Below are 114,965 nucleotides of genomic sequence, written 5' to 3' on the forward strand. Positions count from 1 at the left end.
TTTACAGAATCAAAATACTGAAAAAATAGTCAAAAGTTACAGCTCATGTCCCTATAATTCCGAATCGACAATAACGGACTGCATCATTGATTCCAGATGATCCATGTACATGTAGAACGTAGTCATTATCTTTACTTAGACTAGCTCTTTAGTTTGTTCGGACATTCACGTCTGTTGATGATTATTTTCGCAATCGTCTACAGATCCAATGTTGGTGTACATATATCATCGAAATGATCAAGGTAAATCTGCTTGTGATCCGTTCGATGCGAAACAAAGATTACAAGACATTAGCTGTGGAGGGCAATTCATGCGCCTGTTGTGCACCTGTTTGAAGTTACTGTGACAAAACTCCGGGCAATCAGAAACAACCCTGCTAGATGCCGCGCGTTTCCCGAATAAACTTGAGACTTTGAAAAAGAACACGATACCTTCAACGGAGGAATTCTTTTTAATTTCTGGCGAATGTTGCTGCCCCTGTTATATTATTGTTGATACTTCTGTCTTTTAACCACGTTGGTTTATGCCTATTATGGTTGAAGTATGCACATTCCTAGCCCAACGACATATCAGATTGTATCGTGTCTTGCGTTGACTTCTGACGCAAATATACAAGCGAAGGCCTTTGAAATAAATCATGACATATTTTCCGTGTATTTTGTACTATTGAAGTAAGCAACTACGCCGACATTGTGTGTGTGTGTGTGTGTGTGCGCGCACACAAACAGAAATTGGTATTATAGAGGTCATGCAGTAATACGATTTTCTTTTTTTCGTTATGTTGACTATGCTTTTGGTAGAGGAGCTGCGGTAACCACAGAGACAAACAAAGACGGGGGTGGGATTATATGACCATTTAGAAATCGTAAAGAGGTGCGTATTTGACCTAAGAGTGTCATGGTGATACGTTGTGTTTGAATCCATCATAATTGGCGGCTTCACAAAGGTTACTGCCAGTCATTGTTCGAAAGTGATGAATGAAATAACACCTGGAGTCTGGGACTGCTTTGCTAAGCGCGCAGATACATTTGTACATTACAGTAATACGCACATGGCAGAGCGAGACAAGTAACACTCGAAAGTGAGGCAGGGACAAGAACATAAGGCGGCCAATGAATGAATTGGATTCGGAACAGTAAATATTAATGAGACTTGAGGACATATAGGCAGCCAATGAATGAACGCAGATGGGACATAGGGACATAAGACCTACCAATCAACGTGAGCGACGCTGGGGTTTAGGACACAAACTTATGTCCTAAATGATATACGTCTAATATGACAGATGTAATATCCAAACCTATATTCTCATTTATTTTTGACCAACGTACAAAACTTGGTCCGTTCGCCAAAGCACATATCTGACGAGATGTTTTGCGAAACAGTGAATAAATATATTGGACGAACAGCCGTACTCTATGCATTAGGGGATATTCATGTTGCAGTCTCTCCGAAAAAAAACCGTGGATGTTTAGGCGATAACAAAGGCGATGACTCAGTATATAGTTGAATAAAAAAAAAAATTTCGGACATCATATTTTTATGTAAGCGAACACTTGTCGGTTTGATGTGCGACCGTACGGAGATCGCCCATATTCTCCTTAAAACAAGTCAAAACAATTCTGCGTCAATGATCGTGTCTCTCCGTGAACGTCCTTGAACCCGTACCCGCGACCATCGGTTTTTTTTGTGTTCCGTCGTTGATGATTGGTAGAATTCATGTATCAAAATTTGAAGACACACGTGTTGAATCCTGTCAATGTTAGGCAACTGACGGTGTGTAGGGACGCAACAGTCCACGGACCATGGGAGTGTCAGCAGTACGCAGTACATTGCATGCTTCCTAAGAATGGACAGCGTGTTTCCATAGCTACCGTGCGAAATCCGACTTTGACCAATGTTCCTGTCCTGTCGTAGGATAACTTTCGAGCTGCGTAGCTACTGTTGAGGTTCAGATATCCGAATCTTTCGTGTTCGAAAGGCTTATCGATTTACAGAAAATGCTAAACTTTTGTTATTAGTTTACATGTACATAACCCAGCACACGGGGCAAAGCTAAATACCAGGTTGGAAAATTTCTGCGAGTCGCTCTCACCAGCGGTCGCGAGGAAAAAATACGTCGATATCATTGATCCGCCATGTTTATTGTTGTTTGTACGTCTAGTTTGAAAGTCATAGACTTTCTCAACGGTGAAATTCATATTGCAATTCAATATTTTACGCACGAAGTCACCTGTGCATTTAAATACGTCCATTCGGGAGCAGAAACGTTTACAGACTTTCGATGGTGATAACTAGCTCCATGTCGTGACATGTCTCCAGTTACGAAGTTTACCCGGTAAACTTCGTAAATCGAAATCGACATTAACATTGAGCGGTGATCGTGAAGCGTTAAATAAATGTCGGCAAAATAAAATATCAAATGGCTAGACTTTGAGAGAGAGAGAGAGAGAGAGAGAGAGAGAGAGAGAGAGAGAGAGAGAGAGAGAGAGAGAGAGAGAGAGAGAGAGAGAAAGTGGTTTATGCACTCGCGAACTGATCATGGTCTATAGGATGGCTGGATGCTGTGTCGGTTTACACATTTGCGCTGCACAGATATCGAAAATGTACAGATACTTTCCCGAAATTTGACTTATTTTATAACAAGAGTAGAACAAAATCAAAAGTGTGAAGATTCTCTTCAGATGCTTGATTCGCAAGTTTGCTAAAGTTACATTATACTTACAGAAAATAGTCGCTATAGTCTTCTGTTCAAAGAAATATGTTCTTCAACACCACGTTTCTTATGATCGGTGATGTTTCATTTTATTATTTCTGTTAATAATATTTTATAGATTAATGCACCACGGTGTTAATTTCGGTTTAATTCAACTATTTCAAACCGTAATTACTTTTTTAGTGAGAGGGCTTTTAGTAGTTCTGTAGACGAAACGATCGGTAATAGCAGAGTATCTTGGCAATGGCACGACGTCTACGCTATCGTTTAGCTGCAGCGATTGTACAGGTGCAGCCCCGGGTAGGCCTAATTCGGAACGTAATAAAGCCGTCAGTTGCAGCGTTGTCGTGCTGTACCTTTGTCATTACTGTTGAAGTACCCCTGTTATTGCTACAAGCTTGGCGGGCCGCTTCATGAAATGTTTCTCTGTCTGCTCAGTGTAAAAACTGTACTGGCATGGTCTCGCCGTTATATTCAGTTACGTATAATCTGTTGTTTGCATGTCAACACATTGGTCTGTTTACAACCTCCTGTGCACACTAATGGTGACCGTAATTTACAAAGACATAAACATTCGATCCCGCCCGTGAATGTCAAAGGTGAACGGGATTAACTTGATCCCGGGTATCAAGTCCTGCCTTTAACCAAGTTTGGTGTCTGTTCACTTTCTGGCGATAACTCTATACTCCTTTTATACTTTACTGTACGTCAACCACCGCATTTATAAATGGGCGGGTTTTTTTCTTTCATATATATCATGACTTCCTATATACCGCTGGTTTTATTACCACCACCCTCGAACTCTAGCAGGCATTCAAAATTTGGATATCAAGTCATTTCGTAAGAATCGAATTAACAACAAATAAAAACTGAACCATGAACAACATCATAAAATAAGATTGCACAGTGGGATCCATACATGCAGTCATGGGCGCATTTTGACATCGATTAAAAGGGTAAATAAAACAGATGGAAATCACTGTCACTTTAGGAAGGAAAAATCAGAATTTTATAAGTAAAGAGAAAATTGAAGACATTTCGTAAATATTCATGCCTTCAAATATCTTCTTACGCCAGTTCCATCAATCAGACACTCAGCGCCCGCAGGTATCGCTGTAGGCGAGTACCCGAGACGAAGAATGCAAATTATCATATTCCAACCTTTCATTTCACATGAGAAATTGGGAGAAATTGAGAATTCCGATTTCTTATTATTTTATTTATTTCATTATTTCGATGTGAAATTTAAGTTAAAGCTTGCCCCTATTATTTCTGTGGTATTAGTGTGTGTGTTTGTGTATCATGCATATTTTCCTTTTATACTTTTCAAAAAAACTTTGGCCATACTTAGAAAACTTGAAATGTGCTTGCGATTTGCATCGCATATTCTTCTTGTCGTCGGTGTTACCTGTTCGGTGTCAATCTCAACGTATGGCACTAAATGAATGAAAAACACGTACAATACTGTCCAACTATAATCTGATTGCCGAGGTACACTAATATTATGGAATTATCACACGTACAGAAAACAGCGAATGAGCTGTGGAATCTCTGATCTCGAAATTAGCAAACGGAGGGGAATCAAGTTGGGTGGGAAATATACATCGCGAAGTTCTAACTATTGCAAAATGTAGCACTTGAAGACGGGTGCTCCGACAATCAAAGCGAATATGCAAGAACTGAAATTGCAACATTCGAATGCTTACAATGCACCGATTTTGAGTCAACCGTTAGATCTTTTGAGATGGTGATCAAATATTGCAAACGAAAACATCTACACTACGGAGCGAAAAATTCTGAACAATTGGCAGCCATGTTACTGTTTTACTGTTTTATTTACATTGACTGCACACTAGGTTGGCGAAGACAATAAACGTGCTTCTTTTCATCCGTGGAAATGAACATATTCATAAGGCGTTTTCAAAGTGACATGGTATAGTGTCATGTCTCTATATCAGTGACTGTTTCAAAATGAATTCTAATGTTTGTACGTCTTCGGTAGTCTGTGGCTGATAGCTCTTTGTAACCACACACATTTTACTCGAGCACACAAGCAACCTAGTAATAAAACTCCTTGATGTTAACTTGCCAATATCGAATCTGTCGCTACAAAAGACCAACTGTCCTTTCTGTTAAAATATTTATCCGTCCACGTTAAGCAAAGGATATAAACGAGATGACACGTTGGGAAGTTTTTCTCATCAGAAACTTTGAAGTCATACAGGCCACGAATTCTAAAGTTTGGCTCTAACCCATCTCCTTTCAAAGTAAAGAATATATACACCAGGGATCATCAGGTAAATAACCTTGGATTATGAAAGGAGTCATCGAAAATTTACCGACTCTGGAAATTCAAAATGACCGACAGCTCCTGTGTTGCGTCCGTTCAGAGATATCAAACATTCGATTTGCACAAAATCATTTTCTTTACATTTTTTTCGAAATGAGTCCAGATAAGCAGCAGACTATAAAATACTATGACAATTTGATTGTCCGAAAAACTGTCCCCGGGGTGTACTCAACCTTAATTGTACATGTATTAAGGTGTTTTAAGGAAGGCCATGTTTATGCTCCCGCTTTTAAAAGTAATTGTCTTTCTAAAATATTTTAAAGCAATCAATTAGACACAGCTGAAAGAAAGAAAGAAAGAAATAGTGAATGCATATTCGATGATTTAAACTGATACTATAAAGCTGATAAGTTTAACAGCAGTTCCATCAGTCGGCGAAATCGGTATCATGGTAATTCTTGTGTTAAAGATGTACGGGTAGTAAGCAGTGCTCGAGATGAATGTAATCAAAGTGTTACTATAACATTAGTAAAACGACTGACACGGTCTAAATACTTCCTTCGTGCCATCTTCGTCTAAATCATCCTTCTCAAAAGAAATCAACCACACAGTTGCCGTGTACGCGCCTCGAAAGTGAAAGACTTTAAACTTTTGCTCAAATTTTCCATGTGGAATATCTCTTTTGATACTAGAGAAACAAATTACTCAAGATTTTCTGTGTTAACCCTATTGAGAAAAATACAATTTTTGAATTTCGAAAACTAAGCCGGTGAAAAGTTTTCTTACACCAAGAGCTTTAAAATAAGCTCCCAAAGTGGTATATCAGAAAAGAAATGTAAAAGTTTGAGAGTCCGAATATCTGTCCCCGAGGCGCATTTTACCTTAAAGGAAAGTTTCCCGACCAAAATTCCTGGATCTTAGTTTTGCTACTTTTAAGAAAGCATATCTTAACAGGTCAGTGTTTTAGTTGCACAGATTTATCGTTTTCAGTTTTCGCCTGCGTGTTACATGACCAAGGCTTTTTATACATTCATTCGTTTCAAGTGAATAACATAAACGTTCTCGACACACAGCGCATGCACAACTTATTGCAATTTGCAGGTACGCTCGTTATGGATCTACATGCGGGACTATCGGACTCTCTCTCTTCACACAGCGCGGCTATATTACTTCACAGGCACATTCAAATTTTATCTATTTCTTAATTTACGTCTTGATAGAAATGACTTTCTTACAGAAGTTGTAAAGTTGTCATTGATTTCTGTAAAGTTCCCCGATCTGTGATATTAAGAGCAAATATCTGAAACATCATCCAGGTGGAGTCATCGTTGTTATGAATGACATTTAAATGTAACAGTATACGCATATTGACTGGCCATGCGAGGTGACTCACAGTCCCTGTATCCCAGTCCCTGTATCCCGAGGGACAGTGAGTCACCCCCCAAAACAGACTGTTTCCCTCGGCCTACGGCCTCGGGAAACAGTCTGTTTTTGGGGTTGACTCAGGCCCGAGGGATTAAAGACGTATGCTGTTGCCAGCATGGCCAGTCCAATAATGTTTTTATACACACCTCATCCGTAGCCATGCATAAGAACGTACTTTATTACATGTCTCGAGGTGACTGCATATCTGTGCATTGATTTGAATAGGAACATCCGGGATGTTAGCGGGCCGGTGAACGATGTACTGACCGGTTTCCATGGTTATCCGGGCCAGTGAAGCCTTTCGATGTTTTCGACATCAAAGTAGACGCTTAACGCCAAATGTAAAATATCCATGCGCGCACTGCTATTTGGACTTGCGTTAAAAATCTGTTTGATGCTGGTCGATAATGGTAAAATCGTTTGAAAATACCCTGCATGTAACTAAATGTTATTTATAGCATTGTGAAGAGGCATGCAATAAAATATTATTGCGTGAATACATGGGTTTATGTGCCCTCGCAGCAGGAGACAATTTGCCCTTCTGGCGTCGCGCAAATTGTCAACTGCTCTCGGGCACCTAAACCCATGTATTCAGGCAATAATATATAATACACAAAAGTTGTCGCATGAATGATGTAATATGTTGAAGTGGTTCGGCAAAAAATAGGTTTTTCCCGACAGGGTCTCAATACTTCTGCAAAACGTTCACTGCACCTTTGATTATCGTTTTCATTCTTTTCGAGTCCTTGTTGGAAACCAGAGCATTCAGTTCTTCTTGACAAAATAGGATAAACCGAGAAATTTCTCGACTATCGTTTCGCTCGGCTGCAGACGACATCTTTGTTTTCATTCCAGTTCGCGTATGCGCAAATGTTTTTTGGACGTCAGCGGACATCATTTGTCGGAACTGTTGCCTAGCAGGCAACAGTTTTAGCAGGCAACTCTTTTGGTCATTCGTAATGTATACTGTGTAGCCAGATGCAGAGATGGTGACGTTTCCATCTTTAACTTGCTTGCAATCTTTGTTATTCTTAGTAAAGAACAGAAAGGGGGACAGGTTGGTCGCCATCTGATTGATTTCTTAATCACCGTATGTCACCCACGTCAATAACGAAAAGGGAATACTCATCTTACAGGATACAAGGTACTCACCTGTAAGACGAACGATGTGCCGTAAGACAAGCGACTGTTGAATGGCATCAAAATCAAAGCTATACCTTGTATTGATCGACTTATTATAAACCGCTAGGCTGTTGGTCGGCTTATCTGTTCAAATGCACCCGGGTCAAAAGCCACGAACCCAACCTCTTTCTCTCAAGATTTGATCAACGGATGGCACGTCATTGTTTTCTGACCGAGAATATGCTAAGCATATATATATATATATATATATATATATATATATATATATATATATATATATATATATATATATATATATATATATATATATATATATATATATATCTCGTCTTATTTGCAAGATTCCTTAGAATCCACAATTAAAGATGAAGAATGTCCTTTCATACGGTGTAAATATTGACATAATGGCATAAAGCTCACCAATTTAAATTGATTTCATTGATCAGTGACTCTACCACTCCATGCAGGCACTTCATGTAATGTATTGATTTGCCTATACTTAAACATTCAATAGGGTTTTTTTTGTAAACCAAGTATTGTGTATCCTACCGGGATGCCATCTTGTATATTTCACACCTAACAGAGGTCAAATAAAGTATGATAAAGTCGAAATATCAAGTTTTCGCATCCATTCGTTTGGTTTGAAATTGTGTCTGATATTTGACTTTCGACGTGAAAAAAGATGAAATGGCCTCAGTGCCCACTTACGAACTTAAAATTATGAGGGACATGCAAAACCAATGCGCACTACAGTTTGTGTGACACATCAGGTTCCCGTCATGTACCAAGGAAACTGTCTGCAATTCTTCCCCGTTGTAGACGTCTTTGTGAAAAATACTGTCACCTCCTGCAAGTTCGTTGTCATGCAAGTTGAAGACAAGAAAGTCTAATGAGATATAGCTATTCCTAAAATGCATCTGAGTACCAGGTTTCATTCCTGTCAATACTGCCCCTCGGGATATCGAATCTCTAGACAGACAGACAGTCATGTAAACACAAAGATAGACAGATAACGATAAGACATAAGCTTAAGTCTGCATATGCAAAAAATGAACTGTCCAGTATTTTAATGCAAATAGAAGCTTCTTCAAGTCATGAAATTTTATCTATACATTTTCACGAAAATTCTTTATTAACGTCTTTGTGACAGTTTTCGCACAGCTGCAAGTGTGACAGTTGTTTGTCACGTTCACAATCTCTTTGTCAATTTTTTTGAGGACATTGATGACGAGAACACAATACACAGATTCAATCAGGCGATATATAATTTTGATTTATTTTCACATAAGCGCTCTTCTTACGGCAACATTTTCCTGTGTTACTTTGAAACCCATTTTATTGTCTTCAATATAGACTCCCTCTATGTCCAGTTTGGCGTACGTTGGTTTCATTCGTTTAACTTGTGTGCCACCTTCATGTCTGCATCTGCATCTTCCGATTGCGACTTTCTTTCACATTGACCTCGCTTGCTAATTCGATCCACTAGTGGAAGTGTCGCGGCTAGGACAGATGCAAATATTTCCAGACCTCCAGCTAACCAATAATATCCATCGTAAATGTTGGAACTATCGCGTATCCAACCTACAGAAAAAAGTTGGGAAACGGGATCTCATCGAACGAGTATGAACTTATTGACGGTAAAGTCGAGTCGTAAATTTTGAGGAAAGGATCTACGTGTACAAACCAATCATGGCTATGGTCTTTAACTACGTTTCATACAGCGGTGGCGGGCGCACTAACTGAGAAGCTTTCAGGTAGAGCTTAGGACACACATTCTATTCTTGGATCTCCCAATTTGAAACTGATTGCTTCGAAGTGTTAAAGCAATACGCACCTCGGGGACAGATACTCGGACTCTAAAATTTTAACAATACTTCCCTGGTCTAAAGCTGATGTGGGCTCAATGTAAAGGTCGTTAAGTAAGTGAAATTTTCGCATTTTTACTTTGTGAAAATTTGATTATCCCTGTAGATGGGATGGCGGCGGCCATTTTGAATTTAAAGTGTCGTACTTTTCACGTCATTTGCTTTTCTACACCAAAAATTTACGAGATGACCTCTGATTTCTATACATTAATGTTGACACGCAATGATGTTAAGTTTATTTGATAAAAATTGAAGCAAAAGTTTAAGCATTTCTCTCTTATTTCTAGTCGGCCATGGTTAAGCTCGGGTAGGGGGCACATTGCGACATTCATTTCCTCTGAAAAAATATTATTGAATGATATGTCACTCGCTCAATGTAGTATTGTTGTCACTCTACTCGTCAAAAGGGGCACATACAATGCTTCAGCAATGATGGCGCTGTCTATCCAACACACTTGTATCGATCTCTCAATATCGAAACGAGATTTTTACCTCCTAGCGGACTGAAAAATAGCGACACCATTCCTTGCATGACGTTTAGTAGAGACATGGCATGCCCCAGTCTGTCACTTCCGAACAATAACTTCGCCATGATGGAATTGAGTACAATATATCCGCCATTACATATACCAAATACGACGATAAAGACGATCTGGGCTGTGTGTTAGGAGGCACGAAACAACGATTATTGAGAAACGATAAACGAAAGTTACCAGGATAGACGGTTGATACCGAAGCAATGATTTGGTTTTTTTGTTGTTGAAAGCATACTTAGGAAAAAATAACAATACAAGTGGACAAACATGACTTTCGATCTAATAATTACAGATATTTGTGGCAAAATATATAAGATGTTGACAAATCATGGCTTGTACATCGTTGACATTGTTGTAGCTGAAGTCTATGCAGATGATTTTCCTTCATGATATATATATATATATATATATATATATATATATATATATATATACATACATACATACATATATATATATATATATATATATATATATATATATATATATATATATATATATATATATGATACATGTATATTTACATGTATACAGGAATACAGGTATACACACAAACATTTTACAAGTACACATGTATACATACATGTTAGGGAGAGTAAGCCAGTAGATTTCGAGATATCGTAAACAGAGGTGTCTTTTAAATAACTTTTTTTCCGAGTCACTAATTATAATAAAACTTGCTACTGTCATCTCTTCGTCACTGGCTTTGCCTTCCCCATCGGCACAGCCGGAAGTGACGGAATCGTACTCACTACTCAATGGACTTTTTCATCATGTAGCTCGCTGGGTAAGGGTTTATATATACAGTGATAAAACGTTGTATCGTTGTTGCCTAGTGATCGCCTGTATAAGGAACATTGCTAAAACAGAACGTGTTCTGCTTATTACGAAACAATAACGACCATTCCGCAAATTATGCTCACAAGTTGGTTTTCTAGGATTGGTCGTTTTTTTAATGTTTCACTGTGCGACCAATTTGTAAATTGGTGCAATACGTTTGTAAATGATCACTAATGGCGTTATATCTCCCAAAGTACAACGCACCATTCAACATGAAATAATAAATCAAATTTTTACCTGTAAAGTTTCTTATGTAAATGCCCAATATTAAGGATATACCGGCCAGAAACATGCACAGAGTATAAGGTATAAACTTAGAGATTTTTTTCACGTGACTAACAGCACCGATACACGTTTGTCCAACCATCTGCGCCAATCCCATGGCAGCCGGTATGTATGCACTTTGGGTATCAGAGATGCCGTAATCACGTGCTCGTCTTACCTAGAGAAAAGAGTTCAATCAATGTAAATGAGTTGAACTTGACCATAGAGGGCATCCTATATTTTTATGCAGGATATAAATTACAATCCGTAAAATATAAAGGAGTGACACTCTGATGGCAAATACAACTTCCAAACTTGCTAACTTTACAACCCTTACTAGGTCATTGAAGATTTGCATAAATTCACATCAGGTGACAGTGGCGTGTCAGCCATGTTGACTCATAGAACGTCCGTAACATTATTATAATGCATTATTGATGGCGCACTCGTTTGTTTCGTGGCCACCCGAGTGAAAATCAGTGGTTGGCCTCTATAGCTGCTGATGACCGAATTCCTTTAATGTGTACAAAAAGTAAGAGTCGTAGAGTTACTGGCAAGAGACAAAATTCCACTGACCAAATAGTGATTATAAAGGCGTAAAAGCGAAGGAGCCAAGGGAGAGAGAATTTTGTGGCTACATCTTCGTCTCGAGTGGGGAACTTGTGGCCTGCAATATTGGTTCTCTTGTGATTCTATATTGCCTTGGTCAGGATGAAGAAAAATAGTTTCTGTCGCTGAAATAATCGAAGTGATAACAGTACTTACAATGTGTACGTTACTTGCAGTTGTTCCACAACCCTGTGCGACCACGATAATACCAATCACTACAAACATTGGTGACTTGAATAATGAGAAATCGTATACTGCAATCAGACACGACTTCAAGCAGCCTGGAAAAAGTCTGTTAGGTCCTGAATCGTTCGCGTCATCATTTTCGGCTAACATGTCACATGAACTTGGAAGCTCATTAGTCTCCGATTGTGAGCTCTTCTTGTCTGTGTTAACATCCCTATCACCATGTTCGTATGATTCAATTTCTTCACTCTCATCCCCCCTTAGTTCAGAGCCACGCGGTTTATTTGAATATCCAACTTTCAACGGTCGCAGGAGGGCGCCAACTACACACGCATTCGACACCATTCCGGATAGAATCAGCAGTGTTCCCCTCCAGCCGTATTGGTCGACCAACATTTGAGTCACGATGCTAAAAAACAACTGTCCAGCGCCCGTCCCTTGCAAAGCTAGTCCGATAGCAACGGAAAAACGCTTGTTAAAATATATACTCACTATTTCAATGTACAACACATATGTGAGACCAAGTCCAATTCCTGTATGATAAAGCAGACGATTCATTGGTGATGTTTGTGTGTTGTTTGGTTTGTTTGTTTGTTTGTTTTTTGGGTGTTGAGATTTTTGCAACAAAATGCAAACCCCCAAATAGCTTAAGAAACAAACAACAAACCAAATACACACAAGTCAAAAAGAACAAAACAAAAAACCCAACCTAACAGGGAATTTCTCTTACTTCACAGTAACTTTTGATTTTCCTTTCATTTTCTTTTTGTTGAAAACAAGCTCAAGTTATTGTTCTTCGCATAAAAGTATGCTTAAATACAAAGTATTAGGCTTCAAAAGATGACACGTTGTGTACTGTATGCTGTGTTGTTGTTGACAAATGAATTCTAGTCTGGACTAAAATTCGGATTCGGCTTTCAACAATTACAATAAGCTTTAGACACATACACGCTGTCTTGACAAGTTAAACAAGAATAGGCACTGTAACGTGTTTTTGGATATATTAAGAAATTTTGTTTTGTTAACTGCGCAAAAACGATTGAAAATATATCAAAAGTTATAGGTAATGGGGCTCGAAAGTAACGCAAATATTCAAAGGCGTACCATGGAGTCTATGTACGTCTTTGCTTGAAATCTCTTTGAGCTGCACCAGAATGAGAATAATTGCCAATTTGTCGATAGAGCTGTGGCTCTTGGATCACTCATTTGTAAGACTAATTCACATACATCAGTTGTATGTCTTTGGGTAGGACCCCCGTCCTGTCCGCGGCTTTGCCTGCAATACACTTTATTGCAATATCATGGCTGCGGTGACCTATCGTTTATTCAATATGCAACAGTGTTGATAGAACATGGCACGTCTTTTGTATATAAAGTAAATAGTTCCTTTGCGAAGAAAAAGGTGTTCTAACTGCTAACGGTATGTAGATCTGAAGACCGCACTCTCTGACATTGGAAACTGTAAGCTTAAATGTATTCTCACCCGAAATCAATCCATAGGTGATATATAATTGATACAGCTTTGTCGTGAAAGCGCTGGCAAAAATTCCTAATGACGCCAATACACCTGCTGCCATGGCAGTTTTCCTGTGTCCGAATCTTTTAGCCAAGGCAACTCCATAGCTTGTAGATAACACCCAAGCCACGTGAAATATTCCCAATATCCATGCTGCAAACGATGTAAAGAAAGACATTGAAATGTTGTATTAGCAAAAGGATTCAGGTTGTCCCTATAAAGCCATACCTACACACAAACAGGTAATGCAGAGCCAAGTTGGGTGAGTTCTTTTAAGGTATCTCGCGCCTCGAAACAACACCTGAAAGTTTTCTTACACTAGGGAAACAGTCAACCATTACCTTACCAGACCGAGAATAAAAATAAAGGTTCTGTATGAAAATTTTGGTACTAGAAAAACAAATTGCCCAACATTTACCGAGCAGATTTGAAATTCTAAATGGCTGCCATCCCTTGTTAACTCTATGTAGAAAAATCAAATTTTCGATATTCGGAAAAAAACTAAACATGAAACTCCTAGCTTCTGTATAATAGGGCCTCCACAAGTAGTAGATCAGTAAAGTGTTGTAAAATTTTAGCGTCCGAATCAATGTCCAGCCAGGCACATCCTGCCTTAAAGTAACAGCGACGTAAACATAGAATCATGTGCATTTTCTTTTAAAATCACATATGCTCATTCGGCATGACCAACTTGGCAAAAAACAAAATAAAACAAAACAAAACTATCCTGTTGACCCAAGTTCAAAGAACCTCGTCATATCTAGCGGAACCATATGTGGGTACATACCGGGTGCTTTAGCAAGGAGCTAAAGTTTCCCTTTGCGATCTGCATGTGTTGCTTGTAAGTGAACGTTCATGCTTGAGATACTTATTGTGGGGAATTTGTGTCGCGTTTAAGCCAAAAAGTACAAAGATGTTTGTTACGAAATTGAGTAGCCACGTCGGTTTGGTGTTTCACAGATTCTGCCCTAATATTGCGCTGGTCATTTGCGCCTAAACGTCTTAAACACTATGCGACGTTAGGCTTATTAGTTACGTGTTTCAAGCATTTTGTGGACTTTGAAATAGCTCTGATTTTTTTCTCTGCGTGTGTCATAAATCAAACATGGGCACCAAACATCCTAAAGCGCGACTGAACTTTGTAAACTTACGAGCAGTATTCATTATTGTTTATGGACACATTGGGCCACGTATTGATTGTACTAGTTGGAAGCGACATTGATCTATAGCTTACTTGAACGAAATAAGTTCTCATTGGCAAAGATACTTTAAAAGTTGAACATATTTACTTTGTTATTTTATCTATTGGTTATCTCCCTATGATTTAACCCCTCGAACTATAAACAAGAACAACCACTTGCTACTTTGCCCCTAATCTAGAGAAATAACTTGAATGTGGTTCAGATGTGTAAATTTCTGCAAAACAAAAGACAGAGGTCGTTTACTTTGCTTATCAGGATAATATAAACAAAATTCGCATTGTTCCGCTTACCCGACCTTGCCTATCTTTAGCCCTAAACGTTGGGTTTCTCTTTGGATAAATACAGTAAAAGAGGCGTGTAAGCCATTGTTAGTCATAGAACGGAAGTAGCATCATTCTGATGATCGGTGTACTTGCTATGCGTAGCTACCAAAGAGAATTCACTGATTGGCTGTTATCGATATGTGACGGACTTACTCTAGCAAGTTTTGTACAACGCTTTTGAATACTGCACTAATACCGCCAAAATGATAACGCAATCGTGTTTTGACCCCTGTTCCAAAACTTACCTGTCGCAGCCTTTGATTCGCCAAATGCGTCCAAAAATGCAACATAGAGCACACCGAACGATAGCCAGCTTCCGGCACTGATCGTAAAACCTATGAATGTAGCCATGACAATAACCCATCCCCATCCGCCCTCTGGGGGCCGGGGATCACTTGTCGCCGCGTCTTTCATAATTGCGAACTGAAATCAAGTAAAATTTATGACATTGGCATTGTTACGTTGTATTTACATCTGTGGACCTGCAGAGAGTGTAGAACTAAGAATCCTTTCACTTCCGTCTGTCTTAAGATTGCAGGATGCATGAAACTTAAGTAACAGATATTATTAATTTGTACTTTGTAATTAAGGTAATTTGTATATATATATATATATATATATATGAGGCAACTACCACGAACAGCATGATAAAATTTGACTTTCACAAAGAATGCTGTGTTTGCGTTTATAACAACATGGAGGAAAGAAAATTCACAGAGAAAGTGACGCCTTATGTATTGTAAAGATTCAGAGAAAATAGATTGAATGAAACAAGCTGAAATTGCAGCAGGTTTTACGAATTATTATACTCCCTAGTAAAGCATTTGCACGGACTCAAGACGTTACAATATACATTACAAACGTGCAAAGGGTTCATATATTGGCACATCTGACAAGCACTGGACCACATCAACGGGGTATGTATATTATGAATTGTACTTGACATTGATGTCTTGGGCGCGTTCGAAATAGTGTAAGCCTTTTCATGTAATTGAACCTTAGACCACAATGTCGACTCTAATTCATACACGTTCAGTGAATTATCGAGTACATCTGAGGAGAAAGGAAGGTCAAACCTGATGCAATACAAAACTGGTTTCATTGATGATAATTTTTTTCGTGATATGATCTTTATATCATATTTCGCAGACTATTTATTCATAGTTTGTCTGTTGTCTCTACAGAGTAAAATGTCACACCATACGTGGGCAATGCAATGCAATGCAATGCAATGCATGCGAACTCTTTTGGTCATTGGTAATGTAAAGTGTGTAGCCAGATGCAGAGATGGTGACGTTCCACCTTAAACTTGGTTGTTCCTTGCTACTCTCCTTTAGCTGACAGTCTTCTCACTACTGTCAGCTAACGAGAACAGCAAAGAACAAACAAGGTGGGGGGGGGGGCGACGTCGCCATCTATATATCTGATTTTAATCAGATTTATTTCCTAAGGTAGTATGCGCCTCGAATATCAAAGATTGAAACGTTTCGTCAAACTTTCTTCAGTGAAACCGTTAACCTTTCTCTTACCAAATCAACGATTAAAATCAAGAGTCACCAAGGTCCAGTCACGGTCTACCTTTATGACCATATGCTTATGCATGTATTATGGTAACGATTCTCATAGTAAGTCCAAGACAGATTATGACTCGATAACGAAAAGGGGAATGCTCATCTCAGAGGGTACAAGGAAGGACACTCGTACTCACCTGTAAAACGAACGATATACCGTAAGACAAGCGACAGTATAATGGCATCAAAATCAAAGTTATACCAGGTATTTCTCGACTTAACCGCAGGGCTGTTGGTCGGTTTATCTGTTCAACTGACAAGGGTCAAAAGCCACGGCCCCGACCTATTTGTCTCAAGTTTTACTCGACGGATTACACGATTGTTTTCTGACCGAGGAATGGCTAAGCATATGTTTGTCACCGGGACACCTGACGTCAAGCACTTGCAGACGTCTCAGTACTGGTCCTTTATGCAAGATTCCGTGGTCCAGCCTTAATATTTCTCAAATACTTTAAATACAGCCTCATTGCGAAAGTTAATGGTATTTGCGAATGAGTTGCTAATTTCAGTGTAACTTCCGAATAATTTTTGTTGGTGACCTCATTTTCCTAAGTGCATGATACTTACAAAATTTAACTTTAAAGTTTCTTAGAAATGCAATCAGCAATTATAGGCAAAATATCAAATATTCTGCGATAACATTAAAAGCGATACAAAATCGCCACTTTAATATGAGTAAACCCGGGATGGTCATCATCGATATATTCATACATTTATGATACGTAATTATTAGAGAGTATTATAGCAAGCCCATTATGGACGAAAGCAAAGTTTGCATCACATAATGTGCGAGGCGAAGCTACGTGCATTATGGAGTACAAAGTTTGCTTGAGTCAATTATGGGCCAGAGCGGGATACATAATAGCTATAAGTTCATAGTTTTGGCAAAGCCGATGAATTTGTAGATATAGAAGAATTCTGGGCCACAATGTTCGATAATCGGATACATTATCTGTAATATTGTGAGGAAACGACGTTTTAAAATTCAATGGTATTGATGAAGCTATAACGTAATGCAAATTAGCACTCTTGAAGCTAATTTTACCAAAACGTAATATCTCTAAGAAGATGAATATTGAACTTTCAAAGTCGTAAGACTAGTCATAAAGAGAAAATAATGATTTGACAGAAAATGATAAATCCACAAACTTGTATATGGAAATTCATCACCATATGAACAAAACCGAGAGACATCATTCCTAGAAACTTACAAAACCAAATTTGAATGCTATTGGACAACGATTTTAGAAGATGAATATTTTTGAAAAAAAAGACCAACTAACAAAGCAAAACTAATCATGAAAATACAAATTTGCAGATCAAGTTAATCTTAATTTCAACAAATCTAAATTGGGTGAGATCTGGGAATATGTACAGCAAATATCAATTCTGTGACATTACGTGTAAAATTTAGTAAGAAACAAGAAATTTACGGTAAAACCTGTCTTAGTATTGTAGAAATAACGAAGCGCTGACCATTAACGTTTATTTATGGGCAAGGGCGAGAGGAAAGCCAAAAAATAACGGGCGAGGCTTGCCGAGCCCGTTAATTTGGATTTCCTCTAGCCCGCGCCCATAAATAAACGTTAATGGTCAGCGCGGAGTCTGTTATTTCAATTACATTATCAACGATCCCCGATAAACCGTAAAAATTTACGAAAATTTCCCGTGCGAACGACAACGGGGCCCCAGAGCCTGTCAGTGAGTAGTTCGCGCGCTGCAAAAATTTTGCAAATCCGGCGATTTGTTTGAAAAAAGCATCTAAACTTGGCCAAAAAATGCTCCATTTTATTTTGTGGTTGATTATGATCTTTGTACAAATCACAATTTTCGTTTTAGCCGTAAAGTTACTATGTTTACTATATTATTCATATTCACGGGCATGAAAACAAACCATAACTGTGTATTTGTGGGCGTCACGTGGTTCAGCTCGACCAATTAAAACTCAATGGACAGGGCATGGTAATATAATCATCCTTATCGAGTTATATTGGTTATTTCGTGGCAGTCCAGTAGCATTTTACATGTGACAGGCCATTCATCTCTCGTATGTGGTCAGTGGTGGCAAAATGTAAAGTTTTCTTTCTTAAGAGTTTCAAAATAATCCAAAACAAGTGGTAGATCAGAAAAAAAATGTAGCAATTTGTGAGTCCGAATAGTTGTCCCCGAGGCACAGTCACGGTCTACCCTAACCACACATTGCTTAAGCATGTATTATGGTAACGATTCTCCTAGTAAGTCCAAGACTGATTATGACTCGATAACGAAAAGGGGAATGCTCATCTTACAGGGTACCAGGTAGGACACTAGTACTCACCTTTAAAACGAACGATATACCGTAAGACAAGCGGCAGTCTAATGGCACAAAATCAAAGTTATACCAGGTATTTCTCCACTTAACCACAGAGCTGTTTGTCGGTTTATCTGTTCCACTGACCAGGGTCAAAAGCCACGAACCCGACCTGGTCTCAAGTTTCAAGTTTTGCTCGACGGATTACACGGGTGAAAATTGTCTTCTGACCGAGGATCGGCCAAGCATATCATTTCTGTCAAGGGGACATCTGACGTCAAGCACTTGCAGACTCTACGGCATTGTTCGTATCTGCAAGATTCCACGAATCCACGCTTAATATTTCTCTAATTCTTTAGATATTGCCTAATTGCTAAAGTCAATGGAATTAGCGAATTAGTCGCTAATTTCAGTGTAACTTCCGACTAATTCCTGGTGCTGACCTCATTTCCCAAAGTGCATGATATTTGCCGACTCGGACTTGAAGATTTGTTACATATGCAAACAGCAATCATAGGCAAAATATCAAATATTCTGCGATAACATTAAAAGCGTTACAAAATCGCCACTTTGATTTGAATAAATCCTGCATGCTCATCATCGATATATTCACACATTTATGATTTGTAGATATTAGAGATTATTAAAGCAAGCACATAATGGACGAAAGCAAAGTTTGCATGACATAATGTACGAGTCGCAGCTGAGTGATTATGGAGTGCAAATTGAGTCAATTATTGGCCCGGTGGGGTACATAACAGCTGTAGTTTTGGCAATGCCGTTGAATTTGTAGATGTAGGAGAATTCTTGGCCACAATGTTCGATAATCAGATACATTATCAGCAATAATGTGGGAAAATGACGTTCCAAATCCACTGGTATTGATAAAGCTATAATATAATGCAAATTAGCACTCTCCAAGCTGTTTTAGCAAAATGTTTTATCACTGAGAAGATGAATAAAAGTTATAAGACTAGTGATATAGAGAAACAGACTCTCCAAAAAAAGCAAAAATTATCCTCAAAAATATAAATTTGCAGATTTCATCATAATTTGAACAAATCTCGATTGGGTGACATCTGGGAATGTGTACACCAAATATCAATTCTATGGCATTATGTGAAAAATTAAGTAACAAACAGGATATTTACCATAAAGAATATCATAGAGTTAAAGTAATACCTGTCACAGTTGTCATTCTTATTGAGTTATATTGGTTATTTTTTTGACAGTCCAAGAGCATTATACACGTGACAGGTCATTCATCTCTCGTATGTGGTCAATGGCAACATGTAGACTTTTCTTACTTTAGGAGTTTTAAAATAAGCCCCAACAAGTGGTAGATCAGAAAAGAATTGTAGAAATTTGAGAGTCCGAATATCTGTCCCCGAGGCACAGTCACGGTCTACCTTAATCACCATATTACTTATGCATGTATTATGGTAACGATTGTCCTAGTAAGTCGAGGACACATAATGACTCGATAACGAAAAGAGGAATGCCCGTCTTGGGGGGTACCAGGTAGGACACTAGTACTCACCTGTAAAACGAGCGATATACAGTAAGACAAGCGGCAGTCTAATGGCATCAAAATAAAAGTTATACCAGGTATTTCTCGACTTAACCGCAGGGCTGTTGGTCGGTTTATCTGTTCAACTGACCAGGGTCAAAAGCCACGAACCCGACCGATCTCATGTTTTGCTCGACGGATTGCATAAGCTTATGTTTGTCAACGAGAAACAGTGACTTGACGTCAGAACTTGCAGCCTTCTGAGGTACTGGTCTTCTGTGCAAGATTCCATGACCGATACTGAGTATTTCTCAAATACTGTAGATATTGTCCAATTGCTAAAGTTGATGAAATTTGCGAATTAGTTGCTAATTTCAGTGCAACTTCTGTCTTATTCCTGTTGGTGACCTCATTTCACAAAAATGCGTGATACTTAAAAGTTTGAAGTTTGTTACAAATGCAATCAGCAAACATAAGCAAAATATCCTGGGAGAAATATATATATATATATATATATATATATATATATATATATATATATATATATATATATATATATATATATATATATTAAAAGCGTTACAAAATCGGCACTTTAATTGAATAAATCCTAGATGCTCATCATCGATATATTTACACATTTATGATATGAAATTATTAGAGATTATTAAAGCAAGCCGATAATGGACGAAAGCAAAGTTTGCATCACATAATGTACGAGGCGAAGCTGAGTGCATCGTGGAGTACAAATTGAGTCAATTATGAGCCAGGGTGGGTTACATAACAGCTGTAGTTTTGACAATGCCGTTGAATTGGTAGATGTAGAAGAATTCTGGGCCACAATGTTCGATAACCTGATACATTATCAGTAATAATGTAAGGAAACGACGTTTCAAAATCCACTGGTATTGACAAAGCTATAACTTTATGCAAATTAGCCCTCTTTAAGCTGATTTTACCAAAACGTAATATCTCTACGAAGATGAATATCGAATTTCAATGTTGTACGACTAGTAATATAGAGAAAATGATGTTTAGAAAGACCAGATAAGAACTGAATATGCTCACGTCTTTTGCAACAGGTTCATTTATAGTAGTACGCTTCACAGAACAATAAGATATCTGTTATGTCACTATATGTAGCAGGTTTTATCGACTTTGCACAGTACTCTCAGAGTTTAATCACTAATTACAAAACTTTATTTAATATTTAAATGAGCTGTTAATTAACTTGACACTGCTCAATTCTTCATGGGACAATTAGATATCCATCAGATCAACATTTGTAGCACGTTTCATTTAACTTAATGCTGTAATTTTAGAGTAATGTCAATAATTACAAAGTTCATTAAATATGCAAATGAGCCCTAAATTAACTTGACACTGTTCAATGTTTCATAGCACAATTAAATATTTATCAAATCAATATCTGTAGCACATTTCACCAAATTTGATGCCGTAATTTCAGAGTTATATACTAATTACAAAGTTTATTATATATGCAAATCAATCCTTAATTAACTTCACACTACTAAATGCTTTACAACACAGTTAGATATCTGTCGGATCAGTATATGCAGCAGTTTTCATCACATTTGATGCAGTTATTTGGCGTTATATGAATAATTATAAAACTGAATGAAATATGCAAATGAGCTGATTATTAGCTTGATACTGCTCAATGCTTCTCAGTACAATTGGCTTTTTATCAGATCAACATCTGTAGCAAGTTTCATCAAATTTAATGCTGTACTTTTGGAGTAATATCACTAATTACAAAGTTCATTAAATATGCAAATGAACCCTTAATTAACCCCAAACAACTAAATGCTTTACACCACAATTAGATATCTGTCGGATCAGTATCTGTATCAGATTTCATCACATTTGGTGCAATTATTTTGGAGTTATATGACTAATTACAAAACTTCATAAAATATGCAAATGACCTATTTGTTAATTTGATATTCCAAAATGCTTCTCAGTACAATTAGATAATTATCAGAACAATATATGTACCAAATTTCACTGACTTAGGTGCCATAATTTCAGAGTTATATACCTAATTACAAAGTTCATTAAATATGCAAATTAACCCTTAATTAACTTCACACTACTAAATGCTGTACACCACAGTTGGATATCAGTCGGATCAGTATCTGCAGCAGATTTCATCACATTTGGTGCAGTTATATTGGAGTTATACGACTAATTACAAAACTTCATAAAATATGCAAATTAGCTATTTATTAACTTGACACTGCCCAATGCTTCTAAGTATAATAAGATATATCAGATCAATATTTGTTGCAAGTATCATCAAGTTTGGTGAGGGAATTTCAGAGTTATCTCACTAATAACAAAAGTTCATTTAATATGCAAATGAGAAGATAATTGACATGACACTGACAGTATCATGATAATGTTCTGAGATTGCCATCTGTGAAAAGTTTCATGAAATTTTGTGCAGTATTTCTTGATATATGTCTACACTGTCATTACTGTCTCCATAGGGAAACCATTGTAAGGAAAAAAACGATATTGCATAACTTCATTAATATGCAAGCCGCGCTAACCAAAATCTAATTACCTCTTGCAAGTAGCATATGGTACCTGTCTACCAAATCTGACCTGAATCCGTTCAGACGTTTTTAAGTTATCGTGTAAACAGACAGACAGACAGACAGACACACACACACTCACACACACACGGACAGACAGACAGACAGACATCGCTATGACATTAGCCCACGTGTTTACACACGAGAGCTAAAAATGAGAAACCCACAAACTTGCATAAATAAATTTCATCACCATCTGAACAAAACCGAATGACATCGTTCCTAGAAACTTACACCAAATTTGAATGCTATTCGACAAACGTTTTCAAAGAAGCAGATTTTTGAAAAAAAGACCCCCAAAGCAAAACTAATCCTCAAAAATATAAATTTGCAGATTTCATCATAATTTGAACAAATCTAAATTGGACGAAATCTTGGAATGTGTACACCAAATATCAATTCTATGGCATTATGTGTAAAATTTAGTAAGAAACAAGATATTTACCATGAAGAATATCCTAGTGTTTTATAGGTTACTTTGTGGCAGTCCAGTAGCATTTTACATGTGACAGGCCATTCATCTCTCGTATGTGGTCAGTGATGGCAAAATGTAAAGTTTTCTTTCTTAAGAGTTTTAAAATAATCCAAAACAAGTGGTAGATCAGATAAAAAAATATAGAAATTTGTGAGTCCGAATATCTGTCCCCGAGGCGCAGCCACGGTCTACCTTAATCACCACATTACTTAGGGAGCGTTCAGTTTTTACGGCCTGGGGGGGGAGGCCGGCAAAATCTTGTCGCCGGTGTTCAAAAAAATATAGACCCCCCCCTGCATTTTTTGTGAAATAAAGATGACCCCCCCCCTTTGTCAGACGAAAAAAATTGATGACCCCCCCCTGAAAAATAACCAAACCCATGTGTCAAATTTACCCGCATGGTTTGGATTTGAACTCCGGTACGCGGCGCACTTTATTCGTGTAGCAGAGATGCCAGTGCACAAACTTCTCAGCCACATCCATTGAAACCTCTGTTAATTAGGACGACTGTAAGGCATTTTTAACTTCATTTCCATAGACAACTCATGTCCATGGACATTGTATAAAGTAAACTTTATTGGAGTGGTTCGCCAAAGGCAGCCCTCCGGTTAAGAGGGTCATGGGCTATTACGTAAAGTCAACTTTATTCTAGTGGGCCACCAAAGGTGGCACGCCGGTAAAGAGGGTCGATCATGGCTATTGCATAAAGTAGACTTTACTGGACAGGGCCGCTGAAGGCGCCGGCCATTACCATTATTCAGTGCGTGATCCCAGGGGTCCCTCAAAAATGTTTCTAATACAAGCCGCGGCTTCAATTGGGAATTTTACGGTAAGATTGCCCTGGGGTATTACATAAAGTCAATTTATTGTAGTGGGCCGCCGCAGGCAGCCCGCCGGTAAAGAGGGTCGATCATGACCATTGCATGAAGTAAACCTAATTGGAGTGGGCTGCCAAAGGCGTCTGCCTGTTAAGAGGGTCATGGGTAATACATAATGTATATTTATTGTAGTGGGCCGCCGAAGGCGGCCCGCCGGTAAAGAGGGTCGATCATGGCCATGGTATAAAGTGAACTTTATTGTTGGTATTATGTTTTGAAAATGTGGTGACCCCTCTTTCCTACCAGTGAAAAAGCAATGACCCCCCCTTTGCGGATTCCAAAATTACGATGACCACCCCTGGATTTTGCCGGGCCCCCCCGGCCGTAAAAACTGAACGGTCCCTTATGCATGTATTATGGTAACGATACCCCTAGTAAGTCCAAGACAGATTATGACTCGATAACGAAAAGAGGAATGCCCATCTCAGAGGGTACCAGGTAGGATGCTCGTACTCACCTATAAAACAAACGATATACTGCATGACAAACCGCAGTCTAATAGTAACAAAATCAAAGTAATAACTGGTATTTCTCGACAATAACAGCAGGGCTGTTGGTCGGTTTATCCGTTCAACTGACCAGGGTCAAAAGCCACGAACCAGATATCTATGTCTCAAGTTTTGCTCGACCTACTTCACGAGTGAAAATTGTTTTCTGACTGAGGATTGGCTAAGCATATCATGTACTTTGTCAACGGGACACCTGACGACATGCACTTGCTGTCTTAGGCACTGTTCTTATCGGCAAAATTCCACGAATCCACACTGAATATTTCTCAAATACTTCAATTACTGCCTAATTCCTAAAGACAATAGAATTAGCGAATTAGTTGCTAATTTCGGTGAAGCTTCCGACTAATTCCTGGTGCTGACCTTATTTCCCAAAGTGCATGATATTTGCCAAATCGGACTTGAAAATTTGTTACAGATGCAATCAGCAATTAATCAAAGGCAAACGACAAAATATCCTGCGATAACATGAACAGCTTTACGAAATCTCCACTTTAATTTGAGTAGATCCGGGATAATCATCATCCATACATTCTCACATTAATGATCTATAAATAATGTACCCCTGCCAGCCCATAATGAACGAAAGCAGAGTTTTAATGACATAATGTACGAGGCGAAGCAGAGTGCATTATGGAGTGCAAAGTTTGCTTGCGTTAATTATGGGCCAGAGTGTGGTACATAATAGCTATTAGTTTATAGTTTTGGCAATGCTGTTGAATTTGTAGATGTAGAAAACATCTGGGCCAAAATAATGGAGAATCGGATACATTATCAGCAATAATTTGAGGGAAATGACCGTTCAAAATCTACTGATATTGATAAAGCTATAATATAATGCATATTAGCACTCCCGAAACTGATTTTAGCAAAATGTTTTATCACTGAGAAAATGAATAAAAGTTGTAAAACTAGTGATATAGAGAAAATGACGTTTTTGACAGAAAAAATGAGCAAATTAGCCAACAAAATTATATTTGGAAATTACGTCACCATCTGAACAAACTGAATGACATCATCCCTGGAAACTTATAAAACCAAATTTTAATGCTATTGGACAAATATAGCAGATTTTTGAAAATTGCCCCCCCCCCAAAAAAAAAACCCAAAAAAACCAAAAAACTAATCCTCAAACATTCAAATTTGCAGATTTCATCATAATTTGAACAGATCTAAATTGGGTGGAATTTAGAAAGTGTACGCCAAATATCAATGCTGTGACATTATGTGTAAATTTAGTAAGAAACAAGATATCTACCACAGAGAATATCATAGTTACTGTAAAACCTGTCTTAGTAGTCAGGTGGCTTAACAAAAATATCGTTACACGGATGACAAAAGTGCCAAATTTGCTACAGAGGTTCGCCTACATGTGTAGATCAAAATAAGCTATTGCTCCAAAAATTTGGGCCACCGGAAAGGCTCGATGACGTCATAAATTCAAAATGGCCGCCGTTATATTGCTTAAAATGGTAAAATACTACTTATCAGGCAGTTTTCAATATTATTTTGAATAAACTGACACAAACATCCCAAATTACAAATACAACATAAAATTGATGCAAATCAATTATTGTGATGACGTCATAAAGCCAAAATGGCCGACCAAATTCAAAATATCCCCCATAATATCGTGTGATAATGTTCAATTACTGTTGATGAAGCCTGTGTCCAGCATTTTAGTGCCTCAACTGAAATTAACACCCCAAATTACAGACAAAACATACAATTGATGCAAATTAATTATCGTGATGACGTCATAAAAACAAAATGGCAACCGAAAATTACAAAATGGCCTATTATGAAGTTCACTATGCTTAGTACAATAGCCCATTTACGTGACAAAATAAGACTTTCAAGGTAATGTACAATTTGTCTTGATGATCCGTAAACTCAAAATAAATGATAAATGTACCAAAACTTAGCCAATAAGCTCAAAACAAGCGGCAAACTATTATGAAATTATTGATTATTTAACAATGGTCTCTGTCTGAAAAAGTGAATCATTGTAAAGGAAATGAGGGCAACTTTACATATCGTTTCTACCTTTGAAAGTGTTACGATATAGTGAGTAGATCAATAGTAGTGTGATTTCATGATAACGAAAAACATGACGAAAAACCAGTGAAAAGATCATGCCTTGACCCTGGTCATGTGACCTTGGGCCCCGAAGAAAGGTTTTATGTTTTGTGATTTTGGTCTTTTGCTTCCTTTGTTGAATTTTCTGGTTTTTTATATGTCGATATGTGGTGACAAACACATAGTTTGGGCTACAATAGTTCTCGTTTTGGAGGATGTGCTGGCCTAAAAGACCGTTTCGTCAGTGTTTATGAACAAAGAGAAGATTTTTTTGACTTTTGAAGCTATCTTACCTTGCTTTTTTTACAGCTTTCGTGAATTTTATGAAAAGCGTCTTTGCCTTTCGTTTTTGGTATCGTTTTGCTGTTTTGAAACCAAAAGAATAAAAAACGCCAGGAAGAACTTAAACAGAAATTCGAAGGTTAAACAAAAGCAAGAACTCAGAAAGATTCTCAGATTCATCAAAAATCTTGCAAATCAAACCTTACCAAATGTTGAAATCAAAGCATCAAGCAAAAGCTTGAAATTTATTCCCATTCCGAAGTGCCTATACAGAAAAATTGTCCTATCAGATATCAGCAAATCTATTCGCATCATAAGATTGTGCAATATCATGAGAAACAAACGATCAATTCATCAATCAATCAATCAGACATCTGTTCTAAGATAAATCCAATGTCGACACTACTAACAGCGGAAAACCCAAAATTGTAAAACTGTCTCGAAGCAACTTAGATCGATAGAGGAAATTCCATTCGCAACCCACATCAGAAAGAACATAAGTCTAGCAGAAAAGACTGCTCTGAACAATCTGTCTAAAAACAAATAAATCACAATAAAACCCATCAATAAAGTAAGAGGCACAGCAATTGTGAATACGACAAATGACATTAAAGAAAGTTATAGACAGCTGCGAAATGTACACTATTATTGTACATTAAGGCAAGACTTGGCGACATTAACTATACGGTGGAAATTGTACATGATATCGTTTATCTGCGACAAGAAGATCATTGACGAGGTGATTTACAGTTTCCCCATTCCTATAAGTAGAATAATTTGTACAACACGATGGTATCTCCTGCCAAAAATTTTCAAAACCCAAGCAGAAGGAACAATCATCATCCAACGTCTCAATAGAAATGGCTGCTCGAGCCCAATAAACCAAATCTCGGAATTTCTAGACTTTGTCATAAAACCAATCATGCGAAGACGACTTACATATATCAGGGACACAAAAACTTCATTAACTAGTTAGAATCAATAAAAATACAAGCAAACTCTATTCTGGTAACATTAGAAGTGTTATCAATGTAGAAAAATATGCCAAAAATGAAGCCATAAATACAGCGATCGCAGCGTTGGACTCTGAAACATTACCAGCCAACTGATACGATACAAAAACCCAACAACAACGTACATGAAAGCCTTACTGTCGATTATTCTGAAACGCAACATATTTTAATTCAACTGAGAAAAATACAAACAAATCTATGGATGAAGCATGGGCTCACCAGAAATAGCTGATATCACATACCATGAAACGGAGAAAACTATATTAAATCCCAAATCCGGTCAAATATTCGTATGGAAACGTTTAAAAGGTAACATTTTCATGATTTACTCAGGAACAGAACATAATCTTATAACATTCAGAACATTTGTCGAGGAGTGCAACACCCTGTACCCTACGTTCAACTTGTGAATTCATAATTGAACATTTTATCGACAAAATCTCATACCCTGACCTTGTGGTCTTCAAATGCCAGAGACGCAATCGAGAGAGATGGCTCGACTGTAAAACCAACACAGAACCATCTGATGATATTTATCTGCCACCAACCTTCAAATGCTTCATTAAAGGTGAATTACTCAGATATGTTCGCACATGCAACAACAATATGGACTTCATAAAAAAGGTCAATTTCTCAACGCAAAAACTTCAACAACGAGATAACAAAAGAAAGACATAGCTTGTATCAAAAGGAAGTTAATGTAACAAAACGTCAGCCATCCTTCATCAACAAAATAAGAGTAATGATGTAACAAAAACCTTGTCAGCACAACCTCATCAAAACCAGCCTAATCAAACAATGTGATAAGAAACTGGAAAATAATGAAGGATGATTATACGCTGGCCATGGTTTTCCAGAAAACCTATAATAACGTATAAAAGAAAGAAAAAACATACAAGATATCCTCCTTCAAGCAAAATTCAAACACAAGGAGAGTACAAATGAACGGTCTGAGCAACAATTCACGCAACAATCATACTACAACATAATGATCTTAGCATCTCTCTTTGATGGCTACTATCAAACTAAGCATGTTGGAATACAAGACCATTCAAGTGACCGAAGAAGGAACCTCACTTTGGCCGGAAATGCCGCTAGGAGGAATCACCAACATAAAACCTTTATTTCTGGGATCAAGGTCACACTTCGAGGGTCAAAACACTATCGATTCATTGATTTCTCGCCATGTTTCCCTATCACGAAACCACATTGATCTACTCACTATACCGTATCACAAACAAGGTTGAACCAGTGTGTGAAGTTGCCTTCATTTCCTTTTATATATATTCGATTTTTGAAATACAGATTATTGTTTAATAATAAATAATCTCATAAGAGTCTGTCACTTGTGTTGAACTTATTGGCTAAGTTTTGGTACATTTATCTTTTATTTTGAGTTTATGGAATACTAATACAAATTGTACATTACCGTTAAACTATCATTTTGTCACGTAAATGGGCTATTGTACCAAGCATAGTGAACTTCATAATAGGCCATTTTGTAATTTTCGGTTGCCATTTTGGTTTTATGACGTCATCACAATAATTAATTTGCATCAATTATATGTTTTGTCTGTAATTTGGGGTGTTAATTTCAGTTCAGGCGATAAAATGCTGAAACAGGCTTAATTAACAGTGCTTTAACATTTTAAACAATGTTACAGCAGACATTTTGAATTTGGTCGGCCATTTTGGCTTTATGACGTCATCATAATAATTGATTTGCGTCAATTTAATGTTTTATTTATAATTGAGAATGTTTGCGTCATTTTATTCAAAAAAATATTGAAAACTAGCCGAATAAACCATATTTTACCATTTTAAGCAATATAATGGCGGCCATTTTGAAGTTATGACGTCATCGAGTTTTTCCGGTGGCCCAAATTTTTGGAGCAAAATGACACATATATGTGAACCTCTGTAGAAAATTTGGCACTTTTGTCATCCGTGTAACTATCTTGCTGTTTTTCGTTGCTATTAAAGCCACCTGACTATAGTGTTCATCTTTATTGAGTTATATTGGATACTTTGTGGCAGTCTAGTAGCATTTTACATGTGAAAGGCCATTCACCTCTCATATATTTGGTCAGTGGCCACATTGTAATTGTTCAAGTACACCTAACACTTAGCATACCTGACTTTGGATGACCTTTCTGTAAAAACGTGAAGGTTGGCAAGCCACAGACAAAGCTGTTTTGACTCATTTCATATCTGCATTACATCCCTTTCAGATATTTTATGAATCTATCAGGATTTTCATGAGATTTATGGTATTGGATTTCATTATTGCGGTTTTCCTTAATTCACGTCTCGGCTGGTACGTCACCTTACTCTTGAAAGTAATGCCACACACACCCTCTTTAGAAAGGCCACCTCAATATAGTGATCACTTTCACTGGGTCCTTTGTGTGACAACTATACACAGGTTTGACTGTATTCGTTTTCTGCTTAAGCATTTCTTGTATTATTTATCTCTGAAAAAATACAAAACTTGTGTTTTGTTGTGGCAATATAAACATTGTGAGTTTGAATGCTGAGAGTGGTTGTGATTTCTGATCACATCTTGTCAGTTTCTTTCCTGCTCTCATGAAATAATGATGTTGAATTATAGGGCCATGTCGAGCCCTGGAGTCTGCATATTTTACTGCCAGAGTGACTATAAGATATGATGTGGTATGGGGTGGAAGCAAGCCCGCAGTATTGCAAAAAAAACATGAAATTGTTTAATTTTATTTAATAATCTGCCCAGAAGTTGAAATTACAAATGAAAAAAAACTTGTTTCAGAGTGACATGTAAAGCTGTCAGTACTGAGTTAAATTGACCAGAGTCCTGAATTCAGTCAGCAAGTTGAGGTATCTTGCTGGCATTAACAAAAGTGTTCAAGTGAAATTTACTGGGTAAATTGAAAACACACCATAAAAAAAATGAATTTTCCTGTTTGAACTACAACAACATTCAGAGGTTTTCCCTCGTGCTGGAATTTCTTTCTGTGTTCCACTCTCAAACATTCTGTCCTCCTTTACTAGGTCAAAGGTCAAAACAATTTATTCCCTGAATTAACTTGATGACCCACGCACCTTGCAAAAGGACCGTGCAGATTTTTATTTGAACTGGAGATTGGAACTTGGAAGAGATCCCTGGATCATAAAATAGTTAACAGTCTCAAACTATATAAGGATGAACATTAGTAGTTAGACAGAGTATATCACATTACGCACTTGTTACCTAGGGAGTCCCTTTGGATGGAGAAAACACAGGTAGAGGCCCCCTGCAGACTACTATTTGCATAATTCTGACACTGTAGTAGTGGCACAGCAAGAAAATAAATTTTACCAATGGTCAAAATATGATGGAAAATGTATCAGAAAATTACCGGTGATGGAACTTTGATGTAAAAATATCAACTGTGACCTTGGAACGGTGGTAAGTGTGCCACTCTGGCTTTACGGACAGTCTCATCACATTTTCAACATCATCAGATATGATCGGCAAATGGTAGGTAGTAAACAGTGGACTGAAATTGTACAACAGCAGAACAGAAACGTGGATTTCAGCTCAAAAACAGGAAACACGGGTTATACGAGACATGACTGATAAAACATGACAGTAACAGCTGGATATGATACAAATTAGAACACAGCTAAATGTAGTAAAACTAAAGAATAAAGTCAAATCAAAACTCAGAAACTGTGAGAAGTAAACATTCCTAGCACTACTGGAAAAAAGACTGATTTTCTCACTGTATAATTTACATTTCAGTGAAACATGAGTTTACTTTGGAAATACAGGAAACCCAAAACAGAACAAGATGCAGGATTCCAGGTAAGCTGAAAACTGCCTGATCAGAAAAGTAAATGCTTGTGCATTTTCCTATTGTCACAAGGACTCTACAGTAAATTCAGAACTACAGCAAAAATGACTTCTGAGAAATATGACATGCTAAAGGGTTCAGCAACTGGTAATGACACATTAACTAGTGAGCGATTTATTTTGTGCTCTGTGTTGGACATTAATACTCATGATTTTCACATTTTGTCTCAAGACAGCATGGTTGTGTCTAAAACACCAAAGTTACTATAGGTGAGAGACATGTTCATTTTTCTACACATACAACTATTAAGCATGATAACCCAATGGACATACAAAGTAAACAACATTTTTGAGACTTTATCGACTCCTAAAAGACTTCCTATTTAAATCAAATATCCCCTGATTTCATTTGCACAGCAAATATATTATGACTCCAGCAATGCTATGAAAAAACAGACTTCCTGGGACATGTCGTATTTTAAATGTCACATGAAAGTATTAACTACTGCAAGGCGTATGTGACAAAAATAGCTCATACAAATGGTGCATATTTACTATGGTAATGCACCTCGTCCAAACTCTTGTATGCATGATCTTGGTACTGATACATTGAAAGCACTAGCTATTGGTCAATGGTTTCAAAAATTGCTTACCTGTTGACTCTTCGGAACAACTGATGACTTGGTAATTTTACGAGCACTGCCTAAACATTCACACATTAGAGAAAACATAAATAAAATGGTTGTCGTCTGCGACTGAAATTACAGTGGATGAGGTGTAGTGGAAAGCACATACTGACTGGCGCCATTCGGGTAACAGCTTATGTTTGTTTTCCTTCTGGCCAAAGAGTTGCCCAAAACTGTGCTGTGGGGTGACTCTCTTACCCTCAGGCAATGAATGTATGCTGCTAGCTAAACAGTGCCAGTCAGTATGTTTATAAAGCATGTCCCGATACCTGTGATGGTGGGTGCACTATATACATGCTTGGACTTCTGGTGTGAACATTATACAGGGATTCACCAAAATGTGTTTGAGAGCCATCTCCCCCACGGCAATTCAAAGAAATGATTGCAGAATGTGAACAGTCTTAATCATGACAGCACGCGATGCCAGCGAAATACACAGAGTTCTGATTTCCCAAAGGTATTTCTTCATCAGGGCCAAGAAACACTGTTCAAAACCAAATAACATCTATGAAAAATCTCTCCCTTATAACAGTTGACTTCTTGGATACAAACGTTTCAGAGAGTTGTTCATTAGCATATCCTTAACAAATTGGCTTGGCCTGCATTTATAATGAATGACATCAAAAGAAAAGGTTGGTATGTACTTCAGAATCGAAACTTAATGAATGCTACGTGTTTTCAACCTAACTTATTTCTCTGTAAAATCTTGATATTCATCTTCTCATTAAGGTCGCCTTGATAAGAGCCCATCTACCAAATATTACTCTTTCGATTCAGGACCAAATTTTTATACAGCTCTGTGTGTTCGTTGGCAGCTGAGAGTTGCATAAAATATTGAGTAGTAATGTGCTTTCTTCAGAAATCCAACACAATTGCTGCAAAGCATGATAGTAACAAGGCAATGAAAAGCAAAATTCCACACACTGCTTCAGGGCTTTCACCAGAGACCTATGTTACAACCCCTTCATGTGTTACAGTGGTGACAGAGAAATACGGGTACGTCTCATTTTAAAATAGGAGTGGCAGCTATCTCCGTCATTGTAGGGGTTTAAATGCAGTGAAAACATACATGTACGTAACATGGGATGTGGAAATCTTCATCATTGCATGAGGTCTACCGTACAAGGATCCAGGCCTTGTGGTTCGTAAAAAAAATCACCGCATAAACTTTTCTCCCATCCCTCACCCCCACATCCCTCCCAAACCCTATCCAAGCACCAGTACACAAAGAGTAAAATCATTCTCTTGTTTTTGCAGATTGATCAGAACGGTTTTCACAATCATATATAAATTCAACCATACAAACTATGTGAGGGACATTTTCCTAAAGGAGCTTTCTTCAAAACAAAACTTTCAATGTTTAGTCCTCTTCCTTCTCTTGTTTTATCTTTATAAGGGATAAGTCTGTGGATGAATGCTGGCTCCCGGTGTCTTCCTCTTGCACACTCTCTGTCATTTCAACGTCTTGTCTGACTTCATTGTTTTCTGTTTCTAGCTCCTCAATCTCCTTATCTGCTTCTTCCTTGATGACGATGCCTGTCTCGGAATCAATGTCTCCCTCTGCAACGACATGATACTCCCCGATCTCTTCTCCCTCTCCTTCACTCTCGCTCTTTATCAGCCCTGGTTCAGTTTTTATCACGGTGGATGGGGTGCTGGTTTCACTTCTGTCCTCAGGTGCAGTGACAGAGGCGCTGGTGCCCGGCGAGCTACTGACGCTGTAGTCTGGTTCCAGCATCTCAGCCGCCTCCGCGGGGGCGTTATTCGGATTATGAATCTGCTCGGCGATGTGCAATGGAGTTTCCTCCGTGCCTGCTTGGAGGACTGGCGTGTCATCAAAGGCCTGGCCGGTTGGAATGGTCAGAGTTGTGGGCGGGGCATTAGGTGTTGAGCTATGTATATCAACCGCTATCCTCTTTGGGATCTCATCAGATGTGCCGGCATTGGCTAAACGCTTCATTCGAATCACACCTGTCTGGCACAACAGATTAACCATGAAAGTCTCATCTGGAAAAAAACCGAAATATTATAGTAAGCACTTTAATTACCACTGTTATGGCATCACACATACCAAATATGCATTTCAAAAGACCTATTGAATCCTACAAACCAATGAGATGACGTCGAGTATCTCACTTGAATAGGGGCATTTATTTTTTATACAAACTGGAGATGAGTGTGATATAGATGTTTGGGATTATTTTTGTTGTTTCCATAATTCTTAAAGTCACTGGATGTTCTAAAAGTTAATGTAGCTTTTTGGAAACACCATTGGCATCACTCGGCTTCTTTGATTATCTCATTTCACTTTTGAACAAATCATTGTACTCATTCCTTCATATTAAATGCAGTGGAAAGTACTGATGAAAGTTTCGTTCTCACGGTTGTACCTTTTGCAGTGTTATGAACTGGCAATGGTGTTATGTAGGTCATTTCCCCCCACACTCATCATGACCTGAGTTCAATTAGTCTAGAACATTCTCAAGGTCACTGCCCTTGATGACCTCACAACCTTGAATTCAATTAGTCATGTTTGGAATGTTCTGTGGAAAGTTGATTAGTTGTGTAAGGGAGATAATTTTAGAACAGTAATTAGCATGTCAATAAAAGTTCTAGATTGTTCTTATATGCCTTTATAAAAGGGACGTGCTCAGCTTCCAGTCAGACTTTTGGGATCGTGTCTCTTGTGTGTTACTAAACTCCAGCAGTAGTCATTCTCAAGACTTTTCAAGACCTTCACTGTCAACGCTGGATTTATACTGTGGACTTTGTGCAGCTTCAAGCCTGCAAGCCAAAGGACTGTTCATTCATCCGACTGACTGTTACAACTCTGAGACTGGAGCTTTGCCGTCCCAGCTGAGATAAGTAGTCTGTACACTTTTAAAGCTTGTACTCTGTCCCTGACTTAGCAATTAGTTTTGTTTGCGTAATAAATTTTGTTTAAACGTAAACTGCTGAGTTCACCCTTTTGTTCGTTTTCTCTGCACGTAACAAATTGGGGGCTCGTCCGGGATACGAATATTTTGAGCCGTTTGACAACATTTTGCCTACCTTTTCAAAACTACTGTATACTGTGAACTCAGCGAAATTCAATCATGGCGGAATTCAAGCCAGACGAATTTATGGATGACCTTGATCAGGACACATTTAATTCCCTCAGAAAAGACAACCTCATAGCACTGGCCAATTTCCTTAAAGTAGATGTCAAAAGATCTATGCGCAAGCGAGAAATACAGTTCAAGATTGCAAAACATTTAGTTAATTCTGGCCATTTTGAGGAGTCTGCCTTAAAAGATTATGAGCCTGAGTCTTCCTTCGAACTCAAAAAATTAGAATTGGAAATACAGGCAGATTTCAAGCTAAAAAAATTGGCATTAGAAAAAGAAAAAGAATTACAAATGAAAGAAAAAGAATTACAAATGGAAAAGGAGAGACAGGCATTAGAAAAAGAAAAAATACAAATGCAGTTAGAAATGGAAGAAAGACAGAAAGAGAGGGAATTGGAAATGAAAGAAAAAGAATTGCAAATGGAAGAAAGACAAAGGGAGAAAGAAAGAGAGGAAAAAGAAAAGGAAAGAGAATTAGCAGAACACCGACTGCAGTTAGAAATAAAACGTTTAGAGCTTGGACAGTCAGGGAAATTCTTCCCTTCAGACAATGTTGACATCACTAGGCATTTCAGGTTAGTTTCCCCTTTCCAAGAAAAGGATGTCGATAAATATTTCCTTCATTTTGAGAAAATTGCTCAGAGTCTGAATTGGCCTAAGGAGTCCTGGTCTATGCTTTTGCAGAGTGCTTTGGTGGGTAAAGCCAGAGAAATTTACATTCAGTTGTCAGTAGAGCAGGCTTCAAATTATGATTCTGTGAAGGAATTAATTCTCAAGGGCTATGAGTTGGTGCCTGAAGCTTATCGTCAGAAATTTAGGGATTGTGAGAAGGTGAAGGATCAAACTTATGTTGAATTTGCTCGAACAAAAGAACAACTGTTTGATCGTTGGTGTTCTTCGGAAAAGGTCAGTCAGAATTATGACAAATTACGACAACTTGTTTTGATTGAGGAATTTAAAAGGTGCATTCGGAGTGACATCAAGACATTTATCAATGAACAAAGGCAGATACATTAGAGGTTGCTGCACGTTTGGCCGATGATTATTCATTGACCCACAAATCTTCATTTCTCAGCAAACCATCCCAGTCCTTTTCATACAGAAACAATGCAGGTAAATTTAACCCGTCCTTTTCATCCAAGAATTTTTCAAAGGAGAGTAGAAAATCAAATGACAACAGTTCACAGAGTTCAAGTAACACTCCCACATCATCAGATCCCAAGTCTCAATCTCCTTCTGACAAACAGTTTGGTACACTTTCTTGTAATTATTGTAAGAAAGACGGCCATTTAATGTCAGATTGTTTCAAATTGAAAAGAAAACGTGAAGGTCAAAGTGGTCAAAGTGGATCTAAGCCCACCGGCTTTATTTCTTCATCAACTCAATTAGAGTCTAATAATGTGTGCAACACATTTTCTGAGGTTAAACCCCTCTCATCCCCAATTAATGAGGTCAAGGTCAATTCTTCTCAAGATAGCATTATGGGTATTTTCGAACCATTTATTCACGATGGTTTTATATCACTTTCTAGTGATTTTTCTTCTTCCGCTACCCCTGTCAAAATTTTAAGAGATACCGGGGCTTCCCAGTCTCTTTTGTTGGCAGATACCCTGCCGTTTTCTGAAAAGTCATTTTCAGGTTCTAAAGTTCTTATTAAGGGGGTAGATTGTAATGACTACATTCCTGTTCCTCTCCATAATGTCTATTTGTCTTCGGACTTTGTTTCTGGACCTGTGACTTTAGGTATTAGGCCTTTTTTGCCTTTTGAAGGGATTCACCTTCTTCTTGGAAACGACCTTGCTGGGGACAAGGTCATTACTAATCCACTTGTGACTGATAATCCTAGTTTAGATCAGAATCCAGAGCCAATAGAGGAAGACATTCCCGGCCTTTTCCCTTCATGTGCCATTACTCGAGCCATGTCAAAGAAAACTTCTGAGAATCAAAATACTCTCAAAAATAATGTCACAGATGTTGACTTAAATGACACCTTTCTCAGTCAGGTGTTTGACACGGATCATTCCGTTATCCCTCGTGGATTTGAAACTTCAAGTAAAACTTCTGCTGACCAAAGTCAGACATTTTCTAGATCAAATCTCATTGCAGAACAACACAAAGACCCAGATATTTTGTCTTTGTTTGACAGGGTAGATGATGAAGGTAAAACTTCAGATAGCTCTGTTTCCTATTATACAAAATCTGGTATTCTCATGCGTAAATGGAGACCTCCAGACATTTTGGTTGATGACGATTGGGCTATAAAACATCAAATTGTGGTTCCAAAGCCCTACCATGCTGAAATATTGCGCCTGGCCCATGAAACGCCCTGGGCTGGTCACTTAGGAGTCAGGAAAACTTATCATAAAATTCTCAGTCACTTTTATTGGCCTAATCTCAGGCAGGATGTAGCACATTTCTGTAAAACTTGTCACACATGTCAAATGGTAGGAAAGCCAAATCAGACTATTCCAAAGGCCCCTTTACAGCCAATTCCTGCATTTCAAGAACCATTTAGTAGGATACTAATAGACTGTGTTGGGCCCCTACCAAAAACAAGATCAGGAAATGAGTACATGTTGACAATTATGTGTACATCAACTCGGTTCCCCGAAGCCATACCACTGAGAAATATAAAGACAAAGACTATAGTGAGAGCTTTAGTCAAATTTTTCACTTTATTTGGCCTCCCTAAATGTGTCCAGTCCGATCAAGGCTCCAACTTTATGTCTGGAATTTTTCAACAAGTAATCGATCAGCTAGGCATTAAACAGTATAGGTCATCCGCCTATCATCCAGAAAGTCAGGGTGCTCTTGAGCGATTTCATCAAACTTTGAAAAACATGATTAGGACCTACTGTTTTGACACAGAGAAGCAGTGGATGAAGGAATTCATTTTCTGCTCTTTGCTGTTAGAGAGTCAATTCAGGAGTCTCTTGGTTTTAGCCCATTTGAGCTTGTATTTGGACATACAGTCCGTGGCCCACTTAAGCTCGTTAAAGAGAAATTCCTATCAGATGATGATGATTGTCTGAATATTTTGCAATATGTGTCAGATTTTCGTACAAAACTCTCTAAAGCATGTGAATTAGCCAGAGAAAATCTTGAGTCATCTCAGCAGTCAATGAAAACCAAATATGATAAAAGCACCTCAAAACGGAAGTTTGAACCAGGTCAAAAAGTTCTTGTTCTACTTCCAATTCCTGGCAAACCACTCCATGCTCGTTACTTTGGGCCATACCTAATTGATAAGAAATTGAGTATTTAAATTACATCATAATAACACCTGACAGGCGAAAACAAAACAGCTATGTCACATAAATATGCTTAAGCCATATTTGGATAGGGATAATCCTACTATAACTCAGCCTGTCAGTGCAGTCAGTTCAAACCATTATGAAGATAGTGATACTGAAACTGACTTGAGTGAAAATACTCTAAACTCAAAGCTGGGCTCGGTCAAGCTTCAGAACTCACAAATCCTGGAGAAGCTGGAGTCTACAAAGTTGGCACACCTCCAGCCAGAACAACAACAACAGCTGAAAGAACCAATCCATGAACATTTGTTCCAAGATATTTCAACGAGGACAAACATCATCTATCACACCGAAGATGTCTGCGACAGTAATCCAGTGGAACAACATCCAGACGGACTGAATCCTGCGAAAGCGGAATATCTCCAGGAGGAAGCCAAGTATTTGCCGAACAATGACTTTATCGAACTCAATAAAAATAACCGGACTTTGCCATGCATACTTTATGCCAAGTTCAGTGCCATTTCGAGTTTTCCAATACCAAATTGCAAGAGGATAGTCATGGGACAGATCATCTTGTTTGCTATTTTTAACAAATTTTGCAAATTTAGCAAATCTCAGAGAAACTACTCTACAATTGAAAAAGAGTGTTTATCTTTGATATTAGCTTTACAGCATTTTGAAGTTTATGTTACTTCTTCAAATCAGCCAATAGTGGTTTATATTGATCACAACCCTCTTGTTTTTCTGCAGAAATTTAAAGGCAAAAATCAGAGATTGCTAAGATGGAGTTTAATGTTACAGGAGTTTAATCTTGACATTAGACATATCAAAGGCAGAGACAATTTAATTGCAGACTGTCTCTCTCGTATTTAGAGTTTATTGTTGTTCACTTTCAAGAAATTTTACTTTAGAGAAAAAAAAAAATTTGAGTACTGAAATCTTTTTCAAGATTACATTTGCAAAAGAAAGATTTTTCTTTGAAAAATTTTCTTTTTTTTTGAAGAGGGGGTGTGTTATGTAGGTCATTTCCCCCCACACTCATCATGACCTGAGTTCAATTAGTCTAGAACATTCTCAAGGTCACTGCCCTTGATGACCTCACAACCTTGAATTCAATTAGTCATGTTTGGAATGTTCTGGAAAGTTGATTAGTTGTGTAAGGGAGATAATTTTAGAACAGTAATTAGCATGTCAATAAAAGTTCTAGATTGTTCTTATATGCCTTTATAAAAGGGACGTGCTCAGCTTCCAGTCAGACTTTTGGGATCGTGTCTCTTGTGTGTTACTAAACTCCAGCAGTAGTCATTCTCAAGACTTTTCAAGACCTTCACTGTCAACGCTGGATTTATACTGTGGACTTTGTGCAGCTTCAAGCCTGCAAGCCAAAGGACTGTTCATTCATCCGACTGACTGTTACAACTCTGAGACTGGAGCTTTGCCGTCCCAGCTGAGATAAGTAGTCTGTACACTTTTAAAGCTTGTACTCTGTCCCTGACTTAGCAATTAGTTTTGTTTGCGTAATAAATTTTGTTTAAACGTAAACTGCTGAGTTCACCCTTTTGTTCGTTTTCTCTGCACGTAACTAATGGTGATAATTATTTTGAGATGTAATGTCAAAATAAGCACATTAACATTGTGATTTGGTCTCTCCTATTCATATATATATACTGTCACTGAGAGGGAAAATCCACAACACTCCTATTCACTTCCTATTGCGTCATATGCTTGCAATATAGTTTTGGCTTCAATCTACATGATATCCCATTCATCAATGCTTCTACTCGGGAATAAAAAGGGAGTTAGGACACGCTTTGTTCCAAAGATCCAGTACACCAAAGTGATTGAATGCTTCTATTCGTGTTACAGTTTGTGCTTGTGGTTTGTTTGTACCATGGCTCATTCAAATTCCAAGTTTGAGCCGTCGCTAGTGACATATGTCAAAGCCATAGGTATGGAAAATAACCAATAAGCAAAAGTCACAGACAAGCGTAAAACAAGTCATGCACTAATTCAGAGTCTGAATGCAGCCTGGGGGGACAAACTGAACTCCCGCTTGTGTTCTCGGTCGCCAAGAATACACAGAATACAAAATCACCAATGCTTCTACTCTGAGCAAGGAAAGCATAATTGCTTTTGCAGAACACTAGAACAGAGCTGATGTCAAAAACTGATGCCATTGTTTAACAATGTTACAATCAAATAATCTACCCGAAAAATCAATACCTTACAACAACAGTGCAATATTTTAAATCAGTGATATGCAAGGACTACTAAAATACGAACCTACCAGATGTTCTGAACCTAAAAAACAAATTCAAGAGTTACGGTGACTATTAACATACAAATATCAAGTTATTACCTCTTGCAGTCATTGTGTTGTCTTTCAAACGTTGTAACAATGCTTTGTTGGATTTCTCAAACAGCGCCATCAGTTGATGGAGTTTGTTTGCTCTTCTTGCCTCTTCCCAGATTTGTAAGCAATCTGAAATAGAGGAAAAATACATGTAATTCAGTTTCTCTGACTACAAATATGGTGTATCATTAATGTGTAGCCCGACAGCCTCCACACAATACATAAGAACTGCCAATAATACGTAATTACATTGAAACTTTTTCTAGATGTTTGAAATGATATTACTGAGCAGAAAACTATGGATGGGAAGACATATTGCAATGACCTTGCTTCATTTTGGCCGACAGAGGCACTGCCCATATTAGTTGATTATCCAATCAGCAGTTGGATAAATTACGCCATTATAGTAGAATATTTCTGCACACCATGTTTCACTATGTTCGGCCTCAGAACCTGGCTGATTTCTTCAAAACGATGTGAGTAACAGGTTCATCGGCATGATCATTGAGAAGAAGGTTAAATTTGTGATCCAACAAGGTACATGGAAGTGTAGTCCTGAATGCTATGTGTGAGTGCGTGGCCAGTTGAAAACTCATGTGTTTTTTAAGTGATTCTTTTTCACACCTTTAGAATATTTAGGTTGCAGTGGCGGGCAGATCAAGTACGGGATCGATAGATCGAGCAGAAAATTGATTGATCTAGAAGACTACCCAGCCCACTGGTGCCTGTGGGTATATGTCTTAGTTCACAGTCATTTACTGAGAAGGGACTTTGAAAGTTCTACATAACCTTTAAGCTATATTTTCCGTGACTTTGTTTTGAAATATAATGATTACATCACAGATCAGTTCCTCCCAGTGTGCATCGCTGTTGTCTGTATTGCGCCATCTTGGTCGGAGATTTTTGAATGGGATTTTCCAATGCTGTGTTGGGGCGGCCTGAAGAGAGCCCCGCAGCAGTCTGGTTAACCGTGACTACAACCTACTCTACATAGTGAAAGTACAATGTTAAATGTTTTTTTCTTTATGTTTGCCGACAGGCAGTTGCCTGTCTTTCTCGCTTCTACCACAGTTACTACCGTGTTTCTACTTCCACTTTCGTCTTCTGCGCATGTCGGTGCTTTAAACAGGCAACGATTTCAAATCTGCAGTGCATTTAAATATCACAGCCATCAATTGTCTCAAGTTCAATTTGAGATTCTGACTCCATTCAAATCGTGCGTCAAGTCCGCAGGCAGATGATTCGTGTGTTCATCGATGTAATTTCGCTTTCACATAAATCGCTCATTTTGCGGGCCGTGTCAAGAAACAATGGCATTGGCACGAAGATTTTGGAAACAGCCTTCCTTGGCCTCTGGCTGCTTGTACTATTCCCAGTAAATGTAACCCGAACTAATTATTTAATCACTTCCTAATCTAGGTCACAACAAGTGATTCATGAGAAACGTTATTTTCTGTGTCTAGTAATCTTTAATATTTCCTACTTCCCGAATTTACCTTTGCTTTCGTGATCTACTGACCTGCCTGACTCAGAGCAGTGACAATGTGTGGTCCCTCGTATGGCGTCGAACCTTCTGCCCCGGCAGCACCAGCTGGTCTTGGCGCCGAGGGAACAGCGGGCTTCTCCGATATTGTCAGCTTGATCTTCGACCCAAGAGTGAATTTTATCTCACCAAACGACTCCATAGCTTCTACCGGGACTATCTGAACTTCTCAGAGTTGTGTTGACGCGATGTGGACGTTGAAGTCGTCGATGGACTGTGCAGGAAACGATGCGCAGGGCAGTAAATAAACACGCGGGTGAACATTCGATGTTCATTTCCGGGTCACTCGGTCACCCACTTTTCTAAACTATAGAGGGCGATATAAAACACGCTTCAAAACTCCTGATGAATTCCCCGGCGATCATTTCATGGCACTGTCGGGGGAAAATGGGTATCCATGCGTGTTCCCGAAATCACGGAGAAGGGGCTGTTTTTTATCCTCTATCACCTGTCCGTGACATTGAGAAAAATGAGTACTTTTCAAAAAACTTGGCCTAAGAAAGGTTTGAAATATCCCGGGACATCAGACACTCAAACTTCACCAAAAGTTTCATTGTGCGTTTCCTATGCTTTGGTCTGGTTTAAAACTTTGATTCAAAATCCGTTTCGCGACTCACCCTGCGATACGATCCCTGCATGCTCCCCCTAAATATAGGTTGTTTTGTTCTGGCTATTCAATCTGTTGTGTATGTTTAAAATTTTATGAGTTATACACTCCTGTTCCAAAGTTAACAGTTTCTTTCAGACTCTGATGTGTTAATATATGCGAAAACAATATCATAATTCAGCATTGACCTGACTCTAATATTACGTCTCCCTCTCCTGGATTTTGTAAGTAAGGGGTAATTTTTGGTCGTATTTTCTCCCATATTTCTTATAATGAGGGGATCTTTTTTGTTGAAAAATCCCAGATAAGGGGTATCTTGAAATTTTGTGGAACGAGCATGGATGCCTATGCTCTCTGAGACTGTCACGACATTGTCTGTGGTTTTGGTGTTATGGCTCAGGTACATAACACATGTGCAGGTTCACCAGGCGAGAATAGTCTAAGTAAGATTATACCATTAATATAATAATCATGAAAGATGAATATCGTTAATAAAATCGTCGTAGTATTTCTTCAGGGATGAGTTTCGTTTCTGCTCTCTTGAAAAATCAATGAACACGTGTGAAAACTTACTTATACTCTGACCCAGGTGGAATACATAATACAAGAACGATTTTATTAATAATATTAATATTTATGATCATGATATTAATGACAAATATTAATAACAAATTTCATACTTTTTAAACCTAGTGAACTTGTATACTTAGCGACAGTTAAGGCATGGCATAGCTTTGTACTTAATAATAAATGTAAAAAGTATCAAACAGTCTTTAAGTATGCTGTCAACGAAGAGGAGTCATGGGTGGACAGGTGACAATATAAAGAATTGACAATGCAGAGGCTCGACGTTGATAATTTAAGAAACCGTTTCCGATTTTGACGAATTGACTTTTCTGACATAGAGCTGCACGGTTCAGGGATGTTGTTTCAAACTGGAAAATAAAACCTACAAAAACGACTCGGAACCATATATAATAAATTTTACAAATTACCTCTAGCTTTTTGAACCCTGGAATTCGAAATCCACCCTTCAAAGGTAGGGCAAGATTTCAAGTTGCTGATATTATACACGCAATCTAGCTGCATCAAAACCATGGTACCTGGCTTCATTTGATTATGCTCCGGGCAGAAATAGGTGATGAAGCAGATAGGAATTTGGAGAATATCTGAATTTCTGAAAACGCAGACGACAGGCAAGCAGAAGAGATCAGCAGGTAAATAAGTAGAACAAAACTTCGTATAAACGGCCGTGGAATGCGCCTTGGGGCTCCGACAGATATCCAGACTCTAAAACTGTTTCAATAATTTCCTGATCTACCGTTTGTTGGGGGCCGTCTCATTTTAAAGCTCTTGGTGCACGAAAAATGTTCACAGTCTTAGTTCTCCGAAAATCGAAACAATATTTTGTCTGGCGGCCATTTTGAATTTCAAATATCGGGAAGTGTCAGGTAATTTGTTTCTCTAGGACCAACCAAACTTACCACAGTGACCCAAGAGTTTTATTCTGGATTTGCCAAGAGAATGGTTGAAAATTCATTGAGGAAAGTTTGAGTCGCTAACTCTTGAGGTGAATCACAGTCACCTGTAATCTATTCCGATCTGGGTCTATGCGCCCCATAGACTACAGGTTACCTGAAAGATACATGGGAGGATATCGGCAACGACAGTACGTTAAATTTATATTTGTTTATAGCGACATCAACTATTAGCGAGCTCTCTGAAGTAGTTAGGCCTAAAAAAAAAATTGTGTGTTTCCGGTAACCCGACCTACCCTAGTTCAAACCCCCCGACCCTAAACTTTTTTTGGACCTTGAAAACAAATCCCGCGAGATTGGCTGGGAAAAGTTTTAAATCACGCGTGATTTCATGACGTCATTAAACAACAATAGCGACTGCTTGTGCAAGCATGTTTTCCGTAACATGTGAGAAATGCGATCACGTTCAAGAAAAAATGTAAAAAGTGTGAGAGGCTCCCCACCTAACTATCCAAAATGTTTTTGTGTCGAGTTTGTGTTTAATTCGTTTCAAAAATGTGTTCCTATATTCTTATCCGATTTTTTGTGTTAATGAAAATGTTTGTTTCACCTCGGATATTTGTAGGGAAGTTTGGATTAGTGTGTACGGTAATGTTTTGTTTGTGTGGGGAAAGCTTATGGCGAGACGCAGCCGGACCTATGGTGTTACAAAGTTGATGAGTGGCCCTTTGACGCTTGCGTTTCGAAACCCGAGTGTGGTTTCTCATCAGTCGCAATGTAGATTCTTTCGTTAGTTTGTGTTTGTGAAATTTATTTTAATGTATTTTAGTGGTCTTGCTCTTCGAATAGCGAGGCAAGAATATCAATGTTTGGGTCTCGTTGTGAGTCCGTTTGGTGGTCTGGTTTGTTTGTTTTTTGTTTCTTTACTTCTGTAAATTTTGTTTTTACTAGTGTGTCTTTTAGGTTTTTGTTTCTCTTGTAAGCAATGATTGGTGATTCTGGGAATAGATTCCTTAGTGTTGAGTCCTTCTCCAGTTCAGCCAAATGTTTCAAAAGACTTCCCTTAAGATCTTTTGTTTTTATGTAAGGGCTGTATGTTGTACTGAAGATGAGTTTGTTTGTTGCTTCTTTACGTGTACTTGTACAGTTTGTTAGTGTATTACGAATACTGTGGTTTATATTTTCTGTTATATTCGTGATTTCATTGTTTTTGTATTCTCTGTTGAGTAGTTTGTTTCTAAAGAAAGCGACTTTTTTAGTAAAGTCGTCATTGTTGTTTCAAGAGCGAGCGTATCTAAGGATTTCACCTTTGATAAAGCCATTAAATGTTGCTGTCGGGTGACACGATTCTCTATGTAGAAATTGGAATGTGTCTGTTGGTTTAGTATGTGTTTTGATGTCGAGGATATTTTCTTTGTGGTATCTTGCACCTTTGAAAACTACTACATCTAGGAATGTAATTTCTTGCGTTGAGTTTTCGTATGAAAACTTAAACGTTGGGTGCATTGTGTGGATTTTTTGAATGAAGTTAGTGAGTTCGGTTTGTGTTCCCAGAAAGATTGCAAAGACATCATCTCTGAATCTTTTCCAGAAGTGAATGTTGTTGAGGTTGTTTACGATTATTTTCTTTTCAAGTTCATGAAAAGCAATGTCTGCTATCTCTGGCGAGGCATTCGATCCCATGCTGCGGCCGCGGGTTTGGCGGAAATATTGCTTGTTAAATTCAGAACTGTTGTGTTTGAGAGTTAGTGAAAGCATTTCTATTAAGTCTTCTGTGGGTGGTTTTTTGATGCCGTAATTTGTTTGAAGCGAGGTTTGTGAGTTTAATGTTTCACTGACTAGCCGAATCGCTTCATCGTGAATTGTGTTTGTGTCCATCGACACCACGTCGAGTGTTCAAGAAATGCATGTTGGGGGAAATTTGTTTTTTCTTTTTCTTGTATGAAGTTTGTTGTGTCTTTTATATTTGACGGTTGTTGCTGGACCAGTGGTTTTATGAAGTAATCCAGGAATTCTGAAATTCTGTTAGTGGTACTGGAGCAGCCACTAATTATTGGTCTCCCTGCAAACGTTGAGTTTTCAGGCGGCGGTTTGTGAATTTTAGGCAATAAGTACCAATGCGGGGTACGGATTTTTATGTTTTTTGGATCGAGATACTTATAAGTATCATGGTCGATGTGTTTGTTCTCGTACATTTTGTTTAATAGTTCGTGTACTTTGTTTACTGTTTGTTCTGTGTCGTCACTGTCTAGTTGTGTATAATACTGGATGTTGCGTAATTGTCTTTTGCATTCGTGTATGTAATCTTTTGTGTTGACAATGACGATGCCTTCTTTTTTGCAGAGAAAAAAAAAATTACCAAAAAAAAATTTTTTTCCTACCTACCTACCCTATTTCTGAAGAGCATGTTACAGGAAACACACAATTTTTTTTTTTTTGGCCTTAGTTACAGAAGTCCCTGATCGATAACGTCTGTCATAAAAAGTACGACCGTCCATCGACCTTCGCGTGATATGGTATACCTAGATAATGTACATTGAATTGAGATGATATGAAGGGAGGTCATCTCTTAAGGACAGTTATACAACCGTACGTTATTTTCCGACTTCAGAGAGTACGGACGTACCGAACGCCAGAATGCCATCATGGCTAAGAGGTCGCATTAGAACGATCGAGTGGAAATTTGATTATGGGGCCGTCGACAAACATAATTCCTTCATTTCACTTCAGATCTTCTCCCTCCCCCCTCAAGATGAAAGTTTGTTTATGCGAAATGGTAAAATCAACGATGTCATCATGATGTCTTCTTATACTGACACTCACACGCTCCTGAGAGCGGATATTGTATACTGTACATGTCCACATAGCAAAATACCGTAACTACACATTACTCAACTTTAATCCACGATTATCTCTCAAGGGGATGGAACATTTTAATGTATTTCAAGAAACATTTTTGGTACATTTCAAGTTTCCAATGGCGAAAAAGCGTCAGCTTTCTCACTTTAACTTTTCTGACGCTCTTTTGTCTTTTTCCGTTTCCAGTACGCTGGTCTTTCTATTCTAGATGAACTTGAATTCTGTGCTTGCAGCAAAGTTGCACTTGATACTATCAGAAACTAAAAGCCACATACAAATAGTAGTACTTGTGTCTTTGCTTTTTTTTCTTGAATCTCTCTGTCGTTCTGCTTTCCTTACTGCTTGATGTATTAGTAGATTGTGTCTCTCCTCATCAGACTTTGAGTTGAACACGTATTTATATCCACGGCTGCATGCGGTTTTGTCTCCGCCTATTCTTCGTTGTTAACCATACTTGGACAAGAACAAGGTTAGGAAATAATACGAAAGTCTCTATTCGATTTTGACGTAAACAAAACGAAATGAGCTTTAACCCCCCCCCCTCCCCTCTCCGAAGGAATTACATTGATTTGTCATGCATCTAGGCTTTAATTATCAACGGCCCCTAAATTTGGTTGTTAACTTTCTAATCTTTTGCGACATTGGCAAACTTTTAGCGCTTGCTAAATGAAGGCTGGTATCCAGGTATTACCACCGAAAACGAGTATTAATTGAGTACAAGGCTGTAGTTCTAATTCATCCTTTCTACGGCCCTCTTAGTATCACGATCAGAGGATGTGGTATAAAAATACAAATTCTTGATTTTCCATATTCAATACTGGCTTCGTATAGTATACAGCGTCCCTTATATTGCCACCAAAATCGATCAAATTTTAGCTAATAGCGAATCTGAAAGACTTCAAGAATGCTGGGATATTTAAGAGTACTGCAGTAAATTAGATAGGGGTGTTAAGCTCCGGTATTGCCCTCTGCGTCTATACCGACTTCGAAATTTGTCCGAGGCCAATTGTGCTGTTCCGATAACATGGTTTTCAAAAATAGGGTAGGTAGGTCGGCAGGAAGTTTTTTTTTCCAAAATATTTTTCTTTTTATATGTACATTTTTCAGGGGTTCAGGGCGGTCAAACACTGGCCACAATATTTCTAGGAAGATGCATCATACATACAAAAGGAATAAAAATATAAAGACATCCTCATTCAAGCAAAACTCAGATGCCAAGTAACGAACGCGTGATTTTAAGGTTTTTTTCTTTGTTTTTTTTTTTTACTTCCGTGTTCACGTAGCTCTAAAAAGTTTAGGGTCGGCTGGTAAAAAATAGGGTAGGTCGGGTTATCCGAACAGCACAATTTTTTGTTCGGCCTAACAGAATCCTTCTAGGTTGCTATAATAACGCATATAATAACGCATACAGCATATCAAATCGTTCATTGATACCTCTATATTGCAGTACACCTTTGTAGGGCAGTTTGCAAGTTCGGCAAACTAAGTTAAGTCTCCGCAGAACGAATTTGTGAGCGATTGTCGAGCCCGCTGTCATTTCCCCAATCGTATCGGCGGGCGAGAAACCGGCGGGTGGCCGGTATTCCCTCATTTGCAGGGGGGGGGGGGGTCATTCTATGGCCAGCCAACAGGGACAAGCTAGGAGTATGATTTGGGTGTTGTCAGGAGTTTGTCAATTTTGGGGGGGGGGGGGGGGTGCACGAGTTAACGAGAAGCCAGCAGGAGCTAATACATTTGGCAGAGGGCATCATGAAGTTTTTTGTGGAGAGAGAAAATGCGGAGAAATTTCCTCGCCTGGTTTTGGATGAGTGGAAAACTTATCCGGAATTGAAAATTTTTAAATCGTAGCGAAATGAAGGTCATTCTCCTGCAATGGACTCAGGAATGTTCCTAACGCCGTTGGCTTGGACCAGCATCATTTTTGCTGCGAATTTGGCTGTGCTATAAAAATATCACAGGCTTATTTTAGACAGTAGAGCGCTCATTCTGGAAATGTCACATTTCATCCGTCAAGGACTTTTTACCTCAGGAACAGACTTGCGAAGCGGCTGCTTACGTAATCAAAACGCTAAAATTCAATAGCTGTTCCATCCAGCCAGCCAAGGCCACATTTCCCACGACCTCCAAGGTGAACAACTGTCTGCATTCTTTCTTGTGTTCCTCCCTTGTCGTAAAAATATAATCGAAACCTAGTCATAAAGAAGATAATATAAACTTCGATTCTTATCAATGTTCATATCTGAACGACAGTCTAATTACAAATTATTTGAACTTTCCACATAGTAAACTTGTACCACTTCATTGATTGGTCATTGAACTTTAGTCTGATCGCACGGAGCACTGGGGCAAGGGTTACATAAGAAATATGGCTTCTTTTATTTGAGTAGTCTGAACGAAACGTCGGCGTTTTTTATTTGAGATAAGAAAGACGCATTTATTTGGAAAACCCATGTTCCATTTGTCGATGAAATTAATGAAAAAGTTTTCTCACGATTGTGTTGCGCTACCAAAGATACAATTTTAGCAGGCAAACTTGTAAATTCATTAGTCATCGGTTTGATGGCGCCCTCATCGACGATTCACTAAATTTCTGTTCTTCCGCCATTTTGCCCTCACGTGTTGCCACGTCCGTGTACGACTCCGAGTTGCCGGCTAACGTTCTCTGAGCTTCAACTTCTCTTTCGCCCAACTTTCACAGCTCATCTTTGAGATAACGCGATGCCACCAACGAAGGATGCAGCCGAGGAGAAGGAAACGCCGAAGGGCGTCAAAGCTATCCTTCTTGGACCCCCGGGTGCGGGAAAAGGGACCCAGGTAAGATTGCACTGTATCGGGAACTTACGTGTGTTCGGTGTCCAGAGTTGAATAGCCGCTGTCACTATCGTCTGTTCTGACTACACTCCAGTCTGGTCTGACCTTGCCGGCAGATAATTTTTCTAAGGTCTATGAAAAGTGAGCAGCGATGTAATTATAGTTATAAGTGCTACGAGCGTTTGCGATCGCATGTTGTGGTTTTAGCGAAAATCTTGAAATCAACATGTTGGCGAGACATTATCTTCTACAATAATGCACAGCATCAGTGCATGGATATCCATAGTTCCTCCACCAAATCATGGCCGGCAATCATCGGCGTACTACAAGAGGGCGTGTTTGCATAACAATAATCACCAGGCTCACCTGGTGAGGGTACAGTGCCACAAATCTCTCAAGATTTGACACTAAAATTTATTACCACGCATGTGTACCAAGGGGCGAGATATTAGTTCACATACAGTTGAACCCCGTATTAATCACAGTATGAAGGAAGGCAAGGTTGCCATTGAGTCTGATAGTGGTGGCATGTGTTCCAGTATGCCTGCATTTCCAGACATTTTGCCAGAAACTGCATCATCTACCATGATGATAAGAGCAGTGGAATTTGGAATTTGAGTTTTAAAAGTACTGATATACCCCACAACAAATAATGATCAAACACCCATCTCCAAGGTTATCTGTCCGGACAGGTGTCTCTGTAGTTTAGTGTCCTGTCCTTTGTAAATAAGATTTGCTTTCCTGTTATTTGTTTTCTTATGTAACAGTTTCCATGAGTAGTTCACAATGAAACAGTGAGAATATGATTCTCTGCTCATGTGATTTGTTATTTGCAGGCTTAGTCCGCCGCCCATCTTTTCAGCAATCACCCCTATGCCCTGTGAAGGAGCTCACAATCACTATTGATATCAATGAGTTTGGGTCAAACCATAGTAGAGAAAGGGGGTTACATTTTGTGAAGGACTTGATTGCATGAGTGATAATTCAGACTTCAAATGTAAAAGGAACAGTGGACTGTATATCACCTCCACGATAAATAATAAATGCAAATTTTTTTATCAACATGACTTCCAGAGTCGGTGACCATAGATATGAACTTCAGTCATTGTGTTTGCAGACACAAAATTTTTACATCAACCGATTTATCAAAATATTTGACAGTTATCTCTAAAATTATAAAAGTAAATCAAGTAATCAAAAATTGAGCCCCATTTGGGCAAGTGAACTCAAATGAAAAATTAAATTAAAAGATTGCTTGCTTTTGTTATGCAAATCATCATCATTACATAATGTGTTTGCTTTTCCCCCACCAGCATGTCTTGTTACCCTTCTCAGCCTTGGTATGGCTAGATAGTATGGCTCACTTGCATGTCAAACGGCCATTTTGTTTTCTCTGAGTGAAAAAGAATTTGGAGTGAAAAAGTGTATAATTTATGATTTCAGCTCTCTTTGTTCTGGTTATTTATGTAAATTGCAGTGGATTAATATCTGCCAGTCAAATTCATTTTGATTCAATATCTGTCTTTTTGAATTTTGCTAATTGTAAAGGATACTGCTACTATAGCACTTTATGCATTATCAGCTAGTGTTGTCTAGATTCTCCAACTTGGGAGTCTAATATGAAATAGAAGGGGTGTTCATTGGCTCGTGTCTTATATGCTGTTTGTTGAATGATAGTACTTCTAATTGGAGTGTAATATGAGAAGGGTTGAGTGGTGGATGATGCCCAACATGCTGTTTGTGGATAATATCGGATATAATTGATAGTATAGTCTAAACTTCTACTTAGAGTTTAATATTAGAAACTGAAAGGTTAGGTGGTTTCTGATGCAAGACATGCTGTTTGTGGATAAGACTGGATTAAATCAATATCATCTAACATGTATATTAGAGTCTAATATTAGAAGGGCTGGGTAGTGGCTGATACCCAACATGCTGTTTTATTGAATAATATCGAATTATATTGATAATATCATTTAACTTCTTATTAGAGTCTAATATTAGAAGGGCTGGGTAGTGGCTGATGCCCAACATGCTGTTTTATCGGATAAATATTGAAGAAATTGATAATATCGTCTTTTATTGAGAATCTAAAGTCGGAAGTTGGTCGGTGGTATATGCTGCTTTAAGGGATAAGGTTGATAACAATATATTATCGAAGGTGTAGTTTAATGGTCTCATGCTTCTTAGACCTAGCAGTCTCTAACTTAGACATCTTAGACGAAAATATCTGATAATGAATCAGAGGCCAATGTCGCACCTTCATGGAATTGTAATAGTGGGATACACTGTGCTGTAATGTCATACAAGAATAGGAAATTAACACCCTTCACCATTCACCATTTAAAGGTATACTGTCACCTGTTCCAATTTTGCCACAGTTACCATGGAAAGAGAAAATCTAACTAATCACAGATTTAAGCGGGTGGCCGCTTTTTTAAAACAGCGCCTTCACATGGGAATTTTGAATACCGAGGAACACCCCTTTGACCATATATTGATGTATTTAGATTACAGGTGACTGTATACCTTTAAGAGGATGTATTAAAATTTAAATATACACACAGAGAGTAAATAGTAGGTGGACACTGTTTCACTACTGTGGATGGACATTTCACCATATTCTTGTAGTGTCAGAGACAACGATGACATGAATCAAAGGCGTGTAAGTTACCAAGATTAGAGTACACAGTATCCATGAGCAATGCGCAATGTAAGTTGCCTATAGCATCACAAACAGGAAATGAACTGTATTGCAGAATTTTAATATCAAACATTAAAGCAAACGATCCCTGAAACCAGTACCTGTTTTGTATTTAAAGTGCCTATTAATTTTGAAAATTGAGATGAAAGTGCAGATACTGTGAAATTGAAATTAAAAGGCAGTTTGTCACTTTCAATCATTCGAAATATCACTATACAGGAAATAGTGTTTGAGACGCTGGTTCTTTGCTTTCACATGTAATTGTTTTCTGTCAAAAGCTAGGCTGTATTTTCATAAAGTATTTATAGTATTAAAGTTACCCGACTTTGATAAAAATAGCCAGCACAGTTTTTTTCTTCAGATAATTAAATGAAAATGCACTTGAAATCAGATGTTGATTTCCATGCCAAAATGATTTGCACCCTCACTTTGTTAGGATAGTATAATGTATGATAGTAGTTATTATAACTGTTCACAGGTTGTCTCTATGTACGGCATATCATGAATATGCAGAGAGGAAAGGTCAAAGTTGACATTGTCTGGAGGCTTGGCATTTCAGAAATAATACATATGCATAGTGGAGCTTGATATTTTGAAAAACGGTGTAGCTGTGTTAAGATCATTCTGAGCAAATATCACCTCTGAGGTCACACACAATGTCAGTAGCAGTTCCAGGTCAGGAGGGTGCTGGAGTCGGTCAGGGGGAAATGGAGGAGGAAGTCCCCCAAGGCATTTGTGCTGTTCTCCTAGGACCCCCAGGGGCAGGAAAAGGTATGCAGGTCAGTATAGGGAGTGTCTACTGGTAATACTGTACTGTCCTCTGCAGTTGTTGCCCAAGGGTGGTGTCACTACATGTATGTATGTGACATCAGTTCCAGTTGTATATTGTATATTGTACATGTACCAGGGGCCCAGGGTTGGTCTAGGGTTTGCCATATCCTGTACACATAAATACAGTGCCATCTTGCATGTCCTAAATGGGAATCCAAGGTCAGCAAATGAAGATTGGGAGTTGCCTATACAACAGAGGTAGCTTTATGGCTTCAGCCTTTACATGCATAGAGTTATATGGTTGTCTGAACAATATTTCTGCTACATTTGTCCAGATGACACCGTTTAAATCATTGTGTAAAGAAGGGAAATGGATAATAGCATTTGCTCCATTCATCATAGTGCATCATGTGTATTGTGTCATAAAAAGCTGACAGTGGCCAACAGATAGTGTGTCTCTCAGCCTTTTATTGTTTACTACACTTACATATTCACTTTCTCTATGGTTGAGAAAAGACAGTTCATGGCTCAGTAATAACGTCAGCTCATTTTGTATAACCATGTATGTGTGTTAGATATCAGTTGTCCACAGTCTTTTTAAAGGTCTGGTGAAATGCCCATGTTGCAAAATCACAAAAATACAGTTGATGGTCTATAAAACAGTTGCATTCATTTCTTTTTTCGTTTAGCGCGCGTGATTATGAAATATGGCAAAAGAAAAATGCAATGTGGGCGTGTCCCCCGAGCCTCTCCAGTCGACTCTTTTCGGCTTTCCGAAGTTTGCCCGACGTCGTATCTCATAACGGGAAGTGAAGTATTTCACACCTCCATAAGCTCCCCACGGGGGGTAACTTCTAGGGTTTCCACTTACATGATCAGGACAGTGTCCTCCTTCACTTTGGGAAGACGTTGTTCTTTTGGTGGCTGTGACAGCGGCAAGAACATGAACGGCTCAACTGTAAACTTTTTCAAGTTCCCGTCAAGTGTAGAGTGTTTGAACCATAATGTGCTTGTCTCGGCTGGTTCGTACGATCGGCCACGGTCCCTCGGCTGAGCCTGCCTCGCTACTCGCTACACAGAAGGTTGGGACCACAATGCAAGTCAACTGCATGAACACCAACACTGAACGTTGTGACTGCCATTAAAATGCACTAGTCTACAACACTGAACGTCGTGACAGCAATGCAAATCGACAGTAAAAAACGTAAATGGGACCGTGATTAAAATGCACTACAACTACGACACGGAAGGTTGGAACCACGATGCAAATCAGCTGCATGAACAGCAACACTGAACGTTGAGACTACCATTAAAAACGAACAACAACACGGAACGTAGAGATCATGATACAAATCATGGAGGTAGAGTCCTCCATTATACAAATCGACAGCAACACGGAACGCGTCGTTGGGACGGCAATTACTGAGGCTAAATTGAAGAACAACGGGGAATACCGGACCACGAGGAACGCGATGCAACTCGACCACAACATGGAATGTTTAAGACCGTGATTAAAATGCACAACACAGAACATCTAGACCGCAATCAGTGTAAATCTACTATAACACCGAACCTTGTTGCCTCGATTAAAATGCGTATGTCTGCTATGTATAGCAAAAGTTTCAATTCTCGCGAGCGAGCGTTCCTATGCCCGCTGTACACTGGACAAAATGACGTCAACTTTATCACAAGGGCTCGATTGCGTGTGTCCAAGTTTCAATTCTTGCGAGAGCCATTTATGCATGCTGTACACTAGACTAAATGACGTCAAATCTCTCGCGAGACTTGGCTCGATTGCAAATACGTACGACGCGACGGAAAGAACGCAATAATACGGAAGTAGACACAGTTTTTGCGAATCGCCGAGAGAGAAGCGCAGATTAAACAAAAGACTAAAAAACCCACGTTTTTTCTTTATTTACCATATTTTTTAAACAAAAATCAGTTTCGCCACTGTGGCGAATTAGGATCGATTTTTTTTCGCCACTTCGGATTTCGATTCGCATTGGCGAATGTGGCGAATGGGCAGCGCGAAGCTTGTTTTGTTAGCGGATACCGGGCAGAGATAAGGCGGCGTTGGACCGCTATTCGATGTAAATGAACACACCTGTGACGTCACAGACGGCCAACCTTGACTCCCGCTGAGGGCGTGACCTGAGTGTCGCAAAATGACCCCATGAAAGCCGCGCATAGAAATATCAAAAAAATTAACACTTGCGCGTACTTTTAGGTTGCAATTTTGTTGCGAGTGTAATAGTATTGACCTCCTGGAAGATATTCTTTCACACGACCGGGACCATTTCACCAGACCTTTAATGTTCTAACTTGAAGCATAGGAAATGTATCAGAGTAAAATACTTGCAGTCCTCTGAGTGTTTCTGCATATTTCATCCAATAACAAGCAACATGTTAGCTGAGCAATTCTGTACATGCATTAACTTTACATTTATGAGTACCTACAATCCCATCCTGAATATGTGAAGCAATACTGAGGAAATGTAAAATTCATTTTATTTGTGAAAACTGACCTTCAAACGTTGCTTTCATTGCTCCCATTGTACAGTGTAACATACAATTGCATTGTTTATCTACAGTATTATTTTCAGCAAATAAAATATTTACTGTATGTCGTAATGAATAATAGATTTATGAATATTTGATCTGAGAGTAACATCATAGCTTTTGTCAAAGCTTTCATCAATATCAAACACTGCTGACAAGTTTCTTGAATAGTTAATTTTATAAGATGCCCACAACATGGAATTATTTTGTTCAAGCTTGTCAAATGAAAGTCTGAGAATAATTTGGATGATCATACCTGTTGCATTTTGAAATGGAAAGGTAAATTGTCGATTTGTTGTAACTGACCGTGACTGTGCTAGTGGAAACTAATTGCCAAACCCTCATCGATGCTTTCAGCAGCTGACACCAGTGATGACATTGCTACTTTTGTGTTCATACAGTAGAAAATGCAGAGATTAACACAACATGATACTGAAGTATTCATTCTCAGTCTATCTTATTACAAATTATGCAAAGGTCAAATGATGATACTAATAGGTCACAGACACCCATGTAAGATATTGCCCATATACTTTACTCATAGATTCCCAGCATTCATGCATAGAGCCCTACATGAAACTCAGTCAGTCGCAGTTTCAAGTTTCCTTCATTCAAATGCCATATTTCATGGATTCAGTCACAGACCATGTTCTGTATATCATCATGAAAGCGTTTACTTCCATTGCCTGATGTTGTGTCAAAACCTTTTCAACAATGAATTCGGATTGAAAGAGGCATTTTGGCCGCTGGTTATATAGACTGGGAGATCTGTTGCTCAAGGGTGCTCCCCACCCTTCCCCTCCTCTCAGAACAGAGGGCAGGGTTGGGAGGGAGAGCAGAGCATTGGGAGCACCCTGGAGCAATGGATCATCCAGTTTCTCGTATATGTTGAGTGGTTCTTTTCTGGAGATGATCCATCATGGTGTACATCACAATGAGGGGATCTTTTCTTAAAATAGACAAAATCACCATTTCAAAAATGTACATGGCTAGTGACTTAAATTAGGAACTCCTACAGAAGGTTGAAAGCTGCATGGCTGTAAGAAGCAAGCAGTCTGTGTTTTGCCGGGAGAGAGACTGATATTGATGGTACTAGAAATGACTGTTCTTTTACAGCCTACGTGTATCTGTGTCATGGTTTGATTGCTTTGACCAACCAAGCAGAACTTAAAAACAAGATCAACTGTGCTATTTTTAGAAGCGTACAAACCAAAACAAAACCTAGGACAAAAACGCAAGTGACTTCCTTTCTTGTTGAATTTCAAGTGATATGAATATTCATGAATCTTTTTAACATTCCCAGAGTGCTGAGGTTTATGAATGTTTGACCTATGACACTTATCTTTTACTTTAATATATATCGCTTGTCTTGAATGTTTCTTGTCAGTGAGTAAGGTATACATGTATGTCATGATGGTACAATTTTAATATGCTGAAGTAAGTACTGTGTGTTTAAATTGTGTTTTGAAGCAGAATCAGAGCTGTGTTTGGGAAATTCATAGACTGTGGAGTGGAAGCAATACTCCACTACTTTTATAGTCCTGTGATGAAAGACTGTGAAATGGAAATGACCCAAATTAAATATTCATGTCTTCATAATGCTTTCTTCATGTGAAATAATATTTTTTTCTTTCCCAACAAGGATTGTTGCACAAAATATGATTGTTCTACTACTATCATAAATTTAAACTGAACTGACGTTTAAGTAGAGAAAAATAATTCAGACAGACAGCAGAAATTTTTTGCAAATTTATCAACAGCTACCAGCAAATTTATTGCCATGTCAGCCCCAGATAACGTGATCCTTTCAAATTTGTATACCTACATACATGTACAGATTCACCATAGCCTGTAGTAAGGTAATGGCAATGGTGTAATGTGCATTTCACTGAGAGTTGCTTTCATGGTCAAATATGTGAAGCAACGCTATTAAAATGTAGAATTTCAATGTTTCATATTGACCTTGTTGCTTTTTCTTTTGTTTGTCATTTGCAAATTGTTGTCCTACTCCCCAAAATTTGTTACTAAACACAGCATCTATACCCATGCACCATTACTGCGTATGTTTGAATTCTAGTCCAGACCAGAATTCACTTGTCAAGAATAACAATACAGTCTATTATGTATAGGCTGAGTTGACAAGCTGAATACTGTATCTCAACATGCTTTTAGAGTAGAACAAGAAACTGCAGTTGGCATTAAAAAATAAATAGTGAAAAAAAATTATCCAAAGTAACAACTACTGACCCCATCATACATTCCTTGAAATTTGACTGCTGTAGTTACATTTTATGGGAGTCACATTTTTCAAACATTTCTCTTCATACCATTTTTGTCTTTATATTTCTACTTGGTAACAGGCTCCATTACTAGCACAGAAGTACTGTGTCTGTCACTTGGCCACCGGTGACATGCTGCGTGCCATGGTGGCCTCCGGGTCAGAGCTTGGTCTTGAACTCAAGAAGGTAATGGACGCTGGTCAGCTGGTCAGTGACGACCTGGTCGTCCAGATGATCGACCAAAATCTGGACAAAGATGAGTGCAAGAATGGATTCCTGTTGGATGGATTTCCCAGAACAGTGACACAAGCAGAGAAGGTGAATGAAATTGAATTTAACAAATTGCAAGGTCAAGATACAGGTGGTAATTTTATCTGTTCAACCCTAATTCTAAGTAAACAGGTCCACACTCACCATTGATAACAATAGGTTTGGGCCAAACTACGATGGTGAAAGGGTTGCAGCCAATGGACGAACAAGGGATCAAGAATCACCACAGAGTGTGTGTTTGTGGTTCCAATGAATTCACATGAACAAGACACAGTTAAAGGGACAATGGCTGCAACCTATGAAGATATTTTCACTTTATTTATTCAGCAAAGCAACTACATTGTCTTTTTCTCTTCTGTGTAGTATTTTGCAATCTTTGACAGAGTATTTATCCAGCAAACTCGATGCGTTGTGTACAGTATACATTATTACTACAGACATCGACTCACACACTCTGTTGACAGGTTGAATTTTAAAGTGGTTTGGAGAGGAGAATGACAAAATGCTTTAAAAACAATAAATAAATGAAACTTCATCATGATTAAAAGTAGTACTGTTTACGGTTATAGAACTTTAACTTTCTGGCTTGACTACTTGAGATTTTTTACAGCAGAGACCAAGTGTGATAAAATGGATACTGTGTAATACAGTGCTTGTACCGTATATTCCTTGCTTCAGACAATGCATTGTGAATAGAAATAATACAAGATAGGAACAAGATAGAAAACCGGCCATTTTTTTCTGAGCAATCTATTGATATGCTTATAACGATACAAAAGAATTAATTTTTCACAGCAAAAGAATATGCAAATCATACATTGTTATGTAAATTTGTCACCACTAGTGTGTTTCCAACCCAGTGAGAACTTTGCGCTATGTTGCTTTTACATTGACAGCTTCATCACGATAATTTACTGTCATCAGATGTTTTGTCATCATGGCTTAACAACCTCTGTCTCACTGTTTCAGCTTGATGAACTGTTGGACAAAAGGAAAGGCAAGCTTGATTCCGTCATTGAATTTGGCATTGAGGATAGTCTCTTGGTGCGTCGTATCACCGGCAGGCTGATCCACAAAGCCAGTGGCAGATCCTATCATGAGGAGTTCAGCCCCCCTAAAGTACCAATGACTGATGATGTAAGTTATAATACAGTATTTCATGTAGATGTATTGAGGTACAGTAAATCTGTTGTAACTGAACCTGCAAGGGACTGAGAGAAGCGTTCAGTTTTGAGAGGTACAGTTTGCAGAGGTTCTTTGAAAGTGGAGCCAATGTGAAAGGGACTGAGGAAAAAAGTACAGATTAGCCAGGGTGCCAGTCTGGACAGGTTTCACTGTATCTTTCCTGTGAAACATGTGATACCCCAGAAATACAGACATTCTGTCATTCTGCATTTTCTATTCTGACAACACTTTCATGATTTCTTACTTTCACTAGAAATCATTGTCTCAGAAAATACTTTTTCACACATATATTTTAGTCTTAAATCTTCTTTGACCGTACATGTTCCAGATTACATCACTTCTTCTGTATAATGTGTACATGTCAATATTCAGCCTCTGAAATCCACATACTGAGAATTGACTGAAATTTAAACTACATTTTGGCCCGTTTAGTATTGATCATACTGTTACTCTTCCACTTCAAATTCAGTGATGCCCGTTGTTTCCTGTCTTGGACATCTGGACATCTGTACTGATGTTACAAACTCAACTAATTTGCAAGTCTAATGATACCTCATAGCCTTAGGGACCGTCTCACATTGTCGCAGAAGTTCAAGAAACGAAATTCCTTCGTTTAGATCAAAACCCCCTCCCCCTAAACGAAACTTTAAAAGTGCGAAATGTTCATGTCTGCCTGAGAGTACAATGTTGCATTTTGCTATAGCTACTAAATACGTATTCCCCTTGCAACAATACAATTAAAGTAATCGATCAGATTTGAGTACTAACAGGGCATTTTACTGCATAAAAGTTTCGTTTTATTTTACTTTCCCTGTTTGCATCTCTAGTGATGTTCTTTGTCTTTGTGAACACGCAATTTGTACTTGGTAGGGGCGGTAAATAAGCGAGAAACTTTGACAAGTGGGCCCAGGCATGTTCAATCATATTAAAACGACTATGACCAGGTGCATACAAGTGAGAATAAAGACATCTAGTGGTTAGAGCATACGCTTATAAATAGCACATTTTTAAAAAATGATCCTTTTGTCTTTGTAGAATTTGATGAATTAAAGGTTTAGGATACAGTGTTACTATCGGTAAATTGTGTGTGGGGCACAAACGAGATGGAAAGAGTTACAAATTTGTGGCACGAGTGTGCAGTTTTTCTTCAATTTAAAATAAACACACGAAAACTTGTGATCACAAAATAAAAGTGCGAAAGTGAAGTTCACTAATTGAATGGAGGTCAAACCCCCTCCCCCCCCCTAAACGAATGAATTTCGCTTTTTGAACTTCTGCGACAATCTGAGACGGTCCCTTACATAACTCACCCATGATATCATCAAGGGCCCCTAGGTAAGTTATAACACAAAAACATTAACTCCTTAAGTACCATGATATTTATAGCTATGTGGTATCTTTGCAGGTGACAGGTGAACCACTGATCAAGCGTTCAGACGATAATGCTGAGACCCTGAAATCTCGTCTGGAGGCCTACCACAAGCAGACAGCTCCGCTGGTGGACTACTACCAGAAGAAGGGAATCCACACCAAAGTAGACGCCTCACTGGCCCCAGACGCTGTCTTCGCCAGCATCCAAGCAGCCTTCTCTAAAGCTCTAAGTAAAGATAAAGTCATGTTTGTCTAACAGTAGAGTAGATATCACAGTGTGTTCTGTCTGTCCGGGCCCCCATCTTAATGTATAGGGTAATGTTATAGCTTTGCATTGTGGGAATGAAATGTAATTCTGGGATATGCGCAGATCAGTGTACGCATGCATTCTCAAATAGTAACAGGGTCCAATTTGTGTTGAACTAGCTGAGATTATCTTTTGGGAAGAGTCTGATTTGATTGATGTTGATAGGAGGAAGTTTTATTTAAAAATTCTCTCTAAAATTCAGTGTCAAACAATGTGACACTGATAGGTCATTCAGTGTGACCTGTAGTGACCCAAGAATTGACCTTTCACCTCTAAAGTTTCATAAAACCTGTTTTAAGAGTTATGGACCATATGATGTGCTAGTTGTATTGTTCAGTTGAATTTTATCAGCTTGAGCATATCGTCTGGTCATGATTTGAAAGAAATTTGATTTGCATATCGTCGTGTGGATCAGCTCATAGACCCTCGAGAAAAACTTTTTCTCGAGGGTCTATGATCAGCTTTATGAATGGCCCGCTATGTCCCCCCAAAGTGTTGTACCAACAATCATGTCACTCCTCAGAATTACCCCTCTATGTAGGAGCTGCAATCTTATTTGAAGATTTTACCGTAATTGGTGCTAAACTGCTTGATGGTCATTGATACCATACTATCTCTGTGTGTATAGAGAGAATAGTGAATATTGAAATAATGTTTTGATTCAATCTAGTTGTACATTTTTTCTGTGTTATGTAAGTGGTAACAGTAAGTACACTAGTAAATGTGAATGTTTAGGCTTTAAAAATCAATTGAAATCTTCAGTAACTGCCTGGTATCTCTGGATAAACATCAATATAAAACATAAGTGTGTGATCAGTTCAGAAAATGCAATTTTGACAATTATTTTTCACTTAATGCGTAATGAACAATCAAGGAAAGAACACCCATGCCCAGAATACAAATTACTGAAAAACATGAATTGTCACAAATATTTGCGGCAGATTTAACGTACTTTGCTGTAAAATTATACATGTTTGTATGATCAACCAACATGTTACAAAGGTTTCACAAGATTATTTTTCCTTTTATGTCAGTTGCATGGACCTTCAAAGACGTATTCACTCCCATGATGCATCTGCCACACAATTTCAGTCATATATTGAGTGCTTGAATGTCATAGTTACTGTCAATAACAACTGGCTTCACTTTTTCGAGACTTTGTCTTCCTCTTCATATAACAAAACTATCCCAAAGAGTAAAACAGTGTGTACCACCGAGTGAAAAGTTCGTCTCGTTGTAAAGGCTGATTTTGTACAGTGTTGGTACATATTCCATGCAACAGTGATTGACAGGTCTGACATCAATGTAAATAGTGGTTATCCTGTTGATTTGCAGTAAAATTCCTGCCATTTTAAACCCTTTACTCCCCAGTTTCACAGTGTAGATTTCCAGCTTTGCCATAGAAAAGAAACAGGGTTGAACAATTTTCGGGGGTGAAAGGGTTTAGAAGCAATTCCCTTTACTTTTGAATTTTTTGTGTACTTCCTTATAACTTTCCAAGTGCTTCAAACCAAACTTTGTCTCTGAGATTGTAGATTCTTCAGTTGAACTTTGACCCCTTGTGAAGAGTGCAAACTACTTACATTTTGTGTCATTGTGCCTGTCTCCATGACAACACTCCATATCATCTAAAGATGCATATCTAGAGTAAGCACATGAAACCAGGTTGAGTTGTCATGGCAACTGAAATGATACGTTCCAATACACAAGAGACTCTTTCTGTATAATTTTTCTATATCTGAGAAAAAACATTTTTATCTTTTTCTCTCCGTGTGTGTCTTTGAATGTTACTGAAATTTCTATTAACAAGAATTTTCGAAAGGGCCAGTAGCTGTAACTTTCGATGATTTTTTCACAATTTTTGTTTTTACATATTATCAGCTAGTTTCTTGTTCTACTCCCCGGAGCATGTTGAAACACCAACTGTTTAACTGGGCAACATAGCATCTCTATGTTTTAAGTGCACTGTTATGGTTAACATTTTCATTCTAGTCTGGACCAGAATTGAAATTGTCAACAATAACAATTCAGTTTACACATGTACAGGCTGAGTTGACAAGCTGAATACTGTGTATCTCAGCATACTTCGGGAAGACGAACCAAAAAGTAGTTGCTATTAAAAACAAAAATAGTGAAAAAAATCATGAAAAGGTACAGCTACTGTTTCTTTAAGTTGATTAGCTAGTTTCTTCTTTGAGATTTTTCATTTTCTCAACTTTCACTTGTCAAATGCCATGTTGTTGTTGTAACTTTATGCATGCATTTCTTTCAGTTAAACTTACCATATTTCACTCACTGTTATTGTATTGGTGGATGTGTTTTATTGTATAATCATCCGATTTCAACTTCAAATCACATTTTACAACATGTAATCTTCTTCCTCTTGTTTTGTAGAGAGACTAACATTTTGGTGTAATGAGGGCTTGTTATTTGTGATTCTGTCATGTGAGAAACGTTTAAAGTAAGAACGTTTAAAATTGTCAAAGTAGTTCATTTACAGCTGACCAACTTGAATAAAATGATAAACAAATAACAAGAAAAGGGTTTGTTTTTCGTATTCAGGCACACTATTTGCATTTGCTTGGACAAAATTGATGCGATTAAAGAAAAGACTGTGTACCATCAGTGTCACCACTAAAATGTCATTGTTTGTAGTAGTACATGTACAAAGTGTACAGTTCTGATCAGTAAACTTATTGTCCTCATCTTTCTGCATGTCAGAATTACCACTGCATGTAAACATTCTGTTCCATGTTGATATGCCTGTGAACTCAAAAATTGAAAAAGAACCCAAACTTAAAGAAATCACATTGTGGTTTCATTTTTCTAAGGGACAAAAGATGAGAAACAAATCACTAATTTTTTGAACGCTGACAAACCCTTAATTGACAATTGGTTTTGTCGAAAACGTTTCATTAAAAACTTGTGTGCCAGATATTATTTTAAAAATCCTCAGCTGATAAAATGACAAGCTTTGACTTGATAAACTGAACATCTATTGACTTCCTTCTCACTGAGCGCAAACCTTTTCGTTCAACTATCGACTGCAAAAAGGATAGATGGACCTCGGTGGAAGGTTGCCCTCTGGTGTCACGACTGGTGAATGTTTACACCTTCAATGTAACATACCTAACTCCAATGTTAATGTAACTCAACTGTTATCCATTTCCTTTGGTGTACATTATCATTGTCAAAGTCTCTGTAATCATCAAATGTTGTGAATTTCCACAGTTATTTGAAATAAACAAGACTAAAAAGACATTGATCCTTGTGGGCACATATGTTAAATATTAAACACACACATTCTCACCATCACTGCATCATATGCACGTAATACCCCTAATATCTAACATCGTATTTCACATCCTTTTCATTGTAATGCTTCTGCTTGCTTCCTCGTATAATGCATCTTCGTAATGCTCTTTTCAAAATTTTGTAATTTTCTGTATTCTTATTCTTGCTGTAGCTGTCAAACTATAGTTACTGACCACAGACTAATCATGCCTTGCTGGCCAACCAACAAAAGCAAACTGTTTCTGAAGGTATCCATCAGCTTGGCAAAATACTTTTAAATTTTGACTTGTTTTTTTGCTTTTGAAAGAGTTTAAAGGGTGTCTGGTCAACCAGTGAACAATGTAAGGATAGTGAATTTCATGCAAGTCAGTCTTATATTGTAATGCCGGGAGGTAGCTTTTTTTTCTGAAAGGTAATATGGGGGACACTGTCTAGATGGGAGTGTAATAGGGCAAATTAGTTGGGTTTTTTTTTGTTTCACTATTTTTGATCCGGCGTATTACCAAAAACTTGGTTTCATTTTGGTTGAAAAGAATCAGGTCGAATCAGAAACGAGTGAATGGGAGAAATGGACACAGGACTCGATCCTGATTTTCAGAAACATTCTAACTTACAGTTGCGAAAGTGAAATTGTCCAATGTTTTCCATCAACAGTCAGTGGAAGGGATTCCATTTTACCAATGTCAAATTTGGCATGACATTCTCTATGAGTGGAAACCACTGATGACCAGAGAGTGAAATATTTGTCTGTAAACAACAATTTGCCCATGTGAACCTGATGAGCTACGCCCTTTTAATGTTTTTTTATAGCATTATCACAAGACGTACATCTTTATCATACTAAATGCAATAAGTGTAAATATGGCCATTTGAAGCTGCAATTTTGAATGGAGTTGCGTTTCAGCTTAAACAAAGGCGAACTTTGCTGAAAAAATATGCCTAAGTTATGCATCAACAAATTTGCCAATTTTTGGGAAAGTGTGGCTTTGCTAGTTAACCTTAACTTTGTGCTTTACATACACACAAGCTGATTATATTTGAATGTTTGTCAGCAGTTCAACTCTCGGACCAATTTTATCGGGGATACTTCCCCAATCTGAAAAATTGTCAATATCGAATACCAGTGAATTGTTAATACTTTGTTTGCCAAGTTGGATTTTATTAAACATCTGATTTGATCCCATCATACCTCCAAATTATATTTCAAATTCAAGTTCAGAAATAACTGTGTAATTTTGGTACTCTGAAAGTAAAGTTCATATTTCAAAACTTGATTGGGCAACTCATCAAATGAAATGGAACATGATGGATATAATGAAGGTCACTTGTTACTGAATATTGCACAATTCCAAGTAAAGTCAACTGGGCAATTTGGAAAAAGTTACTTTTAAACATATTTACCATTGTCTTTACCAAACACATGGATCCACAAAAAATAGGGAAAATTAGAAAGTTATTACCATTTACTGCCGATGACAACCCTGACCCTGAAAGAACCAATGACACGTAGAAACAGTCAGTGTTACGAATTTTACAAAGTATATTCTTCTGAACAATAAAAAACATATTTCAAAGGTTTCTGGTTTATTCTTACAGATTGTAGGCATACAAAAAATAAGATTTGTTTGAAGATTTCTGGAGAAATCTTGTATTGTTTATGAAATTTTCAAATTGCCAGTACATGTAATTGGTTGATGATATATGAATTATTCTCCATCTAGTCCTAAGCTCAAAGACGTTGTTGAAGATACTGTCCTTTCTATACTAACAATTTGCTCTTAATTTTTTTATTTTTTTTCAGATGACTGAGTCAGGTGGATTGGCGGTAACTGATTCTGGTCGTTTGAAAGCAATCGCTATGCCTTACAATTCTCTGTCTATTGTTGGTGAAATGAAATATGCATCTGACATACTTTTTATGTCGGTGTTGATGGGAACAATTTTAAAATACGCAAAAATGCAACTCTTGAAATTCTCTGAAAAATACCATCAAAGTTGATGTCTTACCATTTCAATTCTCAAATTTTTCATGACTTGCTCAGGCTCAAAGACAAATTCACATGCAATGACTCCTTTTCAAATTTTCTATATACTGCTACTGTTTTACAAGATTTTAAACTTCCTATGGACTTAGAGACAGATCAGAACTCATTTATTTTTGCTGTATACTGCAGCTTGCTTTATCCGAATACTTAAAAGGGTTTGAAATACCCTCCTGCAAAAAGCCTTCAATATGAATCATCAGCAACTTTCAGGAAGTGGTGTCCACAAACTGATGATGTCATTCCAGACATTAGACTGAAAAATTTGTCGCTCGTGGGCACTCTTAAGAGGGGGGGTTGGGGAGCCTAGAGAGCGCCCTCGAGTGACGACCTTTCAGTCTGACCAGACACAGACAGAGCACAGTCATCCATAATGGTGACTCTCAATTGTTTTGTGTGCACCACTTCTTTATATTGATATAACATCAACAACGTGGGGCATTATAAGTGAAATCAAGATTGTTCAGTTTGAAAAGCTGTCGCTTGGAAACCTTGTTCATTTTGCCGGTGTGAGATTTTGGATGAAGCAAACTGCAAAGCATTTGATTTTCACTACCATGAAATAATCTGAATGAATTTCACTCTCACTAAAGAAAATGTACAAAATTTAGCAATTTAGCAAAATTATGCGATCTTTTTGAATATCAATATACTATCAACCACACTGTTTTGCAATGGCAATGTGCGTTTGCTCTACAGTAAAATTCACAGGGTCACATCACAAGGTCAAAGTTCACAGGGATGCATTATGGGTAAACCTTGTACACACAACATGAGTACATGAATTGAATCTGAACTGTAGTAGCCAATCATAAACTTCATGTATATTAGAATGTTTTAATACCATTTTAGTCATTGAGGGTTTCAAACCGAAATTTGACGTGCCAAAGAATGGGCTTACAGGTTATTTAAAGAAATTGACAGTATGCAACTTCAAGCGTACATTTCCCCAACAGTAATAACTTCCAGTTTCTAACTTCCTTGGCTATTCCATTTTTGAAATAGATAATTTTACATACACCATGAGATATGGTTGGTATTTGCATTACCACTTTATCACATCACAAATAATATCCTTTACTAGAAAACATCTTTCATCTTCCAGGAGCACATAGTAAATTTTTTGTAACCCATATATAAAAAGCAATACAACCCATGTAGGTGCTATCACTTGACTGGAATTACATGGTCATATAATATTATTATTATTATTCTGGCAAATCAAGGTGTGCATATCTTCTCAATGTACATGTGACTTGGGTGATCACAGTTTTAATCACAGTCACAATATATGGAAACTGCCAAACTACTGCAAGACAACTTTATTTTCACCAGGGTTTATTTTCTATTAACTCAGATATCCAAGAGTTGTCATATTTTTAAAACAAATTTCATTGATACAGTGGTTTTTCAACCAAAGAAAGGCAAACCTTCTACTGGGTGCAGATCGTCTTGAGATAGTCAATTCTGTTATCATTTTAAAGTGTTCCGGGTGTTCTGAAGACAATCGCCAAAATTGAAGACGAATATTTTTCATGCCCCCTTTTCATCTTCACCTCATCGCATATTTTCTGGCTGCCTGCCAGGTTATCCAGCTGCTGGTGACTGACATGGTCGGCCAATTGAAATTAGTGTTACAATGAATGGTTAGAAGTGTGAAACCAATCAACAACCAGGTTGCATATCCAGTATTCATGAAGTTGAGTCAATTTTTAAGTGTCGTAGATTTAATAAGAATCTCTAAAAAGTACATTATAATGAGGAATTTACAGACTATCAGGTTTGAGTGTTCGGAATGAAAATGTAAGTCTTTTCTGAGGAAGAAGTATTCAAGAGAAGTCATTAAATAAAGGCAACAATTATTGTGAAAGTACTGTGATATTCTTTATTTCAACACAAATTATGGTTGGACAGCATTTGACTGCCTAATGTGCTTTGGTGCATCAGGTAATCAAACGCATCAGATAATAGAGGTAGCATGACGATAAACTTAGTGTAAGGTCATCACAGGACAAATACATGACACAGTGAAGGAGAAAAGAATTTACAAAACCAGTGCTGAGATGAGACTAAGACACCCAATATATATATATATATATATATATATATATATATATATATATATATATATATATATATATATATATATATATATATATATATATATATATATATATATATATATACACAAATACATATATATATATATATATATATATATATATATATATATATATATATATATATATATATATATATATATATATATATATATATATATATATATGTATATGTATATATATCATAGTCAAACGTAGTAAAATAAAATAAAAAATAGCAACAAGAAACCTTTGCTGAGACCAAGACTCCTCTCCCCTCCCCAACCTCTTGAGACTGACATTTCCGCTTGCCCATCTCTATTGAACCACAGTTTCGCCGCCGTTTTGGATTCAGAGTGACTGAGCACGCTTCGGTCACCATGACTGAAAGACTCACAGCTGCAGACGACGTCACAAATGATTGAAAATAAGAAACCGCCTTATGATAATGACTTTAATCTGACTGTAACTGTTGCACGTCAATATATTGATACGTGCAGAGAAAACGAACAAAAGGGTGAACTCAGCAGTTAACGTTTAAACAAAATTTATTACGAAAATAAAACTAATTGCTAAGTCAGGGATAGGATACAAGCTTTAAAGTGTACAGACTACTTATCTCAGCTGGGACGGCAAAGCTCCAGTCTCAGAGTTGTAACAGTCAGTCGGATGAATGAACAGTCCTTTGGCTTGCAGGCTTGAATTTGCACAAAGTCCACAGTATAAATCCAGCGTTGGCAGTGAAGGTCTTGAAAAGTCTTGAGAATGACTACTGCTGGAGTTTAGTAACACACAAGAGACACGATCCCAAAAGTCTGACTGGAAGCTGTGCACGTCCCTTTTATAAAGGCATATAAGAACAATCTAGAACTTTTATTGACATGCTAATTACTGTTCTAAAATTATCTCCCTTACACAACTAATCAACTTTCCAGAACATTCCAAACATGACTAATTGAATTCAAGGTTGTGAGGTCATCAAGGGCAGTGACCTTGAGAATGTTCTAGACTAATTGAACTCAGGTCATGACGAGTGTGGGGTAAATGACCTACATGACACACCCCCTCTTCAAAAAAAGAAAATTTTTCAAAGAAAAATCTTTCTTTTACAAATGTAATCTTGAAAAGGATTAAGTACTCAAATTTTGTTTTACTCTAAAGTAAAATTTCTTGAAAGTGAACAACAATAAACTCTAAATACGAGAGAGACAGTCTGCAATTAAATAGTCTCTGCCTTTGATATGTCTAATGTCAAGATTAAACTCCTGTAACATTAAACTCCATCTTAGCAATCTCTGATTTTTGCCTTTAAATTTCTGCAGAAAAACAAGAGGGTTGTGATCAATATAAACCACTATTGGCTGATTTGAAGAAGTAACATAAACTTCAAAATGCTGTAAAGCTACTATCAAAGATAAACACTCTTTTTCAATTGTAGAGTAGTTTCTCTGGGATTTGTTAAATTTGTGTGAAAAGTAGCAAACAGGATGTCCCATGACTATCTTCTTGCAATTGTTGTTGGAAAACTTGAAATGGCACTGAATTTGGCATAAAGTATGCACGGCAAAGTCCGGTTATTTTTACTGAGTTCGATAAAGTCATTGTTCGGCAAATACTTGGCTTCCTCCTGGAGATATTCCGCTTTCGCAGGATTCAGTCCGTCTGGATGTTGTTCCACTGGATTACTGTCGCAGACATCTTCGTTGTGATAGATGATGTTTGTCCTTGTTGGAACATCTTGAAACAAATGTTCATGGATTGGTTCTTTCAGCTGTTGTTGTTGTTCTGGCTGGAGGTGTGCCAACTTTGTAGACTCCAGCTTCTCCAGGATTTCTGAGTTCTGAAGCTTGACCGAGCCCAGCTTTGAGTTTAGAGTATTTTCACTCAAGTCAGTTTCAGTATCACTATCTTCATAATGGTTTGAACTGACTGCACTGACAGGCTGAGTTATAGTAGGATTATCCCTATCCAAATATGGCTTAAGCATATTTATGTGACATAGCTGTTTTTGTTTTCGCCTGTCAGGTGTTATTATGATGTAATTTAAATCACTCAATTTCTTATCAATTAGGTATGGCCAAAGTAACGAGCATGGAGTGGTTTGCCAGGAATTGGAAGTAGAACAAGAACCTTTTGACCTGGTTCAAACTTTCGTTTTGAGGTGCTTTTATCATATTTGGTTTTCATTGACTGCTGAGATGACTCAAGATTTTCTCTGGCTAATTCACATGCTTTAGAGAGTTTCGTACGAAAATCTGACACATATTGCAAAATATTCAGACAATCATCATCGTCTGATAGGAATTTCTCTTTAACGAGCTTAAGTGGGCCACGGACTGTATGTCCAAATACAAGCTCAAATGGGCTAAAACCAAGAGACTCCTGAATTGACTCTCTAACAGCAAAGAGCAAAAAATGAATTCCTTCATCCCACTGCTTCTCTGTGTCAAAACAGTAGGTCCTAATCATGTTTTTCAAAGTTTGATGAAATCGCTCAAGAGCACCCTGACTTTCTGGATGATAGGCGGATGACCTATACTGTTTAATGCCTAGCTGATCCATTACTTGTTGAAAAATTCCAGACATAAAGTTGGAGCCTTGATCGGACTGGACACATTTAGGGAGGCGAATAAAGTGAAAAATTGACTAAAGCTCTCACTATAGTCTTTGTCTTTATAGTTTCTCAGTGGTATGGCTTCTGGAAACCGAGTTGATGTACACATAATTGTCAACATGTACTCATTTCCTGATCTTGTTTTTGGTAGGGGCCCAACACAGTCTATTAGTATCCTACTAAATGGTTCTTGAAATGCAGGAATTGGCTGTAAAGGGCCTTTGGAATGGTCTGATTTGGTTTTCCTACCATTTGACATGTATGACAAGTTTTACAGAAATGTGCTACATCCTGCCTGAGATTAGGCCAATAAAAGTGACTGAGAATTTTATGATAAGTTTTCCTGACTCCTAAATGACCAGCCAAGGGGGTTTCATGGGCCAGGCGCAATATTTCAGCACGATAGGGCTTTGGAACCACAATTTGATGTTTTATAGCCCAATCGTCATCAACCAAGACATCTGGAGGTCTCCATTTACGCATGAGAATACCAGATTTTGTATAATAGGAAACAGAGCTATCTGAAGTTTTATCTTCATCATCTACCCTGTCAAACAAAGACAAAATATCTGGGTCTTTGTGTTGTTCTGCAATGAGATTTGATCTAGAAAATGTCTGACTTTGGTCAGCAGAAGTTTTACTGGAAGTTTCAAATCCACGAGGGATAACGGAATGATCCGTGTCAAACACCTGACTGAGAAAGGTGTCATTTAAGTCAACATCTGTGACATTATTTTTGAGAGTATTTTGATTCTCGGAAGTTTTCTTTGACATGGCTCGAGTAATGGCACATGAAGGAAATAAATCGGGTATCTCTTGTTCAATTGGCTCTGGATCCTGATCTAAAGTAGGATTATCAGTCACAAGTGGATTAGTAATGACCTTGTCCCCAGCAAGGTCGTTTCCAAGAAGAAGGTGAATCCCTTCGAAAGGCAAAAAAGGCCTAATACCTAAAGCCACAGGTCCAGAAACAAAGTCCGAAGACAAATAGACATTATGGAGAGGAACAGGAATGTAGTCGTTACAATCTACCCCCTTAATAAGAACTTTAGAACCTGAAAATGACTTTTCAGAAAACGGCAGGGTATCTGCCAACAAAAGAGACTGGGAAGCCCCAGTATCTCTTAAAATTTTGACAGGGGTAGCGGAAGAAAATCACTAGAAAGTGATATAAAACCATTATGAATAAATGGCTCGAAAATACCCATAATGCTATCTTGAGAAGAATTGACCTTGACCTCATTAATTGGGGATAAGAGGGGTTTAACCTCAGAAAATGTGTTGCACACATTATTAGACTCTAATTGAGTTGATGAAGAAATAAAGCCGGTGGGCTTAGATCCACTTTGACCACTTTGACCTTCACGTTTTCTTTTCAATTTGAAACACTCTGACATTAAATGGCCGTCTTTCTTACAATAATTACAAGAAAGTGTACCGAACTGTTTGTCAGAAGGAGATTGAGACTTGGGATCTGTCTGATGATGTGGGAGTGTTACTTGAACTCTGTGAACTGTTGTCATTTGATTTTCTACTGTCCTTTGAGAAATTCTTGGATGAAAAGGAGGTGTTAAATTTCCCTGCATTGTTACGATATGAAAGGGACTGGGATGGTTTGCTGAGAAAGGAAGATTTGTGGGTCAATGAATAATCATCGGCCAAACGTGCAGCAACCTCCAATGTATCTGCCTTTTGTTCATTGATAAACGTCTTGATGTCACTCCGGACGCACCTTTTAAATTCCTCAATCAAAACAAGTTGTCGTAATTTGTCATAATTCTGACTGACCTTTTCAGAAGAGCACCAACGGTCAAACAGTTGTTCTTTTGTTCGAGCAAATTCAACATAAGTTTGATCCTTCACCTTCTCACAATCCCTAAATTTCTGACGGTAAGCTTCAGGCACCAACTCATAGCCCTTGAGAATTAATTCCTTCACAGAATCATAATCTGAAGCCTGCTCTACTGACAACTGAATGTAAATTTCTCTGGCTTTACCCACCAAAGCACTCTGCAAAAGCATAGACCAGGACTCCTTAGGCCAATCCAGACTCTGAGCAATTTTCTCAAAATGAAGGAAATATTTATCAACATCCTTTTCTTGGAAAGGGGGAACTAACCTGAAATGCTTAGTGATGTCAAAACTGTCTGAAGGGAAGAATTTTCCTGACTTCTAAGCTCTAAACGTCTCATTTCTAACTGCAGTCGGTGTTCTGCTAATTCTCTTTCCTTTTCTTTTTCCTCTCTTTCTTTCTCCCTTTGTCTTTCTTCCATTTGTAATTCTTTTTCTTTCATTTCCAATTCCCTCTCTTTCTGTCTTTCTTCCATTTCTAATCTTTCCTGCCTATCTTTCTCTCTCTGTCTTTCTTCCATTTGTAATTGCATTTGTATTTTTTCTTTTTCTAATGCCTGTCTCTCTTTTTCCATTTGTAATTCTAGTTTCTTGATCTCCAAATTTGTCTGCATTTCTAATTCTAATTTTCTTAGTTCAAAGGTAGACTCGGGCTCATAATCTTTCAAGGTGGATTCCTCAAATTGGCCTAAATTAACTAAATGTTTTGCAATGTGGTACTGTATTTCCCGCTTGCGCATAGATCTTTTGACATCTACTTTAAGGAAATTGGCCAGTGCAATGAGGTTGTCTTTTTTGAGGGAATCAAATGCGTCCTGATCAAGGTCATCCATAAATTCGTCTGGCTTGAATTCCGCCATGATTGAATTTTGCTGAGTTCACAGTATACAGTAGTTTTGAAAAGGCAGGCAAAATGTTGTCAAACGGCTCAAAATATTCGGATCCCGGACGAGCCCCAATTTTGTTACGTGCAGAGAAAACGAACAAAAGGGTGAACTCAGCAGTTAACGTTTAAACAAAATTTATTACGAAAATAAAACTAATTGCTAAGTCAGGGATAGGATACAAGCTTTAAAGTGTACAGACTACTTATCTCAGCTGGGACGGCAAAGCTCCAGTCTCAGAGTTGTAACAGTCAGTCGGATGAATGAACAGTCCTTTGGCTTGCAGGCTTGAATTTGCACAAAGTCCACAGTATAAATCCAGCGTTGGCAGTGAAGGTCTTGAAAAGTCTGAGAATGACTACTGCTGGAGTTTAGTACACACAAGAGACACGATCCCAAAAGTCTGACTGGAAGCTGTGCACGTCCCTTTTATAAAGGCATATAAGAACAATCTAGAACTTTTATTGACATGCTAATTACTGTTCTAAAATTATCTCCCTTACACAACTAATCAACTTTCCAGAACATTCCAAACATGACTAATTGAATTCAAGGTTGTGAGGTCATTAAGGGCAGTGACCTTGAGAATGTTCTAGACTAATTGAACTCAGGTCATGACGAGTGTGGGGTAAATGACCTACACGTCAATATATTGATAAATTAATTCAAATATATCGAGAACATAGCAACATTATTGTCGAGTCTCGAATATGAGATATCGCTGTATTTACGTCTTTATTATGCCGGTACATTTATGTATAAGCTTAATGTGATGTAGCAATATACCATGGTACAACATGTCCATGCGCCCTAAATGTAATTTACTTTTCTGCGATGTAAATAAAGGATTAATAATGTATGGAGAGGGTTATTTAGGCGGTGTGTCCACCAATATTAATGAATAAATTAACTACAATAATTATAACAAAACATTCAATTCTCTCAACGACGTGTACAAATTTCTAGTTTTGCCATCGATACGCAGCGGCCTGATTTCTGCACAAAGCTATATAAGTGTACACATTTCATGGCCCACAAACGAAATGAAACTTTTTCGAACTTTTCTGTAAAAGAACAGAGAAATGACTTTTTGAAGGTTCTATGCCAACATTTCAATATTCATACTCCTAGCATTGCAAAAAGCCACCCTTGAATATAAGGGTACACCACTCGGGTTTGAACGATTAACTCAAGATACCTAGTCGCCATCATGATATCCCGAAATGGTCTATGGCTCAAACATAAGCGATGACAGATAATCCAATAATTTTTTATAAGTGAAGCAATTACAACAACCAGATAGTGATGTCAGTTAACACACAGACACACACAGTCACACACACACAGACACACACACATACCAGTGGCTGTAAAGCTGGCGACTTGTATAAAATTGCAAGATATCCAAAAAATAACTGATGTCACATCAAGAGGGGTTCCGTATCGTCTCAGTGCTGCCATAGATAGTACAGAGCAGGCTTTCTCTGTCTGTGATGCAGAAACGAGCGTAACCCATGATATTTGTCATCCCTGAATACTCCGTGACAAGACACGTTCATCTCAATTAAATTCGACGAGTTAAGTTTAAGCCGTAGTCCTGGCTCTGTAACACTGCATTTAATGTATCGGTAAACGTACTGTTGATAGATCGTAAATTATTACCTTTTCATACCATACATATCAGATCATATACTCTGCTCATACCAGAGGACGGTGATAAAAGTCACGCCCGTGGCTAAAATGAGTTTCAAAACTCAAGACGCTCGTTCTCGCCGTTGTTGACGAAGGCACTTAGCTGAATCAAGGACATTTTATACTTCAGTGTGTATAAACTGTTTATTTTAGTGCATTTTCATATTTAACTCTGTTTGTAAAGCATTATTATTCTCTCCTCAAAATTATCTCCCAATTCCTACTGAGGTCGACATGTCAATAAAGCCTATATGAAAACGTCAGTGTGTTTTACCCAAGTACAGTGGAGGGACTCGGTGGTCGAATGTTCAACATAAAATTGTTGACATTTTAATTTTAGTAAGGACTGAATTCAGACTAACACGATTGGAACTAATTTGGGATAATTGGATGGTGAAGTAATGTCGATTGAATCTACAAATGTTATCTCATCTACTTTTCTTTTTATATTACACACTTTTTTATGAGTAATTTGCGATATTGCAACATTCAGCTATATGGCACCTAACACGTTTGAGAAATTTACAAAACATGAAAATCCAATTATCCCAAATTAGTTCCAATCGTATTCTGAGTTAATAATTACAGGGCACACATTTTACATAAAATGTTTTGTTCACTAAACTACTGAGATTTTCCAATTTGTTGAAAAGGAAAGACCTAAAATGTATTCGTTGTCAAGAGCAAAAATTAGTACACCAAACTTTTAAAATATTGTCCCTTTATGTCACGATAGTGTTACGAAAAAATCGATTGAACCGATGTGCAAATAGTGCAGTCAAGTGTTGGGCCATATCTGAAAAACGTCTTCCATTTTATTTGGCAATGTTAGGGATTCAGTAGATACAAGTTTTCATACTCATATATCACATTTTCTTCAAACATTGATGCCACGCAGTCGTCAGCCACCAGAAATACTAAACGGGACTTCGATGTAATCATGGATAGCATGGATGTAAACCTTTTTAACATCCATGGCGGTAGTAAACGTTGAAAGAGTTACCTCCATGTAGTAACATAGAAGAATTTCAAAGTTGGTTCTGTTTTTATTTTATTTTGTTTTTATTTTATTAATAATGACTTCCACAGCCGAGGCCATTTACGGAAGACTGTTAGTAAAAATACAGATACAGAGTTAAAACATGAAGACAAGACGAACAAACTTTAACAAATACTGAGAAAACAATGTTTTAAAACATTTTTAAAACCATTTAAATTTACAGAAAAAGGATCAATGTCATTGTATTCGTTTAAAAGCAAATTAAATTGTCTCGGAATCTATGAAAGCCCATAAGGGACATGTTTAAAGCAAAAAATTAAAAAATTATCTTGTGCTCACGAGAAACTATCTCGTGATCACAAGATCTTTTCTTGTGAGCACGAAATCTTTTCTTGTGATCACAAGATCTTTTCTTGTGCTCTCAAGATCTTTTCTTGTGATCACAAGATCTTTTCTTGTGCGCACAAGATCTTTTCTTGTGATCACAAGATCTTTTCTTGTGCGCACAAGATCTTTTCTTGTGATCTCAAGATCTTTTCTTGTGATCACAAGATCTTTCTTGTGATCACAAGATAGTTTCTCGTGATCACAAGATCTTTTCTTGTGCGCACGAGATCTTTCTCGTGAGCACGAGAAACTATCTCGTGAGCACAAGAAAAGATCTTGTGAGCACGAGATAGTTTCTCGTGAGCACAAGATAGTATCTTGCGATCTCGAGAAACTTATCTTGTGAGCACAAGATAGTTTCTTGTGAGCACAAGATAATTTATCGTGCTTTTGTGGTTGGCCTAGGGAGTAAAATTCAAGGCCTTGCATTTTCAGGCCATACAGTTTAAAATTTATGTATCTAAAGCTCAGAGGCAGTATATGACACTACAATTTCAAATCTCATGCCAACTATATAATAAACGGAATCAGGGATGCTTTAATGATCTAATTTATACTCTCACTTGTCCAAAATTAGGTTTGAATGGCTTCTAAATTTGACTGCAGAGGTCAACTATAATGGTTTATCAATTACACAGTCAAGTACACTGACTGTTATAAAAAAATAAATTTTTTACTATAACCCAAACGGGATTCGAACCCCCACACACTTCACGGCAACATCGCCTAGCTGCTAGGCCTCACACAAAACCAGTCGGCCACCGTTTCCAACCCAAAAGAGTTGGTCACGGTAACCGACTTAGATGTTACAATCCTGTGCACGACCGAGCAACACAGTGTGCATGGAGCAGACGACACACAGACACAGTACAAACACACACATATAGTAATCGGAAAAGCAGGAAGCTTTTACTGAGCTATCAGACAGACTCGGGGACAAGTAAATATCCACCAGCAGAAACTGTCCACTCAGGTTAAAGAAATACAATTTTTACTATAACCCAAACGGGATTCGAACCCCCACAAGTTATAAGTTAACAGTACTCTATTCTGTAATATAAAGTGCTACCAGTATTTGTATATTACTTTTACTTTGATCAATGTCAACTTTAAATTGTATATGTTCATTTTTACACAATGTTAACTGATCTTATCGTATAGTGAACATTGAAAGTGTGATCAAATTTAGCATTTATTTGTAATCCATAACTTTCAGGAAATGAATAATTCAATATTCAAGTTTATAAATGTCAACATTTACATGGCCTAAGTTTTAACTTATCCAAGATCCATCAACTAGGTGACTAGCTATTTCTTTAAAAGCCAATTTTCATTCTGTAAAATATTACAATAGATTGATACTGCAAGATCTTTTCTTGTGCGCACAAGATCTTTTCTTGTGATCACAAGATCTTTTCTTGTGCTCTCAAGATCTTTTCTTGTGCTCTCAAGATCTTTTCTTGTGATCACAAGATCTTTTCTTGTGCGCACGAGATCTTTTCTTGTGCTCTCAAGATCTTTTCATGTGATCACAAGATCTTTTCTTGTGCTCTCAAGATCTTTTCTTGTGATCACGAGATCTTTTCTTGTGCTCTCAAGATCTTTTCTTGTGCGCACAAGATCTTTTCTTGTGATCACAAGATCTTTTCTTGTGCTCTCAAGATCTTTTCTTGTGCTCTCAAGATCTTTTCTTGTGATCACAAGATCTTTTCTTGTGCTCTCAAGATCTTTTCTTGTGCTCTCAAGATCTTTTCTTGTGCGCACGAGATCTTTTTTTGTGATCACAAGATCTTTTCTTGTGCTCTCGAGATCTTTTCTTGTGCTCTCAAGATCTTTTCTTGTGATCACAAGATCTTTTCTTGTGCTCTCAAGATCTTTTCTTGTGCTCTCAAGATCTTTTCTTGTGCGCACAAGATCTTTTCTTGTGATCACAAGATCTTTTCTTGTGCTCTCAAGATCTTTTCTTGTGCTCTCAAGATCTTTTCTTGTGATCACAAGATCTTTTCTTGTGCTCTCAAGATCTTTTCTTGTGCTCTCAAGATCTTTTCTTGTGCGCACGAGATCTTTTCTTGTGATCACAAGATCTTTTCTTGTGCGCACGAGATAGTTTCTCGAGAGCACAAGAAAAGATCTTGAGAGCACAAGAAAAGATCTTGTGCTCACGAGATAGTTTCTCGTGAGCACAAGAAAGATCTTGAGAGCACATCTTGTGCTCACGAGATAGTTTCTCGTGAGCACAAGAAAAGATCTTGAGAGCACAAGAAAAGATCTTGTGCTCACGAGATAATTTGATCTTTTCTTCATGTAAATTGAAAATCGACAAATAACCATAATGGAGATTAAATTTGTTTGAGAGACAATTTCTACCAAAATGTATCCTTCTCACAGCAGTATCAACCTATTCTAATATTTTACTGAAATTTGAAAGTTTGATTTTTACATACAAAAAGCTAATCACTAAGTTGATGGATTAGTGATGAAGTAAAACTTAGGCTACGAAAATTTGACCTTTATTTATTATAATTTATTATTTGTTTATTTCGGACAGCATTCGTCCATATAAATTACACAAAGGAAATACAGATACTGTGATACAAAAAAAATGGTGTTGCATATACTATCCATACATAAATTCATTCACTAACCATGAAAGATCGACTTTCTCCACAGGTTACGCAACTCACAACTGTAAAACAGTACATCATTAACCATTCTTACAATTGTATTTCCCTGTAAGATATACTGAATATTGAATAATTAATTTGCTGAAAGTTATACATTGCCAATAAATTTGATCACACTTTCAATATTAACTGTATGATAAGATCAGTTCACGTGTAAAAATGAATGTATACAATTTAAAATTACATTGATCAAAGTAAGAGGAATAATATACAAAGACTGGTAGCACATTATATTACTGATAGAGTAATTGTACGTGACTGTTTGATTGATAAACCATTAATGTTGATCTCGGCAGTCGAGTTTAAAAGCCATTCAAACCTAATTTTTGACAAGTGGGAGTATAAATCAGATCACTAAAACATCGCTGATTCCGTTTATTATATAATTGGCACGACTATTAAAATTATAGTGTCATATATTGCCTCTGAGCCTTAGATACGTAAATTTTAAACTGTATGGCCGAAAAAATGCAAAGCCGGGAATTTTACTCCCTAGGCCAACCAAAAAAGCACGATAAATTATCTTGTGCTCACAAGAAACTATCTTGTGCTCACGAGATAAGTTTCTCGTGATCATGAGATATTATCTTGTGCTCACGAGAAACTATCTCGTGATCACAAGATATTTTCTTGTGCTCACGAGATAGTTTCTCGTGCTCACGAGAAAGATCTCGTGCGCACAAGAAAAGATCTTGTGATCACAAGAAAAGATCTCGTGCGCACAAGAAAAGATCTTGTGATCACAAGAAAAGATTTCGTGCGCACAAGAAAAGATCTTGTGATCACAAGAAAAGATCTTGTGCGCACAAGAAAAGATCTCGTGAGCACAAGATATTTTTTTTATTTTTTGCTTTCAAACATGTCCCTTACGGGCTTTCATAGAATTCTACTAAAAAGAGAGTCATGAACACAATTAACACTACCAAATGGCACATGAAACAAAGTAGTACGCCGAGTTGAAAACCTTGGTACATGAAGACTAAAAAATGAAGCAAAAGCATTAACATTAAACTTTGCATTTATGCATTTGTATAAAAATATATGATCAAAAATAGTCCTCCTTGATTTTAATGACTGTAAATTGTAAATATTGCACAACGAGTCAATGTCATCACTGTAAAAACCAGTAATTCTTTTATGAAGAAATGTTAAAAATTTATGCTGTACTCTTTCAATTCTATCAGACTGGTGTTTACTAATACTGTTCCAAATAACAGAAGCATATTCAAGCTTAGACCTTACCAAGGTAAAGTACAATAATTTTAAAACGTGCTCACTGTTAATACAATGGCTATTCCTCAATTCCTCAAACGCACAACAAAGGCTATTCCTCATAATAAAACCGAGAGCTTTTCTGGCAGTTTCATAATGACGATGTACTGTACAGTGAGAGCGTATTTTTCAGGCTGACCCTTCAGAGGTGTTCGCAGGAACGAATTCACTCCTTGACAGTTTATGAGTCTCATGACACAACTTGCTTACTTGTCCCTATCCTTACATCGGTGGGTGCATATTGTCCTCAATATACTGCCATGATAGGTCATCCCTTTGTTGTGCGTTTGACCTGAATGTGGTGTCATTGGTGGCCATTCTTTTGTTGAATGCAGGAAGTCAGTTTCTTCAAGGGTCTGTGGCTTCTAGAAGACCTAAAGACAGGTGACGGACTCTCGACCATCCCATCGTCTTCGTTCGGTCAGACTCGTGATCACAGTCGCAGTCTCGTGCATGTAAACCTCCCTTCCAACCTTAGGTTCACTAGTTGTTACGTAAGCAAGCTCTTTTGAAAAGTGAATCGTACGGTGTTATAATCAGTACAACGTACCGTGTGTAAATTCGGGTTGACTTTCCGGTGTGTGCGGGTGTTAGCAAGTGACGTGTCAGGGTGTTGCCAGCCACCTATACAATTACAAGTAAGTAGAGAAATGATCTTGGCAGTGCTGCAATCAATCAATTATTCAACCGGTATGGTTTAAAGAGGTTTTTTGGGATGGGTCGGTTGTGGTGGGGGTTGCTGTCTTCCAGAAGATGCGCTACTTGTTCTGTGTTCACCTTCGTTTTCATTAACCGGTTTGTGGGGGACGTTGACGAAAACAAGTCTTTCGTTGATATATTACTATTGACTACACCATGGAGGTAAATGGCGCTGCTACCAGGAAATAAAATGTAGAAACAGGCCTACCCGTTTGGAGGTTACACTTTTTTGTGTTATACAAGCTGGTGTTTGTTGCACACTTTACACGTATACATTGCTAAATAACAAGGGCTGCATTGTCCTTTAAACATTACGTAATGTAGTATGTATTGTTGGTAGAGCACAACACAGAAAAGCATATGTATTACATGCATCGCTTTTTTTACATTGATATATTAATGCACAACTTATGTTTATCTCTATATGCTGGTTCTCTCTGCATGTTGTACCCGATGTTTAAGCTTACCCCTTTTCGTGAATGTACAGAAAAGTCGGTCATGAAGGTATTGGTGAGATCTCGCTGTACCTCCATTTATGGAGTGTATTACCTTCGTCCTTCGTGATGCAGGTATGAAGATTTGTGACACAGCCTTTAGGGGAGAACCATTTGATTTCTGGGGGGGTATGGAGGATTTTGAGAAAAAAAAATTGTCACCAGGTGAGAGAGAAGAAAAAAAATTGATCCTGTCATGGCCTGAGAAAAAAAAAATTGTCATAACAGACAGAAGAGAAAAAAAAATTGTCACAATGCACCAGAAATAAGCAAAATTTGGAAACCTTATTCTCATGTATTCTTTGCCAGCGCGCCGCCATAGGCGGCGCAAATGTTTTACCACAAGCAATTCTTATGTTTCTTTTCCCAGCACTTATGATATAAGCATGCACTACATAGGTCTACTTTACACCTCAGTACACTCAATGTTTTCCTTCCATTTTCTGACCCAAGAAATCATTTCACGATTTCTGTTGCAATATCTCAATGGCATAGGCACTATCTAAAGGGGACTATTTGACTTCTGTAAATGTGAAAATTTAAAACACAAGACAGGAGTCAATCAACTAGTGTTAAAGCCAATATATATTTTCTCAATATAAATTTGTTAGAAAGATGTACCTTGACAAAGAAAAATTGAGGAAAAACAAAATATAATGAAATACAATGTGTGAGCCTTGTTTTTCTGACCACAAACACCGGATCGCAAAACATACCATATTCAGGCTTTTCATTAGAAGCTGGCAGCTGTAGAAATGACACAAGAAGGTCACAGATTTTCCGTTCCTGTATATTCATTTGTCTTCAGTCTCTGGCAAACAGAACTGTTTTTCACAAATTGTATTGTCATTGTTTGGTTGTTGAATATTGTGACTCAAAAACTGATCATGCAAAAAATGTAAAAAATATCAGTGTTCAATGTCATTTTCAAACAGTTTTACCGAGTGCAAAATAAACTGAAACTCCTCTCAGATTGCACCATTAAACACATCAATTTCTCAAAATTTCCAATACGAGAGGGGGAACCCCCTCTCGTTTGCTCTCCCCCTATGGGTATTCTAACAGTTTCACTTAGTAAACAAATTAAAAAAACTCTCAGATTGCACCAGACTGCACCATTGCACACATCAATATCTTAAAAATTTCCATGCAAGATAGGGGAAAGCCCCTGTGACACTTTCCCCCTAAGCCTCTCTCATGTTCTCCCCCTGTACTTTCAAATTCTGCCCGGTCAGATATCCTAGTGAAAACCCTGTCATAATATCCATCCAAATTAAACAATATACTATATGATTAGATACTGCGTGATCTTTTATATCTTTATTTTATTGTGACTTTGAATTTCATTTTGATATGTTCACCTTTTTTGAACCATCATGAGATAGCTGATGATAGTCTAGCAGGGTACATCAGGATTTGAAGAGTCTTTACTGTTGCTGTATTTTGTAAATTTTACAATTACATGTATTGGTATTTAACTTTTCTAAGTGGGGAATGGTCAAAATTTCAGAGTTAGAGAGGAAGGTTACTCAAATTCATCATGGTTGGTGAAGGGGGGAGGGTCACTCGAAATTTCGGAGTTTCAGGCCGTCAATAATGACGGCTCCCTTATATACAACGCATTACAAACTTGATGACCAATAAAAAAAAAATTTGCACTGCTACTCCATTTGGAAAAAAAAATTGATGCAGGTCTGACAGTAGAAAAAAAAATTGCTGTCACTCTGACAGGAAAAAAAATTTGCTCCCATACCCTCTTCCTCCATACCCCCCCGAAATCAAATGGTTCTCCCCTTATATTTCACCAGGGTTCCTCCACAGGAGTTTTGTGGAGGGACTGTGCTGCAGAATCACTGGGTTTCTTGTTTCTGTCAAACTCCAAAAGATCACAAATTTGCTATGCTACGTAAACTTTGGTTCATTATATTGGCTGCAGCACAGGCCCTCCGCCTGGCGGAGGGCCTGTGGTCACAGCGATCGCGTATACAGAACATTGATTTGGAAGAACACTAAAACTACCATCTCCAAGAGCTAAAATCATCTGTACACTATTATCGGAGACGGGAGAACAGCATAATCGAGTTGTCTAAAGACATGACCTTGATCTTTTCGGGATGTTCGTGTATAAAATATGTACTCGTTTGTGCATTCAATGCGTTTGATTTCAACAGAAAGGAATTGTATTTGACTGCTTCTACTGTCTAGATTTTAGTATTTTACAGTTTCAATTGGTGGGGACAGGTGGTACAAAATATGTCTGTCACTGACTGATTCTCGCAATCGCGCCAAAGTCAATTTTTTGTCGCATTTATCAAATATACCCCAGTCATTTTTTTTAAATTTTTGCTAACATTTTGATAAAAACTGAAAGCAATAAAATATGATATCCATTTGGTCCAAAATTATCAAAAAAATGCAGGAAAATTCAAATTGGGAGAACATTAAACAAAAATTAGGAGGGAAACATTACAACACTCAAAGGGTTAACTCGGTTATACACACATGTATCTCGTATCGTGTGTTCATTGTGTTTGTATCGCCGACATAAGTTTTCTGCCTCTTTTTAAAAACCCTGTTGATTTTTCTGTATGGAGGTACTTTCAATTAGTCAAAATGTAAAGGAACGCATTTCCATTTCAAGAAGGTGGCAGCGCTGTGTAGCACGACATACATATTTCCCTTAAACAAAATAACAGGGAGACATGTATAAACACGTTCAATCTTTTGACTCAGCATAAATCAATCAAGGTAGAACGCGCCTTTGGGACAGATATACGGACTCTCAAACTGTCACAATTCTTTTCTGATCTACCACTTGTGGGGGTTCATTTTGATGCTCTTGGTGCAAGAAAAGTTTTTATCGGAACAGTTTTTCGAAATTCGATTTTTTGTTATTTTTCTCCATAGAGTTAAGACAGGGTGGCGGCCATTTTGAATTTTAAATATCTGTAAATCTTGAGTGATTTGGTTCTCTAGTACCGAAATTTGCACGGCGACCCCCAATTTTTATTCTTGAGTTTGAAAGTGAATGGTTGAAAGATTCCTTAAGGAAAGTTTTGAGCAAAGGTTTTAGTCTTTCACTTTAAGGCGCATACTACCTTAAAGGTGAGTTGTTGGTGTATTCAAAATTTACTTGATTGACGTCTTGAATGAAGTTTGTATGTTCATTAGAACCATTACACTCTTTTTAACTACAAATTTAAGTTGACTATACTCAGTAAAGTGAATACCATCTGTTTCAGAAATGGCATCACTAGACGATATCCGATGGTCCCAGAAGTCTTACAGCATTCACGAAATCCTGACACTTTTTAGTCTTCCAAAGATATGTAAGGTTACGAGTGGGTTATACGGGACGGAGGATATCGAAACACTGGGAAACCTCCAGGTAGGTACGGAAGTTGCGCAGTACATGATTCAAATCACATAAGCGGAAAGAGCATCGCTGGGTTTGCTCCTTCTAATCTATCTCTTAATTTCGGTAAAAGGGCCACATAGCTTATTATTACTTTATTCAGTACAACCAACGTCCTATACTGGCGATATAACACACTGAGTTGGAACACTCGCAAGCTCTCAGTCAGAAGAAAAAATCCCTTTTTACAGTTTCTCTTCAGAATTTCAATATACTACCTATTATGATATCAAAACACCAAACCACCCCAGTAACTTGTATACCGCTCGGTTTTGATCATTTCACTCCATACGTGCATTTCGCTATCGCTCGTGCATATATGTGGTGAACTGGTCAACATCTTGTGATACATCAGTTACTGAGTGTGGTTTATTGCTTAAGTATGATACAATTAAGTATCAACATGAATAGCATTGATGTTATCTTTTATACGATGACATGTCATCGATCGCTTTCGGTTCTTTCAATGTTACCAACAGATCGTACGTATCCATCGGCAACAAAGCCAAAGGCGAGTGGTCGCTGTTGACAATCACAGAGGTCGCCATTTCAGTATTCCGGTTAACTTTGACATCCCTTTTGAAATTCTACCAATCACCTCAGCAAGTAAGTACACACAGCATTTTACATACAACTTACATTCTCTAATGCTTTATTAAAAAGCTCTCTCATGTGGTATAAGAGTGCCAAACGCTTAAAAGTAAAGAAGAGGACGATATTTGTGTTCAACCATGCCTAATATCACAGGATAAATTTTGTACTCTGATTTTGTTCACAACACAGTCCCACCATGTTGCATTCCCTCTATTGTTTGTGCGCCCCAGTACGATGCATCTGTCAATCGAAAACCTTATATTCACAACGCAATCACTATAAACAAATCTCGTGCACCCTTAATGAACAGTACAGTATCGGCTATCTGGCATGCTTCCTAAACTTTCAATTGTTTGGTGCAGATACAGAACCTAAATTCCTGGTGGACATCCTAGAGAAGATAAGCCTGCCGCAGAAAGTGTCCTTTGCCCAAGAATCGGAACTGGACGCTTGGTACATAGGACAGAACGTTAAAGTTGACGGTTCTTTCGGCGCATTGACACTGGTAAAGACTTTCATGGAGCAATATCTGCAAGCTAACGCCATCAATAACGGTAAGGTTATAAAAATGATGGATTTTGAGAATTAAAGGTAGAATAGGCCTCGGGACACATATTTGGATTCTCAAATCTTTCAATACTATTTCCTTTCTGATCCACCACTTGTGATGGCTCATTTTGAAGCTCCTTGGGTAAGCAAATGCCATTTAATTTCTTTAGTACCAAAATTTGCACGGTAGCGCCTGATTTCTTATTCTTGATTTGGTAAGAGAATGGTCTGAAGTTCAATTGAGGAAAGCTTGAGCAAAGTTCAGGTCTTTCACTTTAGAAGCACCTACTTCCTTAATATTTCGGCAGTCAGTTGATGGCCAGTTTTGATTTCGAAATCAAATTTAGGGTAACATTCATATTGCTCCTGATTGGTTCGAAGCATTTACCAAAAGGTTATTACCTTTGAGAAAATTGTCAAAATATTCTTCTATCCTATTTAGATTAACCGAGTGTAAATCGAGGAGAAATAAATTATATTCATATATAACAGTATATCATAACTGGAGAATTCGATTTTTCTACATGATGCCAGGGCCTCTAAAATGTACAATAAAGTCAATTCTACAAATTGGTGGAGAGAGAGAGAGAGAGAGAGAGAGAGAGAGAGAGAGAGAGAGAGAGAGAGAGAGAGAGAGAGAGAGAGAGAGAGAGAGAGAGAGAGAGAGAGAGAGAGAGAGAGAGAGAGAGAGAGAGAGAGAGAGAGAGATTACGCTGATCAAACAAACGGTGTTTCTTCTAATAGCGTTTTGTCAAAATTTCTGTACAATGTAGGTATACTTGACGAAGAAATCCTTCACATCCCTGCCTACATGGCATTAGAGTTTTCAATAGCCGAGGGACTTCGCGAGGGCAGTTCGGGGGACTGGGACGAATTACAACAGCGATACGGTGCCATGGTTGCTGATAGAGTTAGCTTTGACAAAGAACAAGGAAACAGAGGTTGGTATGAACAAACGAACATCGAGATGTACACGTGCTTGATTGTGAAATTGTCACATTAAAAAGACTAACTGATTCGAATTTACTATCACAGTAAAAATACTATTGTGATTGACTGAGCGTGTGTGCCATTTTAGTCAACACAGTATGCTGATTAGACTCCCTTCCATTCACTTTGATGAGTTTTCGAGAAATTTCTGACCTGAAAAGCAACACTTGTGAGCAAATTTGTCATTGCAGATTTAAGATCGGGAGGTTTTGGAAGTGTAATTGTTGTAGTTGTAATAGATTGATATTACTTCAGGCACACAACGAAACTCGTGATAGGTAGCGATCGAGTTGAATGAATGTACCTATCTATCCCTGTCTATTAAGGACACCTTCGGGAATGGGAAAAGTGTCCTTAAATGTAGAGGTGTCCTTTATAGACAGGTGAAATTTTATCTAAAGTGTAACTTTTGGTTTGGTAAATCTGTCCTTAATAAAGAAGTGTCCTGATTAGAGAGGTGTCCATAAGCACAGGTTTCACTGTATGAATGGGTGAGTGATCAAGTAAGTGATTGGGTGATTGATTGATTGATTGATTGATTGATCGAGTGAGTGAGTGAGTGAGTGAGTGAGTGAGTGAGTAAGTGAATGAATGAATGAATGAATGATCGAATGATATGAATTAAACAATGAATGAATTAATTAATTAATTTCACTGGATTGCAATAAATAACACTGGGCATACCATGGACGTACGGACATACAACGGAGAAATAACACACGATGCATCGATTGCCGTGGATTTTATGGTTAGAAGAACTAATCAAGTTCATGGCCCTGGTATTATTTACATATAACGATGTGATCAGAGTGTCATTGGATGTTGAAAAGGTTAAAAATACAGTCTGGGTCTTAAAGCAAATACAACGAATAACGTACTTTTCACATCAAACTTCACAACTTGCCTTGTTGACATTTACTTGATGTAAGGGAGCCTTCAGTAATTACAGCTGGGGAGGACCGGGGGATTGGGGAGGGTCAAGTTTTAGAATGTCAGATAAGGGCGAGAGTCACAACTAGGCAAGAGGGTAGGGGAGGGTTACATTTTACAGTACAGGTGCGGACGGGATTCCCCCGCGGACCCCCTGTAATTACTGAAGGCTCCCTAAGCAGGTAAAGATACGTGTTTTTCCAGCTTCAAGTTTGTACTATCTTTCTTTACAGACATAGCGATGTATTTCCCACGCAACGTTGAGAGGAACCAATCAAACTATTCGTACATTAGACCTAACAGAAGTATCAGGATCTCAACCAAGCGCCAGAATCTCTATGACAACAGAACTGCTGCAATTAGTGATAGGAAGTCATATCGGCCATTACCACCCACGCCAGAAGTTTGAAACGCATTTCATGATAATACTTGTCACCTAGGCACGTCGATGGATTTTGGGCAGTGACAGTGCTCATTTGGCTGTAATGGACTTTGACAAGGGATTGTATCATAGCTACCCATCTGCTGTTGTTCGTTTGTCGTTTGTCTTCGTTACTGTTCGTCGTTATTTTTATCTGGCCACAAGCCACTTTTCGTTCAAAATTTTCGTTGAAAATTTTAACCTGTAAAATGAAGCAATCATTTTATCAAATACCAGTCGATAATCTATATTAGTGCTAGTAAAACTGTATAAAGTACGTGGCTCGGAGAGAATTGGTCAGAATTTTCAGAATTCTGAGAGGTCAATTCTGAAATGCAGTCAAGCTGGTGTATATAACGGTAGGATCGAGATAGAAGTGGATAATAAAATTGCAATAGGTTGCCTTTCAGTTGATGGGTTCGCATGGCGTTGTTTTTAGTGTGAGTGTTGCACTGAAAGGCGGAAGTCTGGAAACATGTCAACAATAAACAACAACAATATTGATACGAATTATTTGGTATCTATTTAACTCTAAAATAGTACCCAAATAAACAAAGTAAACAGTTTCAAAGTGTCAAAATGAAACGTCATGTGTTACTGTTCACGGGACTGACTAAAAGTGACTACTATGAAGAGGTGGTCACTGTACAACGGTGACCACCGACTCTATTTCTCAGAACCAGGCATTGAAACAACTTAAACAACGAAAATATCTTTTTTTCGTGTACAATACTCTATAAGACCTAACAACAGATAATTGCTCAACGCCTTTCAAGGATTTTGATCGTTTATCGTGGACGATACATCTGAAGAACGCACTCTCAGTGGAAACCTCGTGTGTTACGGTCTGTACACATTTAAAACGATCCCATAATGCATCTGTGTTCACTGGACATGCAAATCTTGGTAATTATCCATACTGACAGATACAACTAAATATGGATCAGATTTCATAACTATATAGTCCAATGGCGCATGTTACATTTATTTCTGGGACAGAGACCACATTTGAATTGTAAAGTGTCTGGTGACTTAATGACACGGATATTATCTCTGATGTAATGACACATGTACATTTGAAGGGGACCATTGTGTCAGACGTATTGCAAACTTACACTAAGTGCTGGCTGATTTCGCATGTAATAAGCATAATCTAAATTTGCAACAGGCTGATATTAAACATCGGGCTGTCAGTATGTCATGCAATCTAGAAATTTTACCATTAAAAGTTGATCACCATCCAAGAAAAGCAATATGCCCCGTGGTGTAATCCTTAATAATAATGAAATCACTCACGTCTTGTTGGAACCACCAACGGTATACTATAAGACCAAGCATAATGATGGAAGTAGTTTCACCAAGACGCTGTTTAATCTTCATGTAAGGATACGTGATGGACAGAGAGGAAGGTTTTTCCAACAATATGTCCAGACCAAAATTCAGATAACAACAATGACATTGAAAATTGTTCAAATACAGGTTCTGTTGATAAGCTGAACACTCGGCATATCGACGTCATTATAGAAGAACAGAAAGTGAAATTGACAAACAAAAACATCGGAAAATATATTAAAAGTGACAGCCAATGGAGCTATGGGCAAATTAATGGCTACGCTATAGGAAAACTGATGTATCTTCTGGATATTTCTTGTCGAATCGGGTATATCTTTCTCATCACATGGGGAAATTTCAGGTTGCAATTTTAACCTACGCTGATGTGAGCTGGGCGTCAGTTACAGAATCGTTTGCGGAAAGGGCATTGACCATTGGGCTCCACACATGTTAAGCAACTGTGACCTTGGGAGCTACAAGCTGCGTCAACGGGGATGGTTTCCAAAACTATCCTTTGAATAATTCAACATCATTTACACCAACGAACATCTACACACACAACTCTATCGGTATATCAAAGCACGTGAAACTACCCATAATTCTCGCTGACTTTACACATGAACAACTCGACCAATGCAAACATACTTCTCTTCCGCTACTTTAATTAATAATAAAACACCGGTGCAAAGATGATTAAGTGTTTCAAAGCAAATAATTTAAGATCACTTTGTAGAAATTTCATTTCAAAACTTTGCTTTCTAGAACAAAGCAGATATGATCAGTTTTCAAGATATTACAATGTGGTATTCAGAAGATGTGAGTGAAATGTGTGTTTGCCGAAGTTTTCAATCTTAGCATTAGCGTGTTATTCCATGTACCGAAGGACTTTGCTAGACTTTATTATTTGGTCTCGGCGTGTACCAATCAGACCGAACTGAAAGACTCGGTTCTATATGGGTCTTCCGCCAACTCCGACCCGAACAACATCGGTTGAGTTGGCAGAGTACACCAACGAGTCTTTCAGTTCACAATCAGACTGATTCATGAGATATTTCACCTACCGTGCAGTATGTGTGTACCTGCAACGATTTCAGATACACTTTGTACGTAGTGTTGCCAGTGGTTGACCTCTTCTTATGAAGTTGAATATTTTGCCTCTTCGCTTTTTGTCCTCAAAAAAGATGATATCATGCATTCTCTATTGTACATCAAATCAGTGCAGCCTATTCATACAGCTTTTAGTTTTAAAACAATTTATTTCAAAGTTTGCTTTGGTACGAAATCAAGCGTTATAGCAATAGCGATGACACAGACACAGGGGAGTTGCAGAGACTTTTGATGGTTATTCATGATGTGTGCATAGGGCATTCACCTCATCTACACAACAGTAGGAAAACTGGCTCTGCTTCAAATACATTGCTTTGGAGGATCTTGCTAATGCAAACAGAGTATCGCTATGTGCAGCTCTGGGAGACGGGAATTTATTCTTCTGAACATTCAAAACATACCTGGATTCAAGGCAGAGCTCTAGTCAGTATCACTATGGGCATTCACGGAAAGGATGTGGATGCATGATTTGAATTGTGTCTTTCCTGTGCTCTAAGTGCGCAGTTTCATACAGCATTTAGTAACCCTTGGGCAGGAGTTGGTCTTGAGCTTCAGTGCTGAATGCCCTAAACCCCTTCATATCAACTGTCCCCATGTCTGCACTCGGCATTTGAAAAGTGAGAACAGATTGCACACAATATTGCCATACATGTAACATCAGTGACAGCTTTGCTGCACTTAATTAATCACATTCCCATGTGTATAGAGTCTTCTGGTCTGATCAGCTGACTGTCACATGATGATCACATGGACAGAACTCTAGCAAAGAAAGAGGATGACTCGATACTGGCTTGTCCAATGAATTGCCTTGTTATTACAATAACCATTTATTGATGCAGTTAAAATATCATTAACTTACATAGCTATGTGATTATTTTATATTCACTCAATGGTGACATGCTCACACTGTGGCATATGACTAAACTTCTGGAAGTTTGTGACATTTAGCAGCCACATGAACATACTGCAGTTTCCACACACAATTAAGGGCCATCATGGAACTTGAATAGGGAAAACTTCACACTTTGACAATCTTACTGAAATGTGTTATTACTCTACAACATGGCACTAGCATATTCTACTATAGGACAATTTGGCAAAATATCAAAAGTGAACATCATCATCATAACTCCGCTTTCAGAGCACTGGAATTGTCGGTTTTCAGTTTATGAGCCAGGTTCTGTTAAGAATGATCACAGACGTATCCACCGATGTACTGCTGTCTTGTGCAAAGATTACACTATAAATGACATCAACCATGTATTATCTCCAGCAGTGACCACCTCCGTGCAAATCAAGGCTTATCTCAGCACACAGCTCATCGGGCAAGCAAAGTCCTCCCACCTAAGGTTGTGTCCATCGGCTAAAATTTCCTAAACCTCTACGTTCTTGACTCTAAGGACTACCGGCACCGATGTGCACGGAATCATTCCGATTTCCGTGATCACCATGTCCACGTAGTCTGGAGGGGTCACGTCATAAACCAAGTTCAACAGAGTCAAGGAGGTGTGTTCTTTCCAATCCTGGAGGTAATTCTGTGATCTACCAATGTTGACAAGGTCATTAGGGTCACCTGAAATGAAAAAGATAATATACAGTAACTTTCTACAACAAGACTGATAAAACTCAATGTCCTTAGAATAGTAGAATGTGCCTCGGGGACAGATATTCTAGCTCTCAATTTTTTCAATACTCTTCTGGTCTACCACTTGTAGGGGCTCATTTTAAAGGCCAGGGCCGGGTATAAATAGCTAGCTGCCCCTGTTGGAGTTAGTTCATGCAAAGCGTGGTTTGGGTGGTGCCACGCTCGATCGCTCCGTGAAAACCATGCCAAAATGGTCACAGTCGAAGAAACTTAGGCGTCCATGCACCTATACCTAACTATGAATGTCTAGTGATTGAATTTATCGATAAAATTTTATGATTTGAGCATGAATAAAGCTGATTTTGACCGATGAAGGTATTTTTCTTTGTCTTCAACTAGCGTGGCGAGCGGCCATAACAAAGGTCTGTAAGCTGTCAATCAAAAAAGGACGCGATACAGGTGTGAATCGGTAAACGTTTGCGATGTCAACATGTTAGATACGGCACAGCATTGTAATTAGATGGAGCGACCGCAGTGCAGACCCGCAAGCACAGGCGCTCTGTAGCTTGGGAGTCTGCTTAATAGATCGATTTTCGGCTCGATCTATCGATCCCGTAGTCGATATGCCCACGACTGCAACCAAAACACTCATTTAGGTTGCAGTGCGGGCATGTCGACCGCGGGATCGATAGATCGAGCCGAAAAGCGATCTATTTAGCAGACTACCCAGCTCCAGCGCCTGTGCCCGCTAGTATGTCACTCAAGCCGCAGCGCGTTCTTGCGTAGACGCCGCACCATGTACCAAGACACGCCGCTATTTCCAATCGTTCTGTCATGTAAAATTCAGATTCAAGTTCTTTTAGATTTTGATGTCGTGAAAAGTATTATTATTATCGTCTCGCCGTTTTAAAAGATTTTTGAGGACCTAAACGACATCATGTGTTGCTCCAGTGCCATGTAATCCGATGTCAAGGAAAAGCGGTGACTTTTTTCAAAGTTGAATAAAATTTCCTTCTGGTTGCGTTAGTCAATTAATCGAAATACTTTTGTTCACAATTATTGATTAAACTATAGACAGTGGACTGTCTTGATTCTCCCGTCTATGATCCGATATTCACTGACTCATTCTTTCTCTTCTCTGTCGATCGCTGAAAGTAATTATATCTTCAATACTCTGTCCTAATTTGACAGATGTAATATCCAAACCTACATTGTCATTCATTTCTGACCAACGAACAAAAACTTGGTCCGTTCGCCAAAGCACATATCTGAAGAGATGTTTTGCGAAACAGTGAATAAATATATTGGGTGAACAGCCGTACTCTATGCATTAGGGGATATTCATGTTGCAGTCTCTCCGAAAAAAAACCCGGGATGTTTAGACGATAACAAAGGCGATGACTCTGTTAGTTGAATAAAAAAACTTTTCGGACATCATATTTTTATCTAAGCGTAAATTTGTCGGTTTGATGTGCGACCGTACGCAGATCGCCCATATTTTCTTCAAAACTAGTCAAAACAATTCTGCGACAATGACGGTGTCTCTTCGTGAACGTCCTTGAACCCGTAGCCGTGACCATTTTTTTATGTTTTCCGTGGTTGATGATTGGTAGAATTCATGTATCAAAATTTGAAGACACGCGATTGAATGTTACATTCTGTGAATGTTAGGCAATTGACGGTGTGTAGGGACGGTAACAGTCCACTGACCATGGGAGTATCAGCAGTACGCAGTACATTGCATGCTTTCTGAAAATGAACAGCGTGTTTCCATAGCTACCACGCGAAATCCGGCTTTGACCAATGTTCCTGTCCTGTCGGAGGATAACTTTCGAGCTGCGTAGCTACTGTTGAGGTTCGGATATCCGAATCTTTCGTGTTCGAAAGGCTTATCGATTTACAGAAAAGACTGAACTCTTATTATTAGTTTACATGTACATAACCCAGCACACGGGGCAAAGCTAAATACTTACCAAGTTGGAAAATTTCTGCGAGTCGCTCTCACCAGCGGTCGCGAGGAAAAAATACGTCGGTATCACTGATCCGCCATGTTTATTGTTGTTTGTACGACTAGTTTGAAAGTCATAGATTAATATTAATTAATATTGCCATTCAATATTTTACGCACTTAGTCACCTGTGCATTTAAATACGCAGAAACGTTTACAGACTTTCGATGGTGATAACTAACTCCAGGCCATGACATGTCTCCAGTTACGAAGTTTACCCGGTAAACCCCGGAAATCGACATGGACATTGAGCGGTGATCGTGAAGCGTTAAATAAATGTCGGCAAAATAAAACGTCAAATGGCTAGACTTGAGAGAGAGAGAGAGAGAGAGAGAGAGAGAGAGAGAGAGAGAGAGAGAGAGAGAGAGAGGGGTGGTTTATGCACCCGCGAACTGATCATGGTCTATAGAATGGATGGATGCAGTGTCGGTTTACACATTTGCGCTGCACAGATATCGAAAACGTACAGATACTTTACCGAAATTTGACTTATTTTATAACAAGAGTAGAACAAAACCAAAAGTGTTGAAGGTACTCTTCAGATGCTTGATTCACAAGTTTGCTAAAAATAGATTATACTTAGGCCAGAGAAAAAAAAAATCTTGTTCATCGGATTTTTTGGACCAAGTTCCGGGAGCGGCGAGCGAAAATTTTTTTTTTTAATTTTTTTAGGCCGAAGGTAAACGCGGTTCTCTGGCATTTTTGCACAGATGCAGATGCAGACAAGGCAAGATAATTGTTTCCCTTTTTACCAGAAATATATCAGACAAGAATAAGCTTATAGATTTTGTTGAGGGACCGTGGATTAATGTACCACGGTGTTAATTTCGGATTGATTCAACGATTTCAAACCGTAATTATTTTTTTAGTGAGAGGGCTTTTAGTAGTTCTGTATATAGACGAAACGATCGGAAAAAGCAGAGTATCTTGGCAATGGCACGTCTACGCTATCGTTTAGCTAGCTGCCATGATTGTACAGTTGCCCCGGGTTGGCCTAATTCGGAACGTAATAAAGCCGTCAGTTGCAGCGGCATCGTGCTGTACCTTTGTCATTACTGTTGAAGTACACCGTTTATTGCTTGCTACAAGCATCGCGGGCCGCTTCATGAAACGTTTCTCATGCAGTGTACTGGTCTCGCCGTTATATTCAGTTACGTATAATCTGTTGTTTGCATGTCAACACATTGGCCTGTTTACAGCCTTCTGTGCACACTAATCGTGACCGTAATTTACAAAGACATAAACATTCGATCCCGCCAGTGAATGTCAAAGGTGAACTGGATTAACTTGATCCCGGGTATCAAGTCCCTGGCCTTTAAAGCTTTTGGCATAAGAAAACTTTCCACTGTTGCAGTTTTTTTTGAAAATCACAAATTATATTTTTCCCCAGAGAGTTAACACAGGGATGGCGGCCATTTTGAATTTTACATTCCGGTAAATATTTGGTAATTCCTTTCTCTAGTTCCAAACTTTGCATGGTGGCCCTGATTTTTATTCTTGATTCGGTAAGAATGGTTGAAAGTTTCATTGAGGAGAGTTTGAGCAAAAGTTTAAGTCTTTCACTTTTGAGGCTAAGCAAAGGAATTTTATATAGTGCCTTCAAATGAGGCAACTCAAAGAAACATTGCTTTGTTCTTCCATGAAACAAGGATGGATATGTCTACTATTGGTTTTTAGCACTGCCTCCTTTGTTATTTACTCTTTCTAAAAAATTGCATTTTGAAATTATCATTAGCAAAAGCAGCAAATTCCAGAAAAAACTCAAAACACAACCAATGTAAGGAAATCTTACCAAGTTCATTGAAGACAAAGGAATCTGTCTGTACCCTCTCACTGAATTTATAGGTCTCACAGCAAACCAAGACAGGTACATTGTAAGCTTTGGCCATCATGGCTACCAGCGATTGGCCAACTCTGGACATGACGTAACCATTAGCCAATAGGGCGTGAGCACCTAGGAACACTTTGGAAACCTGCAAATGAATGAACAATAATTTGTTATACAGGGTGGGTTTGTGATAGTCAAAAGACATTTAACTTTTGCAAAACTGACCTGTGCCACTAGTTACGTTTCACAGTTATACAGCAGCTTGCAGACTGTTTAATATCATAACCTTCAAAAAATTACGTTACATAACTGCGTCGTAGTTTTGCACAGACTCTCAAATTTATACAGTTCTTTTCTGGTCTACTGCTTGTTGGAGTCCATTTTGAAGCTCATGGAGGTCTAGTTTTACTGAAAATCAAAATGTTATTTTCCTCATAGATTTAACGAAGAGTTGGTGACCATCATGAATTTCAAATATTGGTAAATGTCAGGTAATTTGTTTCCACAGTACCAAACTTTCCATAACGGCTCCTGCTTTTTATTCTTGAATTTGAAAACAGTTGAAAGTTCCCTTATTAAAGTTTGAGAAAAGTTACAGACATTCAACATTGGCGCCCACTTTACTACCTTAAACACGTTGGACTTCTCCTCTTCCACAAAAGGGGGAATTGGCACAATCATGGATTTCACTGTGGGGAAATGGGCCAGCCTTTAGAAGTATTTCAGGATTTTAGGATGTGTATAGCAATTCAAGACCAGAAGAATTTAGAAACTTATTGTCAACCTTTTTGAAGGCCTATGTGGTGATGTACATTGCAATAAAAAACCAAAAGAAAGTTTATTGGTCTAACTTTGTGGAAATGGTTGAATGATGAAGAAATACACATGTACACAAGAGTATACTTACCTCTGGCATCATGTATGAAATGGCATTTGTATAGATATAGGAGCATTTGATACCATACTTCACAAGTCTTCTTGTTGCCTCTCGTCCTTCGTTCTTTGGTCGTCCGTCAACGACAATGACACTGAATCGTTTACCAGCATCATGGGCGTCTTTGAGGACTTTGCAGATGAGGGAAGAACTAATAAACAAAGAAAGAATAAACCAAATGTTAGTTTCTCATTTCTTTCCTCACAAGTTTTTGTATCTTGAACAGTGCAATAAACACAAACATGTCCTATGTAAGCGTGACCATTAGCTGCATTGCATTTTTTGATGGGGAGGTTTGAAATGAAATGCAACTTATGTGAAAACGCTCACCGAAATGTGACCACAGACTATTTTCCAAACATTGGTGAAAATTGCACAACTCAGATTTTAACAACTAAATGATTTTTGACTTGCAGCTCAAATATGGCTGCCTGAAATACAGCCATAAGTGCCTACATAATCAATCAAATCCATCACAAGGACTGAAACTGACATCTTCAAAGACAAAACAACTTCGTAACAGGAATCCACAGGGAACATCTCTCCAAACATCGAATGATAATTTTTCAGCAAGTAAATTACAAAATGATACAGTACACACTGAAGCTAAGTATTGAAATTACCAGAGAAATTGCTGCAAAATTTGCTATGATACACTGTGAGTGTTTATTCTAAAATATCATTACAGACTATCACGCCAACAAGGCAGCTTGGTGATGAGGATTATTTCAGCTAATTCACCACATTATGTTTATCTGGAGTGACATCTGTTGACTAGGCACTTCATTAAAACTTAGGCATGCACCATATGGGTATGGAGATTTTAAATTTAACTTTGTAGCATTGCTGTCAATTAGTGACAGCAAAGTGTCTTCTTTAGACTTGAGCTGATCAGGAAATTGAATGATAGGAAGTCTTGCCTGCAAAAGATAAATTTACTTGCAATTTATAACCAGTGTAAATGACTTGGCAAAATGCAAAGATAACTCAGTCATACCGTGACATGAAACGCTTGTAGCATTCTCTCCAGGGATAAAATACTCTGAACACAAGACCACGACATTTGTATGTAAAATACTGCAACAGAACATTTCTCAAATTAACAGGACCATTCTCGTACAAAATTTTGAATACAATGACTTGATTAGAAATTCACCTACCATGCATATATCATGATTACATCGCCATCCATTATCTTCTTACTGGCATATGTCTTGGAGATCGCTTCATCTGCCAACTCGATCTTTTCTCTCAGGTATTCATCTATGCTTTCTTGAAGTCTTTCTTTTGCCTGTAAAATACATCCAAATAATCAGAGACAGAAGACTGTTATGCAATTAAGGAGGAATCATGTGACTAAATTTATGATGAAATTGCTTATTCTTCTACCATTGGATTACAAAATTTCCCAATTAACAGATTGAATTCAGTTAATGTATGCGTCATTTCTGTTTAAACTACACATTAAACAATTTTCTCTGAGTACCATGTAATTCAATTTGTCATCCATTCAATGCCAGTATGTCTGAATATGGCTCTTTTACAATCTGGAATATCAAAATTTAACTTGCTGAAAAAAGGACAATTTTTCTCCAATTTCAACATCCTCTGGCATTGAAGAGAGTAGTATTAGTAAAAACCACTACATTATTCACGTCAAAGGACTTTGACACACTGTCTTCAAAATAATGATCTCTTATTAGCCATGTCAGTAATTTGATTTTGTGTTTCATTTGACATTGTGGGAAAGGTAAAATCATAATTACTGATGTCCACCAAAGTCTTAGTAAATATTTGTACTGAACTGACCTACACAAGGTACTGAGAATTTTTCTATTTATTAAGATTTTTGATAGATAATACAATTATATTATAGCTTTGCATATATAAGTGAATTTTGTAACGCCATCCCTCCAGATTATTACTGATAATGACTCTGATTATCTAGCATTGTGGCCCTTGATGTTCCCTACATCTACAAATTCCCTGGCATTGCCGGAACCACAAAATAATAGCTGCAATGTACCAAATCCATCCAGGCCAATAATGGACTCAAGCAAACTTTCCTCTCGACCTTGCTGGTACATTATTATGAAAAGTTTGCTTTTGTTCATTATGGACCAGGAGGGGGTACATTACTGCTTAAATAATGACAAAATAACGCAAGTTGCCCATTTTTGTTAGTCGATTTGCAGTAGAAGTACAATGCTTATATCAACAGTGACTAAACTGTGTAGTGCAAGGCACCACTTCACAGTAAAACACTACATGACTGTAAATTACAAATAAGAGTTGGTCTACGTCATATCACTTTACAATCGTCACCTTCAAAAATTTACATGTACACCACCTTGTCATGACAAAGACTGCACTCGTAACTTCACTCTTCTGTGAGAGTGGGGATTTGGCTGAGCTGTTCTGTCCGTTGCTTCTACACTAGGTGACTGGATGCCGTATGTTGTGATTTTGAGACCGATTGAAAATAGCTGTATTTCACTTAAAACTATGCTGGAAGGGCAAGTTCTTGAAATGCCTTTGGAAAATTCATTTGTAGAGTGGTAAAGCAGCATTAGCAATGCCTTACCTCTGAATCTGTAAGACTTGTTGGTGTGTGGGTGATCTGCATCTTGAGGTACTTGATAGCATTTCCCATACTCACTGATAATGGTCTACACTGTGTCAGAAAACTGAAAGGAGAATTTTAATTCAGTAAAGCGAAGTAGAGCATGTGTAGAGTTGAAGATGAGGCAAACAGTACAGGTTGATGTTAAATCAACTCTGGTAGATTTTTTATGTTGGACTCTAGGAGGGATCAGGCTAACTAAGTGAAAAGTGTGACAGCCATGAAGTGAGAGACTTCTAGTGAAACTCTATGGTTCATGTTTCAATCTTGTTTCAGCAATACAGACCGTCGACTGCAATATATCACGGCAACAGGTTACCCTACATGTATGCCTTCCTGTGTTTGGGAATGTGTAGCAAAGTCTGTCGTGAACATATCAGACCTTCCATGGATATTTTACTCACTAGACTCATACAAGACTGAGAAAAACTGGATCCACGCCATGAAATGTTGGACTAACATGAGTCTATAGGGAGTATGACTCTACTGGTTAATTTAACCATGCAGAGTTTCGTGACAGTGAATAGGTCTGGGCCGAGTATTTGTCGAACAGTCCGAACACTTTAACCTGTGTGTACCATTCAAACACCTTTATTCAAAACAGTAGACCTGCAATATTTCAAACAGAAGAAAGTCCAACAGCAAAAATAATCTAGTGGTCTGTGGTACAGAACAATCAAAATTTTAGCCTGAACTGGTGAATTTGCCATTCTGGTTGCTAATGGTAAGGAGAACTAGTTAATAGTATTAACCCTTTTCCTGCCAAGTCCATATTTCACCACTAGGTCAAGATGGTTTTGTTAAGGCCGGTACCCTGGTAAATGTTACCGCGGTTCCCAAGTCATTTTACCGGGGTTTACCTTGGTATATCAATGCAATCAGATTAGGGGATAGCAGAAATGTTACCGGGCTTCCCAATCATTTACCTCTGTTCCCCAACCTTAGCAAAAACACTGAAGATGGTTAAAATTAATGAAACATAACGTATTCCATAGGATGCATTTTAACATAATACTGTATATTTGAAGGCTGTTGAAAACATAATGCTGTAAAGTTGATTTTTTCTGGACAAAAGATGCTATAACATACCAAGCCAAGTGGGTGAAAATATGTCATGTTTTGGCTCAATACCGCTTTTTACTGACTTGGCTGATGGGGAAGTGATACAGTTATTACTGTCTGGCAGGAAAAGGGTTAATAGATAACAGGACCACTGTATCAACCTGGATAAAGGTCCATGGACAACTAAAAACCAAAAAGTGAACTGATTCATTAACCCCAGCACAGTATACCACTCCCTACTCACCTGATGTATGGTTTTATCTTTGCTTCAAGATCTCTGGCTAACTCCTTGTGTTCAGGTGTGGAATAGTCGGCGATCACTGACTTGAAGGCCTGAAGTAGAGCTATACACCGTGCATTGGAGCCACACACAATGCCTTCAGCATACTGCAGACCCAGTCTAATGATGGCAGGGTGCATCCCGCCATCTTGGAAGTTTATACCCTGTGTCAGCGACACCTGACGCTCGTATTGGTGTAAATGTGAGAAAAGTCCCACTTTTCTTTGGGAAGCTGCTCTCAGTGGGACCTGTAAAGAGAAAGAGAAAAGTGATTTGTGATTGATTTCAAGTGTTTCAGATTTTCAATGATTACATTATCTGACAGAATGATTACTGTCCTCAAATGCTTTATGCAAGTTCGGATAGCTAACTTGTAACATGAAGTATTGTATTTTAATGTTTTCCTTGAATACATAAAGTAAAACATTTCAAAAGCAACCAGCACATGCTATCCAATTTAAACCATCTGTGTAATTTATAATCAGGCCAAAGTAATGAAATTCTTTGTTTTGCGTCCCCGCTCGCTTAGGTTTTTAAGGTTCTCATGAAAAACACACACAGTGTATTTGAATAGGAAATTTTAGGACATACCCGCTTAGCTTTTCTGAACTAAAAATTTTGTTACGATTTTTTTTTGCTGCAATCAAAGTAAATTGTTTTCTTGTGTGTGTTTTTCAGCCGCTTAGGCGCGTACCTTTTCCTATTTTGAATGGACGCAAAACAAAGAATTTAATTACTTTGGCCTCATGAATATATCATACTGAAAAAAACATATGCATACACAGATGCCTCTAACAAATAACATTAACATGAGTAGAAACAAAATTTTGCAGCAATTGTCTTGTTTGTCACAGCAACAGTTTCTAACTTCATTTTTTTCACCCCTTTTACGAGACGTGTCCATGCCTACTGTTTTCGGTAGGACTGTTGGACGTATACATGGGGACAAGGGTTTAAAGCCTGAATTTTTCTTCCAGAATACAGAGGACTTCCCACATTATTGAATCACAACCACTAACCAAAATCATTTATGCTATACTTTTGCACTATCTTACACAATACTCATCATGGACATTACAATCATTTGGGGTACTTGAAGAGGTATTTTGTGAATAACCTTACAGTTGTACTTTCCCAAACTAGCCCATCTGCTTTGTTTATCTCTGGTAACGTACCTGTTGTTTTTCCAACTTCTTGGCTATTTTCTTCTGTACCTTGGTGTCATCGACCAGCAGATTAAGAGATACTCTGGGTGGTTCTTTTTTCACTGTGAAGGGAAAACTTTTCTTTATCAGATGATGATACACTGAAAATTATGCAGCTGTGATGTCCTTGTGGTCAAGTTCTTTAAAAGACTCACTGTTTGTAGGTTTGTTGTGGACGATGTTTTTCATGATCATAAATACGGAAATGCTACCATCCACTATTGGTATACCCAACCCTATATATATCTGACCATGGTAATACAAATCCTGTTCCTTAATCTCATCACCTTTCCATCCCTCTTTCATCAGCCCTTCACAGAAAAGGCCCCTCTTTGACTCAACAGATTTTCATAGAACATTCAAGTGGTCACGTCTATCTTGATGTAATACTCTACATTAGCTGCCTGCACACCTAAATTCAATACAAATTTTAATGTCACATATATTGGTAAAGTATCGAAACTAATCATAATGAGTGCTAGCTCTCTTGCACAAACATATATATGTACATGTCGACAAACAACTACAAACACATGAACAAACATGATTATTCACCACTTCACTCACCATCAGAACTTGTCTTTGGTTTACCACTCTGTTCACCTGCTTTCTTTGCTGCCTTGGCAGCTCTCTCTGCTTCCTGTGAAAGCAAAATAAATCATACAATCATAGAAATATGTGTATTTCCATAGGTAACTGTACACATGGACTCTGTACTACAATCATGTGACCTCTTTGCTGTACTGAGTCTGTAGAAGACTGCACATACTTTTTATTCCGAAATAGACTCATTCCAATTCCATGAGCGCTGTACTTCATCCCCCTGCTTCAGTTCAGGGGAAAACCTTTCGCTGGCACGAAACACAAAATACATGCGATACCAGCATACAACCTGCTACACAGCAAACTGTTATTGTTGAGATATTTTCAGCCCCCTGATTAATTATCGTACCTGTTTTTCTCTTCTCAGTCTCTTCAGCTCTGCTTTACTCAGTTTAGGAGCTTCATCTCCCTCTGTCTTGCTACAAACTGTATCAGCACTCTTGGCTGCACCACCCTGCTGTTTTTGCTGCTGCGGTTGTTGTTGTGGTTGTTGTTGTTGTTGTTGTTGAGGCAGCTGCTGTTGCTGCTGAGACTGTTGTTGCTGTTGCTGTTTTTGTCTTCTTTCTTTCTTAGCTTTCTTAGACTTTCCAGAGCTCTGGGACTCCGGCGATGGTTTATCTTTTCCACTCTGACCTTGTTTACTGGGTGTGGTGGCAACATCTGCAGAGCCTGCAGCAGCACCCTGAAATGATGATGAAACCAAGTGAAGTTGTACACACCCTGCATTATGTACTTTTTCCTTGAGAGAGATTACCTTTCACTGTGTCATTGACAGTCTAAACGGAAGTGTTTGAAAAAAATACATACATTGGTTGTATGCAGGGGGGAATACTTAAAATGTAAAAATTTGAGCAAGGGGATTTTCAGGGAAGGGCCACCCGTCTGTTTTAGAGCAACGTACTCATATGTTTAATGGTAACCTGACAAAAGAACACTTTTCACAACAACTTAGAGTGTGCAAACCATGCATTGTTGTGTAAATTGACCATCCTCTGGTTTTTCCTAGGTGTGGAAAACACTGAGTTTTGTTCATCCGTAGACAGTAGGGGGGTATCATTTGAACTAAAATTTTACTCATATCATCATTGGTGTGTATATACTTTCTTATTCGTGAAAACCGTACAGGTCGGTCATGTGCTTTGGCGGCTATATTGCCATTTGCAAGAAACCTACAATAACCATGTAATAATTATCCAGCCAGGACTACACCTATAGCTGTGGCAAAACTATTTTGTTTCAGAAAAATTCAACATGACTAAGGTTTTCTTGCATATGTATAACAAAGTGCTTATTTATTAAACTATTTTCCCCAGCTCATTCTAGCAATCATGGCAACTGCTCAGGCCCCGTAGCAGTATTAATTTTGTTTGATGCTGAAATGAAAAATCCAACTGGATTTTACTTTCTGTTAATAATACTTACTTCACTACAACCATGGCCTTATAATTCTTATCCTAAAAGACAAACCTACAAAAGAATCTTCTGTTCACTCACCTGAGGGGTCCTTTTCAGCACTATTAAAGCACTTGAACCCCTACTACTAGTCACTCCCTTACTGCCTTTGTAGACTTCCCACAAAGAACACATTCTCAGCTTACTCAAATGACTAAGTCCATTGACAATAATCCAAATTAATGAACCCAATGTCAGGGGTTTGTGCAACCATAGTCTATGGTGCAACACAGACAGACCCTAACATACATCCCTCTCAGATGTCCCTGAGATAGGCAGTGGTAAAGACACCATGCAACCTGCATTGTACAGCTTGTAAGATTTCAGAACGTTAAACACCTGAAAACAAAGCCCACAATGGGCTGAAACAGCCCTAACCTCATGGGCTGTCACCCTTGCTAGGTTAAGAGACTCATCGAACAAGCCTGATCACATCAACTATCCATCCAGAAATAGTGGGAGGAGAAACGGACACATCAGCCTGAGATCAAAACGAGATGAACAACCTGCTCTGCTCTCCACGTTTATTCTTAGAATGCTTAATATACTTTTGAGGACAATATGAAAATACTGATTTTCACAATAAAGGTAAAAAGTGACGTAAAGTGATTCAAAAAAAGCAAAAAAGTGACTTGATAATGATTCAATAAAGAACCCCAAAAAAAGACCATTTGAAATATTTGCCTGAGTGACCATCCAAGCAAATTTCAAATAGTTACTGAAGGGTTTCTAAGATATCTCTGTCCATAGCATACGCAAAGCCATCACATTAGTCCGTAAGACCATTGGTTCATAGAAATAAAAATGAAGAAGTGGCATATAACTGTATCTATTCCCTTCTGTGATAACGGTATCCCATTTCTGGTAGACTATTATTGTTTTTAATTAAACATGTAAATTCTCCAGAAGCAACAAAAATACCAAATCATGGACCATGGAGTGCAGTCCTGGAAAACTACTACAATTACAGTTTTCTAGGACTACTGATTATTATCAAGCAATATCATTGACTGAGTATGATTTTAAAGCTATTATCCTCTTTCTACCAGGCTCCATAGACAAACCATAGAAATAAATACTGCTTGGGTTAAAGAGGATTTTTATAAACACTGGGTGAGTGAATTGATACACATTGATTATCATTGTGCATGGGGTACATTCTGTATATGGGGGTGTGTACAGTACATTTTGAAATAATCAAGAAGCCAGTAATAAAACTAATGAAAGTAGTAGGTATAAGATTCATTCAAGCTGCATACGCTATAACACAAAGTGTTACTGTAATTACACCCATGTAATCTTCAGATGCAGAAAAGTTTCTAGATGAGTGGCGTGGTGCGTACACTATATAAATTTCATGAATGTTAGGGGGCCACAGGAGGCTCAATTTGAAAATATGTTGCAATTTAAATGAAGATTTTATCACTTAATTTTATCAATATAATGATCTGCTACACATTACGACAATAAAGTACATACAGTAGTAAATTTTGTTCAATTAAAAGTCATTTCATTATTAATAATATTATCATTATGATGTAAAAGATCTGGAAAAGCGTAACAAAGGGGTCTGTTCAAATATTGATACATATTTTTCACATGAATATTAAAAAGGCATGCAGCCTGCTTCGTGTTGAATGATTGGTAATCTACATTTACTAAATGTAGTGCATACCAGGTATAGATTACAGCACATCAATTCAAAATATGTCTTGAAAATATTATAGAATTGGAAATGACCCCTTGTAACGCGAAATTTAGATAGATTTTGAGCATTAAAATTGGCATTCTTTTGTCAATTTTAGGGCGATTTTCTACAATTGTTTTTATTTTGTAAATTTTTTGGTGATTCATTGCACTGAAATGATACATATTTTTTACAATTTTACTGTAACACCTCATTTTCTCATTTTTACACTTGATTGTGAGATGGCCACAGAGGAAGAAATTTCTGTCTGGAAAGAGCGTCTGCCAAAGTGTTGTATTCACCTGGAATGTGATGGGCCACTAATGAAATACAGTAAAATTTGCACCAATTTAGAATATCCTGTATCAGATGACACAGTTTTTTAGACCTTTTTCTGCATGTATTGTTGATGTAGCTAACCACTGAAGAATTGTCTGAGAAAATTTTCACCTTTTTTCCAGAAATTTGAGGTTGGAAACATTGCAGGGCCTTGAACACTGCCATCATTTCCAACCAATTGATATCATTGACCGCTTCATCATTGGTCCACATGCCCCAAGTCATTTGAATGTCCATGTGCGCTCCCCATCCTTTATGGCATGCGTCTGTGATGATGACAACTGACATACTAAAGTACAACTTTTCTAACCTGAGCATATTGCTGTAGGATAGCCACAACTGGAGGTGAAACTGTAATTGGGGTTTGATTCCAACTAAATATGACTTTGCCTCTGTTGATTGCTTACACTGGGCAAACAAATAAAACTGAATATCACTCAGATGACGCCTGCCCAAGGGAATGAGATCGGCAACAAAACGCATCTCCTCCAAGAGACTGAGAAACTCCTTTAGTGAGATATGTGGCCACTTACACACCCATTGAATGTGTTTTTCCAGCTTGACTACATTTTCCATCGTAGGAAAAACTGACCCACCGACAAGATCCAATCTCATACCTCTGAAACTTATAGATTGTGACCGAACTACGATTAGGGGGGCAGCCAGAATACCTGAGTAAAAATCCTTGGGGGACTGGAAAGTCCTTCCAAGGGCAGTACCCACAATCACATATAATGGTGGACTACCACTAAAAGAAACAGGACCCTGCCCAAACCCTTGCTGATAGCAGCCAGGGTTATAAACAGGACCACCATCAATCCTCCCCCCACCCAAAAGGGCAGACCCACACAAGGGAGCCGAAACGGGGGGAGCAGAACCCAAAGCAGAAACCATAGTGGGCCCAGCAACAGCCGACTGTGAACTAGACCAATGCAAAATGGCTAACGTACGAGAATCTGACATGCATGCCATGCCAGCTGTCTGCAACTCTGCAGTCGATAACGAACTGGAAGCAAAAGAAAACGATGAAGAGGGTAAACTTGACATGGATGAAAAGGCCGCGGACTCTACAGCACCCAAAATATCTGGAACTAACAGCAGACAAAGGTGAAGCTTTTGTACTATTAAGAACAAGTGTCACGAGAAATGGCTGCATATTTCTTGAGGTCTATGCAGAACTCTCCGTATCAAGCATACCCTGCTGGCCCACAGATCTTACAAACTCGCAAACATGAGAAGAAACTGAAATTCCTGAGGTTGACAGAACTCAAGAAGACGTGGTTGACTCTAAACCTCACCCAGGTGAGGTAGAAGACTAAAAACCTGGGTTGGAAACAGCGAGGGAAAAGACTGGAAAATTCAATCCCACGTGCTCCCTGAACGATAGGACAAGGTAATAACACTAGCCTTGCTTCCACGCAATAAAACTGCAACAAAAACACTCACAAAGCAGAAAAAACTATTCTAAAAGGCAAAAGCAAACTTGAAAAATGACTTAGCTGAAAATAGGAAGCTGAGAACAACGTCTCTTGTGGTCGTCTAGCGCTAACGTCTGAGAAGGGATGGACTAGACCAGGTTAATGTGTAAACCCGTGTGGATCACGTGACAAAGCAGCATGGGTAATGTTACGAATGAGCACCAGACACGCATGCGTTTCACTTCCAGTAAACATGCGTTGTAGCCATACGTGAATGGTACAAGGGATCACAAGCAGCTCACTGGCGCAAACGTGGAAGGCTACAAAGAATCGACTGAGGACATGGGAGCGGTCTGGTACGGGCTTACACGTACGTGTCCATAGCCAACTTGTTCCAATGTCGACATCGAAGCACTTCGTTACCAACCAAGAGAAGCGTTCATTGACATCATGACATCTCTGACAGGCTAGGTCATGTGGTCAAAGGTCACGGTACAAACCTTTACAGCAGGTCAGGTTCATTTTCTCGAGTTAGTCCCAGTCCCCAAAACATTTTCTCTTGAGTTAAAATTCAAGGGCAGTGGTCGTTGCACGGTGTATGAGCAACATTTTTGTTGATGAACATAAATTGTTTTGTAACCATAAGTCCATCGGAGTGAGATCGAAGCGGTACCTCAATTTGAAAACCCCTCTGTAAGACTCAAGATCATGCGACAGTAAAATGTTAAGATCGGAAACGAACTTCATTAGTGTATTTTTATATTAACTCGTGTAAAGCTACGAACATTGAGACAATACACTTGGCACATTATGTCGCTGAGTTTACTGCACACAGTACGAGGTTTGATCTGGTGCGGTCACGTTGATAGTACACAATGCTATGTACAGTACAGCAATAAAACATCACTTAAATGATCAACACTGTATACATATTTAGGCCAGCAAAAAGTACAATGCCTCACGAAAATTACACGCCATGATCGGCAAATAAGTGCAGGACACAGGAGATGCTGTTGCATCGATAAGGGAAAACGGTCACCATGTTGACCATAGACAATAGTGCTCTACTGCCTACTACCGTACTGCACGGCGACAGACTTGACCCATGACCCACTGTTGATCACTAATTCTAACATCTTCTAGTGATACGTGGCAAGAAATAGTCAAATAACAGGAAAAAATATACAAAACAAGGAAATATTCGCGACATTTGGCGGGGAAAATCGCACGGCTACGCATAGCAATATTGCTTGTGGCAATAGCAAACTTTGCTTTTGACACGCATGTGGCAATAGACACTCCGTTTTTTAAAACAAACATCAATATTTACCCTAATGTGAAAGAGCATTTTAAACCATTTCTTTGTGGGAGGGGAGGGCTATGACAACTGATGCTTCATCTTAGTTGTGTACAAAATGTAATTATGAGTTCACTTTATGGTTTAATTTGAATACATTATAAATTCACACTTTGTCTTACCTGAGATTCCATATCTCTTTTAATTCCTTATCAGTACAGTTAACAAAATCAGTATCAAAGAATCATTTTCCCATTCAATAAGATCTTTGATCCTGTCCTGGATAGGGAACGTGTGACATTGAAAAATAGTATGTGTGCTGGTTAACACACTTCCACTGTAGATGTTCACTTGACAGCCTTAGTTCTTGCCTGAAGGCACTCCGTACAATCGATGTACAGCCCTGTGATTGCAATAGAAAAATATGTCTGAGTGCTTGGTGGTAATGCATAGTTAGCAACAAATAATGCTATTTTAGATATCCACTGTAACTTGTGTTGATCAGTGCTTTTGTAAATATACTCAGGGATAACTGTGGCCAATGGTCAAAATTTGACTTTTTGTGAATGTCTGTCTGTATATGACACATTCTTCATGAGAAAAAGACTCAAATACATTACATATAAATGCAGGTGAGCCACACTCAATCGCACCTCATAGTCCAGGAAGAATAAATAAATTGTTACCCAGAGTTGCCACTTCTACTTTAGATAATTCGAAGTTTTTTTTTGAAAAGCACAAATTTTAGACCTACCTAGAAAGATAACACTTCAATTATTTTGCTTTTTAGGGCATTTTTGTTATGTATATTTTTAGTTTTTTGTTTTCTTCACGGCAAGCAGAAATGCTCAGAATTTGTCCCATCATCACTGTCCGTACATGTCATTATAGGCTGTCAACAGTCCCTTGTGCCTTTCTGTCTCTTATTGGTGTGGTATCTCGCATATACTACTGTAACAGCAGGGTAATCGCAAGCAGTGTGCCCTCTAAGCCTATTCATAGACCCTAAAAACTGCCCATTTGGTACGCTATGACGCATGAAGATTTACTGTGAGCATGATGAAAGAAAATTTTGTTGAATAGGAAATTATACATTGTGACTCAAGAAAATTTCACAAATTTTTCAATTGACTCAGAAGTTTCCTGAAATCTTTGGTTAGAGGGCACACTGATTGCAAGTGTAGCACAGACCTAGCTCCATGTCGGACCGTTTTCTCAAGGGTCTCGGCAGTTTTTATCTCCATCATCACAGTGATTAAGATTGGCATTTTACATACACAAGTACACACTATTTCTGATCTTCAGTTCTTCGTTGTAACGGAATGTGAATTTCTGGTGTATTCGTGTCCGCATGTCAAATGACAAGTAGTTTTGTACTGGTCAGATGAATCATCGAATTTTACAAAAAAATCTTAAAAACAGAGACAAGCATACAGGCGCCATCACATTCACAGCTGTTGCGAATGTACAGTTGCAACACATACATGCGTGCAATCACCGTGGTTCGGCCCTCGATCGTCTATCGGACCTGTGCCTGAAATCGGCCAGAAGTGACAAGTGTTGGTCCTTACGCAAGTTTATCGTCATGGACAACTCACTTGTGGATGGGTAAGGAAAGTATCAACCGTCGCGTCGAAGTGAGTGTACTGCTCTTTCCAGCTCGCTGTACGTTCCCACGCCGCATGCCCGATGCCCTGCCTGCGACCTGGCCTATCCAAGTTCTCGGAGACGATCTCGCGAGATTTGAAAAGGAAACCAATTCCGTAAACGGTGAAGATGGATACATTTAATATTTATAAGCGACGACCAGGTATACCATAATATTTTGACCAGTTCACGTCATGTATGTACGAGCACAGTCACCTGTGGTCGGTCTATTGCGCTTGGCGTCTATGCCCCCATAGACCACAGGCGTACGGAACGTTTCCTAGATCGTCGTCGGATGGGAAGTGACTGACACTGCACTGTGAGGCCGAAGGCCGAACCTCTGTGTATATGTATTCTTATACAGTACCGAGGTTCGGCCTTCGGCCTCACAGTGCAGTGTCAGTCACTTCCCATCCGACGACGATCTAGGAAACGTTCCGTACGCCTGTGCCATAGACGTGTGTACATATGCCTGAGAAAAACCATGTAGGCCTACATACGTCTATGGGGGCATACTGGGGACCGTTCAGTTTTTACGGCCTGGGGGGGGGGCGTCGCCGGTGTTCAAAAAAATATAGACCCCCCCCCCCTGCATTTTTCGCGAAAAAAATGATGACCCCTTTGTCAGACGAAAAAATTTGATGACCCCCCCCCCCCCCCCCCCGCGGAAAAATAACCAAAACCCATATGTCAAATTTACCCGTACGGTTTGCATTTGAACTCCGGTACGCGGCGCACTTTATTCGTGTAGCAGAGATGCCAGTGCACAAACTTCTCAGCCACATCCATGCAAACGTCTGTTAATTAGGACGACTGTAAGGCAATTTTTAACTTCATTTCCATAGACAACTTATGTCCATGGACATTGTATAAAGTAAACTTTATTGGAGTGGTTCGCCATAGGCAGCCCTCCGGTTAAGAGGGTCATGGGCCATTACGTAATGTCAACTTTATTCTAGTGGGTAACCAAAGGTGGCCCGCTGGTAAAAAGAGGGTCGATCATGGCCATTGCATAAAGTGAACTTTATGTAGGTATTATGTTTTTGAAAATGTGGTGACCCCCCCCTTTCCTACCTGTGAAGAAGGCGTCCAGCCGTAAAGATGGTCATGGGGTATTACAATAAAGTCAATTTATTGTAGTGGGCCGCCACAGGCGGCCCGCCGGTAAAGAGGGTCGATCATGGCCATTGCATGAAGTAAACCTAATTCAAGTGGGCTGCCAAAGGCGTCTGCCGTTAAGAGGGTCATGGGTAATACATAAAGTATATTTATTGTAGTGGGCTGCCGACGGCGGCCCGCCGGTAAAGAGGGTCGATCATGGCCATGGCATAAAGTGAACTTTATTGTTGGTATTATGTTTTTGAAAATGTGGTGACCCCCCTTTCCTACCTGTGAAAAAGTGATGACCCTCCCTTCGCGGATTCCAAAATTATGATGACCCCCCCTTGATTTTGCCGCCCCCCCGGCCGTAAAAACTGAACGGTCCCTAGACGCCAAGCGCAATAATAGACCGACCACAGGTGACTGTGGTACGAGCGACAGCGAAGGCGTATTTAGAGTGAACTGGTCAAAATCGAGTGGTATACCCGTTGCTAAATAGTCCGGTTTCCTTGTCCATATACCCTGTGTATAAGTGATAAGTGAATTCACAGTCACCTGTGTAGACTCTCGCAGTCGCTTGTACTGCTTGGTCTCGCGTAGCTTCCGGTATGAAGATTACATTTTTGAAAACGAAATTATAGCGACAGACATACATTTATTCACATTTATTATTTATTATTATTTTCCTGCAATAAAAGATGGGTTTGTTGTCAAGGCATTCCACTGGTTTTAAACTTTATAGAATCAGAATTAGCTTGCTTTACTCATTTCCCTATCGGTAACCTATACAATGTAGAATATTGAAAGCAGACGTTTCTCATGAATGATCGGGCAAGTATATCAGTCTTTAACCAGGAAATACTGGAAAATATACTCAGTACCAGCCTCTAACATAAGGCTCGACACGTCGAATAGCTGATCATTCTCGTCTGAAGATCACAATAACGTGAACCAACATAGTGTAATGAGAATTTAGTTTCTACTTCTTGAAACCACCTGTATTATGATATATATATATATATATATATATATATATATATATATATATATATATATATATATATATAGATAGATAGATAGATAGATATATATATTATGTGTGTGTGTGTGTGTGTGTCACGGTGTGTGTGTGTGTGTACATATACCGGGTATGAACATACATATCTCAAGCATACATATTGCTGTTCTTTACTATTATTAATTCATAACTTCATTAAATGCTTCAGTACATATCAACAAATTGAGTAGCCCCCCCATTCTTGTTCTCCACTTTTAGCAACCCCCCTTGTAGCTTTCGATTTTTTTTGAGTGACCCCCCCTCAGATTCCTCCGACCCCCCAGGCCATAAATAATGACGGCTCCCTAAACCTGGCCCTGATGTCAACTGTCAAATTTTCTAACCCACATCAGCAATCAAAAACGCTCGACTAGATCCCCACCTCAAA

The 114,965-nt window shown here is 38.3% G+C and overlaps 5 protein-coding genes across 10 annotated transcripts; 2 read left to right on the forward strand and 3 right to left on the reverse strand.

The window, feature by feature from the left end:
- Window positions 1-8,613: 8,613 nt before the first annotated feature.
- LOC139116511 (monocarboxylate transporter 12-like) lies at window positions 8,614-13,537 on the reverse strand. The gene is made up of 5 exons (XM_070679127.1): window positions 13,358-13,537; window positions 11,845-12,407; window positions 11,053-11,257; window positions 9,932-10,096; window positions 8,614-9,155 (listed from the first exon to the last, which is right to left on the reverse strand). The coding sequence occupies exons 1-5, from the start codon at window positions 13,449-13,451 to the stop codon at window positions 8,962-8,964; spliced, it is 1,221 nt and encodes a 406-aa protein (XP_070535228.1). The 5' UTR covers window positions 13,452-13,537; the 3' UTR covers window positions 8,614-8,961.
- Window positions 13,538-30,853: 17,316 nt separating this feature from the next.
- LOC139115927 (uncharacterized) lies at window positions 30,854-43,181 on the reverse strand. Its single transcript, XM_070678354.1, has 3 exons — window positions 42,874-43,181; window positions 41,361-41,483; window positions 30,854-34,647 (listed from the first exon to the last, which is right to left on the reverse strand). The coding sequence occupies exons 1-3, from the start codon at window positions 43,037-43,039 to the stop codon at window positions 34,001-34,003; spliced, it is 936 nt and encodes a 311-aa protein (XP_070534455.1). The 5' UTR covers window positions 43,040-43,181; the 3' UTR covers window positions 30,854-34,000.
- A 7,244-nt stretch (window positions 43,182-50,425) lies between these two features.
- LOC139115928 (adenylate kinase 2, mitochondrial-like) lies at window positions 50,426-69,307 on the forward strand. 4 transcript variants are annotated; one of them, XM_070678358.1, is made up of 5 exons: window positions 50,427-50,655; window positions 59,050-59,286; window positions 60,208-60,375; window positions 61,829-62,024; window positions 67,197-69,307. In XM_070678358.1, the coding sequence occupies exons 1-5, from the start codon at window positions 50,560-50,562 to the stop codon at window positions 67,202-67,204; spliced, it is 705 nt and encodes a 234-aa protein (XP_070534459.1). In that variant the 5' UTR covers window positions 50,427-50,559; the 3' UTR covers window positions 67,205-69,307. The 4 variants fall into 4 exon arrangements, with proteins under 4 accessions (XP_070534458.1, XP_070534459.1, XP_070534457.1 ...); XM_070678356.1 differs by lacking the exon at window positions 50,427-50,655 and adding an exon at window positions 53,891-54,135; XM_070678357.1 differs by lacking the exon at window positions 67,197-69,307 and having other exon boundaries at window positions 50,426-50,655; window positions 61,829-62,181.
- Window positions 69,308-82,423: 13,116 nt separating this feature from the next.
- On the forward strand, window positions 82,424-90,426 carry LOC139115931 (uncharacterized). Of its 2 annotated transcripts, none has more exons than XM_070678362.1 (6): window positions 82,424-82,558; window positions 86,356-86,501; window positions 87,008-87,134; window positions 87,485-87,676; window positions 88,445-88,612; window positions 89,825-90,426. In XM_070678362.1, the coding sequence occupies exons 2-6, from the start codon at window positions 86,358-86,360 to the stop codon at window positions 89,998-90,000; spliced, it is 807 nt and encodes a 268-aa protein (XP_070534463.1). In that variant the 5' UTR covers window positions 82,424-82,558; window positions 86,356-86,357; the 3' UTR covers window positions 90,001-90,426. The 2 variants fall into 2 exon arrangements, with proteins under 2 accessions (XP_070534463.1, XP_070534464.1); XM_070678363.1 differs by having other exon boundaries at window positions 82,480-82,610.
- A 2,816-nt stretch (window positions 90,427-93,242) lies between these two features.
- Window positions 93,243-112,491, reverse strand: LOC139115930 (translation initiation factor eIF2B subunit delta-like). Of its 2 annotated transcripts, none has more exons than XM_070678360.1 (11): window positions 112,371-112,491; window positions 110,955-111,175; window positions 104,929-105,261; window positions 104,544-104,616; window positions 103,947-104,038; window positions 102,736-103,019; window positions 101,391-101,493; window positions 99,967-100,097; window positions 98,780-98,957; window positions 97,837-98,017; window positions 93,243-94,024 (listed from the first exon to the last, which is right to left on the reverse strand). In XM_070678360.1, the coding sequence occupies exons 2-11, from the start codon at window positions 110,964-110,966 to the stop codon at window positions 93,825-93,827; spliced, it is 1,587 nt and encodes a 528-aa protein (XP_070534461.1). In that variant the 5' UTR covers window positions 110,967-111,175; window positions 112,371-112,491; the 3' UTR covers window positions 93,243-93,824. The 2 variants fall into 2 exon arrangements, with proteins under 2 accessions (XP_070534461.1, XP_070534460.1); XM_070678359.1 differs by having other exon boundaries at window positions 112,344-112,482.
- Window positions 112,492-114,965: the final 2,474 nt, after the last annotated feature.

Source organism: Ptychodera flava, chromosome 17 (assembly GCF_041260155.1).
Source record: "Ptychodera flava strain L36383 chromosome 17, AS_Pfla_20210202, whole genome shotgun sequence".
NCBI lineage: Eukaryota > Metazoa > Hemichordata > Enteropneusta > Ptychoderidae > Ptychodera > Ptychodera flava.

Coding starts and splice junctions, on each gene's coding strand:
- LOC139116511 (XM_070679127.1), bottom strand. CDS start 13,451: ATGGCAGCAGGTGTATTGGCGTCATTAGGAATTTTTGCCAGCGCTTTC. Junction 10,097..11,052: donor TTACATAAGAAACTTTACAG/GTAAAAATTTGA, acceptor CCTAACACACAG/CCCAGATCGTCTTTATCGTC. Junction 9,156..9,931: donor ATTTTTCAGTCCGCTAGGAG/GTAAAAATCTCG, acceptor TTTTTTCTGTAG/GTTGGATACGCGATAGTTCC.
- LOC139115927 (XM_070678354.1), bottom strand. CDS start 43,039: ATGGAGTCGTTTGGTGAGATAAAATTCACTCTTGGGTCGAAGATCAAG. Junction 41,484..42,873: donor CACTGCTCTGAGTCAGGCAG/GTCAGTAGATCA, acceptor CCTCTATTTCAG/ATTGCTTACAAATCTGGGAA. Junction 34,648..41,360: donor CAACACAATGACTGCAAGAG/GTAATAACTTGA, acceptor GTTTTTTTCCAG/ATGAGACTTTCATGGTTAAT.
- LOC139115931 (XM_070678363.1), top strand. CDS start 82,571: ATGATCTTGGCAGTGCTGCAATCAATCAATTATTCAACCG. Junction 82,611..86,355: donor ATCAATCAATTATTCAACCG/GTATGGTTTAAA, acceptor CATCTGTTTCAG/AAATGGCATCACTAGACGAT. Junction 88,613..89,824: donor CAAAGAACAAGGAAACAGAG/GTTGGTATGAAC, acceptor CTTTCTTTACAG/ACATAGCGATGTATTTCCCA.
- LOC139115930 (XM_070678360.1), bottom strand. Junction 98,958..99,966: donor GTAATCATGATATATGCATG/GTAGGTGAATTT, acceptor TTTGTTTATTAG/TTCTTCCCTCATCTGCAAAG. Junction 98,018..98,779: donor TTTCATACATGATGCCAGAG/GTAAGTATACTC, acceptor ATTCATTTGCAG/GTTTCCAAAGTGTTCCTAGG.
- LOC139115928 (XM_070678355.1), top strand. CDS start 54,013: ATGTCAGTAGCAGTTCCAGGTCAGGAGGGTGCTGGAGTCGGTCAGGGG. Junction 59,287..60,207: donor CAGTGACACAAGCAGAGAAG/GTGAATGAAATT, acceptor TCACTGTTTCAG/CTTGATGAACTGTTGGACAA. Junction 60,376..61,828: donor AAGTACCAATGACTGATGAT/GTAAGTTATAAT, acceptor GTATCTTTGCAG/GTGACAGGTGAACCACTGAT.